At 38.8% G+C, this 144,179-nt stretch overlaps 1 protein-coding gene and 1 long non-coding RNA gene across 2 annotated transcripts; one reads left to right on the forward strand and one right to left on the reverse strand.

Moving 5' to 3' along the window:
* Positions 1-53,041: 53,041 nt before the first annotated feature.
* Positions 53,042-76,639, forward strand: LOC113190308 (uncharacterized). Its single transcript, XR_003301764.1, has 5 exons — positions 53,042-53,112; positions 59,008-59,036; positions 65,793-65,918; positions 66,554-66,647; positions 76,561-76,639. It is a non-coding gene; the product is annotated as an uncharacterized LOC113190308 (long non-coding RNA).
* A 9,130-nt stretch (positions 76,640-85,769) lies between these two features.
* On the reverse strand, positions 85,770-103,082 carry Znf239 (zinc finger protein 239). The gene is given in 4 exon segments (XM_026399525.2): positions 85,770-88,289; positions 88,292-88,561; positions 101,936-101,977; positions 102,781-103,082. Coding segments are annotated over 4 exon segments (1,566 nt in total). The 5' UTR covers positions 102,845-103,082; the 3' UTR covers positions 85,770-87,099.
* Between the last annotated feature and the right edge of the window lie 41,097 nt (positions 103,083-144,179).

Consider the following 144,179-nt stretch of genomic DNA (forward strand, 5'->3'; position numbering starts at 1 on the left):
TAATTTTGAGACAGGGTGTCACTAAGTTGATGAGGGTCTTGCTAAATTGCTGAGGCTGGCTTTGAACTTGTAATCTTCTTGCCTCAACCTCCAGAGTGGCTGGAATTTCAGGTATGCAATTACTGCACTCAGCCCACTTACATTCATTTTGAAATTTGTGTCCTGTGGTATCCCTTTTCTTTCTTTCCAGCAGTGTCATCTTTGTTGGCCAATATTTCCTTTTAATTATTTTATTTTATTTTTGTCTAATGCGTTCATGTACTAGAGTATGACTCTGTATTTGACATTTGACAGCTTTGAAGCCCCACCTCTTCCCCTCTCCTTTGCTCTCCACATTGACAGCCTATAGGAAAGCCCAGACACTCCCAGGTTTGGATTTGAAGGGAAGTTAGAGCCACACAAGCCAGCGTGTGCATTGGAGCCCTTATTTTTGCCATACCCATTAACCACAGTAACACCTTGAAGTGAGTCATTTTTCCTGTTATCACTTTATTCTGGAGCCTATTTGGGAGCCATCCTGTTCTCCCAAGAAAATCTCATCATGCAAGTAGTAAACCTTTGTTTACTACTTAAGAAATCCAAATTGCCAAGGCTAGCTTTGGCAGTTTAGGCATGTAAGGATACTGGAGATTGAACCCAGGGATCCTTTACTACTGAGCCACATCCCCAGCCCTACCCTTTTTATTTTTGAGATAGGTTTTTTTGAGATTTTTTGTTTTGAGATAGCCTAAATTACTGAGGTTGGTCTTTAACCTGTTATCCTCCTGACTTAGCCTCCCAGGTGGCTGGGATTACAGGTGAGCATCACCATGCCTGGCTGGGACTATCATCAGTTTTTAATTTTTTGGAGTGTGTGTGTGTGAAGATTCCAGGGATTGAACCCAGGGGCACTTAACCACTGAACTACATCTCCAACCCTTTCTAATTTTTATTTTTGAACAGGGACTTGCTAAATGCTGAGGCTGGCTTTGAACTTGGGATCTTTTTTTTTTTTTTTTTTTTAGCCCAGGTGTAGGGTTGACAGGCTGAGGAGTCCAGCCTAGTTAGCCCACATAGCATAGCTCCAGGCCAGGTCTTTATTGAGAGTGGCAGGGTCTTCAACACTCACCCTCACAACACTTAAGGGAACAAGAAATATGGTTTTCTCAAAAACAACACATTTGATGACACAAGAACTCATGAGTAGATAGTATCTGCCCAGTACCCCAGGCAAGTCTAGGGTCACCATGACCCCAAAGATGATGCCCCAGGCAGGGTACCCTGCTACCTCTTCCTATTGGTCGCTCTATTCCATGGTTTGGCTACCCAGGGTTGAGTATGGAGGGCTGCACCAGCACCAAGGGAAGCCTGAGATGACTGCTGGCTCTCCCATCTCCATAGGTTCTCTGCTGCTGGGTGTAGCTTCAGCCAGGCCAGGAGCAGACTGGCTCAGCATGGTTTATTCAATTCATTTGCAGCTCAGAACAGAAATGAAGCACCTGCTCTCCATGAAGAGCAGGACTGTGCTCAGCCAGTTGAAATTAGGTGGTTCCTGCTAAGGTTGGTTTTGAACTTGTTACCCTCCTGACTTAGCCTACGAGGAGGCTGGGATTACAGGTGAACCTCTGTACTCGCTCCACCACCAACTTGACCGGGACAAGGACTCCCCAACCAGCCTGAAAGCACTCTCCAGCATTTCCAGTGCGCCCACACTCTTTTTTTTTTTTTTTTTTTTTTTTTTTAAGAGAGAGAATTTTAATTATTTTTTAGTTTTTCGGCGGACACAGCATTTGTTTGTATGTGGTGCTGAGGATCGAACCTGGGCCACACGCATGACAGGTATTTTTTCATAGTATTGGAAAACTTACTAATACAAGATCTATTTTATATATTCAGTGTAGTGTCAGAGATTAACAGCCACACATCAATTCAAGTGGTGAAAACATTTCATTTGGTAAGTACTGACAGCAGGGGAAAGAGCTGAGCTCCATTTTGATTTGTGCAGAGTGATTGGGCATTTTAAAGAAAGAATGAGAAAAACATTGTGGGAAATCAGAATTTCAAAACTTATTTTTTTGGGGGGTGTACTAGAGATTGAACCTAGGGACACTTTTGCCACTGAGTTAGATCCCCAGCTCTTTTTATTTTTTATTTTGAGACAAGGGTTCACTAAGTTGCTTAGGGCCTCATTAAATTCCTGAGACTGGCCTGGAATTTGGGATTCTTCTGCCTCAGGCTCCCAAGTGGCTGGGATTACAGACCACCATGCCAGACCAAAACTGTTGAATAGGAAATTATTACTACACATTGTCTACTTTCACTAGTAAACAAAAATTAACTCCATATCCTATAAATGATGTGTGTGCTTTGAAACTTTTGTGAGAAATCTACTGACCTGTGCTATTTTAGTATTCGGTTATTTTGAGCTGAGCAGGGTGGCCAACACCTGTAATCCCAGCTACTCTTCAGGCTGAGGCAGGAGGATCTAAAATTCAAGGTCAGCCTGGGCAATTTAGGAAGACCTTGTTTTAAATTAAAAAGGGTTGGGGTTGTACTTCAGTGGTAGAGACCCCCTCCCCCCATTCAATCTGTTAAGTGCTGCAAAAAAAATTATTTAAAAAATAAACAATTTTTATTAATAAAAATCTTGTGTGTGGATTATGCTGGGGATCGAACAGAGGGCTTTTTGCATAGCTAGGCAAATGCTCTGACACGGAGCAGCCCTGGCTTTTAAAGACCAAGAAAATAAATTGTTTTTTGAAAACATGCCATAGTAATTATGTGGTCGGTCCCCCTTCCCCCCCCTCCTCTCCCCGGCCAGCCCGCACCTCCCCTTCACCCTCTGCCGCCCCCCTAGTACTGGAGATTGAACCCTGGAACTCACTACTACTAAGCTATATTCCCAGGCCTTTATTTATCTGTTTTTATTTATTTGAGACAAGATCTTCCTAAATTTCTCAATCTGGTCTTGAATTGCGATCCTCTTTATGCTCTAAATCGCATTTTTTGTAAAAGTTGTTAGGTGAGGTTGGGTGTCAGTCATTCTACTTATTTTGGTGGTGCTGAAGAGCTCACTAAGGGCCTCCTACTTTTTTTTTTTTTTTTTTAAGTGATGCTGGGGATTAGAACCCAAGCCTTGTGCATGCCAGGAAGGTACTCTACCAACCGTGCTATATCCCAAGCCCATAGGGGTCTCATGCTGGGCAAGTGCTCTATCACTAAGCTACAATCTCAGCCATTTTCTTTTTAGTTTGTGTGCATTTTTATTGATCTCCCAAGTTTTGTGAATTAAAAGTAATTTTGAGGCATTTTACTGTCTTCGTTACTACTAACTACAAAACCACCGGCACCTCGCTGCTCTGCTTTCCTGAAAGCAACATTGCTGTTAGGGACAGTTTTTCTCCGCGAAGTTTGCGCCGCAGGCGTCCTTTCTGGTGGAGCCGGGTAAGCACGGAACTAGCCGCAAACGCCAGGCGCAACGCCTCCGGGCCCGGCGGACACAGCCCCTCCCTCGGCAGGATTGAGGCGCGGCTACTGCCGCGGAGCCAGACGGGAAACAGCTCTTCCAGATCCCGGGCGCGTACTGCGCGGGAACCAGAGACAGGCACTCCTGCGCATGCGCGGCTCAGGCCCGGGACACGCACGAGGATCGTGGTCAGGGTGCAACCTGCATCAAAGGCCAGCCGAGCCCGTGCAAAGGCGGGACCCGACCTTAGATCCAAGCTCTTGGACGGGTGCGGCGGGTGGCTCCAACTTGGCCCTCTGTCGTGTAGGAGATGGCGGGCAGGCGGAAGGATGACTATCTGGTGAGCGGTAGTGGCCGCTTTTGCCTCCTGTGCGGAGGTTGTGCGCGCCCTAGTGGGCACTGCCGGGAACCCTCGCGCTCCAACGACCGGTTGGGTACAACCTGCTGGGTGCTGCACTTGTGGTTTGAACTGCCCAGTCAGCTCAAGACTCAGGTTCCCAAGGTGTAGGTTCCAACTAAAATTATTTTGTCCCCTAGCCCCAGATCCTGGTTCTTAGGAACCAAGCAGCTCTCGTTAAGTGAGGAGGAAGGCACCTGTGGAATGGACCATCCGAGTGGAGCAGAAAACCCTGCTGGGAAAGAGCAGATTCTAGGTTTGCATGTCTAGAAACAGGCCACCCAAACTGAGACAATGGGAGGTTTGTGCCAAGTTTCAGAAGAAAGAGGTGAGCTACGGCTCAGGCTGAAGGCAGGTCTGTCCAGGAATGTCACTTCAATTAAGGATGTGAGAGAACCTGGTGTGTGTGGGGGGGAAATACCACCTACCATTAAGAAAAACTTAATTCCCCGCTCCCACTTCCCACCCAACAACATTTGATTCCTTTCAAGTTTGTCTGCTTTTTACAGATCTTCAAGGGGCTCTCATACCATGACTCCTACCCCTGGTGGCCTTAAGAGATATGGGTGTTTCCTCCATTCTGTCATATAGACCTGGAAAGTAGTACAGGGAAGAGCTTCCTGGATTACTGCTTTCTGCCCAATATGAAAGATGAAAGCCACTGAGCTTCAGAGGGTGAAGATCCAGGTTATCACATTCATTAGTGCCTAAGCCATTAGTCAGAATTTCTGACATAGTTAAGTCAAAATCAGTTTCAAGCTGGATGTGGTGGTGCAAGCCTGTAATCCTAAGGCTGGAGGATTGCAATTTAGCAAGGGCCTAAGCAATTCAGTGAGACCCTGTCTCTAAATAAAAATACAAAAAAAAAAAAAAAAAAAGGCTGGGAAGGTGGCTCAGTGGATAATTACCCCTTGTACTTATCCACAGATTGTACAGCAGATAGGTGAAAGTTATATTTTCTGTCAAATGTCTCTTTATTTCTCTTTATGTTTTAAACTGTATAACTTTTGGATCTGCTTAAGGGGAAAAGCAGTGACCTTATCATGGAGAATATCATGAACCTAGTATTGAACCTGGTACCCCCCTCCTCCCAAAAAAATCAGTTTCAGTTTAAAGACAGCAAGTATTGTCAAGGTAATTAAGAGCCAAAGGACATTCTCCTACAGGGAGCCATTTTATTATCTTGAGCTTTTAGGCAAATCAAACCTTTTGTGATCCATTCTTTCTTCTCCAGCTCACCCTACCTGTTTCCTAGAGCAGCAGAAAATGAGCAGGTCTGAGGTAAATAGTTTATTTCTTATTTCCTACTTTGTTTATGAGGTCTTAGGTTAGAATGCAAATGTAGAAATAGATGAAAATCAGCTTCAGGGAAAGTAGACAAGATCAATAGCAAGCTGGGTGTGGTGGTGCATACCTGTAACACCAGCAGATCCAGAGTCTGAAACAGAAGGATTTTAAGTTCAAGGCCAGCCTCAGCACCGTAGGGAGGACCTGAACAACTTAGGGAGACCCTGTCCCAAAATAAAAAATAAAAAGGCCTAGGGATGTACCTTAGTGGTAAATTGCCCCTGAGTTAAATCCCCAGTATAAAAAAAAGGGGTGGTGGTGGCTGGGGTTGTGGCTCAGCGGTAAAGTGCTCACCTAGCACATGCAAGGCCCTGGGTTCAATCCTCAGCACCATATATAAATAAATAAAATAAAGGTGTTGTGTCCAACTACAATTAAAAATAAATATTAAAAAAAAGATCAACATCAATATCGGGACAAAATGTTGCATAGAAATAGGTTCCATGATCTTAAGGCAAATTGATCTGTCTTTCTGAAGTTCAAAGCAATAGTGCAGATATTCTCTGTTATGTGATTTGCATTGGCCATTAAAATAAATTATCAGGAATTTCTCATGGGACCTTAAGAGTTCTTGGGATTGAAGTACAATCAATGTTCTTTTCCGGGTCTTCCTCTAGGTCACTTACGTAATCATTCAGTGATGACTGGAAATGGAAATCAGTGCAGCATGCTGCCTATAATTGCTACTCAGGGGAAGCAGAGTACTTTGTGCCAAAGGAGAACTCTAAGGACTGAAACACCTTGATCCTGTAGACCTCTCTCTGATGGTCTGGTTCTATCCGGGCATAGAACCTGGGTTATTTGCAATAAAGAATGGATTATATCACCTTTAGGTAAAGTTCTTAAATACCATGTACAGATTGTATAGCAAATAGGTGAAAGTTATATTTTCTGTCAAATGTCTCTTTATTTCTCTTTATGTTTTAAACTATATAACTTTTGGATCTGTCTTCTACCACGCGGCCTGTGCAGTGGTTTCATTAATGAGGTTCTAGGCATAAAGTTAGTTAGACGAGATCGAAATAAAAACACAAGACTCAATTACCTTAATTCTATTGCTAGGTCCGAGACGGCTCCCCTCTCTGGTTCGCTCCTCTAGCCGCCCAGCAGGGCAGCAAGGAATACTCAGGGCTAGCAGGAGAGAGAGAGCGAGCACGCCGGGAGTAGCCTTTTATTAGGGAACCAGAGATTCAGGGGAGAATTCCATCCAATGAAGGTTGAGGGGGGGCTGCACTCCAAGGTCAGGGTCAGCGATTGGGTCCCCGGGGTCAGTGGTCAGGCACACCCCCACACGGATGGGCTCTCTCATCAGGAGAGGGACGGGAAAAACTTCGACATTTGCCAAAGTGCCTCAGACCCTCAACGGGAGGCACCCGATCACGTGTGAGAATGGCTCCCAACATATTCCCCCTTTTTTGTCTTAAAAATGAGGCGGCGGTTTATTCTCTGGAGTTCCTGGATTCTTGATTGGAAGACTCTCCATCCTATAGTTACAATACAAAAGAGAATTAACAGCAAAGAGAATAATCCAATAATGTACCAAGCGGAGTGTTTAAGAATATTTCCAGGATTGAATCCATTTAACTCCTTCAATATTTGGTTAGCCAAAGAAGAAGGATCTGAAAAATCAGCTTTATTATTTTGAATGTCTTGGATATGGTGATGAAGTTCCAGAATATCCAAGCTATTATTACTATCTTGCCAAATACCTAATAAATGGTTTTTAACTTTTTCCCAATCCCAGAGAGAAGCATTGTACTTGGCAGCTGTAACACACACATACTTATAATTAGCATGGCATTTAAGCCTCTCCTTAAATTTTAAGGCTGAAAGTTCATTACCTATGTCTATAACAGTCGCCTCTAAGGCATTTAATTTAGTTTCAATCCTTTCATCAATATTTACTTGATTACGCAGAGCCTTGGAAGTATTTTGAGCTAAATTATTAAGAAATTTTGCATGTTGAATATTTTGAGACAACGTCAGAGACGCAGAGACTGTTGAGGCAATAAATGAGACCAGTGCTAACACACCAACAATTATGACTCCAATAGCACGTTTAGGTCTTGTTAGCTGAGCATGAATTTGCTGCAAGACTTGTAAACCAGCATCAGCATACCATGGCTCTGAAATATTAGCAGGTAATAAAACAAAAGAGGGCTGATGAAGTATCAGCACTCCTTTTCCTCCATTATACCTAGTAATACAATTGGTTAGGTTGCACTTATTACAAGCAATAACATATCTGTTATCCATCCATTTAACTTTTACATTTCCAATAATTAAAACATAAGGAGATTGGACACAAGCTCTTAGGCCATAGCAAGATCCCTCTTTACAGTTCTTGCCGACAAATTTTGGTAAAGGCTTATCTGTAAAATGTAAATACTCTGAGGCAGCAATTAAGCGCCAAATATCTTTTTTAATATCTCCTTCACTATAAGTCAAAATATTACTGACAAATCCTGCAGGTGTCATAGCAGAATTTCTTCGTAATTGTCTTTTATCAATCTTTGGAGACCAGTCTAAAATATACCCACTATCTTTAGACACCTTATGTTGTACAGGAAAGGCATTTACACAATCCATCCATTTAGGAAAGGTGCCGATCTCAATTATAGAACTATTTGGACAGTGGGGTATCTGTGGAGGTTTTGCAGAAATGACTGGCTTGTTATGGGAAAGTCCCATTTTAATTACTGATCTAATATTAGGTTTTAAGTCCCCATAAATAGAATTATTTGTCAATCTAGGTTTACCAATCGCTGTCTTTTCTTCGAATGATACTTTCAGACAGCCAGCATGTTTATCATGTGACCAATACAAAGGTAATTGGGCACTGTAGCCAGAATAATTAAATCTAGTCACATGATTGGGAGTAATATGAGTATCTGTAAATCCTCCCATCATGAATGAGTCATTAGTAAATACTGGAATAGATTCTCCAGTCCACACAGCTGGGTGTACCAGGGGTGGATCTAGGAAATATGTCCAATAAGTGTCTACTTGATTCCCTTTTACCTGACAGCCCAGTAGGGCAATTACTGTCGCTACCATCAAGACTGGGGTCCTGTTCTTTCCTAGGCGTCGAAGTATTTGGGAAGCCTGGGTTGTTAGTTTCTTTACGTCTTTCCACGAAATCAGCTTTTCGACTGGTTCAATCTGGTCTTTCTTCATCCTTTTCCGAAATCTCCTCCTTCTGGGTAGTGGCTCCTCTGGGTCGATCCTCAGTCTCTTGAGTCTGGGTTCTATCTCCTCCATGTCTGATAGCACGTTTAGGCACCCAAATAGGACGGAAAGCAACTTCTGGGAAGATACAAGCATGGCCTTTTCCCCACATTATTACCGGATCTGGACCCTTCCACTGACCAGTCTGTAAGTCTTTCCACAGAACTCTGCCTAAAGGGCCTGTTACTGAAGGAGACATTTGTCTCTCAGCAGCAGTGTGACCTTCTGCATCACAGTTTAAAAAATTTAAAACAAACAAGGCATGATTAAGGCTATTTTGGGGAGTGACAATCCTATTACCCCCTTTTAATTTTTGTAATTGAAGCTTAATAGATAAATGAGCTCGTTCCACAATGGCTTGACTTTGGGGGTTATAAGGAATTCGTGTTTTATGATTGATTTTAAATTCTTGACAGAATTGTTGAAAAGAAGAGCTTACGTAAGCCGGAGCATTATCTGTTTTAATCTGCATAGGGCACCCTAAAACAGAAAAAGCTGCTAAGCAATGAGAAATTACATGTTGAGCATTTTCCTTAGTACGTGCTGTGGCAAAAATAAATCTAGAATAAGTGTCCACTATGACATGTACATAACATTGCTTACCAAATTGAGGAATATGAGTTACATTCATCTGCCATATCTGATTTGGTTTTAATCCACGGGGATTTACCCCTGATGGTAGAGATGGAGTGTGAATAACACACTTTGGGCATTGGCTTACAATCTGACGAGCTTGTTCTTTGGTAATACTAAATTTTTTACGTAAGCTAGAAACATTTTGATGATGCAAGGAATGGGAAGCTAGTGCACAGTCATATGAAGACATCTGTTGACAAAAAGCTACTAACTTATCAATTTTGTTATTACCTGAAACTAGAGGTCCAGGAAGATTAGTATGGGCTCGAATGTGTCCTATGAAACATGGGTACTTTCGCATTAGCACTGTCTTTTGTAAATTATGAAATAATTCAAATAACTCCTGTGATGAAGTAAACCCAATCATTGAAGTTTCAATATTTTTGGTAACTCCGACTGCATATAAGCTGTCAGAATAAATATTAATAGGCTCATTTGAAAAGTAATCTAAGGCATAGATCAGAGCTTGAAGCTCTGTTCTTTGGGCAGAAGTATAAGAAGTTTGTATCATTTCTGTGTGAACACGACTGAAAAAACCTGCCTTACCTGAGTTAGAACCATCTGTGAACACTGATAAAGCTCCCTCTATTGGATAAGCTCGTATAATTTTTGGAAAAATTAGTGATGTTAATGATGCAAATTGTACAATCTTATCATGAGGATAATGGCTATCTATCTGTCCAGGGAAATCAGCAAAAGCTATTTGCCAATAGTTAGAAGTTTGAAAAAGCCAGTTAGTTTGTTGAGCAGAAAATGGAATAATTATGATATCAGGCTCAGATCCAATTAATTGTAAAATCCTAGTTCTACCTTTAATTACTAATTGAGCTATAGAATCATGAAAAGGAATTAATGTTTTTTGAGGAGAGTGGGATAAATAAATCCACTCAATAACTCCTAATCTTTGCCATATGGCTCCTGTTGGGGTATGTTCAGTTGGAAATATTAATAAATACACTATTTCTTTAGGATCTATTCTAGTAAGCTGTGCATTTTTAATTGCAACTTCAACTTTCCTTAAGGCTGCCTTAGCTTCCAAAGTTAGCTGACGTGGAGAGGTTGGAGAAGGATTCCCTTGTAATATCTGAAATAAAGGACTTAACTCAGAAGTAGTTAGTTTTAAGGATGGCCTTAGCCAATTAATATCTCCCAATAATTTTTGAAAATCATTAAGGGTACGTAACTCCTTAACTCTTATCTGGAGATTTTGAGGACGGATTGTACGTCCTTGAATTATCTGGCCTAAATATTGAAAAGGAGACACCTTTTGAATTTTTTGAGGAGCTATACATAAACCCATTGCTGTAAGTGAAGCCTCTAACTGAGTAAAAATTTCTGAAAGTATCTCTGGATTAGCATGAGCCAATAATATATCATCCATAAAATGAATAATATATGCATCAGGAAAGCTATTTCTTATGGGATCTATTGCCTGATCAACGTACTTTTGACATAGTGTAGGACTATTACGCATTCCCTGAGGAAGAACCTTCCAGCAATATCTCTTAACAGGTTCCTTAAAATTAATTGCTGGGACAGTGAAAGCAAACCTTTCACAATCTTCAGGATGCAACCTTATAGAGAAAAAGCAGTCCTTTAAATCTATTATCATCAAGCTATAATCTAAGGGAATGGCTGTAGGGGAGGGAAGTCCTGGCTGTAATGATCCCATAGGCTGAATTGCATGATTTATTGCCCTTAAATCCTGTAGTAATCTCCAATTTCTTGACTTTTTCCTAATAACAAAAATAGGTGTGTTCCAAGGACTAAGCGTTGGTTCAATATGACCAGCCTGAAATTGTTCCTCAACTAATCTATGAATTATTTTAAGTTTTTCCCCTGAGATGGGCCACTGAGAAATCCATATAGGCTCCTCTGTGAGCCAGGTGATTTTTTCAGCTGTCTTAGGGATTGGGGAAGTGCTCAGGGCCCCTAGTAAAAATTTTGGTTTGGAGCATTTACTAATCTTTGTCGTGGAGACTGGCTTGTAAACAGATACTCTTCCTGAAAGGTCTCCCTATCATCTCTAGGAAAATACCTCTGATTAACTTCCTCAACTGACCTTATAGAATTTGGAGTAACTAATAATAATCCCATTTTGGTTAAAATATCTCTTCCCCATAGGTTAGCTGGTAAAGACTCTAACACATAAGGCTTAAATACTCCACTGTTCCCATCAGAATCTTCCCAATGGAGATAGTTGGCACTTTGAGCAGGCTGTGAAACCTGTCCTATTCCCTCTAGGTTAGCTGGTGCTACATGCAAAGGCCAGTTTCTAGGCCAAAACCGACTAGACAATACCGAAATATCGGCTCCTGTGTCGATTATTCCTAGAAAATTTTTATTATTAATTCTAAGTTTTAATAAAGGGCGTTCTTGTCTTACTAACTGTGACCAATATACTCTGTCCGGCTGCTTAGAAACTGAATCTGCCGGCAGGTGACTTTCAGAGACACAAGGCAATAATATTAATTGGGCAAAGGTATCCTTTGGGGTGAGTCTTAGGGGATAATTGGCTTTTACAGTAACATATAGCTGTTCTTTAAATCCTGAATTTATCACACCAGGTATTACCTCAATGGCTCCCTTCAAATTATTCCGTCCCAAAATTAAACCTACAGTATTATCAGGAAGCGGCCCGAAAATCCCAGTAGGAATTTGTTTCGGCCCCGTTTCAGGATTTAATTCAACTATCCTTGAAGGTCCTAAGAAAACTGTCTGTGATTTCTGTCCCTGTCCCGGTAAAAATCTCGGACTGTTCTGGTCGGCGCCAGTGACGTCACACTGTGCGACCTTCCCCGGAATTCCCCGTATTGTTGCTCGGCTCCCGCCAGGAGGGAATGATGGCGGCGAGAAGGCGGGCTCATCCGCGCCATCTGAATCCTCCACATGGGGCTGCAAGTTTAAGTTCACATTTTGAACCTTTGGCTTGGCCCTTAGTGCCTTTGTTTTTAAAGGGCTTAAGGGAAAGGGAATTAACTTAGCCTCAGGCTGATTCTCCATTTGAATAGACCTAACAGCTCCTTGAATGCCTTTTAAAAGGTCCTCAGGGGGCCACGAACTTTGGCCCATATATTCAAAAAGACAAACTTCTAGAGCTGTCCATGTTTTCTGTATATTTTTAATGCCTCCAGGTAATTCATTAGAAATACAAACTCTCTGTAACTTCCTTCCTAATTTCTCCCAAGTAAGTAAATTTGGAGATTCCTGTTCACAAAACCAAGGACAATATTCACCTACAATCTTTAAAAATTGTAATAACTGAGTTTTCTTAATCTGTTTCCCTTTTTGATTAATTATACTGTCTAAAATAGTCAGGTACATTTCCTTATCAGAAGAAGTTGAATTTCCCATTTTAATTAATTTAACGTCTCTTTCCTTCAATAACTCCAGGTACTTTTGTGACCCAATGTCACTTCTTCCTTTATCTTTATCTTTTTCCTTTATTTCTTTATTTCCTTTTTCCTTGTCCTTATATCTTTTTTCCTTATCTTTATAGCGCGCTCCCACTCAATCTAACTAATCTAGAATGCCCCCCTCGTGGGCGCCAAATCTACCACGCGGCCTGCGCAGTGGTTTCATTAATGAGGTTCTAGGCATAAAGTTAGTTAGACGAGATCGAAATAAAAACACAAGACTCAATTACCTTAATTCTATTGCTAGGTCCGAGACGGCTCCCCTCTCTGGTTCGCTCCTCTAGCCGCCCAGCAGGGCAGCAAGGAATACTCAGGGCTAGCAGGAGAGAGAGAGCGAGCACGCCGGGAGTAGCCTTTTATTAGGGAACCAGAGATTCAGGGGAGAATTCCATCCAATGAAGGTTGAGGGGGGGCTGCACTCCAAGGTCAGGGTCAGCGATTGGGTCCCCGGGGTCAGTGGTCAGGCACACCCCCACACGGATGGGCTCTCTCATCAGGAGAGGGACGGGAAAAACTTCGACATTTGCCAAAGTGCCTCAGACCCTCAACGGGAGGCACCCGATCACGTGTGAGAATGGCTCCCAACATGTCTTAAGGGGGACAGCAGTGACCTTATCATGGCAAATATCATGAATACTTTAGTCCTTACTTTAGTTGAGCATTCTGTCCAGTTGACACTCCTGTTTTATTTATTTACTGTGGTACTAAGGATTGGATCCAGGGGCACTCTACCACTCAGCCACTTCTCCAGCCCTTTTTTAGTTGCTTTTCTTATGTTTTAAATTTTGAGACAGGGTCTTATTAAATTGCCCTGGCTGGCCTCAAACTTGGGATTCTCCTCCCTCAGCTTCCTGAATTGCTGGAATTACAGATGTATGCCACCACACCTGGCTAATTGAATTCATGTGCAGTCTCCCCTGGAATGTCTTCTTGTTTGGTTTCTTTTTTCTGTGGTTTCTTTTTTGTGTGTCTTCTCCATGGAGTATTCATTCTCTTACTGCTGTCAAGGTGTCCATTTATTTGGAATTGGGGAGTGAACCCAGGAATGCTTAATCACTGAGCCACATCTCCAGCTCTTTATTATGAGACAGGATCTTGCTAAGTTGCTGAGGCTGGCCTTGAACTTGTGATCCTCCTGTCTCAGCCTCATGAACCATTGGGATTCCAGGCATGTGCCCAGTGAAAATGTCCATTCTTGTTATGTTTTTGTCTTCACTTCTTCTTGGTCTTGATAATTGATCTCTTCTATCTGGAGATGCTGGACAGTTTGACTCTGGCTCTGTAGTCTGACCTCTGCCCTACTTTAGATCTTAATGGCCAATTCTGTGCTTGGCATCTCTATATAATCCGGAGGCCTCTCAAACTCCACAGATCCAAAGAGAAGGTTATTATTTACAGATTCCAGACTTCTTCTTTGTTTCCAGTAGAATGTTATCTCCAGCCAGCCTGTCATCTAAACAACAAACCCAACATTAATCCTCACCTATGTCCTTTACCTGCCTATCCTTACCTGCTCATTCTTTACCACTCTTTTTTTGCCACCTATGCTTATAGTCAGTGATCAAGTTTTGTGGCTTTAAGTTGTTTTCCTGCCTGCATTTCTTCCTTGTTTTTAGAATTGAACCCAGGAGTGATCCACTCCTCTGCATCCTTAGTCCTTTCTATTTTTTATTTTGAAACGAGGTCTTACTAAGAGGGCCAGTCTTGCCTTGAACTTGCAATCCTCTGGACTTGGCCTCCTAAGTAGCCTGGATTCCAGGTGTGAGCTACCATGCCTTGTCCATATTTCTTTTCTTTTCAAGTAAAGATAAAAGTGCACAAGTCTGGGCTGGGATTGTGGCTCAGCGGTAGAGTGCTTGCCTAGCATGTGCGAGGCCCTGGGTTCGATCCTCAGCACCACATAAAAGTAAATAAATAAAATAAAGATATTGTGATAAACTACAATTAAAAAATAAATAAAAGTGCACAAGTCTTAACTGTAGCTTGATGAATTTTCAGATGCTATACACTTGGATAGTTATTACTCAGATGAAGATGGTGAAGGTTAGGAACATTTTTCATACCACCAAAGGTTTCCTTGTGTCCTCTTTTTAAATTTTTAAAAATTTTTTGTGATGTTGGGGATTGAACCCAGGGCCTTTTGCATGAGAGGCAATCACTCTACCAAGTGAGCTATATCCCCAGCCTTAAATTTTTTATTATTTTATATTTTGGTACTGGGAATTGAACCCAGGGATGCTTTACCAATGAGCTACATCCCCAGTCTTGTTTCTTTTTTTCTTTTGAGAAAGGGTCTCATGAAGTTGCTGAGCCTGGCCTCAAACTTGCAATCCTACCTCACCCTCCCAAGTCACTGAGATTACATGTATGTGTCACCACTCCTAGCCCTTGTGTTCCTTTTAAGAACATATTTGCCCACTCTTGTCCAAGGGTAACCAGTGTTTGGTATCTATTTAAACCTCAAATAAACAGAATCATGCAGTACATGTTCTTTCGTGTCTGACTGTTTTGAGGTGGAGGTTGCTGGAAATTGAAACCAGGGATGTTCTTCTACCACTGAGCTACATTCCCAGCCCTTTTAATTTTTTTTTTTTTTTTTTTTGGAAACAGGGTATCTAAGTTGCTGAGGCCTCCAATTTGCAATTCTCCTGCCTTAGCCTCCTGAGTTTCTGGGAATAAAGCATGCACCACTATGCCTACCTATGTCTGACTTATTTTTTTATTTTACTTTTCTTAAATTTTTAAGTTTTATTTTTATTGACAGAAAGTAATTATATGCATTTATGGGGTACAAAATAATATTTCAATACACATACACATTTTGGAATGAACAAATCAGAGCAAATCCATCACCTTACATACTTCTTTGTGGTAAGAACATTTAAAATTCACTCTTTCAGTAACTTTAAATATACATTATTTTAGCTGGGCGAGGTGGTGCACATGGTAATCCCATCAGGTCAAGAGGCTGAGTCAAGAGGATTGCAAGTTCAAAGCCAGCCTCAACAAAAGTGAGGTGCTAAGCAACTCAGTGAGACCCTGTCTCTGAATACAGAATAGGGCTGGGATGTGGCTCAATGGTCGAATGCCCCTGAGTTCAATCCTGCACCCCCACCCCCCAAAAAAAATATATGTACACACACACACATTAATTATAGACATCTTGCTATATACTTGCTATTTTTCTTTTTAAATGTAAATTTATGTAAAATTTTATGTAAATTTTTGTAAAAATATGATAGCAGGATGCATTACAATTCTTATATATGTAGAGCACAATTTTTCACATCTCTGGTTGTATACATAGTATATTCACACAAATTCATGTCTTCATACATGTACTTTGGTTAGTAATGATCATCACATTCCACCGTCATTAATTACCCCATGCCCCTTCCCTTTCCCTCCAACCCCTCTGCCCTATTTAGAGTTCGTCTGTTCCTTCTCATGCTCCCACTCCCTATCCCACTATGAATCTGCCTCCTTATATTAAAAAAAAAAAAATTCAGCATTTGTTTTTTTGGGGGCTATTTTTCATTAATGCATTTTAAAGTCATTATACAGCAATGAATATTATGATAGTTGATTATTTTATTTATTTATTTTTTGGTACCAGGGATTGAACCCAGAGGCACCTACCACTGAGTCACATCATAAGCCCTTTTTTATTTTTAATTTTGAGGCTGGGTCTCACTAAGTTGTCAAGGCTGGCTTTGAACTTGTGATCCTTCTGCCTTAGCCTCCCAATTTGTTGGAATTAAAGGTGTACACCACTGAAATGCATGAATTATTATTTATTTTTATTTTTAAAAATTTTGTTCTTTTTAGTTATACATGACAGTAGGATGCATTTTGACATCTCATACATACAGGAAGTATAACTTTCAATTTTTATGGTTGTATATAATGTGGAGTTACACTGGTTGTGTATTCATATACAAGCATAGGAAAGTTATATCCAATTTATTCTACTGTCTTTCCCATTCCCATCCCTCCTCGCTTCCCCCCACTCTGCCCTGTCCAATCTGGTAATTCCCCATTGTGAAGTCAGCATCTGCATATCAGAGAGAACATTTGGCCTTTGGTTTTTGGGGATTGGCTTATTTCACTTAGCATGATATGCTCTAGTTCCATCCATTTACTGGCAAATGCCATAATTTCATTCTTCCTTATAGCTGAGTAATATTCCATTGTGTATATATACCACATTTTCTTTATCCATTTATTTGTTGAAGGACACCTAGGTTAGTTCCATAGCTGAGCTATTGTGAATTGAGCTAAAAAGCATGAATTATAAAGCATGTTACCTACATTTAATGACTGAGAAAAAATTTAATTTCAATAATACAGGGAAGTTTCATTTTACAGAGATTTGAAGGTGTTGTACTACAAAACTAATAATTTGTTAGCACATACACACTCCATTAGAAATTCTGTAAGAAGAATTTTCTTCTGAAAGTTGTTCCATAATATGTAGAAGCTTTTCTCTTAAACTCAGCCTTCTTTTTCACAGCTGCTTCTAATTCTGCTTTCCTTTTAGAAGTATCTTTTTGTTTCAAGGCACTTGTCTCTTTCATACCTGCAGCATTTTGGGAGGCATGGGTAGCCCAGGTCTTCTGGCAAGCAGAGCGTATCTACCCTTTCAGCCTGGCCTGACTTCTTTATTTATTTATTTATTTTTTTAAAAGAGAGTGACAGAGGAGAGAGAGAGAGAGAGAATTTTTTAATATTTATTTTTTAGTTCTCGGCGGACACAACATCTTTGTTGGTATGTGGTGCTGAGGATCGAACCGGGGCCGCACACATGCCAGGCGAGCGCGCTACCGCTTGAGCCACATCCCCAGCCCCAAGCCTGACTTCTTTAAATCAACCGTTTTCTTTTAAATCAACCGTTGTATCTGTAAGATCACCCATTTTGTTGCATAGAGCAGTAATTTACTTTTTTCCACTATGTGAATATGCCACAGTTTATCCATTCTATTGTGCATATTAGGGTTGTTACTCATTATGGCTTTTGTGCATGTCTTTTGGTATGCATATGAATTTGATTCTGAGTGATACACATTCATTAGTGAAATTGATAGGTCAGTGCCTTTATAGATTTTTGCCAAGAGGTTTTACAGGATAGATGTACCACTTAACATTCCATCAGCTGGGCTGGGGTTTTAGCTCAGCGGTAGAGTGCTCACCTCGCAGCTGTGAGACCTTGGGTTTGGACCTCAGCACTACATAAATAAATAAATAAATAAATAAATAAATAAATAAGACCTCAGCACTAAATAAATAAATAAATAAATAAATAAATGAATAAATTAAAGGTATTATGTCCAACTACAACTAAAAAATAAATATGTTTTAAAAAATTTCATCAGCTGTGTCGCCCACCATAGCCTCATCAGCACCTTACATTATTAGCAATGTTTTATTTGGTTTTTCCTTCTTAGTATTAAGTGGGCAAGTGTAGTAGTATTTCATTGTTTTGATTTGTTTTTTTAAATGGGTGCTGGGAGTTGAACTCAAGGGCTCTCAACTACTGAGTCACATCCCCAGCCCTATTTTGTATTTTATTTAGAGACAGGGTCTCACTGAGTTGCTTAGTGCCTCACTTTTGCTGAGGCTAGCTTTGAACCCATAATCCTCCTGTCTCAGCCTCCCGAGCCACTGGGATTACAGGTGTGTACCACTGTGTCCGGCTCATTGTGGTTTTAATTTGTATTTTTCTACTAACTGATGATATTAAGCATCTTTTCATATTTTTTGATGACTTTTATATATATAATACACACACACATATATATGCATATACATATATTTAAGTGCATGTTTCTGTCTTGTCCATTAAAAAACAATAGACAGGGGCTGGGGCTATAGTTCAGTGGTAGACACTTGCCTCGCAGGTGTGAGGCCCTGAGTTCGATCCTCTGCACTGCATAAAAATAAATGAAAAAAAAAAAAAGATATTGAAAAAAAACAATAGGGGAAACTAGATGTGTAGTTTAGTGGTAGAGAAGGTGTTTAGCACATGTGAGGCTCTGAGTTCAATCCTCAGGAACAAAAAATAGTTTGTTTCTGCTGTATTAATTTGTAGAAATTATTTGTTCTTTTTTTTCTTTCCCCCATTTTTTTTTTTTTGGTACCAGAAATTAAAACTCAGGGGAACTTAACCACTGAGCCACATCCCCAGCCCCATTTTATATTTTATTTAGAGACAGGGTCTTACTGAGTTGCTTAGCGCCTTGCTTTTGCTGAGGCTGGCTTTGAACTCTCCATCCTCCTGCTTCAGGCTCCCCTGCTGCTGGGATTACAGGCATGTGCAACTGTGCCTGGCTCATGTTTTTTTTCAGGTTTTATATCAATTTTATGATGGCCTCCAAACACATATTAAGTATTTCCTCTTTGTTCTTTGGAAGTATTTATATAAGAAGGTGTTATTGCTTATAAAAGCTCTGATTTGTAGAAGTTAGTAATATTTTCTACAAGAGCAGAGCATAATATAATGATTACTAGTAGAAGTTTGTTGTCAGATTATTTGGTTCTAATTTATGCTGGCCTTGGGAAGTAAGATCATAAACTTTTTCTGTACAGTTTTCTTTTTCTTTCTTTCATTTTTTTTTTTTTTTTTTAGTTTTCGGCAGATACAACATCTTTGTTTGTATGTGGCGCTGAGGATTGAACCCGGGCTGCAGGCATGCCAGGCGAGCGCGCTACCGCTTGAGCCACATCCCCAGCCCATTCCTTTTTTTTTTTTTTTTTTTGCCTGTGCTGGACCTTGAACATGCTAGGCCAGCATTCTGCCAACTGAACTACACCCTTAGCCTTCTGCCTCAATTTCCTTAATTGTTAAATGAGGAAAATAATATCTGTGTTATAGGTTTGTTCTAATTATGAGATGATATTTAAAATTTACCTATGAAAAGTACTCTGCTAAATAGAAGGTGCCCATTGAATTGCAGATCTCATTATCATTTATTACCTGAATGTGAGAGTGACATGAACTCTCCACTTGATAGTTGTCCTTGAAAATATAGATATATTGTCACTTACCATAATTGTTTTTTGTTTTCTTTCCATTTTTTGGTTGTAGGGATTAAACCTAGGGTGCTCAACCACTGAGCCATATCCCCAGTCCTTTTTATTTTTATTATTATTATTTTTAAAATTTGAGACAAGATTTTGCTAAGTTACTTAGGGCCTCACTAACTTACTGAGGCTGGCCTTGAACATGCAATTCTCTTGCCTCAGCTTCTTGAGCAGCTGGAATTATAAGCATGCAAAAACACCCTTGGCTCTACAAATTTGACTTTTAAAACATGTATTTATTCATTTATTTTGGTGCTGGAGATTTAAAACCAGGGCGTTGTGAATGCTAAGCATACTCTCTACCCCTGAGTTCTACCCCTAGTTGACATTAGAAATTTTTAATCCATCCACTCCATTCCATCCTTCCCTACCCCAACCTCCTTTATTTTGTTAATTTATCAGGATAGTACTGGCTCTTTCCTTTCTGGTGAGTCTCTCTTATTTCAAGAGTTCTTGACATTGCATGGTGTATTGCAGATCATGTGAGCACTCTGCATTGTGTTGTAACTATACATCTATAGCAAGAACTTGTTTCCCACTATGGAGCATTTCCCTCTTCAGCATTTTCCCAGCAGAAATTTGTGGGTGCTTTATTCCTCAAGGCCTTGCCCATTTGATCACATTTGGTATTGGACCTCTCAAATGAAAGACAATTTTGTGTGTGTGTGTGTGTGTGTGTGTGTGTGTGTGTGTGTGTGTATGTATACAGGATTCCTGGATTAAAATTCTTTTCTCATAATTTCATTGTCTTTTTGCTCCTTCTATCGCAGAGGAGACATTGGAAGCAAGGATATCTCTTTTACCTGCAATACTCTACTATTATTTCATCCAGAAACTTATAAGATTTTTTTCCTTGTCAATCAGAATTATATGAACAATATGTTTTTTCATTAACTCTAGGTTGGTGTTTTTTTTCTTTCAACACTAGATGTTTTACCCTACTGTCTTGTTTATGTGGATTCTGAGAAGTTTGCTATAATTTTTATCCTTGTGTCTTTTTTTTTTTCTTCAGTAATGTAGATAGAACTCAGGGGCACTGTACAGCTGAGCTATACCATCAGCTCTTTTTATTTTTTGAGACAGGTTGTCATTAAGTTTCTCATAATTGTGATCCTCCTGCCTCAGCTGGGAATAGCTGAGATTACAGGTGTGTGCCACTAGGCCTGGCGCTGTTGATGTATTTTCAAATTCATTTTTTTTTTCCATCAGCTTTGGTGTGATATGCCCATCAAGGACATTCCTCATTTCTGTTACTGTGTATTTGACTTGTAGAATTTCTTTTAAGTTTTTTTCTTAGAATTTCTTCTCTGTTTATATTACTCATTTTTTTTTCTTACGTGCTGTCTGCTCTTTTTTTCATTCAGGTGCTTAATATATTCATCATAATTATTTCTTTTCTTTTTTGTACCAGGGATTGAATCCAGGGGCGCTTAACCACTGAGACACATCCCCAAGCCCTTTTCACATTTTATGCTGAGTTGCTGTTATTGGCTTTGAACTCTCCATCCTCCTGCCTCAGGCTCTTGAGCCTTTGAGATTAAAGGTGTGTGCCACCGTGCCCTGCTTATCATAGTTATTTTATGTTCCCTGGATAACTCTTAACATCTGTGTCATAGCTGAGTCTGGTCCTGATGATTGCTTTTTCTCTTCTGACTGTGCTTTTTTCATGGCATTTAGCATGTCTTACAGTATTTTGAAAGCTAGATGTATTGCATCTGCTAATATGAACTGATGTAAACAGGCCTTTGTGTGAGGATTTATGTTATCTGGCTAGGAGTTGGGTTTGTTGAATATTTGCAATAGTTCCAGTTTCCAGAGGTTTCAAATTCCATTAACATTTTCAGTTTTGTTTGTTCTCTACATTCTTTTTCCTGACTTATAGGTGACTGTCTTTCTGTCTTTTCTTTTCAGTCCTCACATGGTAGGGAAAGAGAGGGAGAGAATACTCCTTTTGTTGTTATTGTTTGTTTTTATTTTGTTTTGTTTTGTTTTGTTTTGGATTGATGGTCTCACTCTGTTGCTCATGCTGGTCTCACACTCTTAGGAATAAGCAATTCTCCTGCCTCAACCTCCCAAGTAGGTTGAACTATAGGCACCTGCTACCACACCCTACCTTTCTCTACCCTATTGACTTCAGGTTACTTGGGAGAGGGTCTGTCTTTCACCAGTTTTACTATGCTGGGGCTTGTAGGGATCAGTGGTAAATTGTAGAAAAGTGAGCATTCTTAACCATTAAATCTTTGTTTGTTTGTTTGTTTTGTCAATACTAGGGATTCAACCTAGAACTTAGCATATGCTAGGCAAGTGCTCTACCATTGAGTTACATCCTCAAATATTTTTAAATTTTATTTTGATACAAGGTCTTGCTAAGTTTTCCAGGCTGGCTTGAACTTACCATCCTCTTCTGAGTAGCCAGAATTACAAGTGTGTGCCACTGGTTCCAGCTCATACATGTAATTTTAAATTGTCTAATAGCCACATTAAAAAAATAGAAAGGAGTCAGGTACAGTGGTGCACACTTGTAATCTCAGCAATTTGGGAGGCCAGAGCAGGAGAATTGCAAAATTGCAAGTTGATGGTCAGCCTGGGCAACTTAGTGAGACCCCGTCTCAAAATAAAAAATAAAAAAAATTAAAGGGCTGGGGATGTAGCTCAGTGGTAGAGTACCCCTGAGTTTAATCCCCAGTATCTTTCTCTGTTCTCTCTCTCTCTCTCTCTCTCTCTCTCTCTCTCTCTCTCTCTCTCTCTCACACACACACACACACACACACAGGGAAAATTAATTTAATTTCGTTGTTGGTTTTTTTTTGAGATAGAGTGTCACTATGTTGCCCAGGCTGGTCTTAAACTCTTAGACTCAAGTGACAGTCCCACCTCAGCCTCTTTAGTAGCTGGGACTACAGGCCTGTGCCATCACACCTGGCATGAAAATTAATTTTAATATATTTAATTTAACTAGTATTATAATATATAATTAATATTTTTAAATGCTATGAATAATTAATACCTTAAAATACAATGAATAAAATATTTTACCTTTTTTCAGGGCTTCTGGTGATCAAACCCAGGCTCTCAAATAAGTGAAGCAAATATTCTACCACTGAATTATTCTCCCAGTCCCCTTTCATATTGTTTTGTTCTAAGTGTTTAAAATCTGGTGAGTATCTTATACTTAAAGCACTTCACAGTTTTTTTTAATATTTTTTAAAAATGTTTTTTAGTTGTAGTTGGACACAATATCTTTATTTTATTTATTTTTATGTGGCGCTGAGGGTCGAACCCAGAGCCTCGCACATGCTAGGCGAGTGCTCTACTGCTGAGCCACAACCCCAGCCCCTTAATATATTTTTTTTAGTTGTAGATGGACACAATATCTTTATTTATTTATTTTTATGTGGTGCTGAGGATCGAACCCAGTGCCTCAAGCATGCAAAGCACATACTCTACCATTAAGCTACAACCCTAGCCCACACCAAACAGTTTTGTCTGGCCACATTTCCAGTGCTCGTAATCCTTGTGGTTTATCAGAAATCTGCATCATTTCTTCTGAAGCAGACTTAGACTTGTAATTCTAGTGTTTATTTCATTTCTTTGTTGACTATTATTTGCAACTATGATTTCAACAGTGGGCTTTATGCCCTAAGGAGGTGATCTGAAAGCATGGATTCTAGACCTGTAGCATCTTGGACATCACCTGGGTGCTTATTAGAAATGCAGATTTAGGATGGGCATGGTGATGCACATCTGTAATCCTAGTGGCTTGGAAGGCTGAGGCAGGAAGATCACCAAGTTAAAAGTCAGCCTCAGCAACTTAACAAGGCTCTAAGGAATTTAATGAGACCATTTCTTCAAATAAAATCATAAAAAGGGCTAGGGATGTGGCTCAGTGGTAAAGTGCCCTGGTTCAATGCCTACTATCACACACACACACACACACACACACACACACACACCAAAAAAAAAGAAAGAAAGATAGAAAAGAAATACAAATTTAGTTATTCTGTAGGCATTCCTGCTTGTATTTAGGGTTTATTTTTTTGAGATTAATTTGATATTACTATATTTTTCTTCTGCATTGTCTGTTTTCTAGATTGAGGTTCAGGGAATTATGCCATATAAGTCAGCTCTGATCTGACTTATGTGGCATAATTACTGGAAAACAGATGAGTCTATGTATTTACATATTGTTTAAGACTGATGGCACATTATAATTGAGTACTTGTAGCAGGGACCCAATGGCTTTCAGCGTAAAATAATACCATCTAGCTTTTTTTTTTTGTAGTTGTAGTTGTAGATGGACATAATGCCTTTATTTACTTTTATATGGTACTAAGGATCAAACCCAGTGCTTCACACATGCTAGGCAAGTGCTCTGCCACTGAGCCATAGCCTTAGCCCAATACCATCTGGCTCTTTAATGAAAATTTTCCAAACCCTGATCTTAGATCATTGATTTTCCAACTTCATTGTTTATTACAGTCACTTGGAGGGCTTGTTAAAACAGCATTTGCTGGACCTTCCTCCAAAAGTGTCTGTTTTATATATACTAGTTAATTAATGCTATGTAAGAAGTTATCTAAAAACTTAGTAGCTTAAGACAACAACAAACATTTGTTATCTTGTGTAATTTTTTTTTTTTTGTGGCTCTGACTTGGGATGTCATGGGCTACAGTTACTTGTAGTCTTCATTGGGCTGGGGGAATAGCTTTTGTGATGGCTCACTTACAGGCTACCCATGTTAGTGCTAACATCTGGCAGGAGGCCTCATTTCTTGGCCATGTGGACCTTTCTATACTACTGCTTGAATAGCCTCATGACATGGCAGCTGGCTTTCTCCAGAGAAAGTGATCCAGAAAGGAGCAAGGTAGAAGCAGCAATCATCTTTTTTGAGTGGGCCTTAGAAGTCACACTGTTGATTTGGGAGACTGAGGTGGGAGAATTTAAGTTCAAGGCCAGCCTGAGCAACTTAGTGAGACTCTGTCTCAAAAAATATAAAAGGTGAGGGATAACTCAGCCACTGGGTTTAATACCTTGTACAGGAAAAGAAAAAAGTGTCACTATTATCATTTTCACATCTTTTTGGTTACTAAGGTTCAGCTTCATTTAATACAAAAGGAGATTGTGTGGGCTGGGGATGTGGCTCAAGTGGTATCGCACCCACCTGGCGTGTGTGCGTGCAGCCCGGTTCGATTCTCAGCACCACATACCAACAAAGATGTTGTGTCCGTGAAAAACTAAAAATAAATAAATAAATAAAATTCTCTCTCTATCTCTCTCTCCCCCCTCTCTTTAAAAACAACAACAACAACAACAACAAAACAAAAGGAGATTGTGAATTGTGCTGCTATAAACATTGATGTGGCTGTGTCCCTGTAGTATGCTCTTCTTAGGTCTTTTGGGTATAGTCCGAGAAGGGAAATAGATGGGTCAAATGGTGGTTCCATTCCCAGCTTTCCAGGGAATCTCCATACTGCTTTCCAAATTGGCTGCACCAATTTGCAGTCCCACCAGCAATGTATGAGTGTACCTCCCCCCCCCCGCCCCCATGGTGAGCATTTTTTCATGTATTTGTTGATTGATTGTATATCCTCTTCTGAGAAGTTTCTGTTCAAGTCCTTGGCCCATTTGTTGATTGGGTTATTTGCTTTTTTGTTTTAACTTTTTGAGTTCTTTGTATACTCTAGAGATTAGAGCTCTATATGATGTTTGAGGGGTAAAAATTTGTTCCCAGGATGTAGGCTCCCTAATCACCTCATATATTATTTCTCTTGCTGAGAAAAAACCTTTTAGTTTGAATTCGTCCCATTTGTTGATTCTTGGTTTTAACTCTTGTGCTATAGGTGTCTTATTAAGAAATTTGGGGCCTGCCCCCACGTGATGGGGGGCAGGCCCCAAATTTATCTTCTATTAGACACAGAGTCTCTGGTCTGATTCCTAGCTCCTTGATCCATTTTGAGTTGACTTTTGTGCATGGTGAGAGAAAGGGACTCAATTTCATTTTGTTGCATATGGATTTCCAGTTCTCCCAGCACCGTATGTTGAAGATGCTATCCTTTCTCCATTGCATGGTTTTAGCACCTTTGTGTAATATAAGGTAGTTGTAATTTTGTGGATTTGTCTCTGTGTCCTCTATTTTGTACCATTGGTCTACCAGCCTGTTTTGGTGCCAGTACCATGCTGTTTTTGTTACTATTGCTCTATAGTATAGTTTAAAATCTGGAATCGCGATACCACCAATTTCATTCTTCCTGCTTAGAATTACTTTAGCTATTCTGGGTCTCTTGTTTTTCCAGATGAATTTCATGATTGCTTTTTCTATTTCTGCAAGGAATGTCATTGGGATTTTGATGGGAATTGCATTGAATCTGTAAAGTGCTTTTGGTAGTATGGCCATCTTAATAATATTAATTCTACCAATCCTTGAGCAAGGTAAATCCTTCCATCTTCTAAGGTATTCTTCTATTTCTTTCCTCAGGGTTCTGTTGTTTTTATTGTATAGCTCTTTCACCTCTTTTGTTAAGTTGATTTCCAGATATTTTATTTTTTTTGAGGATATTGTGAATGGAGTAGTTGTCCTCATTTCCATTTCAGAGAATTTGTCACTGATATACAGGAATGCCTTTGATTTATTGGTATTGATTTTATATCCTGCCACTTTGCTGAATTCATTTACTAGTTCTAGAAGTTTCTTGGTTGAATTTTTTGGGTCTGCTAGGTATATGATCATGTCATCGGCAAATAGTGCTAATTTAAGTTCTTCTTTTCCTATATTTATGCCTTTAATTTCTTTCGTCTGTCTAATTGCTCTGGCTAGTGTTTCAAGAACTATGTTGAATAAAAGTAGTGAGAGAGGGCATCCCTGTCTTGTTCCAGATTTTAAAGGGAATGCCTTCAATTTTTCTCCATTTAGAATGATGCTGGCCTGAGGCTTAGCGTATATAGATAGCTTTTACCATTTTGAGGTAATTTCCTGTTATCCCTAATTTTTCTAGAGTTTTGAACATAAAGGGATGCTGTATTTTGTCAAATGCTTTTTCAGCATCTGTCGAGATGATTATATGGTTCTTTTCTTTAAGCTAATTGATATGGTGAATAACATTTATTGATTTCTGTATATTGAACCAACCTTGCATCCCAGGGATGAATCCTACTTGATCATGGTGCACGATCTTTTTGATATGTTTTTGTATCCAATGTGCCAGAATTTTATTGAGGATTTTTGCATCTAAATTCATTAGGGATATTGGTCTGTAGTTTTCTTTCTTTGAGGTGTCTTTATCTGGTTTGGGAATCAGGGTAATATTGGCCTCATAGAATGAATTTGGAAGTTCTCCCTCTTTTTCTATCTCCTGAAATAGATTGTAGAGTATTGGTATTAATTCTTCTTTAAAGTTCTTGTAAAACTCTGCTGTATATCCGTCTGGTCCTGGGCTTTTCTTGGTTGGTAGTCTTTTGATGACTTCTTCTATTTCCTCACATGATATTGGTCTGTTTAGGTTGTTTATATCCTCCTGACTCAATCTGGGTAGCTCATATGTCTTAAGGAATTTATCGATGCCTTCACTATCTTCTATTTTATTAGAGTATAGGGTTTCAAAATAATTTCTAATTATCTTCTGTATTTCTGAATTATCTGTTGTGATGTTGCCTTTTTCATCCCGTAAGCTAGTTATTTGGTTTCTCTCTCTTCTTCTCTTTGTTAACGTGGCTAGTGGTCTATCAATCTTATTTATTTTTTCAAAGAACCAACTTTTAGTTTTGTCATTTTTTTCGATTGTTTCTTTTTTTTCCGATTTCATTGATTTTAGCTCTGATTTTAATTATTTCTTGCCTTCTACTATATTTGCTGCTGATTTGTTCTTCTTTTTCTAAGGCTTCGAGGTGTAGTGTGAGGTCATTTATTTGTTGGCTTTTCCTTCTTTTAAGGAATGAACTCCAAGAAATGAATTTTCCTCTTAGTACTGCTTTCATAGTGTCCCAGAGATTTCGATATGTTGCCAATCACACGTTTTTTCTAAACAATAGGAAGGCATGGGATTTAGGTATCAAAGTTGACTGATCCCTTTGGGACACCATAAAGAATATCTGTGTTCTGTTCCCTCTTACATGTTTAAGAGGACCTATTTTTTTTTTGGCGGGGGGCAGTACTGCGGATTGAACTCAGGGACACTCAACCACTCACTGAGCCATATTCCCAGCCCTATTTTGTATTTTATTTAGAGACAGGGTCTTACTGAGTTGCTTAGCGCCTCACTTTTGTTGAGGCTGGCTTTGAACTCATGATCCTGAGCCACTGGAATTATAGGCGTGTACCACCGTGCCCAGCCCAGTGGACTTATTTTTGTGCAGGCACACTTTTTCTTTTAAGGTCCCAAACCTCACATTTTCTGGAGTACGACTTGTGTTACCAAACCAGAGGTTATTTCAAATTGGAGCAAGGAGAGGAGCCATGGATGTTAGAGAATGAATCCCCAAACCAGAGTCACCTGGGCGAGTTAGTGAATATATAGGAAACAATAAATATTGAGTAACTGGATCCAGGAATGCATTTACATTGCCTTGAACATTTCCAAGAATATTTTTTTAGAGTTACTAGAATTTTGGAAATGACAGGGTAATTTGCATGAATGCCTTAGATGTATATACATCACACTGGCAGATAACAACTAAATGGGCTTTGTTTTCTTCCAAAAATTCAGTCCTTACCTCACTTTAGATATCTGCCTACTCTTTCTGTGTCAATTTCTGCTCTTGTCTTTTCATCACATATTAGTTACTTATTCAGTAAATTGTATTTGTATGGGAGGTGACAGTATAATGACTCTAGTGGTTAAAAAGAATGAGATGTCGGGCTGGGGATGTGGCTAAGCGGTAGCGTGCTCGCCTGGTATGTGTGCGACTCAGGTTCGATCCTCAGCACCACATACCAACAAGGATGTTGTGTCCACCGAGAACTGAAAAATAAATATTAAAAATTCTCTCTCTCTCTCTCTCTTTCTCTCTCTCCCCCCTCTCTCACTCTCTCTTAAAAAAAAAAAGAATGAGATATGGCACACTGTTTAAGAAAGTGTGATCAGGCAATGGCCTCTTTGAAGTCAGTATAATAGTGAACACAAATCTGAATGAAGTAAGGCAGTGGATTCTGAACATTCTGGCTAGATGGTATGCTTTGTGCTATGAACCTTGAGGCCAGAGTGGTGACTATATAGGACAGCAGAGAGACACTCTATATAGGAATCTGAGGGTAACAGGGATCACATCAGAGATGTTGTCAGAGAGAGATATAGGACCAGACTGTGTTGGGCTTCATTGGTCATTGTAAGCTCATTTTATTCTAGTTCAGATAGAGCCATTGGTAGGTGCGTTCAGAACTTTTCTTGGCTGCGACCAATGCCTGATGTTCTTAGAGAAGTAAAAGTTTATTTTGGCTTACATTTTCAGAGGGCTTAATTTATGCTTAGCCAACTCCATTTTTCTGGGCTTTAGGTGAGACAGAACATCATGGTGCAAGTGTGTGGCAGAGGAAAGTGCTAAACTTATGGCAGCCAGAAAGCAGAGAGACAGAGACAGGAAGGGGCCAGGGACTGATATAGTCCCTAGGGGCACATCCCCATGACCTAATTCCTCCAGCAATGCCTTACCTGCCTACACTTGCGACCCAGTAGTCCATTCAAATGATCATCAGAGTGAATCTACTGATGAGGTGAATCCACAGCCCTTATGATCCACTCATTTCACTTCCGGACATTGTTTCATTTTCTAACAAATGAATTTATTTTGGGGAGCATCCCAGATCCAAACCATAACCACAAATTTTGAGCAAAGGAGCACATACTCTCCATGTATATGTATCTCTGGCAGCTATGGTGGAATGCTGACTGAGGGGTGGGGAAGAGGCTTGGTAAAATCAGGGAGGGCAGGCATTTGGCAATAGTCAGTGAAAAGGATAGCAATAATTTATACTACTTTAGAAATCCTGAAAGTCAAGTGACATGGTTGGACTGGGAATATATTTGGAAGTCAGAGCCAAAACAGGATTTTCTGTTAGACTGGATTGAGTACAAGGAAAGAATAATAAGCATAATCTCAAAGATTTTTATATTGGGTTGAGGTTTATCAAAGGTTTTTATCTTGTAGTTTAGTAGAGAGCACTTGCCTAGAATGTACAGGGACCTTGGGTCCATCCCCAGCAACACACACACATACACCCACATCCACACCCACACCCACATACACATACACAGGTTTTAAGAAAAAGGAAACCAATTGACATGTTTTATTGTTTACTGTATATTCAAAGGGACTTAAACCCTCTTGTTAAAATACAGATGTTATCAATTTGGATTTTTAAAAATCTACTTCTGTGGTGTTTGAGAATCACATGAAATATGGATAGGAAATTTAGGAATATGAAAGAATATGAATATGAAATATGAATATGAAATGATACTAATAAAATACTAAACAAAACAGGGGATTAACTCTTGATATAGTATATTATAAGGGTTCCATTGACCCAACTTTAGGTGTTTTTTAAATATTTTTTTTAGTTGTCAATGGACCTTTACTTACTTAATTCATTTGTATGCAGTGCTGAGAACTGAACTTGGTGCTTCATACATGCTAGGCAAGAACTTTACCACTGAACTACAACCCCAGTCCCAAGATGTTTTCTTTTTCTTTTAGTACTAGGGATTGAATCCAGGGCATATGCATGAAAACATTCTATCAGTGAGTTACATCCCCAGCACTTTTTTCAGATTTTATTTTGAGACAGGATCTCACTAAATTGCCCAGGCTGGCCTTGAATTTGTAATCCTCCTGCCTAAACTCCCAAAAAGCTGGGATTACAGGCATGTTCTCCCATGCCCAGCCCAGTTTTACCTCTTGAATTTGTGTTCAGTGCATTTCTCACTATCTGTAAGCATTGATATTTCATGCCTTTTGTAATTTTTCTTAATTTTTTTGGTGGTACTAGGGAAATGAACCCAGGACCTTATACATGCTAGGCAAACTCTCTACCACTGAGCTACATCCACAGTCCTCATCATTTTTTGTAATTATAAATTATCAAAAATTTAATTTGAATGACCAGAGAATATTTACTTACATTTATTAATTGAATAAAAGTCTGTTTATAATTAACCATATGGGTGAATTGGTTCCATTTATAAATCTAAGAAACATTATAGAGGCTATAGTGATCTGTTTTTTCCTACGTTTGAAAGGTTTTGCTGTTTTATCATTGTAGAGTTATTTTAACATTATTCATCAGTTATGCCCCACTATGGTAAAATGAAATGGACCAAAACAGTATGAACATGAAAGATTAATGAAATTGCTTAGAATGATAATGAAATAGAGAAATAAATTACTGCTATTATATCATCCTTCAGCTTTCTTATTGGATTACCTGAAATATTGCTTTTTTTTTTTTTTTTTTTTTTTTTTTTTAGTACAAGGGATTGAACCCAGGGGTGCTTAACTACTGAGCCACATCCCCAGCCCTTTTGTATTTTATTTAGAGACAGAGTCTCACTAAGTTGCTTAGGACCTTGCTAAGTTGCTGAGGTTGGCTTTGAACTTGCAATTCTCCTACCTCAGCCTCCCTAGCTGCTGGTATTATAGGTGCACGCCACTGCTCCTGGTTTATTGCATCCATTTTGATGAAGATATGAAAGAAACATGGAGATACGTAATTTGTAGTTTCTTTGTGTTTTTTTTTTTAATTTTTTTTTGTACTAGGTATTTAACCTGGGTCCTCTGCATATTAAGCAGTGCTGTACTGTACCAGTGAGCTACATCCCTAGCTGTTTTTTTTTAGATTTCATTTGGCATAGGTGAGAATTGAGAATTTGAATTTTCTTTTTTACTTTAGTTACGCAGGGTAGAAAATAGACAGGAGGAATACTTTTTTCACAATTATTAGACAAATTGGAAGAGGCATGTAAAGAGACAGGTAGGAATAATGTTGTAATCTATGATTATGGTGGAATTAATTATGTAGGTGAAACTCAGACTGTTGAATTTTGGATAATAATATCCTGGATGAATAAATATGTGCATTTATCCTGTTTTAAGAACAACCTGAGTGTGTAGTTACTTTGGACATTAGTACTCCTTATGAATTCCAGCCAGAATATAATTATAGTGCAGGAAATAGTATTTTCCTTAGAACATGTGGAAACTGGTAATTTCTGAAATTTATTTGCTAGTGGTGTGTAGAATAGAAAAGAGAAGGATGAGATTGGACATATGCACATATGTAAAGTCTTGGCTTCAGATGAAGACTATCCTTATCTTATTGTTCTATATTATTAGCAATACTTTACAATATTTGATTGTATTGAATGTAGGAAACCTTTCCATATGGAGGAGGCCTTCATTATTTATAATAGAGTGTGCTTATGGGAGAAGCCCTGTGGATATAATGGACATGTAAAAGCCTTGATAGACAAACATACATTGCCCACTGAAGAACTCAAACAAGGGAGAGTCTCTGTGAATTTGATTGTGGGAGGAGGTGTGTTGGGACGAATTTAACCCCAAATAAACACTGTAGAGTTACCATAGGAAAGAAATACTATGAATTTAATAATGGTGAATAGTGGGCTGGGAATGTGGCTCAGGCGGTAGCGCGCTCGCCTGGCATGCGTGCGGCCCGGGTTCGATCCTCAGCACCACATACCAACAAAGATGTTGTGTCCGCCGAGAACTAAAAAATAAATATTAAAAATTCTCTCTCTCTCTCTCTCTCTCTCTCTCTCTCTCTCTCTCCTCTCTCACTCTCTCTTTAAAAAAAAAAGAAAAAAAAAAGAAAAAAAAAGAAAAAAAATAATGGTGAATAGTATCAGGAAGAAGAATAGTATCAGGAAGAAGACACTGCTCATTCATACTCAGCAAATTTATAAGGGAGAGAAAGCTTTGACTATAATGGAGACGGGGATGCAAGAAGCTAAATTACACTTGGCATCAAGAAACACATATAGAAAAAAGGCCTGTAGAATCAATCAGCATTCTAGTGAATTTTGCAATAATCCAAAACTTACTATATATATCAGAAAACAGATACTGGGAGTAAACTCATTTATGAATGTAGCGAATGCAGAAAAATCTTCATCCATAAATCCTCTTTCATCCTACATCAGATGGTACATAGAGGGGAGAAACCCTATGAATGCAGTGAATGGGGGAAAACTTGGATATAGGTCAGGACTTGCAGTATATCAGAGAACACACACAGGAGAGAAGCCCTATGAGTGTAAATAATGTCAGAAGCTGGGTGCAGTGGTGCATGCCTGTAATCCTAGTGGCTTGGGAGGCTGAGGCAGGAGGATCACAAGTTCAAAGCCAGCTTCAGCAACGAATGATGAGGCGCTAAGCAACTCAGTGAGACTCTGTCTCTAAATAAAATACAAAAGGGCTGGGGACATGGCTCAGTTATTGAGTGCCCCTGAGTTCAATCCCTGGTACCACCTCCCAAAAAAAACAAAAACAAAAACAGAATGTCAGAAAGCCTTCAGCGACAGGGCAACTCTCCCAGTGCATCAGAGAATGCACACTGGGGAGAAACCCTATGAGCATAAGGAATGTGGAAAAACCTTCTCCCAGAAGCCAAACTTCCTCAGTCAACAGAGAACTTACATAGGAGAGAAACCCTATGAAAGTAATGAATGTGGAAAATCCTTCTCTGTGAAGTCAAAACTCAGACAACATCATTGAACTCACCCAGGGGAGAAACACTGCATGTAGTGAATGTGAGAAAACATTCTACTACAAGTCATCCCTTAGAGTACATCAGAGAATTCATACAGGGGAGAAACCCTATGAATGCAGTGAAAGTGAAAAAACTTTCTTCTATAAGTATCCCTCATGGTATGTCAGAGAATCCATACTGGAGGAAAACCCTATGAATGTAATGAATGTGGGAAAACCTACTAGAAGTCAACTCTCACAACACAACTGAGAACACAGACTTGCAAGCAACCTTCTGACTTTTTTTACCAGTATCCTAACTTCATTAAACAAAGAAACAAGGAGCCCTTGAACATCCTGAAGGCTCAGAAGTCTTTCTCTTCTTCTTGGACTCATTGCATAGCAGAAAAATTCAGAGGGGGAGTCCAGCAATCAATAAATATGAGAAATCTTTTGCCTAAAAGTGACATTTCATTGAAGAACAAATAATATTTGCAAACTTTATTAATGTTGTGAAGATGTAGGGCAGCAACTAAAGTTTATATATAAGTGAGTTTATACTGAATGGAACTGTATCTGTTTGAGATTTGTGGATTTAAAATTTTATTATTAAATATAGATGTACTGTGGAATAGATTTTTTTTTTGGTGGTGGTCCTGGGGATTGAATACAGGGCCTCAAATATGCTTGGCAAGTGCTTTACCACTGAGCTACATCCTCAGCCCTGAAATAGAAATTTTTAAAAAGGCATCAGTGAGTTTAATAATCTCTAATATTGAAAAGTATGAAGAAGCCTTTTCTTTTGCAAGTATGCTGTGAAAGATTTATACTTCTAAAATCATCCTTAAAAATTTGTGTTAGGTTTACCAAGTAGAACCCAACCTTATAATAGGAAATAACATGTTTGTTTAATAATTTTGATATATTTCATAATCTTTAATATGAATATGAAATGTATAAGTTGTCCCATATTTATTATCTGTGTAATGTTTTATATTAGTCAGAATTTTTATTGGGATAATTGTAGATTATGAGATACAGTTGTAAGAAATAATACACAGAGATTCTTTGTACTCTTTAGTCAGTTTTCCCCAGTGGCAAAATCTTGCAAAACTGTAGTACCTATTAGTCAGGATTGATGATACAATTCACTAATAATATTCATATTTTCCCATTTTTTTATGCATTTATGTAGCAGATGAGCATTAAGTCCTACATAATTTTATCATGATTGAAGGTTAATATATCTCCCACCACAGTCAAGAATGAGAACAGTTCCATCACCACAATGATTCTCCCTTTTTCATCCTCCTCAATCCTTTCTAATGTCTGGCAACTAGCAATGTATTCTCCATTTTTCAAATTTTATCACTTAAAAATGTTATAATAATGAAATCATAAACTTTTCAAACTCTTTTCTCCCCACTCAGCATAATTATTTGGAGTTTTATTCATTCACGTTTTTTATTTATCAATAATTTATTTTTATTATTGCTGAATATTATTTCATGATATAGATGTACCACAGTTTTGTTTTACCTGTTGAAGTGATCTGGGCTGATTCTGGTTTATGAATACAACTGTTTATGAATAAAACTGTTGGGAACATTTGTGTATAGATACTTGGGAGAAAACAAGTTTTCATTTCTCTTGAGAGAAATATCTAAGAGGGCAACTGACATGGTGGTGTGGTATTTGCATGTTAAAGAAACTGCCAGACTTGCTGAGCATGGTGGCATATACCTGTAATCCCAGCAACTCAGGAGACTGAGGCAGGAGTATTGCAAGTTCAACGCCAGTCTTAGCAACTAAGTGCAGTCCAAAGCAACTTAGTGAGACCCTGTCTCAAAATAATTGGTTCAATTTCCAGTACCAATCTCCCCTACAAAAAAAAAAAAAAAAAAACCTGCCAGGCTTTTCCAGAATGGCCACACCATTTTACTTTCCCTACCAATAATGTATGAATGACCAAGTTCTCAACATTCTCAGCATTTGGTTTGCCATTTAATTTTTTTCCATTTTGATAGGTGAATAGTGACATATCATTGTCATTTTAATTTGAACTTCTTTCCTGATGATTGATGTTAATGTCTTAACATGTTATCTGCCATCTCTATTTTCTTTTACTCTCTGGTACCAGAGGAACTCAGGGGCACTGAACCACATCCCCAGCCCTATTTTGTAATTTATTTAGAGACGGTCTCACTGAGTTGCTTAGCACTTCGCTGTTGCTGAGGCTGGCTTTAAACTCACAATCCTCCTGCCTCGGCCTCCTTGAGCCACTGGGATAACAAGCATGTGCCATCGCACCTGGCAGCCATCTCTGTTTTCATAGGTGAAATGTCCTTTTCTTCCTTTTGCCCATTTTAAAAATAGGTTGTTTTTCACTGTTGAGTTTTTTTTGGTGGTGCTGGGGATTGAACTGAGGGCCTTGTGCATGTGAGGCAAGCACTTTACCAACTGGGCTATATCCCCAACCCCAATTCTTTTTATACATATGGATACTAGTCCTTTGTCAGATGTGTGGTTTACAAATACAGTTTTCCAGCTTTTCTTTTCATTCTCTGAATTGTCTTTTGTGGAGTGAAAGTTTTTCTTTCATTTTTACAAAATCCACTTTGTTAATTTTCTTTTTCTTTTATATATTGTGCTTTTGGTGTTTCTAAGGTTTTTTTTGTTTTGTTTTGTTTTTTTGCCTAAACTTTGATTGTGGGGCTTTTCTACTATTTTTTGTAAACATTTTATGTTTTTTGTTTTGTGGTACTGGGGATAGAATCCAGGTCCTCACACCTGCTAGGCAAGTGTTCCTCCATTGAGCCCAGTTTTTACATTTAAGTCCACAATACACTGTTTAATTGTGTGTGTATGTGTGTGTGTGTGTGTGTGTGTGTGTGTGTGTGTGAGAGAGAGAGAGAGATGGTACGGAGATTGAATCCATGGGTGCTATACCAGTGAGCTATATCCCTTAATTCTGTCACCATCAAATTGTGACAATACATGTTTGTTTTTTAATTTTGAGACAGGGTTTTACTTAATTGCAGAAGCTGACCTTGAATTTGCAGTCCTCCTGCTTCAGCCTCCAGAGTAGCTGAGATTACAGTATATACTCTACTTTTCCTGGATGTTTTGTTTTGTTTTTTTTTTTTTTTTTTTTTAAAGAGAGAGTGAGAGGAGAGAGATAATTTTTAATATTTATTTTTTAGTTCTCGGCGGACACAACATCTTTGTTGGTATGTGGTGCTGAGGATCGAACTCGGGCCGCATGCATGCCAGGCGAGCGCGTTACCGCTTGAGCCACATCCCCAGCCCTTCCTGGATGTTTTAAGTTAATTTTTATATAAAGCATGGGATTTAGGGCAAAGTCCAATTTTTGGCCTATGGATAGTCTCCCACTATCCTGTACTATTTGTTAAAAATGCTGTCCTCTATTAAATTTTGTACTTTTATTTAAAAAAATCAAATTTATATGTGACTTTCTTTATTCTCTGTTCAACTCATCTTTTTCTTATTTTTCTAATACTACAATGTCCCAAGCTGTGTGTGTGTGTGTGTGTGTGTGTGTGTGTATGCATGTGTATGTATGTGTGTGTATATATATATATGTGTGTGTGTGTGTGTTTTTTAAAGAGAGAATTTTTTAATATTTATTTTTTCGATGGACATAAAATCTTTATTTTATTTGTATGTGGTGCTGAGGATCGAACACAGCGCCCCGCGCATGCCAGGTGAGCACATTACTGCTTGAGCTACATCCCTAGCCCCTATGTATATATATCTTTAATATCAGGTAGAATGATTTTTCTCACTTTATTCTTTGCCAGGGTTATTTTAGGTACTCTAGTTAGGGTGTTTGCTTTTTCCCTGTAATTTATAGAATATGTTTGCCTCACTGGATTTTGATAGGAATTATATAAAGCCTATAGATCAGGGGAGAGTTGATATATTGACTATGTTGAGTCTTCCAAACAATGAACATGATGCATTGTTCCATTTATTAAATCTTTGATGTCTTCAGCATTTGCCCTTTTGAGCATATATATCCTGTACATATTTCATTAAGTATGTACCTAAGAATCTGATTTTCTTTGGAGTGATTATAAATTGTATGTGTTTTTAAAGTTTTGTCTCTCCATGTTTATTGTTAGTTTATAGAAATTTGATTTCTCGTACCTATGAGTTTTCTGAACTCACCAGTGGTGGGAATAATGTTGTGGTAGATTCTTGGGAATTTTGTAGGTAGCCTTATGGTCATCTGCAAATAGGGATAATTTTCTTCCTTTCTTTATGCTTTACACCTTTTTTCTTCCTCACTGAGCTGACTAGAACTGAGACCTTGCTGAATGAATGATGAGAATTCAGTTCAACACTGTATAAATGAGTTATATATCATGACCAAAGGAGACTTAACTCCTCTTTGTAAAGATGGTTAAACATTTGAAAAGCAATAATTTTAATGTACAACATAAACAGGAAAGTAGAGAAAAATCGTGATCATATCAAATGCAGAAAAAACATTTGATAAAAAGTCAACTTCTGGAAAACTTTGTTTCTAATCTTAGGGGAAAAACACTTAGTCTTTAATCATTTAAGTGTGATGATTATATTTATATGTTGTCTTTATCAGACTGAGGTAATTTTCTTCTGTGTCAGGCAACTCCATGACCACCCCCAAGTTTGGAGACTTGTTTAATAGACTTAGACCACTCACCATAGTCATACTCATGTCTAAGGTCTATTACAGTGCAATGACACAAAGCAAAATCAGAAAAAGACAATAAGCCCATGGGGCAAAGATTAGAGGAAAACGGACAAGAGTTCATGAATACTCACCGTGTGACATAGCACAGAATACTCTTAATTCTGTCACCATCACATTGTGACAATACATGTAAAGTATTGTCTATCAGGAAAACTTGTTAGATTCTGGGTTTAAGATGTTCTGACAAGCATGTACGGAAATTCCAGATTCCCTGTAGGAAGTGGGTCACCAGCCTACATCATTATTTACAAAACAGTTCAGGCACATCGAACTATTCTTAGTGAATTGTGGGACCTCATCCCAAATCCAAGTTCCTAGGTACCAGCCAGAGGCCAGCCACACAAACAGGCTTTCCTAAGGATGTCAGTCTCAGGCTTGGTACATAAACTCTTTTGTATATTGTTTCTAACTAGATGAGTGTTTGGGTGTTGAATTTTTGTCACATGCTTTTTCTGCATCTGATATGATCCTATGATTTTTCTCCATCTTCCTGTTTACATGATAGATTACATTTTTGGTTTTTCAAATGTAAAACCCTTCTTACCAATAGGAATAAATCCCTCTTGGTCATGATGTATAACTCTTATATTGTTGAATTTAATCAGTGAATATTTGTTACAGCCTTTTCTGTATAAATTCTTTTTTTTGGGGGGGCGGGGGGAGGGTACCAAAAATACTGAACTCAGGGGGCACTCAGCCACTGAACCACTTTCCCAGTCCTGTTTTGTATTTTATTTAGAGACAGGGTCTCACCGAGTTGCTTAGCGCCTCACCATAGCTAAGGCTGGCTTTGAACTTGTGATCCTCCTGTCTCAGCCTCCCAAGCCTCTAGGATTACAGGCTTGACCAATGCACCTGGTCTGTATAAATTCTATTTTTTTTTTTTGGCAGTGCTGGAAGTTGAACCAAGGGTTTCATGCATCCTAGACAAGTGTTCTGCCACTTAGTTATGTTCCAAAACTCTTTCTAGATTTTAAGATAGGGTCTCACTAAGTAGCCCAGACTTTAGTCCAAGGCTAAGTAGATGAGATTCTTTGCCTCAACCTTGTAAGTAACCAGGATTATACTCATGTGCTACTATGCCTGGCTTAGATTTTTCTCCAAAGTTTTTGAGAATTATTGATCTGTAGCTTTCTTCTTTGGTGCACTTTGATTTGGTATTAGGTTATAACTAGTGTCATAAAATGAGATGTAAAATGTCCTTCCTCTTCTGTTTCCTGGAAAAGAATGTCTAATTGGTGTTAATTCTTTTTTAAATATTTGGTAGATTCCTCAGTGAATCTAGGTCTGGAGATTTTTTGGAACCTTTTTTATTGTTCTACATCTTGCTTTTAAAAAATTACTTTTTAAATGGTGCACTATAATTTTACATCTATTAGGATTCATTGTGATAGATTCATACATATACATACCATAACTTTGTCTGTTTCACTTCCCGTACCTCCCTTCTCCCTTCCTTCCTCCTTTCCCTGATCTTTTATTACTCTCCTGAGTCTCTTCTATTTCCATGAAGCCCTTTTATTTTTTTTCAACTTTTACATATGTGAGAAAATATACAACCTTTGACTTTCTGAATTTGGCTTATTGTACTTAGCATGATGTTCTCTAGTTCCATCCTTTTCCTGAAAATGACATAATTTTGTTCTTTATGGATGAATAGAACTCCATTCTGTATACTTGCCACATTTTCTTTATCCATTTATCTGTCAGCAGGTTCTATAACTTGGCTATTGTATATCATAAATTCAGGGCCATGTGTGTCCTAGGTAAGCTATATATCCCCAAATCTTGGAATCTTTTAAATTATGAATTCAGCTTCTTTAATGGTTACAGAACTAATGCTGCATTCTTTTTCTTTCTTTCTTTCTTTTTTTTTTTTTTAAGAGATTGAACCCAGGGTGCTTCACCACTAAACTACATCCCTAGCCCTTTTTCATTTAATTGTTTGTTTGAGATAGGGTTTTATTCAGTCACATAGGGCTTTGCTAAATTTCTGAGGCTGGCCTTAAACTTGTGATCCTCCTGCCCCAGCCTCCTGAGTTGCTGGGATTATAGGCAGGTGCCTTCATGCCTGGCTCCTACAATAATTTTTTTTTTTTTTTTTGGTACTAGGGACTGAACCCAGGGGCACTTAACTACTGAGCCACATCCCCAGCCCTTTTTGTTTTTTATTTAGAGATAGGATTTCACTAATTTGTTTAGGGCCTTGCTAAGTTGCTGAGACTAGCTTTGAATTTGTGATCCCGTGATCCTTCTGCTTTAGCCTCCCAAGCCACCAAGATTACAGGCTTGTGCCACCATGCCTAGCCCTACAATTAATTTTTAAAGCATTTTTATTCTAGATGCCTTAAAACTTCAACAACTGATTTGCTTCTATTAATTTCAGTGAATTGTCTTTTCTCATTTCTGTTTTTCCTAATTCTTAGTATGATATATGATTTTCACTTATATTTTTTGCTATCTACTTAAGTCAGCTTTTTCAGCATTGTGACCAAAAAACCTGATGAGAACAATTAGGAAAGTTTACTTAGGGCTCATGATTTCAGAGGTTTTAGTCCATAGACGGAACTCCATTGCTCTGGGTCTGAGGTGAAGCAGAATATCATGGTGGAAGAGTGTGGTGGAGGAAAGCAGCTCAGGTGCCAGGAAGCCAAGAGCTGTGCTCATCAAGAACAGTACACCCCAAGACACGCCCGCAGTGACCCACATCCTCTAGCCACACCCTATATACCTACAGACACTACTCAGTTAATCCCTGTTGGGGGATCAATGTACTGACTAGGTTAAAGATCTCATAATCCCGTCGTTTCAAAACAACTAAACTTTATGGCATTGTCCTCAGATGTCTCATGCTGGTCCTGGTCTACTTAGTGTCTATGTGCAAGACCCTTGGTCTGTTTGGTTTCACTGGAGCTCCCACTGGTCCCTGTGGGCCCTGTTTGAGGAGGCAGAAAGCTTTCTGCAGGCTGTAATGCCAGGTATCTCTCAGCAAGGGGTCGGGGAGTCTCAGCCCATGGGGATGAAGAGGTTTCTCAGACTAGATCTCTTGCTATGGAAGAGTTCCTTTTGCTGCTGCTATCCAACTTTCCTAGTATTTTTCAGTAGGATAGGAGAGTCTCTGGTGTACTAGGAAAAGGAAGCTTCTCACACTGGTGCTTGTGGTGGTGGTGGTGTCTTTGTTGTTGCTGACCATCTGCCCTGCTGTCTCTGGGTGGAGATCTCAGGCCATGGAGGAAAAAATAGTCTTCCAAGGTTGGGCTGATTATGATGGCAGAGTCCCTCTTTCTAGTGCAACCCAGCTGTCCTTGTAATTTTGGCTTTATTATTAGCAGAGAATCAATATTTGCTAGTGGTGTTGGCTCATCTGGTGTTAGTCATTCTATTCAGTCTGCGACAGGAATAAGCCCAGCTGTGCTGCCTTTTCTTACCAAGTTGGGAATGGGAAGTGCCGGAACTGTGTTACCTTCTTCTGTGTGGGGGGGATCTAGGACTCCCTGCCCTTGTACTGTTCCTGTAGTCCTGGGTTCCCAAACCAGTTTGCCCTCTTACTACCGGTCAGAATTGTTCTTTCATTACTGTCCCAGGTTTTATAGCCCTACAGTTAATCTCTGTGCCATCTTGTCTGCATTACAGATAGCTGTGTATTTTGGTACAATGAAAACAAAATATACCTTAAGTAAAATACTTCTTAGGGTTGAATTATTATATAATTCTATTATGTGATTATTAAGTTTAAAACAACTCCTATGGTCTTGCACTTCTGCCACAAACAATAAGAAATCTATTATATGGAACAATTATAGAACTAGTTGGCTTTGTGTGTGAAGGTAAAGATCCGTTCAATAAGGAAAGGAACACATTGGCAGGGAGAACCAATTACTGGGAAGCTCTAAGATGAATATTCCTGTGATTCGTGAAAATTCAGCCAGAGTGGAAAGAACGCTGAATAAAAACAAGCTTGTGGATTTTTCTATTTATAGAAGAAAAACTCCTATAGACCAACTCTACAGAAGCTTAATAATAAGCTCTGAAGAAAGTAAACTGATCTACAAATAATTTTAGTAAAATCCAGCATTCAATAATAAAGTCAGTGGCTGGCATGCCACTTACTAGTTTCAAATCTTACTGGATTCAAAGAGAAACGGTAAAATGTAACCAAAACCACATGACTAATCAGACAGTAGAAACTCATAACAGATAGAAAGAGACCTTAAGAAAGGTATTAAATATCTTATTTTTTCATTTTTTATTCTGATTTGTTATATATGGCAGTAGAATCCATTACAGTTCATATTATACATATAGAGCACAATTTTTCATATCTCTGTTTGTACACAAAGTAGAGTCACACCATTCATGTCTTCATACATGTATTTAAGGTAATGATATCCATCTCATTCTGCTGTCTTTCCTATCCCTACACCCCCTCCCTTCCCCTCCCTCCCCTTTGCTCTATCTAGAGTTCATCTAATTCACCCATGCTCCACACCCCAACCCCATTATGAATCAGTATCCTTATATCAGAGAAAGCATTTGGGGTTTGGGGATTGGCCAACTTCACTTAGCATTATATTCTCCAACTCCATCCATTTATTTACCTGCAAATGCCATGATTTTATTCTCTTTTAATGCTGAATAGTATTCTAGGTATTAATTGTAGATTAAAATTTATAAGGGAAATGACCATAATGAGAAACTAAGATGCTAGAAAAAAACCCAGTGGAATTTTAGAGAAGAATACATTGAATGGAACTTAAAGTAGACAAGACACTGCAGAAAAAAAGGATTGGTGAATAGCAATAGAAACTTCCCAAAGTAATGCACCAAAATGACAGGCTCTAAGAAAGAAAAACAGTCTAGTTAACTGTGTTACAGTATAAGCTCTGAAGTGGTTTGCAAAATGGAGTGTCAGAACAAAAGTAGAGAAAAGGAAAGAAAATGTCTTTTTTCTTTTTCTTTTTTTGGTGCCAGGGATTGAACCCAGCCAGGAGTGCTTAACCACTAAGCCACATTCCCAAACCTTTTTATTTTTTATTTGAAACAGGATCTTTCTAAGTTGCTTAGGGATTTGCTAAACTGCTGATACTGGCTTTGAACTGTCAATCCTCCTCCCTCAGCCTCCCAAGTTGCTGGGATTACAAGTGTGTGCCACCACATCCGTTGAGAGAAAATATCTTAAGAACTGATGACTAAAATTTTTCTAAATTTTATTTAAACTATTCATGAATGGTCTGAGCTTGGTAGTGTGCTCCTGTAGTTCCAGCTACATGGGGAGTGAGGCAGGAAGATCACTTCAGGCCAGGAGTTCAAGACTAGTCTGGGCAAAATGGTGAGACCCTCTCTCTAGAACAATGTAAAAAACAAAAATGTTTTTTTTCCCACACAGAATAAAGCAGAAAAAAAAATCTTACCAAGATATATTGTATTAGTCCATTTGTGCTATCACAAAATACCTGAGACTTGGTAATTACAAGTAGAAATTTATTTCTCACAGTCCAAGATCAAGGTGCACGCATACTCAATGTCTGGTGAGGGAGGGTCTGTTTACTTCTTCCAAAATGGAGCTGGGTATGGTGGCTTACACCTGTAATCCCAGTGGCTTTCGAGGCTGAGGCAGGAGGATCGCAAGTTCAAAGCTAGCCTCAGCAACTTAGCAAGATCCTGTCTCAAAATAAAATATAAAAAGGGCTAGGGATGTGGCTCAATGGTTAAGCGCCCCTGCATTCAATCTCTAGTCCCCCCCCCCCAAAAAAAAGAACCAAAATGGGACCTTGTAACATTGACATAATGCAGGGCAGAAGGGCAAGAGACAAACCCTGTGTCTTTACATTGGTAGAAGAGATAGAAGCCACAAAATCACTACCTCAGGCTTTACCTCATGATTTAATCTTCATATAGGTCCCACCTATTAATATTATCACACTGGCAATTAAGTGTTCACATGAGGGGGGCTGGGGATATAGCTCAGTTGGTAGACTGCTTGCCATGCATGCACAAGGCCCTGGGTTCAATCCCCAGGAACACACACACACACACACACACACACACACACAGTTTTGGAAGACACACTCAAATCATGGCATACATCATGATCATATTGTTGAATACCAGTTGAAAGGAAAAATATTTAAATTTTAAATTAAAACTTTTTTTTTTTTCACTGTACTGGGGATTGAACCCAGGGCACTGTAGCACAGAGCTACATGCCCAGCCATTTTTATTTTTTACTTTGAGAGATCATCTCCCTAAGTTGCTGAAGCTGGCCTTGAAGGTGCAGTCCTTCTATCTCATCCTCTGTAGTAGCTGAAACTAGGTGTGTGTCACCATGACCTGTAAGACAAAACATTTTAAAAGCAGTTTGAGAAAATAGATACATCATAGAGCAACAGAGTACCACCCCAGCAATTAGATTATGATAGAAAATCATATTTAAAATGCTGAAAGAAAAAATGGTCAATCTAGAATTCTCCATGCAGCAAAAATATCTTCCAAAAATGAAAGCAAAATACTAATCAGATGAGCAACTTTGGGAGACTTAATTGACAACAGACATGCACTGTATGATATGTGACAGGAAGTTTTTTAGAAATGAAAAATTATATGAGATGGAAACTTGGATCTTCACAAATAGTTGTTCTATACTGGAAGTGTAAATATATAGGTAATCACAATTTTTTTTTTTTTGTCAGTACTAGGGATTGAATCCAGGGCCTTACTCATGCTAGACAATACTCTACTACTGAACTACATCCCCAGCCTGGTTAAAAATATGAACAACAACAAACACTTTTTTTCTTTAAAAGGTAATTGACTAAAGTTGAGAATGTTTCAGTGGTAAAGTGCTTGTCTCATATGTACGAAGCCCTGGGTTCAATTACCCAGTACTGTAAAGAAAGGGAAAAAAAGTTGACTAAAGCAAATCTGGCCTGTGACTTATTTTGACTCATGAGCTAAGAATACTTTTAAGTTTTAAAAGTTTGGTTTGTTTAAAAAAATGTAATAGAAACCACCAAATGGTGCACCAATTATGTAATGAATTCTGTACTGAATGTATTTTCTAGTTTGCTATTAAACATTTTTTACTTGAAAGTGTTTTATTTTTTTGTACTAAAATTTATCAGTCTATAACTTTAGGATTCCTGATTTCAGTGTTATTCACCCAAAGTACTTGGTTTGATTTTAAATATTTATTTTTTAGTTGTAGTTTGACAAAATACCTTTATTTTATTTTATTTTATTTTATTTTATTTTATTTTATTTTTTTTTAAATATTTATTTATTTTTAGTTCTCGGCGGACACAACATCTTTGTTTGTTTGTGGTGCTGAGGACCGAACCCGGGCCGCACGCATGCCAGGCGAGCGCGCTACCGCTTGAGCCACATCCCCAGCCACTTATTTATTTATTTTTATGTGGTGTTGAGGATCAAACCCAGGTCCTTGCACATGCTAGATGAGTGCTCTACTGCTGAGCCACAACCCCAGCCCAGTACTCAGTTTTATTTATTTATTTATAAATAAATAAAAGTACTTGGTTTTATTTAAATAAATAATAAATAAATAAAATATTACTTATTTATAAGTAAATAAATAAAAGTGCTTGGTTTTAATTATTTATTTATTTGGTTCTGAGATTGAACTCAGGGGCACTCAACCACTGAGCCACATCCCCAGCCTTATTTTTGTGTTTTATTTAGAGACAAGGCTCACTGAGCTGCTTAGTGCCTTGCTTTTGCTGAGGCTGGCTTTGAGCTAGTGATCCTCCTGCCTCAGCCTGCTGAGCTGCTACGCCCAGCACTTAGTTTATTTTTAATTTTAATTTTTTACTGCTGGGGATGAACCCGGGCCCTCATATGTGTTCTGTCACTGAGTTGCAACCCCAGCCCAAAGTACTTGTTTGTTTGTTTGTTTTTTTCCTTCAGTACCAAGGACTGAACCCAGTGGTACTTAACCACTGAGCCACATTCCAGTCTCTTTTATTTTTTATTTTGAGACAGGGTCTTGCTAAATTGCTTAGGCCCTCACTAAGTTTCTGAGACTGACCTTGACCTTGTGATCCTCCTACCTCAGTCTCCAGGGATTCTGGGATTACAGGTGTGCACACCAACTTGCTTTAAGAATATTATTTAATTTGTAGTTTGTTTTTTCTCAACTTTTCTTTAGATGAGCATTTCAAACATAGGAGAAAACAGAATAACCCAATGAACACCCAGATATTCTCTACTTAGATCCAGCAGCTATTAAAATTTTGCTGTATTTGATTTATTGATTTTTCCATGTGCAGTTTATTATTATATTTGCTAAAACATTTCAGAATAACATGATGTCTGACATTTCATACGTAAAAATTTCAGTCTTCCTCTGCTAAGAATAAGAACATTTCTTGCACTGGGGTTGTGGCTTAGCAGTAGAGCACTCTCCTAGCATGTGCAAGACCCTGGGTTCAATCCTCAGCACCACATAAAAGCGCATAAAATAAATATATTGTGTCCAAATACAATTAAAAAATAAATATTAAAAAAGAATAAGAACATTTCTTGATATAACCAGAATTCCATTTTCATATGTAAAAAAATAAATAATTCCATGTTACATAATATCCAGTTCAAATTCTAATTTTCCCAATTATCCAATGAATATCTAGTATCCAATATTTCATAAAACAGTGTTCTATCAAGCTTAGGTCATTGCTTTTGATTTTTATGTCTATTTTAGTTTGGTTGAGTACTCTTCCATTCACCATTTTCCCCCCTTCACCTTGACTTTTTAAGGAGTCCAAGCTACTTGATTATCCCATAGTACAGAATAGATTGATTAATTCCTCATTGAATCATTTAACTTCATATTGTTCAGATATTTCCTGCATTCCGTATAAATGGTTACATTATGTGTAAAATGAAGTTACAAGAAGAGTTGATTAAGTTCAGGTTGAGAAGATTGGCACCATGTTCTTGATGTTGCATCCTATTAGGGATTCATCATGCCTCCTTGTCTCCCTCTTTGTGATGATGAGTTTACCACACCCACCTGTGGTAAAATAGTTAATGACTGAAAATTTTTCTGTCTTCCTAGTCTAAACCTTTTCTAGTTCTTGGGTTGAAAGAGAACGCTTGTGTTGGGACATTTGTCTTCTGTTCCTGTTGATATTTCCAGGTTGTCACTTCCTTTTGTTCCAAAAATGCAATATTTGAGGCAAAATCAGGGGCCATGGTGGCTCATGCTTGTGATCCCAGCAACTCAGGAGGCTGAGGCAGGAGGATTGCAAGTTCAAAGCCTTTTCAGCAATATAGTGAGGGCTTAAGAAACTTAGTGAGACCCTGTCTCAAAACAAAACAAAATAAAATTAATTAATTAAAAGGTCTGGGTTTGTAGATCAGTGGGAAAGCACCCCTGGGTTCAATCTTTAGTACAAAAAGAAAGAAAGAGAAAAAGGGGAACCCAACCAACTGGTGCTGTTTTATTCCTTGGGTCCTGAGGTCCATTGCTGTTTTCTATTTCTTTTCTCAGTCTTCATATGTTTATTTTATATATAGTTTTCAGGGGTTTTAGCTGTACTTAGCAAATGAAATAGGCAAAGTACATCTACTTTATCTTCCTGGAAATGGAAGTGTTCCCTCTGTTTTAAATATTATTCTTTATGGCTGGGGAGGGAGCTCAGTAGAACAGTACTTGCCTAACATGCATGAAGACCTGGGATCAATTCCCAGCAATGAAAAGGAAAAAAAAAAAAGAAAGAAAAAAAAAAGAAAAGAAAAAAAATAAAAAGAAAAAACCTAAAAAAAAAATGATAATAATAACCAAAAACCTTTTAGATGCTTTAATTGACTCCCAAATTTTGCTAACAGTAACATCCTTGATCTGGCTCCTATATTATTATTAGTTTTTTTGGGGGGTGAACTATAGTAACATTTTATTTTTATTTTTAAAATATTTTATTAGTACTTAAAATTCTTTCCACAAGAAAGCATTTTATTTTTTAATTTTAAAGAATTTTTATTTATTTTTTTCATGAGCTCTCTTATTATTATTTGCATTACAATTCTTAATACACCTTTATACCACAATTTATCATATTTCTGTACACAGATATGTTGACACCAAATTCACATCTTTATACATGTATTTTGTATAACAATAAGGGTCTTCTATATTATTATTATCTTTTTACCTCATTGTTTCTCTAGTACAGTGAGATTTCCCAGTTTCATCTTATTCTTTTCCTGGAAAAGTACATTCAACCACTTTTTCCAAAATTGCTATCTAGTTTATTTTGGCACTTGGATTGAATCCAGAAGTGATCTACCACTGAGCCATACGCCGGGTCCTTTTTTATTTTTTATTTTAAGGCAGAGTCTTGCTAAATTGTTTAGGCCCTTACTAAATTGTTGAGTCTGACTTTGAACTTGTGAGCCTCCTGCCTCAGCCTCCCAGGTCCCTGGGATTATAGGTGTGGGCCACTAAAACCAGCTAGTTTTAGTAATTTCTGAGTAAAGGACTGGTTAGCACCTCAGGTTCAATCCCTGGTACCGAAAAAAAAAAAAAAAAAGAAAGAAAGAAGGAAGGAAGGAAGGAAGAAGAAAGAAAGAAAGAAAGAAAGAAAGAAAGAAAGAAAGAAAGAAAGAAAGAAGAAAAATCTTTTTGCTATATGGTAGGTATTACTTTTTTTAAAAAAATAATATTTTTCTTGGAGTAAGAATACAAAATAGATAAAAGTGGTTCAGAAACTTGTTGCAATTCGGTTCAGAATATTGTGAAAAATGGAGCTTGCTTTCCGCTGCCTCCTCTTTCTTGGGCTGCTCCTGGAGCTGCTTGTGCGCTCCTTCTCTGCGGACCTGGTACCTCTTGTGAAGCGGCAGCTGAGGAGGCTCCAGCGCGCTGGACTGGACCGACGAAAAGCCCAGGGAAGGAGTCGAGGCTGAGAACGACGATGGCATTAACTTGAAGGTGGAGGTGGTGCCTTTAAGAAAAGCTGATGAGAGCATCTGTGAAGGACAGGGTTTGTCGGTGAGGCAGATCAGATTCCCAAGTGAAGCGAGGCCAATGAATGAAACAGACACAGCTGCCCAGTTGGAAATGGAGGATGAACAGATTCTTGTGTTCCAGCAGCAGACAGGAGGTGCTACTAAAAAGGGAACCCGCTACTTCAGAACTCTGTTCTTACCGACCAAGAATACATTCTCAATTAGAAAACTGCGATTTGGTTCCACCACTTCCTGACTATTACAGTATGGGTTTTCTCTCTTCTTTCATTTCCCCCTTCCCACTCCTTCATTGTACATAAAGTAACTGGTGTATATGCACAAGAATATCACATTTTTAAATAATGGCCAATGATATGTTTTGATTGACATCAAATGGAGATGGGGTGGGGAAAATACTGGTTCTGTGAAAATATCCCCTTTCTCCATTAGTGGCAGGCTCATTCAGTTCTTATTTTTATATTCCAGTAAGTTATTTTGCTCTTACTGTTTTCACACACAAACAAACAAAAAAAAATCAACAGCAAAACAAAATAAAACAAAAAACCAAAAAACAAAACTTGAACAACATAACAATCCTTGCATACCTTGTTCAATTGGAGAATTTTAAAGTTTTTCATTTATCATTGTAAGACAAAGGACAGTTTTATAACTTTTTTTGTACGTAGCTGTTACATGTAGGGCAATATCTCTTAAATTACTTAAGAAAAAAAGAAAAAAAAAAAAAGATTCCGGGCTGGGATTGTGGCTCAGAGGTAGAGCGCTTGCCTAGCATGCATGAGGCACTGGGAGCTTGATCCTCATAAAAAAATAAAATAAAGATCTTGTGTCCACCTATAACTAAAAAACAAACAATAAAGACTCCCAGATTGTTTTCCCTTCAAGTCAAGCATCTTGTGTTTAAATAAACTTCTTGTTTAAAATGATTAACAAAAATTGAGCTTTCTTTTTTGAGAAATTTCTAGAAATCACTTCCCATTTAATTCTCAATATATTTTTTTTATACTGGGGATTGAATCCAGGGTGCTTAATCACTGAGTCACCATTCCTAGCCTTTTTAAAAATATATTTTATTTTGAGTCAGGGTCTTGCTACATTGCTTAGGCCTCACTAAGTTGCTGAGGCTGGCTTCGAACTCATGATCCTTCTGCTTCACCCTCATGAGCTGCTGGGATTACAGGCATGTGCTACCATATCTGAACTGAGGCCCTGTTTAATTCTTTTAAGTGCTATGCTACAAAATGTCATTTTCTTTAGTTTTTCCTCTTTAACTTGAATAAGTATTTTGTACAATTTTTTATGCTATTTTTACTCAAAGCTCGGTCCTTGTCCCTAAAGCCAATCCAGTAACTCGGACACAGTTTTGAGAAACCAGGTTTATTGCTTTGTAGCAAAAGAGAAACACAGGGGACTTCTGTCCCAGCTACTGTGGTTTTGCCCATCAGCAGGAACAGAGGGCTTTCAAAGAAGAGATTCAAAGGCTATATTCCATGTCTTCTCTGTTGGAGTTGTAAGTCACTTATTACTCTGGGAGATTATAATTTCTGAGGTCTTCTGGTGCCATTCCCAAAGTCTGGATTACTTTTTTCCTGTGGTAATTGTGTACTGAAGGACAGATAAATCTGCCTAGGATGGGGAAGAAAGGTGATTCTGTTTCCCCTGAGATTAGGGAGAGGGAGAGATTAGGGAGAAACAGAGAGGAAGAGGAAGAAACATGTCCATTTTAAAAATAGGTTGCAGTGGCAGAGCAGCAAGGGCTATATATATCCAAAGTGGAAAGTAGACCACTGTCACATTTCCCACTGTCAATTTCTACATTCCAGTTGTATGGAAAAATGGGTGAGCCCAGGTTCTCCTTGCTGGTTTTTCTACAGTCCAGACAGCTTTCCTGCAATTTTTTTTTCCCAGCCCTGGCTGGTCCTCAGCCCTCAAGGAGATGATCCACGTCTGCCGGGGCAGGGCTGAGAAACAGAGCTGGGAGTGCCAGCACTGGGCTTAAAGGATTTAAAACTTTATTTTTTAAAACCCTTTCTTTCTAGTTTCTTACTATCCTTGCACACCTGAGGCAGTGACTTTTTGGCCCCTTCAACTTAGTTTCTGGCTGTTTGGACTAATCATGCAACTGCATAAATGCCTGTATAGACAGAATCTCTTTCATATTCTTTACTTCTGAACAGACCAACTTCAACTGCACGATTGTATAATAATCCAGAAAACCATTCAAAGACAGATCGTGTTACAGTAAAACAACCTTTTCTTAGAGAGGTTTATACCTATAGGTGGCCCATTCAGCCAAGATATTTCTGAGAGACTACTGGTAAAATCAATGTGTGGATTAGTGAGGGGGAGAGATTAGGGAGGAACAGAGAGAGGAAGAGAACGAAACATGTCCAAAAATAAGTTGAAAAATAATAACAATAAGTTGCAGGCTGGGGATGTAGTTTAGTGGTAGAGTGCTTGCCTAGCACATTTGAGGCACTGGGTTTGATCCTCAGCACCACATAAAAATAAACACATAGACCAGGCGAGATGGTGCATGCCTATAATCCCAGTGGCTCAGGAGACTGAGGCAGGAGGCTTACAAGTTCAAACCCAGCCTCAGTAAAAGTGAAGTGCTAAGCAACTCAGTGAGACCCTAAATAAAATACAAAATGGGGCTGGAGATGTGGCTCAGTGGTTGAGTGCCCCTGAGTTCAATACCTGGTGTCAAAATAAATAAATAAATAAAATGAAGGTATTGTGTCCATCTACAACTAAAAAAAAAAAATCTTAAAAAAAGTAAGTTGCAGTGGCAGAGCAGCAAGGACTATATTCAAAGTATAAAGTGGACCACTGTTAAACAATTGTGAACAGAACTTACCTCTTATTTTTGTATTAAAAACTGGTGTTATAGTTTCCAAGAAAATGTTTTATTAAAAAATGGTAATAAGTATTATATATTTATGTTCACAGTTCTGCAGGGTGTCAGAGGTGGTGAGGCTGGACTGGAAAATTGTGATAATGAAATATTCAGTATTTTGCTGTGCTGGGGGAGCCGGACAGCTTGGGTGTCTTGCCCTGGCTGCCACCAGGTCCCCAAAGGTGCCTAGTCTCTCAGAGGGGCTGGCCTCTGTGCACTTGTGCGCTGTGCTGCACGGTTGCCTCTCCAGGATAAGCCAGCTGGGCATCTGGTACCCCTGTGGAGCCACACGTTGGAACTGCAAGGGTTTGTGGAGAGGGGTTTGGTCCGGTCCGGTCTGGGGGACGGCTTCTAGCCCCCATCAGGAGAGCTCAGAAGGTGCCCCTGACCCCATGGACCACCCCTCCTCCTCCTGCTACGGCTCTGACTGCCCCAGCCCCAGCTCCAGGCTCTTGGCCTGTGTCTCTGTGCTCTGAAGGGGCGTTGATATGAAGTATTTGGTCTTGTGTCTGGTAGCTAATGATGAAGCAGCAACTGTTTTCATTTGGCATCTCGGTGGCTTTTCACAGCAATCTGTTTTAGCAAATAAGAACAGATTGGGAAAAGGTGAATGAGTTACCAATTTTGCATGGCAAGTGATGGAGGAGTTGGACTGGAAGATGGATCTATTGTAGTCCAAATCTCACGTTGCTGCTGCTAGGGTAGATAGCATACCCAAAGTCGGTCAATTCCCTGGCATAGATATTCTCCTGACTACCCTTAGGAGTTCCCCACAGAAGAGCTAACAGTATTCTAGAGGACAGCGACCTTACAGAGAGTCAGATTGGGGGTCCTTTATGAAATTTCAATGAAATTATTTAGTCACTGGGCCTGGATCCCATCACCCTTGAAACAAAGCAATTCTAGACAGACGAGAGGGAAAGACCTACATGTACTAGAACCCCAGCTATAAGAAAACATGAGACCTCAGGCCTCTCTCTACAAATTCAGAACAGAAGTGGAAGGAATCTCTCCCCTACCCCAATAGATTCTAGGTTTGCAAGGACAAAAGCAATGTTCAATCCCCCCTGTGCTAAATACTTAGCATGACTTGAGACACATCTGATGCCATATGGCTTTGTGACAGGTGGAATGACCAAGCTAGTTTCTGCAGAGAGGTGTGCTGTGCCAGAACTGTGAATGAGGGACAGATTGTGCAGGAAATGTCTCTTACCTGCGGTTGCTTGCTCAGAGGTAAGGGATCCTTCACTAGAACTGAGGAAGTTTAAACCTCTCCAGTCCACAATTTCCTTTGTCTTCTGCTCACAGATTTCAGATAACTGAGTGTACATGTATTTAGCATATGGATATTTTTATTCCCTTTTATTATGTTCTTAGAGTTACAAAATAATAATGCAGGTGGACTATACAAAGTTTATCTATTTTGCCTAACTTTAAAGATAAAACTTGGGCCAGTGCAGTGGGGCGCTCCTGTAATACCAGTGACTCAGGAAGCTAAGACAGGAGGATCATAAATATGAGGCCAGCCTCAATCAAACTGTCAGCCTGAGTAACTTGGTGAGACTCTGTCTCAAAACAAAAAATAAAAAAGGGGCAGGGGGGATGTAGCTCAGTGGTAAAGTGCCCCTTTGTTAAATCCCCAGTTTAAAAAAAGGAAAGAAAAGTTAAAACTTGGACTCTGAGAGGTGTAAATTAATTGTTTTAGGCCATTCCTTTGTAACTGATCAAGGCAAGAGATTTTTGGTTTCTGCATACTTTTGCAGAGTTAAAACAATTCTTTTTAAACCAAAAAATTTTGAAGTTGAAATCAAATTAGTATTACTGTTTTTTAAAAATTGAACACTAAAGATTCATTCTTTTTTTGTTAATTAAAATTACTTTATTGAGGTACAATTTCCATACCATAACATTCACCTATTTAACAACTTAAAATATAGATCTCAATGACTTTTTAATTGTAGTCCTGTTCTATAATATTTCCATCACTGTAAAGAGATCCTTCACATCCACTTGCAGTCAGTCCCCATCCCCACACCCATTCTCTACTGATGTCTTTGACACATTTTGGCTTAATTATTAGGTATGGTATAAGTGTCTAAATTCATTTTCTTATGTGAGGCTATTCAGTTGTTCTGGCACCATTTATTGAAAAGAGTATCTTTCCCCATTGGTACCTTTATTGAAAATCACTTGACCATAAAAATAAAGCTTTATCTCTGGACTTGAATGATCTATATGTATGTTCATATGGCAGTACCACACCACCTTGAGTTTTGTTATTTTTAAAATGATAATGTGAAATTTAATCTGTCAGACATACAAGTTGAATCTTTCTCCTGGGTGCTGCAGAGTAAATGGAAGTTTCTTGAAATGATTGACGAGTAGGGTTAAAAACGGGCACTTGGGCTCATTGGTAGAGGGCTTCATGCCTAGCGTGCATAAAGCCCTGGGTTTGATCCCCAGCAACACAACAACACACATACACCCCCCACACACACACACATACATACACACACAAACACACACACACGATGCTGGCCCTAGCAAGGAAATGAGACAGGAAAGGGTAGAGAGATGGGGGCACTCAGTCAGAGTGCCCCCAGAGTGTCTGGGAACGAGCCATGACCAGCAGGGACAGAGGTATAGGTTCCTAAAGTACATCCCCTCTCTAAAGATTCATTCTTATTGGGTGTGGTGGTGCCTTCTTGTAATCCCAGCAACTCAGGAAGCTGAGGCAGGAGGATGGAAAGTTCAAAGCCAGCCTCAGCAACTTAGTGAAGGCCTAAGCAATTTAGAGAGACTCCCTTCTGCCATCCCCGCCCCCCAGCAAAAGGGCTGGGATGTAGTTCAGTGATTAAGCGCCCCTATATTCAATCTCAGATAAAAAAAAAAAATTGGATGTCTAAATTCAACACTGATCATACATGATCATACATGTGTCTTCACATTGTTTGTACTGTCTCTTCTGTGGACATTTTAGGAAGTTGAATTTAGGAGCTGCAAGACAGGCCAGATTTTTCCTGACTTCATTCTTCCTTCTTTTTCCCCACCTTCACACTCTCCATGCTTCCCCAAGACCAATCGAAAATGAAGAGATCCCAGTTGAGTTATTCCTCACAGCTTTATTTATAATGTCTTGTATGAAATTTTCAAGGGTCACTGGATTAGAATGGAAATACAGAAATATATGCAAAACAATGGAGAAATATCTAGTAGCAGATCAATAACAGGATGATTTATTGTGTAGGTGTGCATAGGCTTTCTGATCTTATAGTGTTATCCAAATTTAACTGCAAATTTTCCTCTGATCTTTCTGGTAGTCATGGCAAAATGCAGATCTCTGTTATGGGATTTACATTTTCCATGATGAAAAATCATATTGTTAATGGGACATGAAGACTCTGGCATTCCTTTTATGCACTTTGTGTGAGTGATGAAATATATAACCTTCCAATAACTTCAATAAAACAAATGCAGCTTCTTTCATTCAGTAGTTCTTCCATGGGAACAGAGAATTATAAAACTAAGGAAAACCTCAGTGAATATAAGTTTTCAGAGAATCAAAATATAAGTCTGATACTAACCATATGTGGATATTGCAGTTTAATTAGATAAAATCAAAATGTATTTTCTAAGTCAGATATTTTAAACAACATTTTAAAGGCATAGTTGTCATGTGTGTAACTAGAAGTTACCAAATTGGGCAGTGCTACTCTAGAGCATTTTCTGATGTTGCCATTTCATCTAGGGATAGAGCATAGAACATTTGGAAGAAGATATTGAGTGTATTTTCAGGTTATTTCAGTAAATTTTTTCTCACCTTTAGGCTGTATTTATGGGGAGGCCCAGATCAGAGTTATGCTGTCTACAATCCTAATTCACATTTTAGACCTCTCTTCCTTCTGCCTTTGTATTTGCATTTGGTAAAGGTCACAGGGACCTAATTATAATCAAATGGTGGCTGTTCTCTAGTGCCTGCTGTCTCATCAACACTGCCCACTGGTCTCTTTTGAGGTTTTCTATGACACCACGCCAACATCTCAGTGCCTTTGCTAGATTTTCTTTTTCAGGATGCTTTCTTCAGCCTCCTTCTCTTGAACATTATGTTTTCCTAAAAGGCTTTCCTGGCCTCCATAGAATGGGTTCCATCCTTTCTGTGGTTATAGCTGGGAAGCACCTGCTGGGAGCATTTTAGAATTTGTCTTTTTATTCTGGCTCTCAGCTCTACCTATGGACCCTGATGTGCACCTTAGAGCTTGCCGTTTGTGTATAATTTGTCCTAAGGCATCTCAACGTAGCAGATCTAAGATGAAAGTAGTCATATTCCTTTATTCCCTGTAAGATGTTAACACTGCTTAGCAGTCATCCAAATGACTAAAAGCAGAATTCATTCTAGGCAAGTGCTATACCACTGAGCTGCACCCCTAGCCCTAGGATTCACTGTAAACCATTGCACGTCTCAGTTTTCCTGTTCATCTGGTCAGTTGTCCGTTCTTTCTTTTTTGTGGTAGCTTCTACTGAGCTACATGCCCAGCCTTTTCTATTTTTAATTTTGAGTCAGGGTCTTGCTAAGTTTCCCATGCTGGACTGGAACTTCCCAAGAAGCTGGGATTAGAGGTGTACACTACTTATTTGGTATATTTTTAAAAATTTCATAAATTTAAATAATAATAATAATTTTATGGTTTTAAATAATTTGTTCACATTGTATAAGTTAAAAGCACCGTAAATACATATATATAGGAAGTCTCATTGTTTTTCTCCACTTTTCCCCATAGTCGCCTTATTAGCTTTTTGTATATCCTCCTTTTATGTCTTTGTGTAGAAGAGCAAATTGGAATATTCTTATTTATCTTTTTATTATACTCAAAGTAGCTGCCTGTTTACACCATTGTGCTGTATTTTTCTTCTTTAAATTGACATGGAGTTGTTGTTTTTTCTTTTTTTTTTTAATTTAGTAAACGGGTTTTCTCACTTTCTGTCTCTCCATTTTTTTTTTTTTTTTGAGATAGTGGTCTTGCTGTGTTGTCCAGGCTGGTTTGGTTTCAATCTTGTGAGCTTAAGTGATCTTCCTATGTCAGGCTCTCAAGTATCTGGGACAAGTGCATTTCTCATTCTTTTATATATTGTTAGATTTGTATTTACTAAGATTAAGATTTGTTTTAACTTACGAATATTTACATCTGTGTTTATTAGGCTTAGTTCATAGTTTTCTTGTGATATGTTTTGCTATAAAAATAATGCTGGCTTCATAGAATGTGTTGGGAAGTATCCCCTCCACTGAAGTGTTCTGAAAAAAATTGTGTTGAATTGCTGTTACATTTTAAATTAATTAATTGGTATCGGGAATTGAACTTAACCTCCAAGCTATCTATATCCCCAGCCCTTTTTTATTTTTTATTTTGAGACAGCGTCTCACCAAGTTGCTGAGGCTAGTCTCCAAGTTATGATCCACCTCACAAGTTGCTGGGATTATACGCATGTACCACCACACTTGTCTGTTGTTGCATATTAAATGTTTGATAGATTTCACCAGTGAATTCATTTAGTTCAGGAATTCTCTTTGTGGGAAGATTTTTTGGCTTTCTAATATTGATTTCTTTTATTGTGTTCTGTCTGTATGTAGTACTTGAATCTTTTTATACTGATTGAGACTTGTTTTTTTAATTTTTGTTTTTTAGTTGTAGTTGGACACAATACCTTTATTTTATTTATTTTATGTTATGTGGTGCTGAGGCTCGAACCCAGCGCTTCGGGCATGCTAGGCAAGCACTCTACTGCTGAGCCACAACCTCAACCCCTGAAACTTTTTTTATGAGCCAGAAATATGGAAAGAATGTGTATTCTGTTGTAGGGTCTCAGGTAAAGTTAGTTGAGTTTATAGTTTTGGTTAGATTTTTAAGATATACATATAGTGGGTTTTTTTGTCTACTTGTTATATCAGTTATTACAAAAAAAGAGCTTGAAATTTGACTATAAATATTCAATTATCTATTTCTTCTTGTAATTCTGTAAGTTTTTGTTTCATGTATTTTTGAAGCTTTTTGAGGTATATAAATATTTAGGATTTTTATGTCTAGATGAATTAACTCCTTTATCATCATAAAACTTTTTTTTTTAATCCTTAGTAATATTCTGCTTGGAAAGCTGCCTCATCTAATTGTTAGTAACTGTTAGACTGTATCTTTTTCATTTGATTAGTGTTAGCATGATATATTGCTATGGTTTGAAGGACCTTTAAGAGGTGATTGATTCATTAGGACTGTGAGTTCATGAATGGATTAATGTTATTATCATGGGGGAGTAAATTCTGGATAAAAGGACGAGTTCCAACATCTTCCTTCTCTCAACTGCACACCTTTTCTTGTTCTTCTGCCTTCCACCATGGCATTATGCAGCACAAAGTCAGATAAGGGCTCCTTGAACTTGGACTTTCCAGCTTCTTTCTTGTAAGAAAGAATCTCTGTTCTTTATAAATTAGCCAGCCTCAAGTATTCTGTTAGAGCAGCATAAAATGGATGATGATGCATCTTTTTTCAATCCTTTTAACTTGTTTCTATTTTTATATTAATGTGAGTTTGTTGTAGGTAATATATAAAAAGGCCTTGCTTTTTTTTTTTTTTAACCCACTGTGACAATCCCTGCCTTTGGATGTTTGGACCAAAAATTCTGTTTTTTCTTTTTTTTAAAGTTGTAAATGGACACAATACTTTTATTTTGTTTATTTAGTTTTATATGGCCCTAGGGATCAAACCTAGGGCCTCATATATGCTAGGCAAGTGCTCTACCACTGAGCTACAATCATAGCCCCAAAACATTCTCTTTTTTTAAATTTATTTTTTTAGTTGATGATGGATCTTTATTTTTTATTTATTTATATGTGGTGCTAAGAATCAAACCCAGTACATCACACATGATAGGCAGGTGCTCTACTACTGAGCTACAACCCCAGTCCCCAAAACATTCTTATATATAATATGAATATTGATAGGATCTTCTTTAGGTCTGTCATCTAATTGTCTTAAACTGTTCTTTTTCTGTTTTCTATTGAATTAATTCAGTTATGTTTTATGATTCTCCAGGACTTTGCTCAAATGTCATTTTCTTTTTTTTTCCGGTGGTGCTGAGAATTGAACTCAAGGCCTTGTGCATGCAAGGTAAGCACTCTACCAACTTAGCTATCCCCAGCCCTAATGTCATTTTCTCAATGAAGCTAATTTTATTCCTAACTAATTTGTTGATTTTGATATTACTCCCTTTTTTCTTTCATTACCATTTCTAACCTGTTGGTTAACATGCTTAAAAATTTGTGTCTATTCATTTAGCTTGTGACTTCCATAATTTATCTTGAACCCAAGATTAATATATTGGCACAGTATTTCTGAATTTCTTATTGTTGAAGAAGCTGTACACTCTTGATAAACACTACTTGGTCATTTATTCAGTGAACATATATTGAACCCTTATTCTTATTGTGTGGGAAAGATTACTATGAACCATAAAGTTATCACTTTCTTTCATAAGTAGTATATTTTAATGGAACATGCTGTATTATTCTTTAAGTATACATCTAGATATATGTTTTAGTCAGCTTTTTCACTGCTGCAACAACAACAACAACATCAAAAACTGGTAAGAACAATTACAGAAGGAAAAGTTTACTTTGGGGCTTATGGTTTTAGAGCTCTCAGTCCACAGACTGCTGGCTCCATCCCTCAGTGACTGAGGTAAGGCAGAACATCATGGCAGAAGAGTGTGGCGGATGAAAGAGGCTCAGGACATGGAACCAGGAAGCAGAGAGAGAGAGAGAATGAATCTCCCCTTACCACAGACAAAATATAAACTCCAAAGGCACATCTTCAATGACCTACCTCCTCCCACCTGCCTAAAGTTACAAACCAGTTAACCTCAATCAGAGGATTAATGCACTGATTATGTTAATATTCTCATAACCCAATCATTTATTTCTAAGCTTTCTTGCATTGTCTCACACATGAGCAAAACCATAACAATATAGTCCAGCTGTTATTTTATTTGTAACATTTAAATAAAAATTCAAAATGTTTTTTATTAAAAATATTATAATTATAGAGAATAGTGGAATTCATTGTTACCTATTCATATATGCACATGATACAACAATATAATTTGGTCAGAATCATTCCCTAGTTAAATAAAATATTTAAGTGATTATTTTTCCCTGCGATTTCCTTTTTCCTGTGGTTTCTTTTTGTGTAAATACTTATTTCATAGGATATGTTAAGTGTACTTTCTCAAAGCTATATTTATATTTTTGCCTTATTACCCTGTTTTAAAGTTTCTAACATCAACTTCAGTTTTTTTTTTTTCAGTTCTAGTTCTAGAGATTGAACTCAGGCGTGCTCTACCACTGAGCCACATCCCTACCCCTTTTTATTTTGAGACTGGGTCATGCTAAATTGTTGAGGCCTACAACTTGTGATTGACCTGCATCAGCCTTCTGAGTAGCTGGAAGTACAGGCTTGGGCCACTGCTCTGGCTTTCAGTTTTAGATTTAATCTCTTTCTTAGGCTAGTTCTGACAAACCGCTTTTAGTTTTAAATTTAAGCTCACTCCTTATTTCCTTTTGTTTATTTTAATTATAATCATTTATGATTTTATCCTTAACTTATCCTGTTTTTTCCTAATTTCTCTTATAGAAATATATAATTCATAATCTATTTTTAGTCTTTTAGTTTTAAAAATAAGTTAAAGGCAAGTATTTTGTAATACCTTTGGTTGTGGCCCTAAAATTGTCATGTAAAGTATCTTCATTACATTTAATGCCAGATAATTAGTAATTTAGATTTTGGTATTTATCTTTGGTCCAAAGTTTTTCTTATAGAACTGTTTCTCTTTTTTTTAATGAGTTCATATCCTAGGTAAAATAATCTATTTTTTTTCAATTTTAAAGCTCAAAATTGAGAATGTAATATCTCAAAATGCTACTTTTAATACATTTCTGCTTTCTAAAATTCTTTTTTTTTTTAAAAGATGTCAGGCCCAGCAGCACTGGGATTACATCCCAGTGACTTGGGAGGCCAAGGCATGAGGATTGCAAGTTTTCATTTTTTAATATTTATTTATTTTTTTGGTTGTAGTTGTACACGATACCTCTATTTTCGTTATTTATTTTTACGTGGTGCTGAGGATCGAACCCAGGGCCCTGCACATGCAAGGCAAGCGCTCTACTGCTGAGCCACATCCCCAGCCCCATGCTTTCTAGAATTTATTAAAAATTTTCTTAATGGCCAGATGTGATGGTGCATGCCCATGATCCCAGCTACTTGAGAAGCTGAAATAGGAGGCTGGCAAGTTTGAGACTAGCCTCAGCAAATTAGTGAGGCCCTTAGCAACTTAGTGAGACCCTGTCTTAAATAAAAAACTACTGAGGATGTAGTTCAGTGGTAAAATTTTTTTTCTTTCTTAGTGACCAACACATGATCTAATGATTATAAATGAATGCTTTTGTTGTCATATGACTTCCTTCCCATCCTGGACCTGTTAATTATCCTTCTTTTACTCTAGTTTTCTTATATTTTATGTTGCAGGTAATAATACCTATATTACATGTTTGTTGAGAATTATTAGATTATACAAATTTACAGTATTAAATTTTATATTTGAATTTTAAGTGTCATTATCTCATCAAGTTTTGTTAATTTTCCTAGAATAAAAGGGTGAAATATTCTGTTTATAATACCATGTGATGGCTATATTTGCTAATTTTTATCTCCTTGTAAGTTGAAAGAAGTATCTTGCCTCAAGAGTTTGTTTTCTATAACCAAGGTTGCAATTGACTTTGTCTTTGGATATACAAAAACTTGACTTTTATCCTTGACTACTTTTTCTATTTATCACGGGTGATAATTGTTTTCATACCATTAAGTTAAAGGCAAGACTAAGACTGCAGTTTTCACTTTAATATAAGTAAGGCCACTATTGCTTTCCTTTTAATTGCTTTTACCTGAAGTATTTTGCCCATTTCTTTGCTTTCTTTCATCTCTTTGTTTTGAATTTATTTCTTAAACATTATATAACTGGATTTAAAAAAAATTATTATGATAATATATCTCAGAGAAGAAATTTAGCCATTCATATTTTCTGCTTCTATTTTGGTTTTGCTCTGCAACTTGGTTTTTCAATCCTTATATCTGAGTATAATTATAACATGCATTGTAATGTATACAATTAACATACTTAGTTTCTTTTTTCTGTTTTGTTCAGATTTCTTGCTCATTATTCTTTCTGCTAGTTTGGTAGTTTTCTGGTATTCAGTTCTCTTTGTTACTAACCCATAACCTCTTATTATAACCCAGCTTATATTAGGATAAATTAATTGCTCTTCTCCTGATCCGTGGTGTACTGATTGCCATTTCTCTAGCCTGTCCTAGATGACTTTAGAAACCTTTAATTTACCCACCCTATCCCAGACTCCAGCCCAACCCATATCCAACCTCCTTTATTTTGCTAATTTATCAAGATATTACTGGCTCTTTCCTTTCTGGTGGTCTCTTTTATTTCAAAAGTTGTTGACATTTCATGTTACATTGTGGATCATGTGGGCACTCTGCATGTTGTTGTAACTATATTATTATAGCAAGACCTTGTTTCCCATTTCTCCCCTCTTCACTTTGCCCCCGCTGGAGACTTGTTAGGCAGTTTGTTAACCCCGCCTCAGCATTTTCCTTGCAGAGATTTATGGGTATTTTATTCCCCGAGGCCCTGCCCATTTGAACACGTCTGGTTTTGGACCTATCAAATGAAAGATAGTGTGTGTGTGTGTGTGTGTGTGTGTGTAGGAAGGATTCCTGAAATTCTTCTCTCATAATCTCATTGTATTTTTGCTTCCTCCACAATAGAGGAGAAATCTGAAGCAAGAATCTTTCTTTCCTTTGTATATCAGCTGTTCTTTCATTTGGAAGCTCCTAAGATTTTATCCTTGTCATTCACAATTATATTAATGTAGGCCATTTTTTTTGGAACATGTCTTTGGGTTTATATTTTGTCTCTGGTGGGCAGACCTCTGTCTCTGCTTCCGGGATGTCATGAACTCATCAGCTCTCCACCAACACACTTTCTCCATGATGTTTTTCCTCACCTCAGGCTTAGATCTGTGAAGTTGGCTGACCATGGCCTGAAACCTCTGAAACCATGAGCCAAAATAAACTTTTCCTCCTCTAAGTTTTGTCATGTCTTTTGGTCACAGTGATGAAAAGCTGACTAAAATACCATACCAAATTAATCATAGTTATTTTAAATTGTCTATATATAATTCCAACATCTGGGTCCTATCTGAGTCTGGTTCTGATTGCTTGTTCTTCGGAGTTTGTTTTATTTTTTAGCCTGTTGGCATGCTTTGTAGGTTTTTGTTCAAAGTGTGACCTTAAACTTGTTAAAGAATCTCTTGAGCTGGTGTGACTTTTGCTAATTTATTTTTCTAGCTTATTAGAAGAAAAAAAAACTTATTTGCAAATAAGGTAGAGGGCAAATAAGTTTTTTTTCTTCTAATAAGCTAGAAAATGTTGTTATTTTAGATACTCAGGAAAGAAGGTTTGAATCTCTTATTTATCCATTCTCTTTCCCTCCTTCAGTTGGGTATTTTGATTTTGGTTTTCAAATTCAGTAGTCAAGGATTTTTTTTTTTTTTTTTTTTTGTACTGGGGATTGAACTCCGGAGGACTTGACCACTGAGCCATATCCCCCAGCCCTATTTTGTATTTTATTTAGAGACAGGGTCTCCCTGAGTAGTATAGTGTCTAGCCATTGTTGAGGCTGGCTTTGAATTTGCCGTCCTCCTGCCTCAGCCTCCTGAGCTGCTGGGATTACAGGCATGTGCCACTGCCCCGGCAAGGTTTTTAATATTTGAGAATTCTTTCCTATTTTTGCAGGCTCCTTATAGTTGAAGTCCATTCTCATTTTAAGCAATTTTCCACTCAAATATGTAAGTACAATTTTGAATTAAAAGCAAAAAAAAAGGAAAGAGGATGTGGCTCAGGAGAGGGAGAGAAATTAGCCAAACATTAAACCTTTTCCAAGAACAATGGGCCCTGAAGGAAAGAGGTGATATTGAAGCCTGAAGCCTGGACCCTAAACTTTGAACTTCCGCAATTACCAATTAGTCCTGAACAGAGCACAGTAGATAGTGAGAAACTCTGGGAAACAATGAATCCCACGGGAAGAAGAAATGCAACGAGTAGGATTTGAGTTTTCATCTCTCAGGATCTGAGTTCCTATCTCCTCATTGTTAGAGTTTCAAACATTTTACAACTGCCTTCCTGAGTTAAAATTTCAACCTGGACCTCTGTTGTAGGGACAGACTAGGTAAGGCACGGAAGATAGCAGGAAACAGTTTTATTTGGCTGCAGCCAGGTTCAGAGAGCACAGCTTCTGCTGTAATCAATCAATCTCCTGAACCCCGAGTTCAGGGAGTTTCAGAGTTTTATATCCAGCATGTAAGGTGAGGGGATCAGAAGTTCACAGCCTGCAGAAGCTTACATAAAAGCAGCTTTTTCCTCTTATTGTTTTGGGCAAGTTAACACTTCAAGGACAACATCTGAGAAGGGGAGAGCTTCTTCTCTCCTCCCCTCTCTTTTCTCCCCCTGCCAGCTCTTACCATGGAGCCCAATTGGTATCTTCTCTTATCTTAAAAATGTAGACATCTCTGTGAAGCCCAGCTCAAGGCCAGAGCCCTTGTTTGCACATTTCTACAAACTACTATACTGGATACTTTTGTGAAAAACTAGTGAGTGGGTGTCCAGCACCTGGAGTGCTGGTATCTTCCTGGCCAGTGGCCAAGTAAAACAGGGCAACAGGAAAATAGGAAGTTTATCTACATTGAACTCTTTTGCAGAGACGTTTTTGCTGACAGTCCCCAAATCAGCCATGGTGAGGATTTCTGAAGAAGCCCAGTTCAGACTTTTCTGTGGAGAAAGGGGATTCTACTACACTACTAGTTCCTTCACTGTTCTATCAGCATGTCTGCAGTTTCCAATGATTAAACCCGCCCTCATTGTAAACTTTAAAACTCATACCCCTTTTGTAACTGAAGGCCATTTTTCTACCCAGAAAAGGAGCCCTTACAATGCCTGATTGATTGACTCCACTGTGGAATAAAGGAAAGCTTACTGTTCCATTTGAGGTCTGCTTCCATCCCAGTTATTTGTTTTCATAATGGTGTCGAAACCATGTTGGTTATTTTTGCTTACAGTCCCTCCTGATGAATAATACACTGAATAGCCAAAAATTCATTTTTTACATTCCCAGAAAGTGAGACAATTGAGGAGCCTCAGATTTTTTTTTTTTTTCATGAATCAAAGATTAGTATATGGATAGGGTACTTTTTTTTTTTTTTTTTTTTTTTGGTACTGGTGATTGAACCCAGGGGCACTTAACTATTGGTCACATCTCTAGTCCTTTTTTTTTTTAATATATTTTATTTGGAGACAAGGTCTTGCTGCATTGTTTTGGACCTTGCTAAATAGCTGAGGCTGGCTTTGATTCTGCAATCCTCCTACCTGAGCCTCCCAAACAGCTGGGATTAAAGTATCCATTAGTATATGGATAGGTACTTCTGAGGGTACTTCTATTATTTGTTCTCCCACAACATTAAAATGCCAAAATATTTCTAGATTAGGTGTGTTATGTGTGACATTTTCTCTTCAGGTGTCAATAGTGAACACAACAAGGTTTTGTGCTTCAAACATTGCATGTTGTCCATTTCAGCTCATAGTAGAAATTAAAAATAATTTTTTTTGTAGTTGTAGATGAACAGAAAGCCTTTATTTTATTTGTTTATTTTTGTGTGGTGCTAAGGATCAAACCCAGTGCTTCACACATGCTAGGCAAGCGCTCTGTCATTGAGCTACCCCAGCCCCACAAATAATCTTTTAAAGGGACCAGGGTCATTCCGGTTGTAGCTGTAGGCTTCTTCCAAGAGGAGTAGCAGCACCTGGACCCTGCTCAAAGGACCTTTTTTAGGGCCGTGATTCTGGAGAACTACAACCACTTCATCTCAGAGGGTAAGGATTGTGTTTTATGTAATTCCAAATAAAATTTCTTTTTAAAGTTGCTGGTACACATCATCCTTTATAGAGATTATAGATTTTGGGGAGTGGGTTACCAGGGATTAAACCCAAGGGGTGTTTTACCACTGAGTTACATCCAAAGTCTTTTTTTTTTTTTTTAAGAGAGAGAGTATTTTTTAGTTTTCGGCGGACACAACATCTTTGTTTGTATGTGGTGCTGAGGGTTGAACCCGGGCCACACGCATGCCAGGCGAGCGTACTACCGCTTGAGCCACATCCCCAGCCCTCCAAAGTCTTTTTTATTTTTGAGTCAGGGTCTTGCTTAGTTGCTGAGGGTGGATTTGAACTTGGAATCCTCCTGCCTCAGCCTGCTGAGCCACTGGGATTACAGGCATGTGCCACTATGCCTAGCTAGATTAATGATTTTTAGATTGAAGCATAGGATCCAAAGCTAAACAGTGGGCCGAAGGTCTTTTCCCTTTTGATCTAGAAATAACATTTCCCCCCACTTCCAGTGAAAAGTTTAAATGGCCCTATTGTTATATAGATCCTGGAGCTGTACTTTTCTCCTTCAAGAACCTGGAAATCCACAAACCTGGCCCAAGTCTTGTGTTTTTTCTTATTTGTAGGGTATTGTGTCACCAAGACAGAGGCAATCTGCATGTTGGAGCAAGGAAAGGAGCCGAGGACATTGGAAGAATTTCTCAAGCCAGAGCCATCCAGGTATTCTGATCCCTTCAGGTGTTGACTCTTGAGTTTTTAGAAATTTGGAGATCTTTCTTCCTTCCTTCTTTCCTTTCTTCTTTTGTGGTACTGGGACTTGAACCCTCAGCATAGAACATGTTAGGCAAACACTACATATTTCCAACCCTTTATTTATTTATTCATTTATTTTTATTATTTTGAGATAGGATCTTCCTAAATTGCTTGGGCTGGCCTGCAACGTGCAATCCTGCTGTTTATCCTAAGCAGTAAGGATTACAGGTGTTTGCCACCATACCTGGCAGGATTTTGGTTTTTAAAGCACCACTTTCAAAGTGGCTGAGAATAACTGGCCTGTTTTCTTTAGATACACATTGCATACAGATAATGTTCTCAGACTTTGGGTTTTCCTTTACAAATACCAGTTCTTTTCTTTCTTTCTTTTTTTTTTTTTTGTACTGGGGGTTGAACTCAAGGGCACTTGGCCACTGTCACATCACCCACCCTATTTTGTATTTTATTTAGAAACAGGGTTTCACTGAGTTGCTTAGTGCCTAGCTTTTGCTGAGGCTGGCTTTGAACTCAACTCCTGCCTCACCTCCCAAGCCGCTGGGATTACAGGCATGTTCCACTGCACCCTGCTCCAATTATTTTTATATATATATATTTTAGTTGAAGATGGACACAATACCTTTATTAATATTTGTTTATTTTTGGTGCGTGGTGAGAATCAAACCCAGTGTCTCACACATATCACTGTGCCACAACCCCAGCCCCCAAATCCAATTCTTATCTGTCTCATTTTAGATCATTTTCTTATTCATTTCCTCCCTATTAGTCATCTTTTAATTATATATTATTTTAGTTGTGTATCATTTATTCATTCAACAAGTTTTAAAATTATTAATTTATGTGCCAGTTATGTCTGTGAACTGAGGCTAGACATGACAGTATAAAAAGCTGTTGTGGAATATATATTTTTGTTTTGGAGAAGAGTGATACTTTATTTGTTTATTTAGTTTTTTAAACATTTATTTTCTAGTTAAAGGTAGACACAATATCTTTATTATATTTTATGTGGTGCTGAGGATCGAACCCAGTGCCTCATGCATGCTAGGCAAGCTCTCTACCTCTGAGCCACAACCCCAGCTATTTGGTTTTTTTTTTTTATGTAGTGTTGGGGATCGAACCCAGTGTCTCATGCATGCTAGGCAAGTGCTCTACCACTGAACCACAACCCCAGCCTTGAGGGTAATATTTTAGCAATTTTTTTTAGAAAAACCCTTTGAGGTGAAAATCAAAGCACATGTTTTTTTGGTTTTTTTTCCCCCCCTGTGCTGGGGCTTTGACTGCTGAGCTACATCTGCAGCCCCGAGAATACATTTTTTTAAAAAAAATATTTTTTAGTTGTTGATAGATCTTTCTTTTTTATTTATTTATACATGGTGCTGAGAATCAAACCCAGTGCCTCACACATGCCAGGCAAGTGCACTACTGCTGAGCCGCAGCCCCATCCCCCAGAGAATTCATTTCTTTTTTAATGATGTGAAGACATATTTATTACTACAGTTCATTACATACTATGTGACAACAGGTATGGTCCTGGTGGTCTTTGTTAAGAGGACACTCACACCTGCATGATGTACATTTTGGTACCAGTGAAGGACAAATGATGATCAAATAATAGCTATAACAATAGAAGCATGTAAAGTAAAATCTATGTAATGAAAAAATACCTTACATTGAAAGCATATGATAATAATTATTTTTGAGATGAAATAACTTGGCAAACTTGTAAACCTGGTTACTTGTGAAAACAATGGGATATTTGCACGTGTCTTCTGAGTAAATGAAAAAAGTGAACATTTGTTAGTCTACAAGTTGTTTGAAAAGATCATGGACAAAAATCTCGTTTGAAGAAAATAAACATTGAAGAGTAAAAACTTTAAAATCCATATTTAAAAATGATATTTGTTCCATTAAAAAAAAGAAAACCAGGTTAAATGTAAATGTTAAGTGCCGAGAGGCGGCTGCAGCAGAAATAACCAGGGAGGTGACGAATAACTTCTGTAGATTGATGCAGCAGGAATAGGAGCCATTTATTGTAGGGCAACAGAGCTATTTATACATTTTGCACAGCTTATCTTAATTAGCATAAACTAGATACTTCAGTCAACCAATAAGGAATCTCCACACTTAATGGCTCACTTTTGTTACTTCTCAAACCACTCCCTCTGACATTTTGCCAGGCACCATCCAGACTTGTTTAGGAACTCTAACATTTCTCTGGCAAAATACCAGGTGTTATTTTTGACTTATTTACAGACCTTAACAGTTAAGAATCTGCCACATGCCCCAATAGGAAAATAACACTTAATAAAAATTAATTTTCAATGGCACAGTGACCATAATTATTTAAAAATTACAGTAAAAATTAAGTCTACTGCAGGCTGGGGATATGGCTTAGTGGGTTATTTGCCTAGCATATGTGAGGCCCTGGGTTCAATACCTAGCACTGCCCACCACCCTCCTCCCCCCCCCAAAAAAAGCCTACTGGGATACTGGAAAGGCATTCAGTTCACCTTTGAAACCAACACAGTTCACAATGGAAGGAGAAAAAACATTAACTGATTTTATTTCAAATTATAGCAACCACTAAACTCAAATGCTTTTACATTAACAAGTTATAAAATTATATAATTTTAATACATTTCTTGTTTTTTTTTTGTTATTTATTTATTGGTACTGAGAATTGAACCCAGAGGGGTTTAATCACTGAACCACATCCCCAACTCCCTCTTTTTTCTTTTTTGGTACTGAGGGATTGAACCCATGGGTTTTTACTACTGAGCCACAGTCCCAGCCATTTTTTATTTATTTTTTTATTTTGAGGCAGGCACCACACTAAGTTGCTGAGGCAAGCTTTGAACTTGCAATCCTAACTGCCTCAGCCTTCCCAGACGCTGAGATTGCAGGCATGTGCCACTGTGCCCAACTCATATTCTGAAAGTTTTGCAGAAATACCTACTGAATACCATACTTGACCTCATTTGTTATGAAAATAATTATTTTAAAATATTGTGTAAAATTACAATTAAGAGCTGGGCACAGTGGTGCATGCCTATAATCCCAGCTATTCAGGAGGCTAAGGTTAGGTACGAGGTTTGCAAGTTCAAGGCCAACCTGGGCAACTTTAGAAAGACTGTCTCAGGGGCTGGGGATGTGGCTCAAGCGGTAGCGCGCTCGCCTGGCATGCGTGCGGCCCGGGTTCGATCCTCAGCACCACATACAGACAAGGATGTTGTGTCCACTGAAAGCTAAAAAATAAATATTAAAAAAAAATTCTCTCTCTCTCTCTCTCTCTCTCTCTCTCTCTCTCTCTCTCTCTAAAAAAAAAAAAAGAAAGAAAAAAAGACTGTCTCAGAATAAAATTTCAAAAAAAGGCTGGAGATGTAACTGACTGATAGAGTGCTTTCTTAGAATGCAAAAGACCCAGGGTTCAATCCTCAATACTGAAAAAAAAAATTAAGGCTATGTATAAGGTATATATGAAGAATAAATTAATTTTGTGTTTAGATTTAGATCCTAACCCCAAGATATCTAAATATGTATATATAAATATTCCCAAATCAGAAACACTTTTGGTCCCATTCTTTGGATAAGAGATACTCATATACAATTCAGCGGTTTCTGATTCACAGTGTTCTTCCAACCACTATCTAACTGCAGAATATTTTTACCATCCCCAAAAGAAGACCTGTACCCATTAAGCAGACTCCTTATTTTCCTCTCTTCCAGGCTCCTTTCCACCCCTGATATACTTTCTTTTCCTATGAACTTACCTATTTTGAACATTTCATATAAATGGATCATATAATATGTGGCTTTGTATCTGCCTTTTTTTTCACATAGCATAATCTTTACAAGGTTTGCCTGTGCTATAACATATATTAGTACTTTATTCCTTTTTATGACTGAATAACATTTCATCATGTGAGTATGTCACATTTCATGCATCCATTGATGGATATTTGGGTTGTTTCATTTTATTTATTTATTGTTTGTTTGTATTTCTTCTGTCAATCTAAGAATCTGTTACAAATCCAAGGACTTGAAGATTTACACATATATTTTCTTTTAAAAGTTTTTTTAATTTTATCTTTTTACTTGGGTCTTTGATAGAAAGGAAAATTTTATGGTTTGAGACTATTATAGGTTCTTTAGAGAACAACTCTGGTAGAAGAAAATGAAGATACAGAGCAGAATAAACTGTGCACCTGATCTTGTTTCCACAGTCTAAGTATATGCTTTCTTTGGATACTAGATTTCTATCCATAAGAACAAATATATATTTTAACTGAATTTTTTATGAAATATAAGTTGACATATCTTTCTTTCTACTCTTGCTGTATATGAATAGGTATGGCCATTATTCCTAAATTAACTCCCCAATAAAGAACTCAAACAATGTATTTGGGAGTGGATCCTGGAGATTGAACTCAAGGGCACTTATGCACTGAACCACATCCCCAGCCCTTTAAAATTTTTTTTGAGACAGGGTCTCACTAAATTGCTGAGGCTAGCCTTGAACTTGTAATTCTCATGCCTCAGCCAGGAAAGTCACTAATATTACAGGCACGTATCACCACATAACAGTTCAAACGATATATTTTAAAATTCAGTCAGTTAAATGGAATAATAATCAGTACAATAGTTAAATACAAAATTATTTAAAGAATGTTTGCTTTCTCCTATAAACTTGAACTTGCTTCAACTTCCGGTCAGGAGGAGATTCTGAAACTATGGCAAAAGTAGAGGTAATTGAAAACATACCCTTGCTCATAAAAAATAGATAATTCAGAGTTCAGGAAGCTCAAAGCAGCTGAATGTGTGGGGAAGCATTCTGAAAAGGGAGCTAGCAGAGAAAGAGCTTGAGAAATCTGAGTGCTACTCTGCACAAAGATGAGCTTCTTTAAGGCTTTGCAAAAAAGAGCAGGCTGCTGAAGGTACTATTACTGGGGAACTCTAAGACAAACACTTCCCCGGGCTCATACAGAGTTGAGAATCATCCATGTTTCTACCAACAAGATCTCTCCTCCTTCAGATCCTAAGATCACAGTCTTTTCCCCGTTAGCATTTTTTTACATCCCCCCATGAATATATTGGGAGTGGACAAGTTTTAGGGATGTTTTTAATGTTGTGTGAATCTGCTTGGGCTGCCATAAAAAAACCACAAACTTTGTGGCTTAAACAATAAACATTTTCTCCCGGTTCTGAGAATAGAAGTTCATGACCAAGGAGCTGGCAAATTCTACTTCTGGTGAGGTATTCTTGACTTGCAAACAGCTATCTTTCCTAGTATGTCATTGCATGGCCTTTCCTCAGTACATGCATTCAGATAGGGAGCTGGCTGGTGTCTCTTCTTTTAAAGATATGAATCCCATCAGATCAGGGCCCCATCCTTATGGCCCAATTTTACCTTAATTCTTTCAGGGTTGCATCTCCAAATAAGTTTCAAAATAAGTATTTTGATGGTGATCAAGGGATATGAACATTCTGTCCTTATCAGATATTTGAAATAAAGCTTCTAGGTTCTGTATTACTTATCGTTTTCCCCTCCCATGAAGCTTCTATTTCTCCATCTCTATGTGGGAGAATTATCCCATTAAGCAAGAAGAGAAATGTCCCTTGAACAATACTCCATTAATCCATTGTCTAAAAAGGTATTCTGTCTGCTACTCAGGGATTCTAGGAGAATGGGCTTGAATGTGATGGCTGCACAATTCCAACTCAGTGAATGAATGCAGTCATGTTCTATAGTTTCAGAGTAACATTCTATTGAAGAGAAAGAAAACTTGGAAGAGTGTAGGAACCATGCTCCATCTTCATAGGGTATTAGGACTCTCCCTCAGCATTGGTAGTTCCTAAGTTTATGGCTCAGAGCTCAGGATTACTAGCTCTGCTAGCACCATCTGATCATACTGGAAAGGAGAGATCAGGTTCCCCTGGAGTCACTGCTGGGGGGAATCTAGGCAACTCATTTCCCATCTCAATGGTTCAAACTCTGTATGGTGGTAGGTGCTTAAGAGCACCTTCTTCAGTACCTACTGTGGAATTGTGTTAGAAATGCTCAAATTCATATTTTTCTAAACTGGACATAGTAGATAGTGGGTTCTCTGTGATAATGATGAAACAAATGAGGATTAGAGATTGGGCCTCACTGATATAGACAAGGAGAAATACTGATTTTGCCTATCTATTTAAAATGGAAATATAAAAATGCATACCTATACCTGAATATGATTATTTTGTTTTTCTAAAGTTAACTTTATTTCACAAGTACTATATAACATATATTCCTAAATTAATTGATTAGTAAAGTCTCCTTTAATACACTGATTCCAATATTAGGACTTGTTACCCAATAAACCAATATTATTAGATTAGTGCTCACTCTTCCTGATCATTTCCTATGTAAGTACAAATATCCCAGTATTGACAGTTCATTCGAATTTGAGTCATGAAAATTTCAAATCTACCTTAAAAATGAATACTTTCACATTGTATGTAAATTTTAAGGCAATTTCAAAATATTTTATAAATATCCGATATCACAAAGGTTAAAATTCACATGCTTGGTGAATTATAAATTGAGTTTATTTCTGCTTGGTGTGGTACTAAGGAGAAAAATTATCATGGCAGTATCCTAAAAATAAATTGTCCTGTTATTTACCTGCTTTTTAGATTTCTAAGATGATTTATTGACTTTGGTTTTTATTTAATATCCAGTGTTGTAATTTAAAATTACATAAGAATGTCACCCAGGTGTTCATAAGGTTAGATAGGATACCCAGGGACTGAGAAGAAATGTACTCTGATCCACTGTTTCATTATTTTATTGAAATTAAATGCTTATAAAAATATAAAGCCACAATAAAAATATGTGGGAGTTGTCTGAATTTATGTTGTATAAGAATACATCCTCTGGGGACTGGGATTGTGGATCAGTGGTAGAATGCTTCACTGGGTTTGATTTTCAGCACTGCTTATAAATAAATAAAAAAATAAAGGTATTTTTTAAAAAAGAATGCATCCTTTTTCATTCAGTTTCTAAAGAAAATTGTTATGGAATTATTTCATTAAAATTTTTAGATAAAGACGCTGGACAGATACTTCTCAGAAGAAGATATACAATCGATCCAAAAATATATGAAAAAATGTTCAACATCTCTAGCAATTAGAGAAATGCAAATAGAAACTACTCTAAGATTTTATTTCATTCCAGCCAGAATTGAAGTTATTAAGAATACAAGTAATAATAAGTGTTGGCGAGGATGTGGTTTTCCCCACTCTTACATTGCTGGTGGGACTGCAAATTGGTGCAACCAATCTGGAAAGCAGTATGGAGATTCCTTGGAAAACTTGGAATGGAACCACCATTTGACCTAGCTATCCCACTCCCCAGTTTATACCCAAAGGACTTAAAAACAGCATACTACAGTGACACAGACACATCAATGTTTACAGCAGCACAATTCACAATAGCTAAATTGTGGAAATCAACCTAGATGGCCTTCAGTAGATGAATGGATAAAGAAACTGTGGTGTATATATACACAATAGAATATTACTAAGCATTAGGGCTGGGGATGTGGCTCAAGCGATAGCGCGCTCACCTGGCATGCGTGCAGCCCGGGTTCGATTCTCAGCACCACATACAAAGATGTTGTGTCCGCTGAAAACTAAGAATATTACTAAGCATTAAAGGAGAATAAAATCATGGAATTTACAGGTAAATAGATGGAGTTAGACTATCATGCTAAGTGAAGTAAGCCAATCCCCAAAACCAAAGGCTGAATGTTTTTTCTGATAAGTGGATGCTGATCTATAATGGGGGTTGTGGGGAGCATGGGAGGAATGGAGAAATTTTGGTTAGGGCAAAGGGGAGGGAGGGGACATGGGGGTAGGAAAGATGGTGGAATGAGATGGAAATCATTACCCTAAGTACATGTATGAAGACACCAATGATGTGACTCTACTTTGTATACAACCAGAAAAATGAAAAATTGTGCTCCATTTATGTACTATGGACTGAAATGCATTCTGCTGTCATGTGTAACAGATTAGAACAAGTAAATAAATACATAATTTTAGCCAGGCATGGTTTTGCACATCTGTAATCCCAGCTACTTAGGGAGCTGAGGCAGGAAGATCATAAGTTAGAGGCCATCCTTGGCAATTTAGTAAGTTCCTGTCTCAAAATAAAAATAATTGAAAGGGCTGGGAATGTATGAATATGTGTATAGTATTTAAAAAGAGATCATATCTTACATGTTCTTATGTAATTACATTTTAAATATTATGATAGCAATGAAATCTTATTCCATGTCCCTATTTTATCTTAATGGTGTCCTTAATGGCCAAATAATTTTCCACTTTTCAAAATTGCTTTTCAGTTTACCCATGTCCTAGCTTTGAATATTTAGATAGCCTCTATTTTTTCTCGGTAAGTAGACTTATTCCATTGAGTAAACAAGATAATTTTTTTTTTTTAAAGAGAGAGTGAGAGAGGAGAGAGAGAGAGAGAGAGAATTTTTAATATTTATTTATTTTTTTAGTTCTCGGCGGACACAACATCTTTGTTGGTATGTGGTGCTGAGGATCGAACCCGGGCCGCACGCATGCCAGGCGAGCGCGCTACCGCTTGAGCCACATCCCCAGCCCAAACAAGATAATTTTGACCAATTTATGCATTGAAGGAAATTGCCAGATTTGAACAAATATTTCCAAAAATCTTCCTAACTGCATCAAATAACTAATAAGTCAGTGGTTGTTGGGATGTGATACAGAAAGAGCAGAAATTCCAGTATGTCAACACATGTGAGGTTGCTTTTACCGTGATGGCAGAGACACTCAGTAGAGATCCTCTTCAGAGAAGCAATAGGTTGTGGTTTGCTTCTAAGAGTGTGTAGGGATGATGGGACAAAAAAGATGCATTTGTGGCCCATGGGTTAAATCGGCCACGATAAAACATCACTGTCTTGACTGGGCCTGAAGAGGACTTTCACACACGTAGGATGAACCTGAAGCAAATGGTTATTTTTATCTTAAGCAGTTGATATTAGTTATCACAAGTTCTTTCTCTCTATCTGCTCTGTCCACAATACTGGCTAGGTTCAAAGTTACCAAAAGAGTGAAAGTAAAAGTATGGAAAAGATATGCATATAGCCACCACATATGCCTGTAATCCCACTAGTAGGGAGGCTGAGTCAGGAGGATTACAAGTTCAAGGCATACTATGCAGCAATTTAGAGAGCCTCTATTTTGAGACCCTGTCTCAAAATTAAAAATAAAAAGGGCTAGGAATGTATCTCAGTGGTAAATTTCCCCTGGGTATCAAAAAAATAAAATTAAAAAGTCCTGGGGATGGAATCTTAGTGGTAAAGCACAATCCCTAGTATTAAAAAAAAAAAGATATTCATACAGTAACCATAGAAAGCTGAATTAGCTATGTATTATTTGACAAAGTAGACTTTAAAACACACAAAAATGTTTCTAGAAATAGAGAGGTAAACAGCGATGTTTTACAGTGATAAAAGGGGTACTTTCATCAGGATATAACAAGTGTGTATACTGTGTGTGTATATTCCTAAAAATACATGAAGTGAAAACTGACAGAAATTGAAGGGAGAAAAAGAAAATTAATTATACTTGAAAATTTCAGTACTCCACTTTCAGTAGTGTATTGTTATGGATTGCATGAATGGGCTCACCTAAAATTCATATGTTGAAACTCTAATCCCCAGAGGGACGTTTTCATTAGGAAATGAGGCCTTTGGAGGTAATGATTGTGAAACCATTTTGAGGTGATTAGTGTCTTTATTAGGAGAGACAAAAGAATTAATTTTTGTCTGCTTTCTGCCTTGTGAGGAAGACAGAGCAAGACGATTATCTGCAAACCAAGAAGAATGTCCTCACCATAATCTGACCATGCAGGCCTCCTCATCTCAAACTGTCTACAAATGTGAGAAATAAATTTCTGTTGTGTATACCATCCAGTCTATGGTAATCTGTTTTATTTACCCAAACTGACTAAGATATGTATAGAATAATTATGCAGAAGATTAATAAGGAAAGAGAAAAACCATGAACAATAATGTAACCCACTAGACCTAACAGAGTCATTTATAAAGAACACTCCACCTAATAAGGGCAGAATATCATTTTTTACAAATATAAATGAAACATTTTCCAGGGCAGACCATATACTAAACATAAAACAAACTTTGATTAACATAAAATAATTGAAATATAAAGTTTCTTCTCCACCAGAGAAATAATTTAAAATCAGTACCAAATTTGAGGAACTCACAAAAATATAGAGATTAAATAACACTCTTTAATAACCAGTAAGTGACAGAAGAAATAAAAAATAAATCTAGAACATAATTTGAGATGAATGAAATCATATATTAAAATTTATGTGGTAAAGCTAAGGCAGTTCTTAAAGGGAATTTATAGGTATAATGTTTATATTTTAAAAATTCTCAAATTAGTCATCTAACATTCCACCTTAAGAAACCATGAAAAGACAGGGGTTGGAGGAAGATGGAAAGGTTGAGGAGGTTGTTTTCCAAGCTGCTCCATGGCATGAGACCAGGAAAGTAGATAAACAGCTTCTCAGTGAGGTGGTTCGTGAAAAGAGAGATTTAACTGGGACTTAATACTAGACTCTCAGAACAGTTTAAGGAATCAGAAAGTTGGATATGGTAAAATAAAAGAAGAAAACCCATTACTGGTGGGGAGCTGATCCACTGCAGGTAAATCAGGAAGGGGGACTAAAAGAACCTGCATTTCAGGTGGCACCACGGCATGTCTTGGTACAGAGAAATTAGAGATCAAGAACATTGCCAGACTGATCTAGAGGGTAAGCTACACTATATCCCCCTGTGGGAAAGATCCACACACCCCCTGGTTGTCTGTGGAGAGCTGTTCCTGACAGTGACTATGCAACAGTCAGGGAGCTGCTGGAAATCAGTGACAGACTAGGATGTGTTCCTGAAGTGTCTTACACCTCACAGTGTAGGATCTTGGGCATTACAAAGTTGTTTTTTCATGTTTATTATTTTAGTTAGTTCTCATGAATTTTTGACATAGATAAGGAAAATGAACTTTAGAAAAAAATGAGTGATAAGTTCAGCTAAACAACACTAGTAATGTACTAATATGAGATTAGAAAATAAAGTTTTTCTCCTTCTACTGAAGTACCACATTTTCCCCAGGGTTGAGCACATGCTAAAATTGCTTATTGAATGGAAGGACAGCAGAATAAAAATAGACATTATTATTGCTGTGAGTATATAAGTGACTGCATGACCAATGTAATTCTGCAACCTGTACACTCAGAAAAATGAGAAATTATATCCCATCTGATTCAAATGTATGATATGTCAAGATCATTGTATTGTCATGTATAACTAATTAAAACAAATAATAAAAATTGCTTATTGGGAGGGTTTTTTTTTTTTTTTTGGTCTTAGAGGATTGTCTCCTTCACCTTTACCTTCCTCCAAGATAGGCTCACCATTAAGACAAAGCAGATCTCAGGGTTGATAGGTGAATTCACTACTCCCCCATCTCAACCCATGTGCTTTACACACTCTCCTTCTCTTACCAAGATCCTGGAAAGGACAATTTCCCTAAAAAGTCAGAAGAAAAGCATTGGACCAAAGTTACTATATCTTGTTATATCTTCCCTGTAAGTAATCCCTTTATCACATTAATCCACCCTTATGGGTGGCTTTCTATACTTTCAGTTACCTGTGGTCTGCTGTGGTCTGAAATTTTTTAATGAAAAATTCCAGGAATAAACAATTCAGAACTTTTAAGTTGCATCCCATTCTGAGGAGGGTGATGAAATTCCATGCTGTCCTGTTCCATCTAGCCCAGAACATGATTCATCCCTTTGTTCAGTGTAGCTTGTTGTTAGTCACTTGGTAGCCATCTTGGCTATCAGATTGTGGTATTGCAGTGCTTCTGTTCTGGTAAGAAGGCCAGTGGTAGCCTTATTTCTTCATAATGCCTATGTCAGTCACCTCACTTCATCTCATCACATAGGCATTGTGTCTCATGTCCTCATCACAAGAAGTTTGAACACAGTATAAGAAAATATTTTGAAACCACATTTAAATAAATTTTGTTATAGAATAGTGTTATACTTGTTGTTATATTGTTGTTGTTATCCTCTTTCTGTGCCTAATTTATAAATTAATCTTTATCATAGTATGTATAGGAAAGAACAGTATATATAGGGTTTGGTCCTATCTGTTCTTTCAGGCATCCACTGGAGTCTGTGGATAAGGGTATTTGAGTGTCAGGGGTGACTACAATATCTTATTCATGTAGATAGTGACTGCATTTTAGCCTTATGTTTAATTACAAAGGCAAAACTGGGCCTCCTTTTTAGCTACAATGTTCTTGTTATGCTCTATACATGCTGTGTACCTAGTAGATGGTCAGTGGAGGTGGGGAATGCACACAGAGGGGACTGAGGGCATAATAATAACAACTGTCATCTCCAAATTTGAGAGAGAGGAAAGATATATGAAATATGGAGGAAGTATCTTATACTCCTCAAATGGGACCCTAGCTGAACATAACTGCTGATTGCTCAGTCCCACTAAAACTGGAGTTTCTCTGCTTCTGCTGGTGGGTAGGGTCTGCATAAGTTGCAGGATTCTGCAGCTAAGAAAGCTCATTTTAGTGTTATCAGATCATCAAGGCAGGGGATGCCTGCCAGCAATAGCTGCAGGGGTCACAACTGGCAAACCTGGATTCTTCTTCACTACTATTAAGTGACATGTAGCAGCTCTTAATGGCAGGCTATGCTATTCAGTGTCACAGCAGATTCAACAGTTAACTGCCAATTTCTTTCTGGGTTCTTGTCTCTCAAATCCAAAGAATGAAATTTACAAACAATGGAATGCAAAAGTGAAAAGTGTAGGGTGTATTTAAATATGAGAATAGAAATACAACTGTTACAAGGCGAGGAGGACCTGGTAGCAGGTTGCTGCTTGAGTGTGCTGATCTAGGGATTTACATAGCTCTTGGGTCAATGCTGTTGATTCAAATTTATGTTAATCAGGTTTCAGAAAAGTATCAACACTATTAGATAGCTCTTGAGTCTGAACTTTCTTCCATTTGGGTCTGCTCCCGCTTCCATTTTCACACTGTTTATCGGATCCAGACTGCCAAGGGGCGACAGCTTGGTGCACCCTGGCTTACCTCAGCCTGCACTCCAGCTGGTGGGAGCCTACACTCCACTGAAGCTTCTCTGTGGGGATTGGCTATGCAGCTTGGTTGCCAGAGAGCCATATTGACTGGGACAAGGGCTTGGATTCTCCATAATTACCAGAAAAAGGGAAACATATTTAGGCAAGAGACATGTAGAGAATAAGAAGTGGTAGTAAGCAGTGAGAGAAACCCATTGTCAGGGTTTCTGACAATTATTATTATTTCATTATTAAAACAGTTATCTGCTATTGTATAGCTTCCAATGCTTTCTTTCTCCAATTTCCCAATGTTACCTCACCATCAAGTATTAGAAAATAATTGTGATTAATTTTGATTTGTTTTATAACACGGTCTTTCATTTTCTCCTGAGTCTTCTGAGCAGCTAGTAGTTTTGAGAACTGAAATGAAGTAAAACCTGAAAGGAGGAGAGGTGTACTTATTTTTCCAATATGAGGTGAAGTAATCCTGAATGTTAAAGTAAATGTACACATTTTTGATTGTGGGTGGTTATCAATAGCTATGATTATAATGAAAACTCTATTATGTCTTTTATATCCTGCTCTCTATTTTATTAAACTTTTTCACCTGTAATATTTGATCTTTAGAGAGATACTTAGAGACAGATAGGGTTCTTTTATTTTTATTTTTTAGTTGTAGATGGACACAATACCTTTATTTATTTTTTTATTTTTTTTTATTTTTATGCTTTATGTGGTGCTGAGGATTGAACCAGTGCCTCACACGTTAGGCGAGCGCTCTACCACTGAGCCACAACCCTAGTCCCCAGATAGGGATTTTATGATTCCAATCTTATTGATGAAGACCCTTGGTCTGTTTCTCAGGTGTTCACCCCAGTTAGGGTTCATGCTCAGCCTTTTTCTGAACCAGTCTTCATAGTATCATACATAGTATCATACAGTTTTCATTTATTCACAAATACTTATTGATTTTTCTACTGTGGCAGTGAGTTGGTATGAGAGATTCCGTGGACAAGAGGTATTGTGAGTAGTATTCATTCTCACTCCTGTTTGTTCAGGATCTTGGCTTCAATGAAAAATGTTATTTGTCAATGGTGGTAGAAATTCTTCATCCTTCTGGGATCCACCAAATACCATATATTCTTTCTCTGCCATATGTACTCCACATCTATAAGCTCCACATCCACGGATTTAACCAACTATGGATCAAAACTATTTGAAAAAAATTGCATCTGTATTGAATATATACAGACTTTTTATTCTTGTCATGTCCTCCTAAATACACAATGGTACCTATACTGCATTATGTATTATAAATTATTTAGATTCAAAGGATACAGAGAACATACATAGGTTACATTCAAATACTGTATACCTTATAAAGGGACTTGACATCTGTGGACTTGGTTATCTTTAGGGGATGGGGAAATCCTGAAACCAATACTCCATGGGTACAGAGGGAAAACAATATACATAAACTCATACACATACACGTACATATACTTACATATAGACACACACAGGGCTTGGCACAAAGCATGTGTCCAATAAATCATTAACATTAAGGTGATAGTGCAATAAATAAAAACTAATTCATCCCTGTATTCCTAGATAGGATTCAAATGTAGACATTGTTTGGTTAGGGCTATGTAGGGCTTCTCATGAGGGACAATCTTCACCCAACCCATACATTTCTGGAGATATTTTTGGTTTTTACACTAATGTAGGGGGTTTTCTACTGGCAAGTAGAGGCCAGGAATGCTGCTTAACAGCCTACTATGCACAGGACATATTTTCTCCCAAACAAAGAATTATCTGATTTTGCCTCCCAACAGTTAAACATTCTCAGACCCTGACCTGCAGGGTGACATCACATTTCTTCTAATAGTGCAGACCTGATGCTCTCTCAGATCATTCCTTACAGGTTGTCTATATATATATATATATATATATATATATATATATATATATATATAAACATTTGCCAATGTTCCATCATCCTTGGGACCTTCTTACTCAGCACACCAAGCATCTTGCATTTGGTTCAGTTGGAAATAACAATAATATTTATATCTCATCTACTATGGAACATGCCTGTTTTAAATCCTTTCTGTTGGCTCAATCCTCACAACACTATGAGGAGAGGAACTACCTATCACAACCTCGGATTACAGATGAAACTAAGCAACCAAAGGTTCAAGCAACTTGTTCAAGGTGACACACAGGGCCAGGGCTCGCTAGTGGTAGTTGGGATCAACCTCCAGCATTCTTGTTCTTAAAATTCCACATTGTATACCTCTCAGTCCACAAATGAAGTTGGGTACCAACAGTCATAAGCTAACAAAGAGTGTTTACATTAAGGAGGAAGCACACACATGCTTACCAAGGTGAAGAAAGTTCTGCCTTTAGATTGGTTATCACCTTATGTATCAAGAGATTATAAAATGTCAGTCCAAAAATCCAGTCACACAAAATGGTGGACATGTTACTGAGATACAGCAACAGAAAAGAATGGCCCAGATGGTGGAATGAGACAGACATCATTACTCTAGGTACATGTATGATTGCACAGATGGTGTGACTCTACTTTGTGTACAACCAGAGAAGTGAAAAATTGTGCTCCATTTGTGTACAATGAATCAAAGAGTATTCTGCTGTCATGTATAACAAATAAAAATTAAAAAATGAGAAACAAAAAAAAAATAGTGATCCACTGAAAACTCCCCTGGTGCTAATGAGAATGGGCCACTTGCTAGTGGGAATGGTAGGCAAAAAACAAAAAATAAAATCCTATAAGCTTGAAAGAAGGAAGAGAGGAACATACCAGTTACTTGTATTTCATTTAAAGCATACCCAATGTATGAAAATTCATGTTTACAGACAAGATGAACTAAAATGACCTTATTCCTATTACTAAAGGAATCCATTTTAAAAAGGAGGAAGACATATCGAGGAGCAGAAAGGTGGGGGAGCTAGAGGAGGAGGAGCTCCAAGAGTTGGAGCTCTGGCCTGGATGTCAATGGTGTTTGGTGGGTTAGAATTATAACTAGGATCTGTTACTGTTCTTTTCCAATTATTCTAACTTAAAGGTATCTTTAACAACAAAGGAATATGATTCAGTTCGAATGCAAGTGGAGGCCTTAGAAGCCCATCACATACAGACTAGAGGTTCAGTGTAGGTTCTAGAGACAGCCGATTGGAGTAGAATGCCAGGCCTTCCTCTTACCTGTTGTGTGAACTCAAGCAACTTGCTCGCTGTGTTTTGGATTCTTCAACTGTTAAACAGAGGATAATCATGGTCCTTCCCTCAGAGGTCATGTCAATAGTATGATGGCCATCAGTACCTAATTTTCATGAGCACTACATGTGTTAGCTACTCTTTTTACCAGCCATCAACTTTCTCAGGTCACTGATTTGTGGCCATCTCAGTATTTTTAATTCATAAATCTGTATAATGAGAATTTCTATTTCACAGGGTAGTTGGTGAGGATTAAATAACACAGAATAACAATGGAAAATTAGAAAACATCATACAAATATAAGTGGGTATAATTTTAGGGAGCCCTGAAGCCACTTATTGTACCACATACATAAAAATTATGCTCCTGAACTGGGTGGAAGCATTTTCTAGTATATGGAGCCAAAATCAAGTTACAATTTGCTTAAGTGAACTTAAAAAAAAATTGGGGGGTACAGGGTATTGAACCCCAACTCCTCTCACATGCTAAACAAGCATCCTACTACTATCAAGCTATCCCCCTCAGCCCACTAGTAAACTTTAAAAAAAACCCAAACTTTTTTGGGTGGTTGACAGGTCAGCAGACTCCCAGATATGGAGAAAATGATTAAAGCTAAGTCTGCAATGTCTTTTCTGTGTCTCTGTTTCTACTGCCGGCAGCTCAATTTAAACACCTAGAGCCAGCTAAAAGATGGTCAAAAAAGATAAGGAATGCCAGGTGTGGTGGCCCACTCTAAATCCCAGAGACTCAGGAAGCCAAGACAGGCGTTCTAGGCCATCCTCAGTAATTTAGCAAGGCCCTAAGCAACTAAGTGACACCTTGTCTCAAAAAAAAAAAAAAAAAAAAGGTTGGGGATGTGCCTCTGTGGCTAAGTATGCCTGTGTTCAACCCCTGGTACCAAAACCAAAAACAAACCAAAAGGGTGTGGAGGGTGGGGCGACAAGAGTCCAGGCACAGTAACACTAAAGTCTTCATAATCTGAATCTAGGATGAGACCACTTTTCTTTTTATCTCAGTTCTACTTTCTAACAGTTCTGCTATCTCTGTAACCTGAAGGGAATAGAAGGGAGGAATAGTGACATTTCTGCTTAAAGAATGTTTAGATAAATGCTGGGAGGAAGAGATGGGACTTACAAGCACCAGTGAGGTTTTTCACCTCACGTGAGCATGCATGTCTCTTCCTCCTCCCCATCTGAACCCCTACTCCACAGTCTAACATGCTCACCCTTCTGCTGTCTACAGAATTAATATGGTTGATCCCTCTCCTGTAGATGCTCTCAATCTCCTTGCTTCCTTGAAACCTTCTCTTATTTTCCTCCTTCCCTTTATCATAGAGGCTTGCCACTGTGTAGGATTTTTGTTCTCCTCACACATTTTGAACAAGGCTAGTATGGTTGAAGTGAAAAGAATGATAGTGTGCCTGAAAATGAGATTAGGGAGAAGGACCCAGAACAAAGACTGCAGAAGTTGGATTCTACTTTGTCATGAAAAGCCATTAAAGGAGTTTTGAACAAGTTTTGTACATATCTGGTTTTTAAAAGATAACTCCAGTTTCTTTGTGTTTAGTCTAAAGGGGACAAAAGTGGAATCGACAGATGACTGTAGCAAAGGCAGTAACCACAGTGGTGCTGGTAAAGGTGGTGAGAAGGGGTCAGATGTGGAATATTAAAATGGTAGGAACTGGAGCAACATTTTATTGTTTTTTCTTGCTGCTACTGTTTGAAATCTTCTATAGTACAAAGATAAAACAATAATGAAGACACACAAATTGGACCTTTCTCTGGCTAGAGTGTCTAGGAAAGATGGGTGCTTAATTTTATTTGTGCAGCATGGTTTGAAATGGCTTATCCCCTTCAAAAACTCTATTGTGAGGTATTAAGAGGGTGGAAACAATCCAACTATGGTGATTAGTAGTTGGGCCTTTGAGAACTGATTAGGACTTAGGTAAGGTCTTTAGGGTGGAACCCCATCATTGAAGACTGGTGGGTTTATAAGAGGGAGGATATAATGACACGTGCACACTTCCCATGTGATGCCCTCTGCTGCCATCAAGAAAACCTCTCCAGATATAATCCCTAGACCTTGGATCAGAACCATGAGCCAAAGTAAACCTTTTTTCTTTATAACCCAATTAGTAGTATGATTATTAGCAACATAAAACAGACTATGACACTGTGAATTAGAGCTTCCAGAAAAAAGCTTAAGAATCCTGTGAGGGCTGGGGTTGTGGCTCAGTGGTAGAGCGCTTGCCTAGCATGTATGAGTCCCTGGGTTTGATCCTTAGCATCACATGAAAATAAATAAATAAAAGTACTCTGTCCAACTACAACTAAAAAATAAATATTAAAAAAAAAAAAGAATCCTGTGAGAATCTCAGCCTTTGGGATAGGAGTTCCCTGTGTTTCTCCTTTGCTAGCAAAGCAATAAAACTTCTTTTTCCTTTTTCTTAAAAAAAAAAAAAAAATAGGATCCTGCCACAAAATCTTTTCTCTCTGGAGAAAAGAGAGGATCATCTGTTCAGATTGCCCCAAATGAGGAGCAAGTGGTAAATTTTCAAGATGAAAAGGACCAAAGGACTCTTACAAATAAAGATTCTGAGTCTTTTGAAATCCTGACAATCATGCTGCCTCAGATCTGTGGGAGGAAAATTCATATAAATGAGCCAGTGTTCTCAGGAAATTAGAGATCAGTTGGTGACCCAAGAAAACCTGACCAAAAATTATGTGGGGAGAATTTTTCCCTGAGTTCAAAGAAACCCATGGTTAGTATCTATCTAACAGCAGAGTTTAAAACTCCAGTTTTCAATAGTAGAACAAACTGCCAACGCTGCCTAAGGAGAGATTGTGAAACCAGTGTTTTGATGTCAAGGTGATGTGCACTGGTGTGTTTATGTCAATTAGTTTTATCGAGGTACAATTTATAAACAATAAAATCCACCCATTTATGTGAGCAATTCAGTGAATGCAGTCATGTAGTCAAACCTGATATAGAAAATTTCCATCCCTCAGGCTGGTCTGAAGGTAGTGAGTTATCTCAATTGAATGATCAGACAGTTACAGAAAATTTCCATCCCTTATGCCACTTCAGTCACCTCTTACCCCACTAACAACCACTAAACTGCTTTATCTCGTTACAGATTTGCCTTTTCTAGAATTTCCTATACATTATGCAGTAATTTGAGCCTGAATTCTTTCCCTTGGCATAATGCTTTTGCAATTCATCCCTGTTGTTTTCTCAGCAGTTTCTTTTTACTATGAAAAAAGTATTCATTATATGGATCTCTGGTTTGTTTTGCTTTTTCATCTTCTGATGGATACTTAGGTTGTTTTCACTCTATTACACCTGTTATAAACTTGCAAAGAACTTTCATGTAAAGGCTATGGGTGAACATTAATTTTCACTATTCTTAAAGTAAACTCCTAGAAGTGGAATTACCATGCCAGGTGATAAGTTTGTCTCACTTTATAGGAACAGCCAATTGTTTTCCAAAGGCTTATACCATTTTCCATTTCCATTAGTAACTTGATCCCTGCTCTTGAATTTTAGAGGGCTACGTAGAACCTAAAGGAAATATGAAAAACATAAGGCACATAATTTGAAGAGAAACAATAAGTCTAATTTCTCAAGAGAATGTGAACAAAGAAAAACATGCCCTGCTTGGATAAACATAAAGTTCTTGCAGTTAAAAATTCTGGATAGGATACATAATTCTAATAACACTGCTAAATTGCACAGCACAGATGTTTTCACTGTCATCAACCAGAATAATAGTCCACTCATTGTATAGCATAACACAGTGCATGATACTTAAATACTTTAAATGGATGAATGATTTTTCAGTGAGGGAACATATATGAATAACCTTACTATCTATCTCCTTCATGAGATACAGTAAGAGTTATACTAAAAATATTTGAGTCTTTATAGTACAAGTACTCAAAAGCTTGAACAGGTTCATGTCACTTAGTGGGGATCTTTCCTGTGAACTCGCTGGTGGATGTGAAGGTTGGAGCTCTGGCTGAAGCCCTTTCCACATTTGCTGCACTCATAGGGCTTCTCTCCAGTATGCACTCTCTGGTGGATAAGGAGTTTGGAACTCTGGCTGAACCCTTTCCCACACTTGCCGCAGTGATAGGGCTTCTCCCCAGTGTGGACCCTGAGATGGATGCGAAGGTCTGAGCTCTGGCTAAAACCCTTCCCACACTCATAGCACTGGTAAGGCTTCTCTCCTGTGTGGATGCACCGGTGAATGTGAAGGTTTGAGCTCTGGCTAAAGCCCTTCCCACACTCTCCACACTTGTAGGGCCTCTCTCCTGTGTGGACTCGCTGGTGGATGTGCAGGTTTGAGCGCTGACTGAAGCTCATCCCACACTCCCCACACTCATAGGGTTTCTCCCCAGTATGGACTCGCTGGTGGATGTGCAGTTTGGAGCTCTGACTGAAGCCCTTCCCACACTTGTCACATTTATAAGGTTTCTCGCCCGTATGGACTGCGTGATGGATAAGCAGACTAGAGCTCCTGGTGAAGCCCTTCCCACACTTGTCACACTTATAAGGTTTCTCATCCGTGTGGACTGCTTGATGGATCAGCAGACTTGAACTCCTGGTGAAGCCCTTCCCACACTGCTCACATTTGTAGGGTTTTCCTTCTGTGTGGTCTCTCTGATGAAGTGGTATTTCTGAGTTCTGACTGAAGTCCTTGCCACACCCACCACATTTGCACTGTTTGTCTGCAGTATGGATTTTTTCAGAGGGGTGAACATCTGGGCTGGTAATTGGTATTTTCTCACAGTCATTATGGTTACAGGGTTGTTCCTCTGTGTGAGCTCTCTGATGACTACAGCTAACCAACTGTGATCTCCATCTATAAATATCTTTACAGTTACAGTCAAAGGGACCCAAAGAACCCTCCAACTGTCTACTCTGGCAATTTGCCTCATGACCAAACAATGGTGACTCCAGTTCTGTTACATCAGACACAAGTTTAACTTGAAGGTTTTCTGAACAATGGTTTATCGAAAGATTTTCCCCTCTTATTACTTTTCTCTCAGTGCTTTCTTCAGTTACAAAAAGATCTCTGCTCTCCTGAGGATCCTGAAGTTCTTTCTTACAGAATTTCACAGGGGAGTCTTGTGTGGCCATTTGGCTTGGAATTTCAAAGACAAATATATTTCATTTGCAATGTTTCTGAAATCATCACTTTGAAGAGTAACTACACTATTCCTGTTTCTGGAACTATGACAAGATGCTTCTCTCCACTTTTGACACAGGGAAATATCTCAGGATCCCCATGTACTTCTTTAAGGGTTTATAATCCAGATTCCAGGTATTATATTGTCATCTCTTTCAAAATTAGCCAGTAGATGCCATAACAGATCCTGAAGTTCTTTCTCTTGGTTTTCCACAGAACTTTCATTCATGTCTCCTAGGGAACAAGAAGAATTTAGTGATAAGAACCAAGGGTAAATTTCAAGATAGCAGAACAGGAGTAGCTAAGGCCTGAAGACTTTGTAACCAGGAGAAAGTTCAGCTTGTCTTTCTAGTCATGTCCTTGGATTAATGTCAGGAGAAAAAAGCCTTGAGTTCAGAAGTCAGACATTCCCTTTCTGATCTAAAACAAGGCCAATAATCGTGAAGAGGTTACTGAATCCTATACCCTTCTTTCCCACAAATAACATTTCATTTTACTGTATTTTATTTTTAACAAATTCTTATTTTATTGATACTCTACTTTCAGAGGTGTTGGGGATACAAGAAAATAGAAATCCTTCTGCTTAGCAAGCTAGAGCTTCCTGGGATGAAAGACAAATATATCAACAACAATAATACCATGGTAAGTGGTACAGATGTATATACAACATAATACATGCACAACTAGCAATGGGAGCATAAAATAGGGGAAATCAACCCAAATCTTGGGGCCTTGGAAAGATTTCTCAGAGAATATGATGACCAAAGCGGGGGAAAAAGTGAAATGTCCCTAGGGCTTGGGAGGGTGAGGCTCTAAAAAAATTAGCAAGACTCTGTCTCAACACATTTTATAGAAGAAGAAAAATGATCGGTCAACAAATACATGAAATAATGTTCAACATGTCTAGTAATTACAGAAATGCAAAATAAAACTGAACTGAGATTTCATCTCACTCCAGTCGGAATGGCAATTATCAAAAATACAAGTAACAATAAACATTGGTGAGGATGTGGGAGAAAAGGTACACTCATACATTGCTGGTGGGACTGTAAATTGGTGCAATCACTCTGGAAAGCAGTTTAGAGATTCCTCAGAAAACCTGGAATGAAACCACCATCTGACCCAGTTATCCCACTCCTCAGTTTATACCCAAAGGACTTAAAAAATAGCATACTACAGCGATACAGCTATACCAATGTTTACAGCAACTCAATTCACAATAGCTAAGCTATGAAACCAACCTAGGTCCCCTTCAACAGATGAATGGATAAAGAAAATGTGATACATATACACAATGGAATATTACTCAGCCTTAAAGAATGAAATTATGGCATTTGCCAGTAAATGGATGGAACTGGAAACTATCATGCTAAGTGAAATAAACCAATCCCCCAAAATCAAAGGTTGAATGTTCTCTCTTATATGTGGATGCTGACTCACAATAGGCTGGGGGAGGGGAGGGAGGTTCACTAGATTGGAGGGGGAGGCAGGGGGTGGGGTGGGACAGAGGCAAGGGAGAGGGGAATGGGAAAGTCAGTAGAATGAATTGTACGTATACATGAACATTCGAAATGTTCATGTATGAATACATAACCAGTAACTCCACATCATGCACAACCACAAAAACGGGAAGTTACACTCCATGTATGTATGATAAGTCAAAATACATTCTATTGTGATATATAACTAAAAAGAATAATAAAAAAAAAAGACCCTGTCTTTAAAAAAAAAAAAAAAGCTGGGGATGTTGCTCAGTGGTTAAGCACCCCTGGCTTCAATCCTTGGTACCAAAAAAAAAAAAAAAAAAAAGTGAAATATGGAGAGAAAATATGTGTTTGGAAAAACTAAAAGCAGCTTATTGTAAAGCAGATAAAAACAAAGGAAACAGTGGGACTGGAGGGTGTAGCTCAGTGGAAGAGACATGCCTAGCACATACAAGGTCCCAGAGCTTCATACCCAATTCATTTTTTCTTTCTTCTCTCTCTCTCTTACACATACACACACAAAGCAGGAGGCAGAGCAAAGGGCTTGCTGTCTGACACTGAGTTCTTCCAGCCAAACTTAGCATTAACTGAAACCTATTAAGGATTTACATTTAGGGTGAAATAACTGTGATTATAAACACCACTGGAAAGCAAGACTTTAGATAGACAGTTGCTATAGCAATTCATAAAAAAAATGGTAAGGGTGACTGTTGTGGAGAGACAGAGAGAAATTCATTCTAAATCATGTGATAAAAAAACAAAACCTAGAAGCCTAGGGGAAAGAAACACTAAGCATGCTCTCCAGGTTCCCTGTCTGAGTGACTGGTGTGTTGGTGCTGTAATGGATAGGAAGTGAAAGGGGAAAAGGTTGAAGTGGGGAAGGAGACAGATAACAAACTTAAAATTTGACTTGTTTAATTTGTGGTGCTGGTGGGGTGTTGTTATAGCTGTCCAGGACCAGAGAGCTACATGGGTCTAGAATCCTAAGAGAATTGAGCTCAGAATACAGAGTTTACTTACTGGTATGTATGCTAGTTAAAACACAGTGTCGGACTGAGGCTGTAGCTCAGTGGCAGAGCACTTGCCTAGCATGTGGTTCAATCCTTAGCACCACATAAAAGTGAAACAAAATAAAGGGACGTTGTCCATCTATAACTACAAAAAAACATTAAAACACAGTGTAAATGTATTAGATTGCTATTAGAATAGAAATGTTGAGGAACTTCTAGATGATGGAAAACAGATAGATTAGGAATGATGGGAAAATTAAAGAAAAAAGTACACAGCTCAAATCATGTATAGAAGATTTTGGAGGTAAGGGATTCTCAAAAAGTCCTAGAAATTTAAAACCAGACTCAGAATCAACAATATAAAGCAAGACAGGCTTATTAATTCAAGTTAAGCATTCCAAATGTACTTGTTGTCATTAGTAGCACCACTCTCCCAACTCTCCTCTTGCCCACAAAACCTGAAATTTTGGTGACTAACAGCAGGGACCCCATATAAAGTCTCAAGAAACACGATCAGCCAGCCAGAAGGCTCCTAATAGTATTACTTGGGCTGAAGAGAGAAGCAGAGGTTGGGTTATTGTTGAATCTACACAATGACAAGACCAATTAAGGTACAAAAAGAAGCAACTGACTCCATATGTGCCCAGGATAGCCTTATGGTAACCTCTGAAGCAGACTTCTGGAGAAAGCAAGATAGCCCAGAGCTTGAGCTGGAGAAGCAGGACTTGCCCAAGTAACTACTGGAACAAAGGGGTGGCCTTTAAAAGTGGCTTCTACCATCCACCATCTAAATTTTCATTAGATTCTCCCAAGCCCAACCAGCAGAGGAATCCCTAAAGTAGAACACACATGTGCCACAGTGGTAGAGCATTGGCTGAGGATGCACAGTATACCATCATACTGGGAATACAAGACTTTTGAAAAAATATATAAGGAGTCAATTAAAAAATATACATAATCGGACTAAAAAAAAACTACTAAGAGGCACAAACTCAAGAAACAGTGAACAGAGGAAATAGGATTTTAAAGGTACATAATTAAAATACCAGAGAAATCAGAAGATATCATATTTAAACACAACTGAATAATATAAACATACTGCTATGAAAATAAATCATGATTCTTCTAAAAAATGATTAATCATAAGTAATACCTGCTGTACCCAACTAAAGCATTCAAGTATTGGCTGCACAATTTTATGTTACAAGAGCTAGTAGGATACTCATTCTGCACATGAGGAAACTCAGGCTGAAAAAGCTTAAGTGACCTGTATCACAGATAAGTGTCAGGCTATCTTATTTTAAGGCCTACAATCTACATGGGGGGAATGGCGAAAAAGAAAATATGGCTAAGCTGGAAGATTGAGGGATTCTCCTAGAAGAAAGATAAAAGTAAAGGCCCATTTCCTACTAGTATTATGAGGGTAGTATTGGCATAATAAAGTCAGAGAAAATTATCAAAGAGATAACAAAAAATTTCTCCCCTCAGAAATCAAGATTCAGAGCCGATGCTAAAATGGTATGTGAAAAGACCCATAATTTTTAGGCACAGACTTATAAAACCTCAGGAATTCAAGAAAAACAAATAATAACAAGGCCAATCAAAACAACAAAACAACAACAAACCCAAAACAAAACAAAAAGCTGGGCATGGTGGCACACGCTTGCAATCCCAGCAACTCAGGAAGCTGAAGCAGGAAGATCACAGGCTTGAGAGCAGCCTAAGCAACTTTAGGGAGACCCTGTCTCAAAATTTAAAAAAATTAAAAGGTCTGGGGATATAGTTCAGTCATAGAGCACACCTGGGTTCAATCCAAGGATGAGAAACAAAATAATAAAAACCCCATAAAACCCCCCAAATGCTAAAAGCAACCAGATAGGAAAGCCAGACTATGTGCAAAAAATATGAATTATATGGACATTAAACAAAATCTGGAGAAAAAGTGATTGTGCAATAAAAATTCTATGGGCTGGGGTCTTAGCTCAGTGACAGAGCACTTGCCTACATGTGTGAGGCACTGGATTCAATTCTCAGCACCATAAATAAATAAATAAATTAATTAATTAATTAAAGGTCCATTGACAACTAAAAAAAAAAACATTTAAAAACAATTCTATACACAGTCAATCCAATAGAAGGAAAAGAGATATTTTTAAAAAATATTTATTTATTAAGTTAGTTAGTTATAGTTGGACACAATACCTTTATTTAATTAATTTATTTTTATGTGGTGCTGAGGTTACCTAGGGCCTTGCACATACTAGGCAAGCTCTCTGCTGCTGAGCCACAACCAGAGCCCAAGAGATAATTTTTCAGATAAAAAATAATTCAATTACTGAAACATTCAGAGATGGACTGCAGGTTTTTTTTTTTTTTAATTAAGGAAAAGAACAAAATAGAGGACACAGAGACAAATCCACAAAATTACAACTACCTTATATTAGACCAAGGTGCTAAAACCATGCAATGGAGAAAGGATAGGATCTTCAACAAATGGTGCTGGGAGAACTGGAAATCCTTATGCAACAAAATGAAATTGAATCCCTTTCTCTCACCATGCACAAAAGTCAACTCAAAATGGATCAAGGAGCTAGGAATCAGACCAGAGACTCTGTGTCTAATAGAAGATAAAGTTGGCCCTAATCTTCACCACGGGGAGGCAGGCCCCAAATTTCTTAATAAGACACCTATAGCACAAGAGTTAAAACCAAGAATCAACAAATGGGACGAATTCAAACTAAAAAGTTTTTTTCTCAGCAAGAGAAATAATATGTGAGGTGAATAGGGAGCCCACATCCTGGGACCAAATTTTTACCCTTCAAACATCAGATAAAGCTCTAATCTCTAGAATATACAAAGAACTCAAAAAGTTAAAAAACAAAAAAGCAAATAACCCAATCAACAAATGGGCCAAGGACTTGAACAGAAACTTCTCAGAAGAGGATATACAATCAATCAACAAATACATGAAAAAATGCTCACCATCTCTAACAATCAGAGAAATACCATCTCACTCCAATAAGAATGGCAGCCATTATGAAGTCAAACAATAAGTGCTGGTGAGGATGGGGCGGGGGAAGGTACACTCATACATTGCTGGTGGGACTGCAAATTGGTGCAGCCAATTTGGAAAGCAGTATGGAGATTCCTTAGAAAGCTGGGAATGGAACCACCATTTGACTCAGCTATTCCCCTTCTCGGACTATACCCAAAAGATCTAAAAAGAGGATACTACAGGGACACAGCCACATCAATGTTTATAGCAGCACAATTCACAATAGTTAGAATGTGGAACCAACCTAGATGCCCTTCAATAGATGAATGGATTAAAAATGTGGCATTTATACACAATGGAATATTACTCAGTACTCAAAAATAACAAGATCATGGCATCAGCAGGCAAATGGATGGCATTAGAGCAGATTATGCTAAGTGAAGTTAGCCAATCCCTAAAAAACAAATGACGAATGTCTTCTCTGAAGCAGGGGGGGACTCAAAATGGAATAGGGAGGAAGAGCATGAGAAGAAGACTACCACTAAATAGGGAAGAGAGGTGGGAGGGAAAAAGAGGGAGAAGGAGAGTTGCACGGAAGATGGAAGGAGAACCTCATTGTTATACAGAATACATATATGATGTTGTGATGAGAAAAAAAAGTGTGTTACATTAGATTGGATAGAGAGAAAGGATGGGAGAGGAGGGGAGGAGTAGGGAGGATAGGAAGGGCAGCAGAATAGAATAGACAATATGATTGATGTATGTACATTCCATGTATGTATTATATGTCAAAATACATTCTGCTGTCATATATGACTAAAAAAAATAAAAATAAATCATATGGTAAAAAAGAAAAAGGAAAAGAAGATGCATGATAGAATTGCAGCAAGCAAATAAGTCAATAAAATACGTAATTAGGTTGCATCTACAGTTAACATATAAAAAAAACCCCAGACTCTACAATAGCAATATGGAATCAAAATCCCCTGAAATAAGATATATATATTTTTTTAATTCAAGTATTATCCACACATGATGGTGCACACCCATAATTCCAGCAGTTTGGGAGGCTAAGGCATTACAATTGCAAGTTTGAGGCCAGCTGGGGCAATTTAATGAGAGCCTGTCTCAAAAATTTTTACAAGGGCTAGGAGTATAGATAGTTCAGTGGCACACTGCTTGCCTGCCTAGCACAAGCAAGGTCCTGAGTTCAAGTCCTAGCACTGGTGGAGGTAGGGGGGGAAGAGAAGCAAGTATTAGCTAGAGTTGTGAAAAAAAAAAAAAAGGAATCATAATCATAATACATACTACTTAACTCTAAAATGACCCATAAGTCCAATGTAAAAAGCAATGTAAGCATTAGTTACTGAAAGACTAACGTACAGGAGAATAAGAATGCTAAGGGAGGCAAGATCAAAAAGCTGTATCCTTGGGCTGGGGATGTGGCTCAAGTGGTAGCGCACTCGCCTGGCATGCCTGAGGCCCGGGTTTGATCCTCATCACCACATTCCAACAAAGAAGTTGTGTCCGCCGAAAACTAAAAAATAAATATTAAAAAAATTCTCTCTCTCTTTAAAAAAAAAAAAAAAAGGCTGTATCCTTTAGTAGAACAAAACAGACATTACTTTATGTATATACGTGACTGCATGCCCAGTGTGATTCTACAACATGTACACTCAGAAAAATGAGAAATTACATCTCATCTATGTATACCAAAGTGCACAAATGCATTCTACTGTCATGTATAACTAATTAAAACAAATAAAAATGTTAAATTAAAAAAAGCTATATCCTCATCTCTGATATGAAGAAGTCAATAGAAAACATCAAATATTGATAAACTGGGAAATAGCAGTATATCACAATATTACAAATTAAAAATAAAATGATACAGAGGTATTATTTCCCATTTTTTTATACCAGCACAAACTCAAAGTCTAAAGGCATACTTTACATTGTATTAGAAATCATGTAAGGTTTGCAAGAGGATGTGCATAGCTTACATGTAGATACTAAGTCATTTCATATTAGTTTTGAGCATCCTCACATCTTGGTATCTACAGGGACCCTGGAACAAATCTATGGATACTGATGGATGTCTGTGTTAGATGGCTGGCTCTCTCCAGGAACCTAGCTGGAAACAAGGAAAAAAATCAGACTTGAACATCCAATGGTTAAAAGAAGAACATATAAAAGAATATGCCACTGGGTCTGAGACTGTGAGACTGTGAGATATAAATAGAAAGCTTTGAAAGGGGGGGTCAAGTGGAAGGCTTAGTAAAAGGTTTCATATAGGTTTGAACTTCAAAAAAAAAAAAAAATCTTAAAGGGCAAAACCAATCAGGAGCCAGAGCATGGGATAATCAAAGGATTGAACCCAGGACCTTATGGATGAACTCCACCACAGAGCCACACCCTAGCCACTGATTTTTTTGTTTACTTTAAGCTATTTTAATTTATTAACACTTAATTATTTTTACCTTGCTTGCACATGCTATGTAAATGCCCTACCACTGAGCTACCTCCTTAGCATTTAAAATTATTTAAATTGTACAAATTTATAGGGTACAGTATGATATTTCAACACACACACACACACACACATACACACAGTATGTACTAAGAAAATGAGGGTAATTTATGTTTCCATCTCTTTATCATTGCGTTGTGTTTGAAGACTTCAAGCTCTTCTCTTCCAGGTATCATAAAGTATATAATTGACTATTGTGAAGTGTAGTCACCTCACTGTTCTGTAGAACTTAGAAGTTATTATTTTTATCTAACTGTGTCTGGGTACTTATTCTCCAACTTCCCACTGTCCTCCTCTACCTCCTACTTGCACACTTAAGCCCCACAGAGTTCAGCTGCACTTAAGGTTTGAATTATGGTAAAAATTAGACAGATTGTTAACTTAAGTTTTCAAGCTCAAATTAGATATTATACATAGACTTGTCTCCCTTATTTATTTATGTATTTATTTATTTTTGGTACCAAGGATTGAATGCAGGGGTGCTCAACCACTGAACCACATCCCTAGCCCTTTTAATTTTAATTTTTTATTTTAAGACAGGGTCTTGCTAAATTGCTTAGGGCCTCACTAAATTGCTGAGGCTGGCCTTAAACTTGTGATCCTTCTGCCTCAGCCTCCTGGGTTACAGGGATTACAGGCCAGTGTGGCCATGCCCAGTGACTTTTCTCCCTTGAATGTCACTTATCTGTCATTTTTGGATAAAAAGCCAGAATTACCCTAGTTGCTGGTGTGGAGGCTAAGCTCCCTGTCTGACTTTTGAGGTCTTTTGTGTCCTGTGGTCTATGGAGCATTATTCTCTGCTGCCAAGTTCACCCTTCTTTTCAGCTAAGTCTGTTTTCCTGTGGTCCTTCAAGTGCAAGCACAAGTGCATGTACACACAGTGAAATTTGCAGATACTGAGGATGGGGAGAAAGAACTTAATAAAGGCCTATTTCTAAACTAGGGGACTGGAAAAACGAAAGTAAGAATATGAGAAGTTAAAAAGGAAAAGTCTTAAAATTTTCAACACTCTGAATTTGAAGTAGCCCTGGATATTCAAGGGCTATCTATCCATGGCCAAGATATCTATCCATGGATATCTATCCATGGCCAAGAAAACACATGGGAGTAGAGTTTAATATGAGGATAGAAAAATAAAGACATTAGGGCTATCAAAATAGAAAGGTAGTTGAAGCCTTTTAAATATATATTATCTCTTTATTCAAATATCTACACACAGTATGCATTCTCAAGAGGGGCAATATCACCCCCAAAGGAATGAGAATTAACACATTACACTTGGCTTTTAGTCCTCTAAAGCAATTCTACTTGGCAAAACCTTATTCCTTAGTACTTAATTTCTGTTGGAGAGAAATTTAATTCAATTTGTCTCCTTAGGAAGAAATGGTTGTGAATCATTGCCTGGGCAAAGGCGGGACAAAGAAGAAGTGGAGAATGATGCCTTAGTGCTCCATCACCATAGCCTCTAGTGAAGCAGGGCCCAGTGAATATCAAGCAAGTGGATTCTTTGGGGTAGAGCTCGGGGGATGGGGGAGAGCACTTAACCTGGCTTTGCATGAGCCTCTGAATTCAATCCCCTGCACTGGGCTGGGGGCAGTGAGGAGGAGAGGAATCAGTCACTCCTCTCAACCAGACATTTTCTTTCCCACTTTAGAAAGGTTTCTTTCTGCTCAAGCTAATCTCTCTTTGGGTACTCTAGATTGAATCCCTTCCTCTTTCCTCAGATTCAGATCCATCAATTATCTTTTCTTTCAATTTTTATCCCTTTCCACTAGTCACCTGGATTGTTTAAGCGTCCTTCTCTACCTCAACAATATTCAAACCATTTCAGATCTTGTCAGTTCTATCCTTTGAATTTCCTTCCAATGTGTTCTCTCTCCTCCATTACCAATGTCTTAGTAAGGTCATCGTTTTTAAATAAACCTTAGACCACAATAACTTCTTACCAAATTTTCACAGAACAAGTTTTATTGTCTTTCAGTCCATAGTCAGACTTAGTAGTTTTTAAGATCCTGTAAACAAAGTGGCAGGGGGAAATCCATGCCAAGAATGAAAAGGATATGTGGGTGGATTATTAACTGTAGAAGACTGAAAATTCCAGGGTGAGAAATATTACAAGACAGGACCAAGTGAGAGGAAGGGGAGGATGGAAGGGGAAAAAAATAATGCTCCTTTTACAGCAAGAGAGAGCTGAGACTAAAAGAATCTAAATAATAAACAGTCTTCCTTGGTATCAGTGGAGCTAATGAGTCGCCCCCAAGACTGAACTTCTGCATACAGTGGGAAAGTGTTCTCAATATCCTGCAGGCTGGTCAAAGAGGAAGGACCAGTAGTTTCCTATTTTCACCTGACAAATGTTAAAGTTCTCATTACTCCAGACAGGTTATCCCATGGCTCTCAACTTCCATTCCAGATGCCTCCCAGCTTGATATAACAATTTACTGAGAGGCAGGACACAGTAATGCAGAAGCTGGTAAGTGGCGTAGTCACAGTGGATTACTTGGAACCATCTAAACCCAGCATGTTCTAGTCTAGCATAGTTCTTTTCACATTGCTTCTACCCTGACTTGGATTTCTCACATCCATTTTGGAATTCCTTTATCTCAGGATAATCAGCAAGCCCCTTCTGAAGCAGGCGGATAAGCCAGGTGCTTCTTTCTTTAAGACCTCAGAGCATCTTTTTCATATCTCTGATATAGCTATTAAATCTGTCTCACAAATTGGCTGTAAGATTGTGAAGGACAGAGGTCACACTCAACTAAAATTTAAATCCCCAGCAATTAACACAACCAACTTGGAATCTAAAAGATAGAAGTTTATAAATTCACATTCAATTCTTTTGTTTTTTGGAACCGAGGAATGAACCCAGGATTGCTTTACCTCTGAGTTACATCCACAGGGTTTCACTAAGTTGCTTAGGGCCTTGCTTATTGGGAGCCAGCGACCGCACCCTGAATATGGCGCTGGTCTCTGCTTCCGCTTCGTTAGCGGTTAGAGCTGTTAGAAGTAAACAACTCCTTGTAAGGCTGTGGGGCTGGGCTCTGGCCTGCTTCCGCTGCGCTGTACCTATTAGACTTTTCCACGTGGTGCTAGTTCATTGGCGGGGCTGGGTACTTAAGCTAGGGCAGACCGACCGCTTGCTCTCTTGTTCCTGTTTTCTCATCATGCTTCAAGAGTCCTGAATAAACTGCTGAAAGAAGAATCCTGTGTCCTGTTTCCCTTGCTGGCGAGGGGTCGCTACACTTGCTAAGTTGCTAAAGCTGGCTTCAAATTTGCAATCCTCCTGCCTTGGCTTCCAAGTTGCTGGGATTACAGTTACAGGTGTACCCCACCATGCCTGGCCACCTTCAATTTAAATGACTAATGAAATGCAACAAATAAAGAGACCCTAGAGATCATCAAGCCAGACACCCCAATTTTATAGATGAGAAACCAAGGTTCATAATGAAGTGACTTATCCAAGGTTGCAGAGGGAGAAAAGGTTTAAACTGGGACTCCTGCCTTTTGGCACACACAAAGATGATGTCTGGAATACAGAAAACAATAAGTATATGTGGTAGAACAAAGTGCTTTCTTTAAATTAAAAAAATTATTATTTAAAGTAAGTTAACATACTTAACATATTACTTAACATACCAGAATCTCAAAATTTACTATGCCTGCAGTCCCTAACTACATCAACATTGAATAATTATAGGGGAATAGGTAGAAGGGAGAAAAATATACTGAACACAGGGTCTTGTGCATGTTAATCTCTCTTGAAGTTCTTAAACATTTTCAATGCTCTCTGTACCTCCAGGAAGATTACTATCCTCCATATACACAGATTTTTATAAGGCTAATGGTCTCTTCCTGTAAACCAGGACACAAAAAGAAGCTTCTACTGCTGGTGGTGTTAAGAATCAATTCTTAAATTAAAAGAGAGAGAGAGAGAGAGAACCAATTCTCTTTTTTTCCTTAAAATGCAATCTGAGCCCAACATAGAGGCATAGGCCTGTGGTATCAGGCAACATGATCATTTGAACCCAGGAGTTTGAGGCCAACCCGGGCAACACAGAGGACCCCATCTCATTGGAAAAAAATAAATGTAGCCTGATATTTTATTCAAATAACCTCAGGTGTGATGACCTATTTAGTTATGGAGAAAGAGCAGCTTGGATCTGAAAAACATGGAGTTTATTTCTGGCTCTGCTGTTTTTTGCAACAAAAAACAAGGCTTTCTCTTCAACTTCCTCTGAGTCACAGCTCTCTGCAGCCATAAAACACTAGCACCCTGACAGAGAGTGAGCTGACCATTTCCATCTCAAACACTCATGATTCTGTCAATCTTTAGGTAACTATCTACACATGGTTTTACAGAGACAATTTTTTTTTAAAAGTGCTATTTGGTAAATCTACATTCACTGTATCAATTTAGTAGACATGTTGGTGGAAGGGAACATAGCAACCAGAGCGTAAATTATCTGGTTAGGTAGTCATCTTACCTACCATACTTACTAACATCAAGTATGTGGAGTATTATTATTTCACAATAAATCTTCAGATAACAAAGAGGAATGAGAGTCTCCTTTCAGTAGATCTGCAGGGGAGGGCTAAGAACCTTAATTCTTGGAAACCTAGATGATTCTGATGCAGCGCCTAGGTGAGGAGCATTTGTAGCAGTGATTTTGTTATCACTGTGCTGACATTTAACTAATGTTCTAATATTTTTCATTCTTTCACAATTATACATGGTCATGATTAATATGCATATGTTTTGAGTACACATAATATGCTCATCAAGAAATGCGCTCCTTGAAGAAAAGCACCATAGTTTATCATTCTATTTGTTTTCCTGAGACCATTTAGCACTGGACTGGACATACAGTAGCTCTGAACGACTTTCAACATGCTATAGTTTATAGTTTGGATCTTTTGAGTCTCCCAAAGGTTCATATGCTAAAAGAACAGCCTGTGAGGTAGTGGAACTTTAAGAAGGTGGGGCCTAGTGGAAGCAAAACTATGTTACTGGGGGCATGCCCTTGAAGGTAGTATTGGAATCTCAGCCCCTTCACCTCTTTGTGACCTGCCTGCCATGAGATGAAGAGAATTCCTCTACCTTGCTCTCCCACCATGATGCACTGTGCTGTCACAGGCCCACAGGCAACTGTGGGATTGAAACCTCTGAAACTGTAAGCCAAAATAAATATTATAAATTGATTACATCAGGCATTTTCTCACAGCAACAGAAAGTTAACTAACAGGATGTGAGTGAAATGTCTGGCAGGAAAAGTTTAGCTTTGAAAGGACCAGGCAAAGATGCTCTGTGGTCTTTCTTTAGAAGTGCACATGCAGATACTCTGAAGAGCAGACCAAATGTAAAGAAGTAGGGCAGTATAAAATATAATCAGAAATATATGTTTCTCATACTGAACTTTTTGACAAAGGAAAAAAAAAAAAGGATGAGGGAGAGGAAAATAAATACAGTACAGTACAGACACAGGATCTAACACTAGCCAAGCTCTCATGCACATGTTCTCTTTGTCCCAAGGAAAAAAAAAAGGTTATGTTTAATTTCAGAAAGGAATTTTAGGAAAAACTCCAACTCACCTGGAACTTTGTCATATCTTCCTCTCAGGGAAATGCAGATTCCTGGAAAGGCAGAGAAAAATCCATAAAAACCAAGCCCACCTTGTAGGACACAGACTAGCTGGTCCAACACTGGAAAAAGTTACTCAGCTCTTGCTATCAGTCAATCCTTCCTCTCGCACTCCCTGCAGTTCTCTTACCCCTCTCCTCAGGGCTTTGGAACAAATAGGCCAAGTTTCCCATCAAAGCACGTGAGAGTAAGCAAATTCGGTAGCTGTCTGCATCTGAAAGCCTTTTCCCTCAGACTTCCCAATTTCTGCCCTAAAGTTCTGGTTAGAGTAGGAGCTCTCAGGTTATATAGATAGCCTCTGAGATGGGATTTTGGATACACAAGACGCCATCCTTTTTCTCTGCAACCTGATTCATTTCTGGGGTACAGGGGTTCTGATGTAACATTTTTTTCAGCGAGGACGGTGCTGTGGAGCAGAAACCTGGGTCCCCTAGGGAGCCCTTCTCGACTGCCTAATGTCCACAGAACAACTCCTTGGAAAAGGCCGATGTAGCCAACCACAAAGCTCCCAGGCAGGCCCAGGCCAGGGCTCAGCCACACGAGAGGAGGGGCCCTCAGGGGCCAGGCCTCCTTTGCGGTAGAGGCCTGGCCTCCGTGTGGCCCAGCCCAGGGGGCGCCACTGCTCGGAATGCGGCGCCCAGACACACGTGCGGCCCTGAGTTGCCCTCCGCGGGTTGCACTCTCCTTCGGCTTCTCGCCCGGCTTCCGATCTCGGCGGCCCAGCACCTCACCAGAGGCCCACGACCCTGATCCGTGACACCTCTGCCAGCCGCGAAGGCCGCCGGCCCCGTCTCACCTCCCACGTGAGATCCCACACCTGGCAACGCAGTGATCCGCAAACTGACCCGTGCCCTCGCCATGGGCCCCCAACTACAAGTCCCAGCGAACCGCGCGCGGGACAGCCCACTTCCGGCACCTACTTCCGGCGGCGCCCGGGATGAGTGTGTTTTTCGAAGAGCTGAGCAGTGGCGTAGGCATTTGTCCACGCTGCTGTTCGCCTCTCCTGGCAAAGTGGTAAAGTTATCCTTCAGCCTTTTTCTTACCAACGCCTAAGAATTATTTTAGGAATACCTGTTATGATGTTTTTTTATGTTAAAATTCCGCTGGGGGAGAAGGACGTAAATACCACCATTAAAAAAAAATTCTGAAATTAATACTTACCACTCGATATCTTCTGTCTCAGTTCCGAAGTTCATTCATGGCAGGAGCTCTTCAAGATGTTACTCCCAAATCATTGCCCTTTCAGTGATTCTTGTTAAATTCTAGTGGGGGGAAACAAGCCATCTAAATAGAAATAAATGACATAGTATGGTATAAGGTGATACGGAAAGATGTTATGGAAAAAATAGATTGATGAGGGGTGCTTGTGTGGTTATGTGTGGTTGATTTTATGTAGGGTACAATTGAAGGACTGAGAAGGTGAGAGGATTGGTCATGTGGCATTCAGCAGTCAGAACTCTTCCTTCAGCGACACAGATATGACTGTTTGTACGTATTTTTAAAAACATGCCATGTATGTGGGCCTGCAATTTGCTTTTTACAATTGAATAGTATCAAATATTTACTAGGGGAAGCAGAAATCTTGCCTCAGAGACCCTTTTATTCGATATCTTCATAGGGTGGCACCATAATTCTACCAGGCTACACCTCTCCTTCACCTCTCACTGAGTTGACACAGAGCTGCCCGTTTGGCCTCTTTCAAATCTTTTTCAAATTTATTTGAGAGATCAGAAAGCTGCTTCCTGGGCGTCTCTTCTATACCCTTCTTCTTCAATCTATCAGTTTCCATTTGTTCCTGTAACAAATTATCACAAATTGGTGTACACCACAACAAATTTATTATTTTTCAGTTTTGGAGGTCAGTAGTCTGATATAATTTTCACTGGGCTAATAGTGTCTATAGGGCTGGTTCCTTCTGGAAGCTTTAGAGGAAGAATTTTTGCCAATTTCCAGTGACTCAATGTATTCTTTGGCCTGTGGCCTCTTCCTGTCTTCCAAGTACTGTAATCCAATTTGTTCTTCGTTCATGATATCACTTTCTCAGACACTGGTGACTCCTACATTTTTCTTACAATAAGTTGCAATTATATTGGACCCAATTGGATAATGCAGGAAAATCATTCTACATCAAGATGCTTAATTTTGGGGCTGGGGATGTGGCTCAAGCGATAACGTGCTCGCCTGGCATGAGCGGGGCGCTGGGTTCGATCCTCAGTACCACATAAAATAAAATAAAGATGTTGTGTCCACCGAAAACTGAAAAATAAATATTGAGAAACTCTCTTTAAAAAAAAAAAGATGCTTAATTTAATCACATTTTGAAAATCCCTTTTGTCATATAAATTAACATTCACAATTTCTAGGGATTAGGGCTTGGACACATTTGGGGAACCATTATATTCAGCCTATTGTAGGAGCATGGACCCATTTCCTGTCTGGGCTCCTCTTCAGAACTACTCTCCTACCTTTTGTCTGGGAACACAAAGTTATCTCTTTTTGACTCACCACTATTAATCTCTGATGGAAAATCATAGAGCTCTTCTCTAATCTTTTGATTCTATAACCCTTGCCTCACCCCTCACCTCTACCCCAATGTCCTCATATCCCTCTTTGCTGATATATTTTAGAGACCACTGACCATCATATGATCAGTCCTTTGTATATACCATTAACTGTCTTGCTCCGTCTCATTTTATTTCATTCTGATAAAACATAAAACCTAGTTGATTCCAACTCCCTGTCTGCTCTCTGCCTGTACTTGCATGGCAGATGTGGCCTAAGAAAAACACACAGCCCCTGAAAGTTCTTGCTTTCAATTTGTGACCAATAAGTTCAAGTGGACCAATCATGCTGCCCAGCTATCCTACTTTTTCTTAGTCCATTTATTTTCCTAAATGACTAATTCACAACTTCTCCTCCTCCTCCAAGTCTCCAACAACTCCTTTCTCCCACCTCACTGATAACTGATGAATTTGATTTCTCTGTTACTGAGAAAAGAGAATTTCTGTACCCAAGCACAAGCACATCTGCAGACCTCTCTGCACGGAACCTGTGTGCTCCACTTTGCATTCTGAATGAACTCTCCTTCTGGGTCCTGGATCTTATTCCTTTTCTCATGCATGATGACATTCACCTTTTTCTTCTGTCACCAGTTTTTCATTCTGTACGGAATTACCAACATACTAATGAATATGCTGTGCTATCTGCTTTAAAATAAAATGTTTTCCTCCCACCCTATTTCTCTTCAGCTACCACCCAATTTTTGCTGCTTCCCCTTACAGCAGACCTCCTCAAAGAATTTTCTATAGATATTTCCAATTCCAATTCTCCTCTATTCCCTTAAACCTACTGCAGTTAGGTGTTTTTCCATTACCAGTCCAATGGAAAAGTCATCATTAACTTTCAACAGCATAGGTTCAAAATATATGAGTAAAATGTTTTAGCCTGGGGGTATAGATCAGTGGTAGAACACTTGCTTAGTAAGCATGAGGCTCTAGGTTCAATCCCTAGCTCCAAAACAAAACCCAAACTCAAATCAAAGAAACCACCACTTTCATTAACAGGAAAAATCTTTCCTAATACCTGAAAGTTGTGAATGTTAATTTATGTTAACTATCATAGTGGAGGATTTTTCTGGAACACACACTCTTACAGAAAAAAAAAAAAAAAGTATCCAGCTGGGTGTGGTGGTGCATGCCTGTAATCCCAGCAGTTTGGAAGGCTGAGACAGGAGGATTGTGAGTTCAAGACCAGCCTCAGCAAAAGTGAGGCACTAAGCAATTCAGTGAGACCCTGTCGCTAAATAAAATACAAAATAGGACTGAGGTATGACTCAGTGGTTGAGTGCCCCAGTGTTCAATCCCCAGTACAAAAAAAAAAAAAAAAAAAGTATCAACAATTGCCGATGTCTGGGCTTGGCACTGAATCATGAGCCACCACACACTTGTAGATTCAAACAGCAATTCTTTATTCCCGAACTCACACCAGCCTCCACACATGCTCAGGGGAAATCTAAATCTGCCCGCACAATTCACCTACTCCACGAGGCTATTTCCAAATCCCATTTGAATCTCACGAGAACTCAACGGGAACAAGCAGCAAGAACACCCTAATCCCAGCAGCAATAATCTTCAACCTCCAACTTCCCTAAAACCCCTATTGTCTTAAACCGGGAACGCCTTAAACCGGGAACGCTAAACCCAAGGACTGGGATACTTCCTCAAACCTGCAGGATACTTCCTCAAACCTGGATCCACCCTCGATCACCTTGAGCAGGGTCATCTTTCTCTAACACACATGCAAGGTCACAGCAAATTTCCAAGGCAAGTCCATTTAACATGGGGTACGCTGGCAAGGAAATATCGATGCGTCATTCCTACTTGGCAATGGCCCTCAGCAAACAATAATATGCTTGGAATACAGAAAACCAGAAAAACAGTTAATATACTTGATTTAGAAGATATAGAATAGTGAAGTCCAAAATTAAAAAAAAATTGAACATTTTGAATATAAAACAGTCACAAAGATTATTTCCATTAAATCTGGAACAAAATTTCAACAAGTTTTTGGTTGATATTATACAGTAAAATTTCACTTACCAAAAGAAACTTCAGGCTGGATGTGAGGGTGCACACTTGTAATTCTAGCTACTTAGCAGCCTTGGGGACTCTTAGTGAGTCCCATCATGTCCCAGAATATCTATGGCAGCTGCTTAGTTTGAGGACAGTCTTGAAAAGTTAGTGAGACCCCTATCTCAAAATTAAACAAACATGCAGGCAGATGAGTTGGGGATGAAGCTCAGAATCCTGGATTCAGGATTCAATCCCCAGTACAGTGGGAGGGGAGAAACTTCAGGAGGTTGTGGTAGCTCAGTGGTAAAGCACTTTTCTACCATTTGCAAGCCTACCCCACAAAGGTGCCCTCTAGATGCTATCCCATGAATTGCTGCCCACATGGTTTCTGACACCATTCACCAAAGTACTGAACTTTGTTCTGTTGAGCCCAGAGAATCAAATACTACTTACACAGCCCAAACTAGTCTCAGATCCTGGGAAGGACATGGTGGTTTTCTAGGAAAGAACTACAGTTGGAGCAGAATCTATTTGTAATATTTAAACTATATATTGTATTTTTATACCAAAACAAATTAGAGCCTGTAAATTCTTTATATGTGGCTCTAATTCCCATTTTCCAGGAACCCAAGATCTTATGTCATCTGTATTATTTTGCTGTCTGTAATGTACAAATCCACCTAAGGATCTTGTCTTTCCAACTTTGGCTTGGTTTTATAGATGTGGGAAATTAAGGGAAAAATGCAATTCTCTTGAAGTTACTCAACGTATAAGGCCAAAACATTCCCTCTTTTGGGGACAGTCCTTTTTCTTCAAAATCTCTTCACCTAGAATAGAGATGGGGTAGATGGGACAGAGGTCCATCCTAAAGGGAGGGAGATAAGGTCAGATGGTAAACAAAAGGATAGAAAGAGAAACTGGTATTCACACCCTGATTAACAGGGTAATGGCATTTTTTGATTCTGCTGCCTGCTATGAAACAGCTGATTATTTGCAACAGGAAAAGGCCCATATATTCTTCCCATATTATAAGTGGAAAAACCAAGTCTTATGAGGAATAACCAGATAAAGCAAGAAAGTAGTAGAATCAATTATGAAGAACATGTGCTTTGGGATTTAACACACACACACACACACACACACACACACACACACACAGCCTTGAGAAGCATAGCCAGGCAGGTACAGTGGCGCAGGCCTGTCATTCCAGCGACATGGGAGGCTGAGGCAGAAGGATTGCAAACTTCAGACCAGCCGAAGTGTAATAAGCAGCTGCCATAGATATTCTGGGACATGATGGGACCCACTAAGTTGCTGGCCATAAGGAACAGCAGCTGTTGAAGTGCTTAGTCATGTCTGCTTGCAACTGATAAGGTCTGGAAGGGGCATTAGCCATAGACATGCTTAGCAATGACCAATTACAATAGATAGGGGGCACAGCTCCATGGACATGAGCAAAGAACATGCCCAAAGAACATGCCCAATCGCAATTACATCACTTCACTGGACAGAAACAATAGACATTGGGTGTAACCAATCACCAACATACACCACCAACTTGGAACTGTATTTTTAAATTGCTTGTCTTGTCCTGCCACATTGAAGAGTTTTTCTCCAAGGACATTGGTGAGACTGGCTGTCTTACTGTCCATCCTTGAACCACCTTCACCATTCCCTGGCATCCAGCCATTGTCTGGAGAGAACCACTAGACAACGACAATGTCTGCTCTTTGGCTTAGAGAAGTCACATGGCATTGGAGGTATTTTGGGGCTTGACGTTACCCCAGCATTGTATGATTAGTTTATAGTATTGAATTAGTGTGCATTAATGATAGTTTGGTGCTCTGGCACACCCAACACTTTTTGCATTAATTGTTTATATTTGATGATTGGAATGATTGAATATATGCTTCCATTTAAAGACAATATGCCTCCGAGTAATTATTAATAGCACCGTTCATGACACTAAGAAATTTAGCAAGGGGCTGGGGGTGTGGCTCAAGTAGTAGCGTGCTGGCCTGGCATGCGCAGGGCGCTGGGTTAGATCCTCAGCACCACATAAAAAATAAAATTAAATTAAAAAAAAAAAGATGTTATGTCCACCAAAAACTAAAAAATAAATATTAAAAAAAAAAATAAAAGTAATTTAGCAAGGCCCTAAGCTACTTAGTAAAGACCCTGTCTCAAAATAAAAAACTAAAAAGTGCTGGGGTAGCTCAGTGGTAAAGTGCCCTTTGTTTCAATCCACAGTACCAAAAACAAAAACAAAAAACAACAACAAAAGCAAACAAGCAAGAAAGAAAATAGTTTATACAGTGTCTCATAATTAATAAAGGCCAGAGTATAGATGCAAACCCAGTTTATATTATTTTTTGTGTGTTTGTGTGTTGTTATATGTTTATATACATTTTTTTTTTATTTAGTACTGGGGATTGAACACAGGGATGCCCTACCACTGAGCTACACTCCCAGTTTTTTTAATTTTTTATTTTGAGACAAAGTCTTCCTAAATCGATGAAGCTGGCCTTAAACTTGCAATCCTCCTGATTCAATACCTGGAATAACCAGGATTATAGGTAGGTACCACCATGCCTGGCATGTGTGCATGTATTAAATCCAAAAGCACATGTTCTTCATAATTGGTTCTATTACTTTCTTGCTTTATCTGGTTATTCCTCGTAAGACTTTTTTTTTTTTCCCATTTATAATCAGACCTGTCAAGAAGTGGGAGAACTCAAACTTTATTTTTCCACCAGCAGGCCCAGAGGTGATCAAACTCCGGATTCTGAGCCCCTATCCATTTGACACATCTTTTATAAGCTATATAGTGCCCTAAAATTTCTAATTTACAAGATAGTAGGAGTTTCCAGCTCCAGTGGGAAGTGTGTTTACAGAAGCAGAGTGTGATAAGGGGGAAAACTGACTTTTCTCACAGGCCTCTGATAAATCTTTAGCCTTGAGCCCAAGCCTCAACAAGGGCTTCATTTACACTTCAAATGGGAGTAGTTAAATTACAACCCAAAAGGCTGGGGCCTAGGATTGATTAGGTTTTCCTGAAGAAGGGCTGATAGAAAGAGGAGGGGAACTCACTCTTTCCCCAGGCACTGGTTTTTCACAATATTGTTCATATAATTTCATTTTACAACCAGGCCTGTTTTTGACATCCATCACAGCAAAAGGGAACTGATAATCATAGACCCTTTCTTTGAAGCTTCCAGGAAGGCAAAGGATGTTAAATTGTCAGGAACTTTCTAGAGATCTATAGAGTTGGAGATTATTCTCATTCCTTCAAATGTGGGATGATAGTTCCAGGTATTTGTGAGGAAGTTGAGGGGTCTCAGCAGGGGACATAATAGAGACAAGATATTCACATTGTGTTATGTGCAATTTGGTGTCCATGGAGAAGAATAACATTTCTTTGTTTATGTTGATTGATAATGGGACACAGGATGCATGCTGAATGTCATTGTGCCGATAGTGACCAAGCTGCCACAAACATATATCTCATATTCATCACACAAACTATATTCTTAAATACAATTTGTATCTTCTCACAGCATATTTGTTCACAGCATATATTCACATTTCACCCATTATTATGTGTGGTAGATTGCATTATTATTCCTTAGTTTTCTAGTCTAGGTTTTTGTAAAACTTTTTATTTTATCCCCAGCACTTCCCCCAAGACTTTTTATTTTAAAGTAATTGTAGATTTACAAGAAATCAGAAAAATGCACAAAGGAATCCCTGTACTTTCAGTTTCTACTAATAGTACATCTTGCATAACTAAATTTTTTTTTTTTAAGATATGGATCCTATACATGTTTCATTAAACTTCCTAAGTACTTTTAATTTTCTTTGGAAAGGTTGCAAATCATATTGTTTTGTTTTGTTTTTGGCACTGGGGATTGAACTCAAGCCCTTATACATGATAAGCATGTGCTCTTCAACTGAGCTATACCTTCAGTCCTGGTACTGTGATATATATATATAAAATAAATCCCTATTTTATTTATTTATTTGTATGCGGTGCTGAGAATCAAACCCAGTGCCTCACACATGCCAGGCAAGTGCGTTACTGCTGAGCCCCAGCCCCAAACCCTGGTACTGTGTTTTTAATCATAATTTCCACATTTATTTTTTACTGTGTAGAAAAGCTGTTGATTTTGAGTGTTGATCTTGGATCCTGTGATCTCTCTAATATTATTCCAGTGGGGAAATTGGAATCAATTATCTGCTTCTGTTTAGCAGGGGATGCAAGCCTGCTCCTGGATCAGCATTGTCTACATCTCCTGGTGAGAGATCAGTGCCCTGTTAGCTGGAAGAAGAGCTCCCCACTCAGCTCTGCTACCATTGTGTAGTGGGATGGGATAAGCTGGAACATTGCTGACTACTTTTCCAGGGCGTGTGTGTGTGTGTGTGTGTGTGTGTGTGTGTATGTGTAGTTCAGAATGGCATGTGGAAAATCAGCCATTCACTTTTCTTGGCTAAAACTGGTGGGGGTGGGGAGGGATGGAGCAGAGAAATTTCCTATTGGAGCCTACTAGCCTACACTAGCCTGAGCATTGTCAAAAAATACTGTCAAGCTTCTTTTCCCAGGCTTTTGTCCTAAGGGACTAGGTTTTTCTTGAAGCTTTTTGTTTTTCAGTCTGTGTTATTGGTGGTCCTGGGCTATGGTTTTCCCCAGGGCACAGTCAGGGGTATTTGGAAAGCACAAAAGAAAACCTGACAATTAGGCCAGGGGTGTAGCTCAGTGCTGGTACTCTTGCCTAGCATTCATGAGGCCCTGGGTTTTATCCTCAGCACTGAAAAAAAGAAAGTAAAACAATTTTTAGGGCTACAGGTGTAGCTTTGTTGTAGATCACTTGCCTAGCATTGTGTGAGACCCTGGGTTTGATCCAGGGTGGTGAAGTTGGACGGTAAGAAAACCTGGAAACTCACTGTTGTTCTTCCAGTGCCAAGGCACCTAGGCATCCTTCTTTTTCTATTTTTAAGTGATCTCTTGGGCCTGTGTTATGTTCATGATGTTTTAGTTATAGGAGAGAATATTGGAGAAATGGAACAATTTCTTCTTGGCTGAAATGAGAAACTCCTATTTTAAATTGTTTTTAACCTATTCACATTCTTTTCTATATGAATTTGCATGCCTTTTACTAGAGAGAGAAAATAATGACAGGCCCATTGGTGTTTGGCTCTGTAGTGTCACTTGCTCTGGCTAGTAGCATGTTGGTGAATGGGATTTGAATACATGCATTAAGAATAATTGTAAATCATGCATGGTGACACTTACCTGTAATTCCATGGACTTTGATGTCCGATATAGGAGGATCACAAGTTCAAAGTCAGCCTCACAATTTAACAAGGTCCTAAGCAACTTAGTGAGGCCCTGTCTCAAAATAAAAAATTAAAAAGGGCTGGGGATGTGCTCTGTGGTTAAACACCTGTGGGTTTGACCCCAGTGGCCCTCCCCCCCCCAAAAAAAAAAGGAGTGGTGATATAGCTTGCCTGCACTTGCATAACATGTGAAAGGCCCTGGGTTTGATCCCCAGCACTAAAAAAAAAAAAAAAAAAACAGGCATAAGAAAGGTCAAGTTGCTAGATTTAGCAAGTAAATATACATTATTCCCGTATTAATTTTGTTTTTCAAAGGAATATTACAGGCAATGTTTGCTTATCTGAAATTCAAAGTAACTTTATCTGAAATTCAAAGTAACTGAGCATCGTGTATTTTATTGGCAACCCATGGAAGGTTTATACTTCCAAGAACTCCTGAAAAGACTTACCTGTAAGTTTACCTAAAAGATTCTACCTTCAACTCAAGTCATCTACCACAGAGAAGGAGGACACTGAGAATAGCACTTGTGTCATACTAGATAGTGGCCAAAGCTTCTCAAAAGAAAAGTCCCAACCAGGCCCTCCTTCTACTCTCTGTTTTTCCTGAATCTTTGGTGAAAACTTCCTCAGCTCCAGGAGGCACAACATAGCAGCTAAAGGCAGGGTTTGTGGAGTCAGATGGATCATTTGGGGTTAAAAACAGGCTCTGCCACCAGGAAACTGTGAGTCTGAGTAGGTTTATCAATTGTGTCTAAACCCCCTGTCAAATAAGGCTCATAGTCTCTATTCCTTCATTTTGTATACTCCCTACCTTCCCACAGAAGAGTACATGAAATAATGGGAGGTGCTTATCACAGGAATTGGCAGAAGTTGGCTGCTATCTGACCTTCAGATGACTCTCTTGGAGGTATAACCTTGGAGACAAGAAGGCATGATGGAAGGAATGTTTTACTCCTGCTCCTGATGTGTCTGTTCCCTGTAGTAACCCTCTTCTTTGAGGCTCTTGAGTTTTTCCATTTCTTTTATCTCAAGTAGTTATCACAATGGTCCTAGGAAATAGATGAGCAGAAGGTACTAACTGTTTTGAAGATGAGCAAATTGATACCATGTTATTTAGTCTCTATCTTCCTTATGTGTTTAAAAAAAAATAAAATTCAGGGTGAGATCCTGATGGCAGTAGCATTTTAGGATCACCTAAAATAACTCGTAAGAATTGACAGAGTAACTTGGATAACAGAAGAAACATCCCTCTGCATAACATTTTGTTGCCAACAAATAGAGGTTACCAACAAGTAGCACAGTCCCAAAGAAGAAAGCCCCATTGTGAGTGGAATTATCAGCACACAGTTCTGTGAATACCATTGAAGTCAGGCTAAGGTTCCACAGATTCCTCCATAAACTGTTGTTACAAGCCCCAGGTTGCAGGCAAGTCCAAGCAAGACTACAGAGAACTGAAGTATCAAGGGCTCTTTAGAGAAATAGTTGGTTCATGGCAGAGCACAGTGTGAAGCTGGGATGTCTTGTCCTGCCAGAGAGAAAGAAAACACCAGTCATGAATAACATCAGATAGATTGTGGTCAATATTTGGTACCACTGAGAGCTGTCAGGTCAGATTTGGGACCTGAGACCATCATGCAGCACCAGGGAGTTTCTGTGGTCTTCCGCCTTCAGTTGTCTCAAGCCTTTGTCCCACACACCAATTCTCTCCCAAGGAAAGGGAACTGAAATAAGTCAGGACCAACATTCCTAATATCTAGGCAAAGGGAGATCAGCCCTGCCTACCTAGCAAGCCTGTCACCTGAGTCTTAAGACTGGCAACCATTCTAGTCACTTTTAACTGTCTGACAGCTGTCTGAAGTTTAAGAAAGAGCACAGAATCCCTGATGAACATAGATGCAAAAATTCTCAATAAAATTCTGACATATTGCATACAAAAACATATTTAAAAGATAGTGCGGGACTGGGGTTGTGGCTCAGTGGTAGAGTGCTCACCTAGCACTTGTGACAAAAGTGGGTTTGATCCTCTGCATCACATAAAAATAAAACAAAGGTTATTGTGTCTACCTACAACTAAAACAAACATTAAAAAAAAAAGATAGTGCATCATTATCAAGTGGGATTCATCCCATGGACTCAGGGTTGGTTCAACATATAGAAATTAATAAATGTAGTTCATCATATTAATACACTTAAAAACAAGAATCATATGATCATCTCAATAGATGCAGAAAAAGCATTTGACAAAATACAGCATACTTTCATGTAGTCAAAACACTAGAAAAAATAAGGAAAGTAGGAATATATCTCAACATCGTAAAAGCTATATATGATAAACCCAAGGCCAGCATCATTCCAAATGGAGAAAACTTGAAAGCGTTTCTTCTAAAAACTGGAACAAGACAAAGATGTCCTCTTTCACCACTCTTATTCAACATCATTCTTGAAATTCTAGCCAGAGCATTAGAAGAAAGAAATTAAAGTGATACAAATAAGTAAAGAACTAAAATTATCACTATTTACCAATGACATAATCCTATATCTAAAATATCCAAAAAATTCCACCAGAAAACTTCTAGAACTAATAAATAAATTCAGCAAAGTAGCAGGATATAAAATCAACACCCATAAATCAAATGCATTCCTATACATCAGCAATGAATCCACTGAAAGAGAAATTAGGAAAACTAACTCATTTACAATAGCTTCAAAACAAACAAACGAACAACAACAACAACAAAAACCCCTGGGAATCAATCTAACAAAAAGAGATGAAAGAGCTCTACAATGAAAACTACAGAACACTAAAGAAATAAATTGAAGAAGACTTTAGAAGATGTGAGCATGCTCCTGGGTAGGCAGAATTAATATTGTCAAAATGATCATACTACCAAAAGCATTATACAGATTTAATGCAATTCCTATTAAAATCCCAATGACATTCTTCATAGAAATAGAAAAATAAAAAAAAAGAAATAGAAAAAGCAATCATGAAATTTATTTGGGAAAATATGAGACCCAGAATAGACACAGCAATTCTTAGCAAGAAAAGTGAAGCAGGAGGCATCATAATAACACACCTATACTACAAAGCTACATTAATAAAAACAGCATGGTACTGGCACCAAAACAGACACATAGACCAATGGTACAGAATAGAAGACACAGAGACAAACCCACATAAATACAATTGTCTCATACTAGACAAGGTGCCAAAAACATTCACTGGAGAAAAGATAGCCTATTCAACAAATGGTGCTGGCAAAACTCGAAATTCATATGTAACAAAATGTAATTAAATATCTTTCACCCTGCACAAAAATCAACTCAAAGTGGATCAAAGACTTAGGCACTGGAACACAGTCTCTACACCTAATAGAAGAAAAAGTAGGCCCAAATCTTCATGTTGGCCTAGGATCTGACTTCCTTAACAAAAGCCCTAAAGCACAAGAAGCAAAGTAAAAAGTCAATAAATGGGATGGATTCAAACTAAAAAGCTTCTTCTAGGCAAAGGAAACAATCGATAATGTGAGGAGAGAGCCTATAGATCTGGAGAAAATCTTTACAACATGCACCTCTAGGATATATGAAGAGCTCAAAAAAGTTAACACCAAAACAACAACAACAACAAAAATAAACAAATAACCCAATCAATAAATGGGCTAAGGAACTGAATAGACACTTCACAGAAGAAGAAATACAATCAACTAACAAATATATGAAAAAATGTTCAACATCTCTTGCAATTAAAGAAATGCAAATCAAAACTTCAATAAGATTTTATCTCAATCCAGTCATTCTAGAGTGAGTGGCAATCATCAAGAATACAGGCAAATGTAGCTGGGTGTGATGGCACAAAGTAGTAATCCCAGAGGCAGGGGAGGCTGAGGCAGGAGGATCGCAGGTTCAAAGCCGGCCTCAACAAAAGTGATGCGCTAAGCAACTAAGTGAAACCCTGTTTCTAAATAAAATACAAAATAGGGCTGGGATGTGGATCATTTGTTGAGTACCCCTGAGTTCAATCCCTGGTACAGAAAAAGAATACAAGCAACGACAAATGTTGGTGAGGATGTGGGGGAAAAGGTACGCTCATACATTGCTGGTAGCACCGCAAATTGGTGCAACCTCTCTAGAAAGCTGTATGGAGATCCCCCCAGAAAACTTGTAATGGAACCACCATTTGACCTGGCTATTCCACTCCCCAGTTTATACTCAAAGTACTTAAAATCAACATACTACAGGACTGGGGTTATAGCTTAGTTGGTAGAGTGCTTGCCTCACACACACAATGTCCTGGGCTCAATCCCCACACCAAAACAACAACAACAACAACAACAACAACAAAAGCAACAAACCAATCATTGTGCTATAGTGATGCAGGCATGTCAATGTTTATAGCAGCTTAAGTCACAATAGCTAAACTATGGAATCAACCTAGGTGTCCTTCAGTAGATGAATGGATAAAGAAAATATGGTATATATATTTAATGGAATATTACTCAGCTTTAAGGAAGAATGAAATTATAGAATTTGCCAGTAAATGAATGGAGTTGGAGACTATCATGCTAAGTGAAATAAACCAATCCCAAAAAACCAAAGGCAGAATGTTTTCTCTAATATGTGGATTTTAATTCACAATGTGGGGGCACTAAGGAATAAAAGAGTTACTTTAGATAAAGGGGAGTGAAGAGAGGGGAGGGGAGGGGAAGGGAGGAGATATGAGGATAGAAAGGATAGTAGAATGAAACAGATTATATATAAAATCTGCATGACTAATGTGATTCTACAACATGTAAAATCAGAAAAATAAGAAATTATATCCCATCTATGTATAATATATCAAAGTACATAAATGCATTCAAATTAAAGAAAAACACAGAGAAATGAGAGTTCCATTGTTCATATTACTCACCCTCTGGTAGGTTCTGGGCAAGCCCTTATAAATGTAACACAGAGGGTGGGTGAGTGGGATCTTTGTTTCTTGATTTCAAAGGAATATAATCCACAGACACAGGAGTGAAAGAGGGCAAAGTAACAGGATTTATTAGTGTAACACAAAGCAGAGTTCCCAAGAGGGAAAGATTGAGGGGTTGAAAATGTGAAAAGTTGAGTCGTTTTGGCAGAGAGAAGGTCTGGAGTGAAGGCACAAAGCCTGGACATAGAGGACATTTGCCATTGCTTTGGAGAAGGTTTCAAGATCTTGGAGAATTTGGAGTTTGAAGGTGCCATTTTCAGGCAAACCTATATGGGGGTCAGGCAGGACTGCAGAACATCAGTCTTTTAGATTTGAGTGTCATGAGAACTCAGGGTCTTAATGTGTTTGAGGAAACACCCTAAGGAGTGTCTGTGAGAGTTTTTAGGGGGCCTGGCCCATGCTGGACAAAAGAATTAAGGAGGGTCCCCAAGGATTCCAACAGAGAGAAAAGGCAAAATCAAGGGTCATTCCCACAAGAATCTTGATTTCTCTAAGGATGTTCCAGGAATGATGGATGGAAGGAAGAATGATCAATGGGCATCTTTAAATAAAGTACCATGGGGGGGTGTTTCTCTTTCCCAGTCCTGGGATTTGTCAGAGGAATGGTATCCATGGAGACAGAAACCAAGGCAGGGATTCCAGGAATCCAAGGGAGTTGAAGTGGGTCACTTACCCAGTAGGTAATGGCTGTTGGTGGATGAAAAGCCCAGCAATGTGAATGGTTCTCAACTGGAGCCCCAGGAAGGAGAGGAGAGACAATGAGACAGGAAAAGAAAGAGACTGGATGGAGGCTAGGGAAGGCCTGGAAGGGCCGCCCATAGTGGAAACCTCAAACACCTGACTTGGGTTTCAGCACCAACATGTAAGGAAAGAACCGAATGAAGGAAATAAAGAGAGAAATAGGAAAGGTAACTCAACAGTAACACAATTTTGGGGGGGGAAAACCTGAGATGGGCTCAGTGGAGACTGAAACCCCTTCCCTGCTGAGTGCCTAGGAAGTTATAGGAAAGTGAGGAAGTGTGGGGGGGTGTCAGGGAGGGGTTCTTGTGGTCATCACCTTCATTTTTTGCAGTGGTTACCTTTCCATTGTTACCAAAAGCTTGGTCCTTGTCCACCACCCCCATGCCAATCCAATATGGTTTTGAGAAAAAGGGAAAAAATTTTTACTGCTTTGATAGCAAAAGAGAAACACAGGGACAGGTGCCCCAGAGACACCTCTTCTGCCCATCAGGGGGAACAGAGTTTTTTTTTTTTTTTTTTTTTTTTTTTTTTTTTTTTTTTTTTTTTTAAGAGGTGATTCAGAGACTAAATTCCAGGTATTCCCTGTCCTGGGTTGTAATTCGCTTTCTAATTTGGAAGATAGTAATTCCTTAGATCTGGCCATCCTGCTGTCTCTAAAGTCTGAGTTACTTTTTCCTGTGGCAGGTGTGTGCTCAAGGACAGAAATCTGCCTAGGAAGAGGAGGAAAGATAATTCTGTTCCCCCAACCCTGAGATTAGAGAGAAGAGATTAGGGAGAGGATAGAGAGAGGAAGAGATGTCCATTTAAAAGGTAAGTGGCAGTGGCAGAGCTGTAAGGGCTATATTCAAAGTATGATCCCAGATAAAAATTCCCTTTCTTTGTGTAATGATGAGTACTGTTTGAGGTTCAGATTAGATTTATTCAGAGAAACCATGGGATGACTTGTTCAAAGAAGAAGGATGTGTTTCAAAATGGTGTTGTCTAGGTCAAGTTCTCCCCAGCAATAAGGCTCCAGGACAAACAGTGAAAGATATGAAAATAAATCCAAGGACATTTTCCCTAAGCTTTTGTCCTCTAAAATCCCAGGTCTTAGCCAGAGCAAAGGAATTCAAAAGGAACTTGCACCTGACCCCCTCACTCTAATGGGTCAGTGGACCCCAAATACAATGAAGCCCTGGAATTGTCCTCCTGTTCCACTCTAAGCGAAGTCTATATAAACCAGACCCTTGCTTCAGCCCACCACCATTTTCTGCCCCTAAAATGAGCCATGCCAGTGTTCTACCAGTTGACTCTGCCATTGAATCCTGAATAAAGAAAAGTTTGCTAGCTGAGGTTTGCTTCCTGTCTCCCACCTTCATCATGTGCGTCATTTGTGCCAACAGGAACAAGAGTAAGCTAAAATTAACCCGTACCCTACCCCCAACAGTTCTCCTTCCCCTGCAGTTAAATTAAATGGATAATAGGAACTGGGAAGTGACCGTTGAGTGTCCAGCACCCCTAAGGATCTCTGAGCTTGGGGAACTCCCAGCCACTGCTCATGAAACTATGGCTGAATCCCTAAACTGCATTTCCCTCTCCATAGATCATAGACCCTCCACACCCTCTGTGGTTCACTAAATGTGGAAAAAAATTAATGCGTGAAACAAGAGAGAACTCAAAGCAACTGAAGCCATCTGGCTGGAGCAACTCCCTAATGTTGCATGAAAGCTTTGAATCTAAAAATCTGACCCCAGCAACAGATATCAACAACTTGCTAAAATTTTGCAGTTTAATGCTACATGAATTTGTACAAATCCTTTTGTTAACATTAAAGGAGGGCTACTTCTACTCCCCTGCCCCTCCAGCCTTCCCTTCCCTTTCACACTTAGCAACCTCATGGATCAGAGACCTCCTTGCCATTTTGTTTCCACATCCACCACCAGTCTTCTCATCTCTATGAAGAGGTAAGTCCCCATTCATTAATCGGGACCCTATCTCTCATTTGTTTCATCTCTACCACGTAGAGACTTTGGCCAGGCTAATAGAGATCCTGTCCCTCACCTCTGGGACTGAGGAAAAGACATTTTCCCAATCTCTAATGGGAAAAGTCCAGGCTGGAACTGACACATCGTGGCATAAAGAGTGCAGAGGATGCTTTGACCTCCACTGTCACCTTTATTGAGCCTCTCCAAATATGGGAACTACCCAGTCAGTCCCCAGAGACACCTCCTTGGGCTGTCTCTCTACCAATTTTCAGACCCTCTACTCCCAAACTGATCTTGAAATTGAATGCCTCAAATCAAATTTGGTCACAATACAAATTCTCCAAAATTTAAAAATTACCTATTACAGATTGGCAAAATTGTCTAAAAATTTACAGAATAGAAAGGTGGTCTGAGGTTTTCTACCTCCAAGATTTCTTTTTCTTTCACTCAATTACCAAATATACCACCCGAGACCCTCATACTCCTGTGGGTACTTTTTTTCTCCTTATCCAATTTATCAGCAGGTCTGCACCTGATGCCCATAAAGACTTAAACAGGGAAGGGCACCAAGGCTTCCCAGAAGCAATTTCTCTATACTACTTTCGAGAACTTTAACAATAAGAAAGATGAAACCATTGGGCTGGGGATGTGGCTCAAGCGGTAGTGCGCTTGCCTCGCATGCCTGCGGCCCGGGTTCGATCCTCAGCACCACATACAAACCAAGATGTTGTGTCCGCTGAAAACTAAAAAATAAATATTAAAAATTCTCTCTCTTTCTCTCTCTCTCTCTTTAAAAAAAAAAGATGAAACCAAACAGGAGAAGGAAAAGCATTTTAAAATTAAACATTAAAACCTAGCCTCAGCCATCCTTAGACCTAAAAAACCCACTGCTGCTGATGGCCCCAACAGATAATACATCTCCTAGACCCTGTTTATGAGGTGGACAAGCTGGACAAGGGGCAAGAGCTTGTCAGAATCCAAGACCCCCTACCAAACCATATCCCAAATGTGGGCAGTGGGGACACTGGAAGGTGGGGGACTGTGCCCAGGGAAAATCACCCCTCCCTTGGTGCAGTCGGTTTCCTAAGTCTCCTAATACATCCAAGGAACCCCAGGTTTCAGCGATGATGAACAGCTGAGGAACAGGCAGATATTCCCCTTCTGAAGAGATTCCAAAGGTACAGCTATTTGGTAAATGTTCCATCTTAAAATAATTTAAAAAGGTTAATTAGTGTCCTCCATTCTGAGTGAGGTCTCAGCCCAAAAACCATGTAAAAAGGAGTATTATTTCAATTTCCTACCCTCAACTTACCTATAGAGCAAAAATCTAACCAATTTATTACTGAGAGAAAAAATAACCGTAACCAGCCCAAAGCCAATGGCGTGTCTCAGTTTTCATTCTGAAAAGTAATGTGAGAAAATGTTTCATGATTTTCTGCATCCACATCTGGCCTAATCAACTACTGTGGGGGAAAGTCCTAGGTAGCATCTCTCCAGCCAGGTTGAAGCCTGCATAGGAATATAAGCTGCAAAAGCCAGCTGGCCCCATCAGCGGACCATTCTGAAACTAAAGGGGAAAAAAAAAAAAAGAGGAAAAATATCTATTTAATTTTTTCTCTGGATGCAATGCAGAAAAATGACTTCAGGTCTCTCTCTCTCTCTCTCTCTTTCCCTCCCTCCCTCCCTCTCCCTCTCCCCCTCCACCCCCTACTCCTCCTCTCATTCTATTTCTCTCATGCTTCTTTATTGTAATCATTAATGGCCATATCATTTTTCCTAGGACTCTTCACTTTTTAAATTCTATATTTTTTGAGCTCATGATTTTGATTATGTGTGCCTAAGTTAAAATTTCTGATCAGACCTATTTTATTCAACTATAAGGTTTTTATACTTGGCTTTCTTCAGAGGCCAATTTATGAGGGTTAACTCTTATTCTAATAGTTTTTTTTAAAGCTATAAGAACTTTGCTTGTTTGTTCTCTATATTGTCTTGTCTACATATGTTTGTGTATCAAAACCAACATATAGAGTGCTCATAAGTTAAAATTCAAAAAACTGGATCCATGTACCTTTAATTCATGTGATTTAAAACATTCAATTTGAACTGGATAAACAAATGAGAATGAAGGATGTCTTTAAATTAACTAAAGAGGTAAATGCTGTTCAATATACTTGTCTAATACCTAGATTCTATAGTTAATAAGTTAATTATATTTGACATATATGGCATTAATCTTCATAAATGTGTTCGTTAGACACATCTGATTAAATTGCAAAAATGCTAGGTGCTGGGGTTGTGGCTCATCGGTAGATGCTCACCTAGCATGTGCAAGGCCCTGGGTTCAATCCTTAGCACCACATAAAAATAAGTAGATAAAATAAAGGTATTGATAGCAACACAATTCACAATAGCTAAACTGTGGAGCCAACCTAGATGTCCTTCAGTGGATGAATGGATAAAAAAAATGTGGCATATATACACAATGGAATTTTACTCAGCAATAAAAGAGAATAAAATCATGGCATTTGCAGGTAAATGGATGGCGTTGGAGAAGAAAATGCTAAGTGAAGTTAGCCGATCCCCCCCCCCAAAAAAAACAAATGCTGAATGTTTTCTCTGATATAATGAGTCTGACTCATAGTGGGGTAGGGAGTGGGAGCATGGGAGGAATAGATGAATTCTAGATAGGGTGGAGGGGTGGGAGGAACATGGAGGGGGCAGGGAATTAACAAGGATGGTGGAATGTGATAGACATCATTAACCAAAGTACATGTATGAAGACATGAATTGGTGTGAACATACTTTATATACAAACAGAGGTATGAAAAATTGTTCTATATGTGTAATAAAAAATGTGATACATTCCTCTGTCATGTATTTAAAAAGTAAAATCAATTTAAAAAAGAAAGTCTCATAAAGATAAAAAAGTGAAAAAGACAAAAAGGTATTGTGCTCAACTTCAACTAAAAAATAAATATTAAAAAAAGTTAAAATGGGCTGGAGATGTGGCTCAGCGGTAGCGCGCTCGCCTGGCATTCGTGCGGCCCGGGTTCGATCCTCAGCACCACATACCAACAAAGATGTTGTGTCCGCCGAGAACTAAAAAATAAATATTAAAATTTTTCTCTCTCTGTCTCTCCTCTCTCACTCTCTCTTTAAAAAATAAAAAATAAAAAAAATTAAAAAAAAAAGTTAAAATGCTGTTAAATATAACATCAAGTACTCTTAACTTCTTGAATTCAATGGGATGGTATACTTGAACATTGTTTGTGTTTTCATGATTCTATGTACAAAGTGTCCAAAAGTTGAAGCTGTGTTCTTGTGAAAATGAAGTAATTTGGGGGCTGGGGTTGTGGCTGAGTGCTTGCCTCACATGTGTGAGGCCCTGGGTTTGATTCTCAGCATCGCATAAAAATGAATAAATAAAATAAAGGCATTGTGTCCAACTAAAACTAAAAAATAATTATTAAAAGTAAAAGGAAATGGAGTAATTTATCTAAATTCAGAAATTTCATAAGGGTTATTTTTTAATGTGAACAAAAATAAGGATCAACAGATAGGAAAGAGAAATCAGAAGGTATGGAAATATATTTAGTAGAAGGAAATATGTTTCTGGGTAAAAGTCTTTGTGTGATGAAATAAACAGCATGAAGATCTATGCAAGTAAAGGGCAAATTTGAACAAGTTTTTGTATAGCTAAGTTGAATATATGTATGTGGAACCATCAGTTAAATCTATTTAGGAAAAAAAAATCTATTTAAGGATTTTTCCCTGAGGTCAGATACTAATGTATTGATATAAAACCAAGTTTTAATATGCATGTTAACTTGACAAGGATTTCTTAAAATATTAACTTACTCTTAACATTGTGTCTATTAAATTTTATTCTTTTTTATACTTGTTCATTTTATTTCTTTGGACATTTGAGTTGTTTATAGTTTGGGATGACTATAAATATAGTTAATATGAAGACTTTTGTAAATGTTCTTTTTTATATTTACATAAGCATATATAGGAGCAGAATTGCTGAGGCATAGAATATACCTATATTTATCTTTTATAGGTACTACTAAAAACCACTATATTAATTTATACTCCCATGGCAGTGTACAAGAATTACTATTGTTCCACATTCTTATTAAAACTTGGCAAGGTCAGGCAAGTTATTCAACTGTAGTGCTGCTAGGTGTATAGTGGAATCTTATTTTCCTTTTTTTTGGGGGGGGGGTGCGGATTGAACCCAGGGGCACTTAACCACTGAGTCACAAGCTAAGTTACTGAGCTGGCTCTGAACTCCTGATCCTCCTGCCTAGCTTCCAGAGCCATAAATTTTATTCTTTAAAGCAACCAATCTTAAAGGAATTAAGGGCTATATAACACGTATTACATAGCATCAATCATTATATTTGAGTATTACACTACAATACAGATTCTAAATTTTATGTTAAAAGCTAAACTTGCTTAATATAAAAACATCAGTATAGCATATTAATGTGTTCATATCTTCCAGGTATACAAATTTTTAAAGCAGGAGGATTAAAAAAACATTTTTACCAAGCTGATGTTTTCCAAATTAAAGTTGCCTATAATGGTAACTTAAAGCTTATAAGAATAGCAAATTTTATTGGGGACTAATTTATATCATTTAATGTTCTATAACCAAACCTAAGTCTTAAGTTACCTTTTACCTTGGGGTAAAAATGTGGAGGTATTTCTAAAAGATAACAATCTTCTTAATCTGTTTAAAAGTTAATATTGTGAGACATGAAAGTATTTTGCCACTTTTTCAAACAGAAGGAAAGTTAAAGGCTCTCTGAGCTTTTCTTTGATTCATGTCTTACATGTAATGTTATATTGTGTTAGTTATCCATATAGACTCAGGAAACAATATATGTAAACTTTATTAAAGAAAGTGGCAAAAATTAGCTTCAGTACTAGAACGCTTTACCTAAGATTTGTGAAGAACCCCACCCTACCTGAGATAAGGCTCTGTCTCCCACCTTATTGCATATTAGAATAGTTCCAAAAGAAGCCAGACTTGAGCTCATTTAAAATTGTGTTCAAAAGATTGATTTTTGTTGTAAAGATCACTGTGATCTCAAACAGGGTACATAATGTATAACTTAGCTAAAATTCAAGATAGATATCACACAAACTAAATATGCTTTTTACTCTTGTTAATTTCATTTTGTATTTTCCTTGTAAAACTATACGTGTTGCCTATTAATGTTTTGAAGTACTGCTTCCAGAAGAAACAACCTGGATTAATTTGAGATAATAAGCCATTACCTACAGGACAAATAGGATAATTTCCAATATTAATATAGACCCCGATTAAATAAGGCTAATTTCCAATATTAATATAGACCCCGATTAAATAAAAAGGGTGAATCACTGTAAGATTATAGACATTAAAGTCATAGCCCAATTTTCTTACTTTAGGATTGGTGAGGCCGGCTTGCGGGATATTTAAGGCCAAGGCTTAAAAATTCAGGCTAAAAAATGGTACTAGAAAACCAATATTTGGCTTCTGCCCTCTGAATCAGCATAAACCTAGGGAATGAAAGAACTTCTTTAAGGTGCTTTACAGCTCTGGGCCACATGACCTCCTGATCAGAGCGATTCATGAGAACACTGGAGAACTAGAAGGCAATCAATGCACCTGCTGCAAAGAGGTGGGTCACTGGAGAATGGAGACATCCCTCATCTTCCCAAGGGAAGCCACCTTATTAAGGAGATCCTACCTAGCAGATGGCACTAAAAGAGCTAAGAATATGCTCTCAAGTTGCCCAAGAGTGACCCCTGAGGGAACTCAGCTGACTCAATAGCAGATAGGAACAAGGTCAGTTTGACCAGCTTGGTCTTGAACACCCAGCAAAAACAGTTATAATCAAGATACAGCTGCACCTAGGCATTTTAGAAGAAAAAATAATCATTCTTTAAAATAATAAAACGTAAGATATACACCGTGTCAGTCCCACAGCCCTGATGCATCCCAAATCTGAGGCTTTTTCCTTTGCAAGGCTCATAATTATCCCCACCTACCAAAATTAGATTGACCTCTGTACCTTAATCTTCCTTACTCCTCAAACTGACAATTCACCTCACAATCAAAGCCTTCCCATTCCAATAACAGCACACATCAAATGTAGGAAAGCCCCCAAATTATAACCTTACCCATATGCTAGGAGCCACTGCAAAAGTAATACATTCATATGGTAAATGGACTCCTGCTGCTCACCTCGGCCTCTTACGGAACTCAGGTTACTCATGTCACTCATGTAATGGGAGAGTTCCCATTGGTTGAGGAAGGATAGTAGGAGGGAACTTCCGGGGGAGGTCCAAGCCCCCCAGCGCCGGTAGAGACACACGAGTGTGGACCGGCTTGTTAGGGGACGCACACGGCCTCTCACAAAATAAAACTTTGTTTCAGTTTGACTGGCTTGTGTTTTTGTGCCCAACTGGTTTGCAAGATTGCAAGCCGGCATGCACTGACAGCCCAGCAGGAAGGCGCCCAGCAGGAAGGCAGCAGGCGGTGCTCGGGCGAGAGCAGCGGCAGGAGCGGAGCTCGGGAGAGCCCACGCTGCCGGGCCAAGCAGCCTGCAGCACCCATATGGCTAAAATTATCCACTGGGATTGGCACAGGAACAGCAGGATTGGGAACCTCTACTCACTATACAAATTATCAGTACAGATTATTGCAGATATCCCAAAAGATCACTGATTTGGTACTGACTTTACAACATCAGTTGGACTCCCTGGCATCTGTTGTCCTGCAAAATCAGTCAGGGAAGAGAACTGTTTCTATGTAAACCAACTGGAAGTAGTAAGAGACAAGCTTAAAAGGCTCCAGGACTACCTAGAATATGGAAAATAGATCTGACTCAGGAGCATTTTGGGATCTGAAATGGTAATTTTTCAATACAATGTTTTAAAATATTACCCATCTTAATATTTCCTTTCATAAGGAATTCTATCTCACAGCATATGTATTAAATCCCTATGTTTTATCATCTGAACTTATTCAAGTACAATATAATGCCTCACAAAAATATGTATTTATGCTAAAACAATGTGTCAATCAAACTATATGGGGAAGTTCAGAACAAACTGTTATAGTTCTTAAAAGGCCAGTAGCCACCTGGCTCCTTGTAAAAGTGCTGAATATTTTACTGATGACTAAAGGCTGGCATTGTTATCTTGGCTAGAATAATTGTTTCTGCATCAACATTTGCAATTTCAAAAGAATTTTACTGAGACCTGGCAAACTCAAGTACATTTTCGTCAGGAAATTTTAAGTAAAATTGAACAACTAAAATATTCTATTATATGGCTAGGAGAACAAATATAAGCTTTTTGATGGATTCATAGATTCAATGTCGTTAATATTACCCAATTTTATGTTACTGCAGTTCCATACAATAATACTGAGATTCAATGGCAAAATGTATACAATCACCTAGTGGGACTTGATGCTTTTCATAAAAATGTTTCTTTGGATGTGTTGAAATTACAATCTCAGATTCTGGCCATGGTTGATGCACCTGCTTTTAACGATGAAGAAGTTTGGGGGCAATTTGACTAAATAATCTCCTCCCTTAAACCTTTTAATTACTTTCCTTTACATGGAGCTGGGTTACTAGCTATAACTATACTGTTAAACTTATCTCTATTCTTGTTTTTCATAGTGTGTCAAGAAGGATGGAAATGATTAAATCATCAGGAAAATATAATTCCAAGAAATGGTTTCTTAGCACCAGTAACCTGCCCATCCCAAGCTGCCTCCCAGGACACATTCTCTCCTGCACCCATTGCCTGACTTTTTGAAAAGGAGGACTTCATTCATGACAATCTTGAGGCTCCTCCCACATATACCCCTCTTCAGCCTCAACCACTAGGGTCTTCATATTCTTTTCCAAAACTCTGAAAGGTGGAGGTCTGCCCACTTTGCTCTTCTCAGCAGGAAGCAGCCAGATTTTATATTGATGATCCAATTCACCCTAATTTATTATTACCTTTCAAAGTCTGGAATGAAGAATATGGAAAATAAATCCAAGGACATTTTCCCTAAGCTTCTGTCATTTAAAATCCCAGACCTTAGCCAGAGTGAAGGAACACAAAAAGAACTCTCCCCTGACCCTCCAATCCTAATGGATCAATGGACCCCAACACTGCGAACTCCAGGAATTGCCCTCCTGTCTCACCCTGAATGAAGTGTATGTAACCCAGATTTTGTGTTTCAGCCCACTGCCATTTTCTGTACCAAAAATGACTCATGTGGGCTGGGGATGTGGCTCAAGCAGTAGTGCGCTCGCCTGGCATGCGTGCGGCCCGGGTTTGATTCTCAGCACCACATACAAACAAAGATGTTGTGTCTGCCGATAAATAATAAATATTAAAATTCTCTCACTCTCTCTTAAAAAAAAAAATGACTCATGCCAGGGTTCTACCAATTGACTCTGCTATTAAATCCTGAATGAAGAAAAGCTTGCAGATCTAAGGTTTTCTTTCTGTCTCCTGTCTTCATCGTGTGTGCATCATTTGTGCTAACAAACAGGAAGATCTCCCCTATTTGATTAAAACAAATACCTATAAAAGAAATATATGAGGCACTTCAGGAGGTTTGAATATGGACTGGATGTTATATACTATAGAATTTGTGGAAATACAGGAAACCAATCAAATGAGAACAAAACCTATTTATTCACAAGGAAAAAAATCAAAGTTGGGTCAATTTTCTTATCTGGGAAAGATTATTTAGGAGTTAACATTCTCACCATTTAGGTGGGGCTTCCTTTATTTTTTCTCATTTTTTAAGTTGGTTTATTATAGTTGTATTGCCAAATGCTTGTCTTTGTCCCCAATGCCAATCCTATAATGAGGACACAATTTTGAGAAAAAGGAAAAAGAAGGTTTATTGCTTTGTTAGCAAAGGAGGAACACAGGGGACTCCTGTCCCAAAGGCTGTGATTCTCCCATAAGCTTTTAAAGAGATGATTCAAAAACTACATTCCAGGGGCTGGGATTGTGGCTCAGGGATAGAGTACTCCCCTATCATGGGTTCGATTCTCAGCACCACATAAAAAAAATAAAGGCGGGCTGGGGATGTGGCTCAAGCGGTAGCGCGCTCGCCTGGCATGCGTGCGGCCTGGGTTCGATCCTCAGCACCACATACCAACAAAGATGTTGTGTCCGCCGAGAACTAAAAAATAAATATTAAAAATTCTAAAAAAAAAAAAAAAAAAAGGCATTGTGTTGTGTCCATCTACAAAAAAGATTCTCTCTCTCTCTCTCTCTCTCTCTCTCTCTCTCTCTCTCTTACTCTCTCTCTTAAAAAAAAAACTACATTCCATGTGTTTTCTATCTGGAGTTATAATTTACTTGTAATTTGGGAGACAGTCATTTCTGAGACCTTCTGGTACCATCCCCAAAGTCTGGATTACTTTGTTTCTATGGTAGGCATATACTCAGGGACAGATAACTCTGTCTAGGATGAGAAAGAAAGATAATCCTGTTCCCTCTGAAATTAGGGGGAGAGATTGGGAGGATCAGGGAGAGAGAGGAAGAGAAAGGAGCATATCCATTTTAAAAATAAATTGCTGTGACATAGCAGCAAATGTTATATTCAAAGCATAAAGTGGACCATTGTTATAATTGTGAGACATCTGTTGCCTGGTGCCCAGATCCCCCTGCAGGGTAAAGAAATATTGGAGAAGATGTAGAGAAAAAGGAATACTTTTACACTGTTAGTGGGATTATAAATTAATACAATCACTCTCCAGGGTAATCTGATTGGACCAAAGACCACATGAAGACTTTGTGGACACTGAGTGTCTTACCCAAGATTGGGTAAGGGGCTACCTCCCTTAACACTGGAGATCTATATAAATCTCTAGACAATAGCCACTCTCAGTATTCCTCTCTTGGGGTCCTTCCCCATTGGGAGCCCTATTTTCTTACTTTCTTTTACTTTTAATCATTGTTACTTTGCTCTCTTCCTTATGTCTGTGGATTTCAGTCTCGGAATTCACAAGACAACCCAACTCCACACTCTGTTCTACATTAAACCACATTTTCTTTATGTATCCATCCATTGATGGACACATAGGCTGGTTCCATTATTTGGCTATTGTAAATTATGCTACTATAAACATGAGTATGCATGTATTACTGTAGCAAGATGACTTTAATTCTTCAGCATAAATATCAATGAGTGGTATAGATGGTTGATATGGTGGTTCCATGCCTAGTCTTGAGGAACTTCCATACTGATTTCCAGAGTGGTTGTATTAATTTAAATCCCACCAACAGTGAAAAAGTATTCCTTTTTCTCTACATCCTCTCCAATATTTCTTTTTTTTTTTTTTTTTTTTAGAGAGAGAGAGAGTTTTTTAATATTTATTTTTTAGTTCTCGGCGGACACAACATCTTTGTATGTGGTGCTGAGGATCGAACCCGGGCCACACGCATGCCAGGTGAGCGCGCTACTGCTTGAGCCACATCCCCAGCCCCTCCAATATTTCTTATTGTTTGTATGCTTGTTGCTCTCCAATATTTCTTATTGTTTGTATGCTTGATGTTTCTTGTTTGCTAGCAAAGCAATAAACTTTCTTTTTCCTTTTTCTCTTTCTTTTCCCTTTTTCTCAAGACGTTGTCTTCTTTATTGGATTGGCATCAAAGACAAGGACCTAGGTTTTGGTTACACCACCAGCAATGTATGAGTGTAACTTTGCCCACACATTCTCGTCAACATTTATTGTTACTTGTATTCTTGATAATTTCCATTCTTTTTTGTTTTTAGGAGAGTGAGAGAGAATTATTTATTTTTCAGTTTTCGGTGGACACAACATCTTTATTTTATTTTATGTGGTGCTGAGGATCGAACCCAGCACCCTGCACATGCCAGGCGGGCGCGTTACTGCTCGAGCCACACTCCCAGCCCTTGATAATTGCCATTCTGACTGGAGCGAGATAAAATCTCAGTAGTTTTGTTTTGCATTTCCCTAATTGCTAATGATATTGAACTTTTAAAAATGTATTTTTGTCATTTATATTTCTTCTCTTGAGAAGGGTCTGATTAATTCATTTGCCCAATTATTAATTGGGTTATATGATTTTTTTGGTGTAATTTTTTGAGTTCTTTATATATTCTAGATATTAATTCTGTCAGAAGAGTAGCTAGCAAATATTTCTCCCATTTTGTAGGTTCTCTATTCACATTCCTTAATTGTTTTCTTTGCTTTTCAGAAGAATTTGATGCTGTAGGTGGCTTCCTTGAGAATTTAGAATGTTGGGCAAAAGCAGGGTACTGGGCTGGAAATATAACTCAGTGGTGGAGCACTTGCCTAGCATGCATGAGCCCCTGGGTTTGATCCCCAGCACCCAGGTATGGGTGGAGGTAGAGGACATAAATCTTGCAAAAGAATTAAAGAGGGGTAGGAGGCAAAAGTAACTGCCAAGGACAACTTCCCAAGGGAGTGGTCCTGTTGCAAAACAAACAAAACAAACAAACAAACAAACAAAAACAAACCTGGATTCAGAGAGCTCATAGTTAGCCAAACATGTGAAGGCTGGCATATATGCCAGGAGGATGGTATACCCCAACTACTTGGGAACAGAAGCTCCTGCATTTGAGACCCTTCCAGATCTTGACCTGTGAATATGTTCACCTGGATTTTTTTTTTGCAACCTTTGAAATATCCTTTATAATAAATTGGTAAACATAAATGTTTCCCTTTGTCTTGTGAGTCACTCTCAAAAATTAATTTAAAGAGAAGATGGTAGCAATTATTAATAGCTGGTTGGTCAGAGCACAGATTTAAAAAAAATGGGGCTTAAGATTGACATCTGAGATAGGGCGTGTGGGCAGTACTGTGGACTAACACCTCAACCTGTGGGATCTGATGCTGTATCAAGAGCTTAGATTATTCACTTTTGCCTATAGATGTCTGAAGTGTGGCTAAAAGGAGAATTAAAAACTTGTCATCTCTACTTCCATTTTGTACCTGTCTCCTTTGTGCCAAGTCACCTTGGATTCTAGGAACATAGTCAGATCTGATAAACATTTTGTGATTAGTGGAAGCTACCCCAGAGGCAACAAGCGGCTTTCTTATCTGGGACAAGGCTCCACTTAATCAATCCTGAAATCATGGACAGACCATGCCTGATCAAGTTCACCTGCTTTGGCAGCTATAAAAAGCTTACAGCTGTTCAACACCCACCTGCAGTCTTTGCCCTCATTTCCCTTTCTATAAAACCTCAGGGTCATTTTTCAGCTCCTCCAAGAAAGGATTAAAGACATGGGTCACCTTGTCCTGCCAGTGTAGCTACCCTAATTAAAGCTCCTCTCTTGCTTTTTATTATTTTCTTTTCTGTTTGTTTTGTGGAAAGTGTCCAGACCTGGTTTATTAGGTCCCTGGTCAGTCTCTGATCTATGACTTCAGTAACAATGCTGTAATTGGATTACAGGACACACAGAAAGACATACAGTAACAGTGGTCCACTTTTTGCTTTGAATATAGCCCTTGTTGCTCTGCTGCTGCAACTATTTTTAAAAAATATTTTTATTTGTTATTGATGGACTTTTATTTATTTATTTTTTTTATATGTGGTGCTGAGAATTGAACTCAGTGCCTCACACATGCTAGGCAAGCCCTCTACCACTGAGCCACAATCCCAGCCCTGCAACTTATTTTTTTAAATGGACATGTTTCTTTCTCTTCTCCTCTCCCTGCTCCTCCCTAATCTCTCCTCATCCCTAATCTCAGGGAAAACCATTTTTTCTCATCCTGGGCAAAGTTACGTCCTTAAGCACACACTGACCACAGGAACATCTATTTTCCATTTTTCTATGGAAAAATGGGTGCCAACATTTGTGGAGTTTGGGGATGGCACCAGAAGATCTCAGAAATGACAATCTCCTTAATTAAGAAGTTACAACTCCAGACAGAGAAGTGTAGAATGTAGCCTCTAAATCACCTTTTAAAAATGACCTGCATTTTCCCAGTTCCCTCTGATGGGAAGAATTACAGCCTCTGGGCAGGAGTACCCTGTGTTTCTCCTTTGCTAGCAAAGCAATAAACCTTCTTTTTCCTTTTTCTCAAAACCATGTCTTCTTATTGGATTGGCATCCAGGACAAAAACTGAACTTTCAGTAACCATACTACATATGCTTTTCACCAGAGGAAATTTGAGATATTCCTGGAGAGGAGGACCTCAAATCAGGGTGAGTAGGGTTCTTGACAAATGTTTAATATAAGAATTAGCCAATTAGAGACACAGAGATTTAGAAAATAGGAAAGCCATGTATGTATATTCAAGGGAGAATGTGGGTCATCTTGAGAGTGAGAGATGTATACATTGAGAGCTTGGGGTTCACAAGCTCTTTTAAAGAAAACTTTATTAGGGGTAGACATGGGAAGGTATGTGTGAAATGCATAAGTCTCGTCTGATCACAAGATGGTTTATGTTTGCCTGCTCAAGATTCTTAGGCTGATGTCTCCATTATGTGTCCTGTAGATAACACTGAAAATGCCCTAAAATATAGTTTTCTTACAATATCAGATCTTTCTTTGCTTAACCTATTTATTATGTGTGCTAATTAATAGTGCACAGGGTAATTTTCACAAGTGGGTGAATTTTCAATAACTCTAAGATTTAAGGGTTTCCAAGAAAATTGAAAATGATATGCCTGGGAAAAAACTAATTTTTGGGGTGATAGACATGGAAAAGTATGCAGAATTTTAAGATTAAAAATATATTCTCTTGCTGCAGATAGAACTCATTGGTAGAGTGCTTGCTGTTGGTAAAGATGGTGCCTGGAGTGCTTGTCTTCCAGGAGCTCAGTTCCATGACCCACTGAATGGTGCGCAAACCATCACCTCCAATCCTTGAAGTGGCGCAAGCTCCCGGCCAATGAAGAAGTAACAACCCACTCACCCTGCTCCTCCTCATCCTGATAAATATCAACACCCTGTTCGTGTGTTCCCTGTCCCTCTCTTCCCTTCTCCTTTTTTCTCTCTCTCTTCCCCCCTCTCCTCTCTCTCTTCCCCTCTCTCCTCTCTTCCCCTCTCTCCTCTCTCTCTCTCCCCCCCTCTTCTCTCTCTTCCCTCTCTCACTCTCCCCCTCCCTGTGTGCTCTCTCTCTCTACCCACTTCTTTTTTTGCAACTGGCCGCTATGGTCCTGCTAATAAAATCTCATCAGGTAAACAGTTGTTTTGGCTTGTTGAGTTTACGGAGCTTTTTTCTGCTGTTCCTACACTTGCCTTGGATGCACAAGGCCCTGGGTTTTAACTTCCGGCATATATATATATATATATATATATATATATATATATATATATTTCCATGGTTATCTTTCCTTGTCTTTTTTAACCTATCCTTTTACTTTTAAATCCTATCCTACCTTGTAACCAAAATCTTGGTCCTTGTCCTTGACACCCATCTAATAACAAAGACAAATTCTTGAGAAAAAGGAAAAAGAAGGCTTATTGCTTTGCTAGCAAAGGAGAAACACAGGGAACTCCTGTCCCCAAGGCTGTGATTCTTCTGCCCATCTGCAGGAATGGGGTGGAGGACTTTTATAGAGGTGATTCAGAGAAAATAAGATTAGGGAGAGATCAGGAAGGAGAAGCTCAGGGAGAAGTTTAGGGAAAAGAATATCAGAAGATCAGAAGGGAGATCAGGAAGGAGAAGGTTGGGAAAAGAAAAAAAAAAGGTAAGTTTCCAAGCTACGAGGGATATAATCAAAGCATCAAGTGAACCCCTGTTACAACCTCATTCTCACTTATTTATGGAATCCAATAAGTCAACCTTGTAGTGAAAGGGTAAAGTTTCTAAGCTGGAAAGCTTGAATGTAAAAGATTAGGTATTATTAAGTTCCTCTGTTACACCCAGATTCCTGAGATAGTTAAGACAACACCCTACTGGCCATTTAGCCTAGGGCCCTGTGCAGTTCGTCACAGGGCCTGGACCAATCAGTTTGAATGTGTAACCCGCCCAATCAACCATGACCAATCAACCCCCGCCCAATCTGTTCCCACCAATGAATGTGCCAATCACGTTTCAGAGTTGTTGTTCAATTTCCCCGCGCCTCATGATGATTTGTTCTGATGTATGCAAAGCCTCCCGCCCTCCCCAAAAAGTGTACTTAAGCTCTGTTTGAACCTCTGCTCGGGGCTCTGAGCTGCGCTCCCTTCTTGAGTGGGCACAGAGTCCCAGCGCGCTGGAATGGATCCCCAATAAATCCCCTTTTGCCAATTGCATGGAGTAAGTCTCTTGTGTGGTCTCTCCCTCCGACGTTCCGCCAGACCCCCCCTTTACAGTAGAACTACAGAGTGGAATAGTGGTCACTATGTTACCAAGACCTTGGTCCTTGTCCCAGATGCCCATCCAATATTGAGGAGACAGTTTTGAGAATAAGGAAAGAGGGCTGGGGATGTGGCTCAAGTGGTAGCGCACTCGCCTGGCATGCGTGCGGCCCGGGTTTGATCCTCAGCACCACATACCAACAAAGATGTTGTGTCCGCCGAGAACTAGAAAATAAATGTTGGAAAATTCTCTCTCTCTCTCTCCTCTCTCACTCTCTCTTAAAAAAAAAAAAAAAAAAAAAAGAGAATAAGGAAAGAGAAAGTTAGTTGCTTTTCTAGCAAAGAAGAAACACAGGGGACTCCAGTACCAGAGGCTGTTATTCAGCTCATCGAGGAAAACAGAGGGGCGGGCGCTTAAAGTAACTCTTCAAATGCTGCATTCTAGGTGTAACTGGAAGGGGTTCCCAGGTGAGATAGTCACTTCCTAGATCTTCTGGTGACATCTTCTTTTGTAATGCCAGTTTCATGGGACCCCAATAGATCTCCAGGAGCTGAATCCGATGCAATCACACATTGCAAGCTCCAGCCTGGACTCACAACCATTTCTGATGCAGTGGTCCCAGGAGTGAGTCCTGACCCTTAGTTCAGTGGAGATTTATAGGTTTTTTGGGGATACTCTATGCATCACAACATCACACAGCAAATCATTTCTCACTGCTGGAAAGTCAAACAACAGCTCTTAACACTGATGAGCACATTCATTGGCCATTGGCGGGAACAAGTCGGGTAAGGATGATTGGTTAGTTCAAGTGGTGGATACGTTTGAACTGATGGGTTTAGGCTGCAGGGGGTTGCAAGAGTGTATATTGTAAACTTGCAAGGTTGCCTAACCATGTTATCAATCACCAAAACTATTGGGAGGGCCCTTGGTATTTCAGGTATCTTCCCTGTCTCACTCTGATTGGTGGTTGCTAGGGCCGAAATTAGGCCTCAGTCATTCTTTTGGTCTTTTCAGGAACTTGCATTTGCTGATTCAAGGACATCTAGTACAGACAAATGACTCAGCAGGGTAGCTTATGTGCCTAGGAATGGGTTCTCCAAGGACAAAAGTCACCCCCTTTGGACAGGCCCTGCTCTGAGGTACAGGCTGGTTTTTCAAAAATGGAGTCACATCAGTTTCTCACTTTCTGTGGAGAACAAATAACTCCTGGTAATCTTGTTCACTGCTCCCCAGGTTAGGGAGTGGGAAAGGGGAGAAGAGGAAAAGAAAAACATCTCTTTAAAATAAGCAGCAAGGGATATATTCAAATGGTAAAGTGGACCACTGTTACATTTTCCAACTCTCAATTTCTACATTACTTTTTTGTAAATAATTAATACAAAAGCAATTAGTATTTCAGCCAGTCTCTAAAAACCATGAAGACAGTAACTCATAATTATATCAGTGAAAAACATATCAAGTTTATCTATGTATGAGATGAGGAAGATTCATAGGTCTGAGAGATGAGGCTCAAATGGATTCAGGACAAACCTGTTACTGTAGAGTCCTTTGTGATATTTGTTAGGCATTCTCACGTAATAACCCTTTCTTTACAGTTTCTAGTTTTACTTACTCTTGGTTGGACTAACACAAATGTACATCTTACTGTACATTAAAAAAAAATTCCTTTTAAATGTCCATGTATGGCTATGGTTTTTTGACCAAGTTGGTCAAAACTGACCTTGTTCCTATCTACTGTTAGAATCAGCTGAGATTCCTTAGGGGTCACTCTTGGGAACATATGAGAAGTCTCATAGCTTCTCTAGCTTCCTCTACCAGTAGTGTCATCTGCTAGGATGGGTCTGCAACTGTGGTGCATTTTATGCTTTGAATATAGCCATTGCTGCTCTGCCACTACCACTGATTTTTTAAAATGGACATTTTTTTTCCCTCTTCCTCTCTTCTTGCTCCTCCCTAATCTCTCCCCCTCCCTAATCTCAGAGGAAACAGGATTACCTTTCTTCCTCATTTTAGGCAGATTTATCTGTCCTTGATCACACACCCATCATAAGAATCAAGCAATACAGACCCTGGGTATGGCACCAGAAAAATTTCAGAAATGACTGTCTCCCAAATTACGAAGTGAATTACAACTTCAACAGAGAATCATGGAATGTAGCCTTTGAATCACCTCTTTAAAAGCCCCCTGTTCCTGCTGATGGGCAGAAACACAGCCTCTGGGACAGCAGTCTCCTGTGTTTCTCCTTTGCTAGCAAAGCAATAATCCTTCTTTTTCCTTTTTCTTAAAACCATGTGCCCAGTCTGGCACAGTTGCACATGCCTGTAATTCCAGCAGCTTAGGAGGCTGAGGCAGAAGTATCATTAGTTCAAAGCCAGCCTCAGCAAAAGTGAGGCACTAAGAAACTTAGTGAGACACTCTCTCTAAATAAAATACAAACTAGGGCTGGGGATGTGGCTCAGTGGTTGAGTGCCCCTAAATTTAATTCCTGGTACCCCACAAAACAAAGCAAAACCATGTTCTGCTTCTTGGATTGGCATCATGGACAAGGGCCAAGCTTTCAGTAACAGACCCAGGGTCTTGCAGATCACATGTGGCTTCTTTGGGAAGCGTTAGGAACATTTCCCTTTTCAACAAGCCTCCTCTGTAGAATGTGCACTGGTTGGCTTTCCAGTTCTCCAGGGTCCTCACGATCCCACTAATTGGCAAATCAGGTGACTCACCAGAGTTGCAGGACCAAGAAGGTTTCTGTCATTCCATGGATCCTGACCCTACGGGGCAAGGGCCATGTTTTTTGGTTTTAAACATCCAGCAGACCAGTTTCACCAGTATTTAAGTGGGAGTGTTAGGTTTTATTTTTACAGTTACCCCTTCCACTTAATTGGGGTCAGTATTAGCACTGGAAGTTAGCCTTCTATCTTGTCTGTCCTGTAGATGATGGCTTATTATCACAAATTAAATCAGATTGTTCTATTAGAAAGAGTACCACTGTAAAACACTAACAGGCAACAGCTATAAAGTTTATGAGGAAAATATAGAATGAAAATTACAATAGCAAAAATATTAATTATATATAATAGGTATAATAAAAAAATCATGATTTTCATAATCCCAAACCTCACTTAGTTGTATATTGTGTCTCCTGTTTGAGATCACAGTAATATTTACAATAAAAATTTACCCTTCAACATAATTTTAAATGAGCTTAAGTCTAGCCTACATTGAAATCATCCTAAAATGGAGTAAGTTGAGAGGCAATGTCTTAACTTAGGTGAGGTAGGGCTCTTAATCAATCTTAGGTAATGTGTTTCACTTCTGAAGCTGATCTTTTTCCATTCTTAAGTATCATTTTACAATGTTCTCAAATACTGTTTCCTTAGTCTATATGAATTTTAGTTAACACAATACAAAATTATATCTGAAACATGGATCAAACAATGCTTAACCTTTTAATCCCTTTTTGTGCAAAAGTGACAAAATGTTTTCATGTTTCACAATGTTAATCTTTAAACAGATCAGGCTTCATTATCATCCAAAAATACATTTAAATTTCCAGGCCAGTGTAAAAAGTAACATAAAATTTTATATTCATCTTATTGATAACAGGTTATCTTTATCCAGTTACAGAACATTAAATGACATAAATAAACCCCCAATTAAATATGCTATTTCTATAAGTCTAAAATTACCCATTACAGACAACTTTTAGTTTGGAGAACAGCAGCTTGGTAAAGTGCTTTCCTAAGCTTTATATATTAAAACTTGTATACTAGAAGAATCACAGTTTTAGGGACAGGAGTCTCGTGTGTTTCTCCTTTGCTAGCAAAGCAATAAAACTTCTTTTCCTTTTTCTTAAAACTGTGTTCTCATTATTGGATTGGCATCAGAAACAGGACTGAGTTTCAGAAACAAATTTGGTACCCCAGTTGGGATCCAAGATCAGCCTATACTCCAGCTTTTTTGGGGCTGGTTCTGCTCTTCAAGGAACCCCACTTCCATGTTGAAGATATAAGGTGCTGTCAAATTTGTTGAGAGCCAACTGCAGGAGAGTTAGAAGGCACATAAGTTTGTCATGAGTCAAACAAGAGGAGTTATTTTTATGAGTAAAGGGAGGGATTTAGGGACAATCTCAGCAACTGTGGAAGCTCTTTTTGCTTCATGGAACCTAAATGGTACAGGTTGCTCCATCATGGTCTGTAAGGGTCCAGCGAAACATCGGAGGAAGAGACCACCAAGAGACTGACTCATGCAATTGCAGAAGGGGATTTATTGAGGATCCAATTCAGCGCGCTGAGGCTCCAGGCTCACTCAAGAAGGGAGAGCAACCCAGAGCCCAGAGCAGAGGTTAAGCAGTGCTTAAGTACACTTTTTGGGGAGGGCGGGGGCTTTGTATACATTGGAACAAATCAGCATGAGGCGCGGGAAAATTGAACAACAACTCTCATACGTGATTAGCACATTCATTGGCGGGAACAGGTCGGGCGGGGGTGATTGGTCACTCCTAAGCGGGTTACACATTCAAACTGATTGGTTGGGGCCCTGTATGCCTACCTGACAAGCTGCACGGGGCCCTAGGCTAAATGGCCAGTAGGGCGTTGTCTTAACTGCCTCAGGAATTTCAGGTTCTGGGTGTAGCAGAGGAACTTAACAATACCTGGTCCTTTACTTTTTAACTCAGGCCTTGCAGCTTAGAAACTTTACCCTTTCAGGTCCACTGTGAGAAAAAGAAAATTGTAAAGCTGTGACATCCTTGGTCATCTGGTAAGTCCCCCCAGTGTGTACACTGAAAGCCTTGATTCCACACATCTGGTTCTTCTTCATGGAAATACTAGTTTCTCTTTCTGCAGACAACTATGGTGATACTGGTGTAGGAGTAATGGTTAAGAGGGGCTCGAGAACCTAGGGACATTTACTCCTTTGTTGTCTGTTCTAGGTTCTCATCTGTTTGTTGGCATTGTTTTTGGGAATTCCCTCTGGTTGTCTATTTTGTTTATGTCTGTTACTGCCCCCTTTTAAGACATGGCCAGTACTGCATTGATTCTATAGATAGTCTCTTGGGAAAAAAATCTTTTTTTTTTATTATTTAATTTTTTAGTAGATGGACACAATGCCTTTATTTTATTTTTATGTGTTGCTGAAGATCAAACCCAGTGCCTCACATGTGCCAGGCAAGTGCTCTGCCAATTGAGTCACAACCCCAGCCCCTCTCTGTTTCTTTTTCATACAATCTTGCAATTGGAATTGGTCTGTCAGAGATAAAGTAAGCCGAAGAAAGGGCAACCTATAGGTATAAGCCTTTCTAAGAGAAAGCAGGTTATGGTAACACAATCTGGCCTTCGAATGGTTTTTCAAGATTATTTACAATCTTGAAGTTGAAGCTGGTCTGTCACAGGTAATGTATGACAGTGATTCTGTATGTATAGTTATTTATGCAGTTGCATGATAAGGGGTCTGAACGAATTTGAAGGTGACAAAAAGGCACTGCTTCTGGTGTACGGGATAGCACCAGAGGAAAGGGTTAAAACAAATTTAAATATTTTAAACCCTGTGCTGGCACTTGGCTCCAGGCATCAATAGATCCTCTCACTGTGGGTCAAGAACACTAGCCCTAAGCTAGAAAAAAATATTCCAGAAAACCTCCCTGAGCTGTAGAAAAGTGGCCAAGGAGAACCTGGTATCTGCCCTGCCTTCCAGCCCCTTTTGCCCATGGTGGGTGAAGGGTGGTGAAGACTGTTGGCAACAAAAGATGTGGCAGTAGGTTCCAGCACTGTTAGTTTATGACTTGTGGATAAGAATAGTTTCCCCTTTTAAGATCTCACAGGACACCCTATTTGGCCAGGGGATATTTATCACTCGGGCAAAGCAATCGTTGCTATGACAATATCCCATCAAACTGAATGCTTGTGGATACTGGCAGGATAAACAACTGCACCCAGGAAAGGAAAAGAAACTAAGGCCAGCCTGTGTTGGTAGGCAGCCTCTGTAAAGGCTCTTCTAAAGAAAAGGATGAAAAGGGCCTCTTCCATTGCATATCAATCTGCCTAGTATAAGAAAAAGGCCCCAGAGGATCCAACATGGCGGCCGGCGAGGAAGCAGCAATTCCAACGTCTCCACTTTAACGGGATAAGAAAGACCCATCGGAACAGCTGCAGCCTACCTACGGAGGAACTTCTAGCATAATTCCCTTAAGAGGAGAGCTGGTAGTGAACTGGTATGTTTATTGGAAGTGACAGTTTGTCCCAGAGAAGTGGATCTTGGACGGCCACGCGGGCACAGAGGTCTAATCCCGCAGCCATCAGCCGCTCCGGCAAGCGGCTCCCCTGGGAGGCCTAGCTCTCGCTCTGGGAGCAGCCGCCTCACCTGCCCGGTTCATAACCACGCGGCCACAGCTACCCGGCTCTACAGGTGCCCCCGCGGCGGGTGCAGAAGTTAAATCGTGCAGCCAGCAGCCGCCTTTGCAAGTGGGCCGGCACCCGGAGCGGCTTGGCCCGCCCCGCCCAAACCGGCAGTCGGCCTCCGCCATCCGGGCTCCCCTGGGAGGCCTAGCGCTTGCTCTGGGAGCAGCCGCCTCACCTGCCCGGTTCCTAACCACGCGGCTGCAGTTACCCGGCTCTACAGGTGGCCCCCCCGGCGGGCGCAGAGGTCCAATCTCGCAGCCACCAGCAGCTTCTGAAAGCGGCGGCGGCCTGGAGTGGAGTGGCAGCCCAAACCGGCAGACGACCCCACCATCCCGGCTCTCCCGGGAGGCCTGCTCTCGCTCTGCGAACAGCCAAACCACCCGCCCGGATCTTAGCCACGCAGACACAGCTGCCCTGCTCTTCAGGTGGCTCCTGGTGGCCCGACTCAGCTAGAAGGGTCCCCGCATGGCCCAGCACATGGCCTCCGGGCTCTGCTAACAGCCCCGTCCACCTGGCGAACAACCGGGAAACTTCAAAATCTCTTCGTGGACGTGACCGCAAGGACCAAAGGACTCTCGACCCCCAACTCCCCCTACTGCCAGAATCAGGCAGACCTGAGACCCACCAGCGGAACAGGCCTAGAGGCCTGCCAGCATGGTAGACACGTCACTCCAATTGGAGTAGGGGCAGAGCAGAGCAGCCACCCGCATCCGGATCAGGCCCAACGATCCGAGGGGGTGGTAGTCACATCGCCACAATTGGAGTGGGGGCAGAGCAGAGCCACCACCCACACCCGCAGGGTGGGCAGACCTGCGAACAACTGGCAGAGCAGGCCTAGCGGCCCACCAGCGTGATAGACAGATCACCCCAATTAGAGGAGGAACACAGCCACTGCCCGCCCTCCAAGGGAGATTTTTCAACTATACAAGAGCAATATAAATAATTAGGGGGAAAACCTCATAAACACAACAGTTTCACCAAGCAGAAAGAAACGTGAGCAGCATGAAAAGACAAGGAAAGAAAGGACCACAAGCAATGCAGGTCAACTCAACTTTAGAAGAGGTAATAGCTGCAACAGAGGGAATGTCAGAGAGAGAGTTCAGGTTATACATGCTACAGATGATCTGGAGTCTCAAGGAAGACATGAGACAGCAAAATCAGACAATGAAAGATCACATTGACAAACAAATCCAGGAAGTAAGAGATCAATTTCACAGGGAGATAGAGGTAATAAAAAACAAACAAATAGAAATCCTAGAAATGCAGGAAGCAATAAATCAACTTAAAAACTCAATTGAGAATACTACCAGCAGAGTAGATCACTTAGAAGATAGAACATCAGACAATGAAGACAAAGTATTTCAACTTGAAAAGAACATAGACAGCTCAGCAAGACTGCTAAGAAACCATGAGCAGAACATCCAGGAATTATGGGATAATATCAAAAGACCAAACTTAAGAGTCATTGGGATACAGGAAGGCACAGAGCTCCAAACCAAAGGAATAAACAATGTATTCAGTGAAATAATATGAGAAAACTTCCCAGACTTGAAGAATGAGACAGAATCCCAAATCCTAGAAGCCTACAGGATGCCGAATGTGCAAAATCATAAGAGATCCACACCTAGACACATTATAATGAAGATGTCCAACATACATTATAAGGAGAGAATTTTAAAAGCTACAAGAGAAAGGAAGCAGATTACATTTAGGGGTAAACCAATCAGGGTAACAGCTGATCTCGCAACACAGACTCTGAAAGCTAGAAGATCCTGGAATAACATATTTCAAACACTGAAAGAAAATGGGTTCCAACCAAGAATCGTGTATCCGGCGAAATTAAGCTTCAGGATGGAAGATGAAATTAAAACCTTCCACGATAAACAAAAGTTAAAAGAATTCGCAGCTAGAAAACCATCTCTTCAAAAAATCCTTGGCAAAACATTACAGGAAGAGGAAATGGAAAATAACATTGAAAACCAACAGCGGGAGGTAGGACAGTAAAAGGGGGAAAGTAATCAAAGAGGAAAACAAAACAGGTTTAGTAACATTAATAAACAAATATGGCTGGAAGATGAAACCATATCTCAATAATAACTCTAAATGTTAATGGCTTAAACTCACCAATTAAGAGACACAGGCTAGTAGAATGGATCACAAAACAAGACCCAACAATATGCTGCCTACAGGAGACACACATGATAGAAAAAGATATACATAGACTGAAAGTGAAAGGTTGGGAAAAATCATACCATTCATATGGACTGCAGAAACAAGCAGGAGTATCCATACTCATATCTAATAAAATAGATTTCAAGCCAAAGTTAATCAAAAGGGATAAAGAGGGACACTACATACTGCTCAAGGGAACCATACACCAACAAGACATAACAATCATAAATATATATGCTCCAAATAATGGTGCAGCTATGTTCATCAAGCAAACTCTTCTCAAGTTCAAGAGTCTCATAGACCACCATACAATAATCATGGGAGACTTCAACACACCTCTCTCACCACTGGACAAATCTTCCAAACAAAAGTTAAATAAGGAAACTATAGAACTCAATAACACAATTAATAACCTAGACTTAATTGACATATATAGAGTATACCACCCAACATCAAGTAGCTACACTTTTTTCTCAGCAGCACATGGAACCTTCTCAAAAATAGACCATATACTATGTCACAGGGCAACTCTTAGACAATATAAAGGAGTAGAGATAATACCATGCATCTTATCTGATCATAATGGAATGAAACTGAATATCAATGATAAAAGAAGGAAGGAAAAATCAAGTATCACTTGGAGAATGAACAATAGGTTACTAAATGATCAATGGGTTTTAGAAGACATCAAGGAGGAAATTAAAAACTTCTTAGAGTTAAATGAAAACACAGACAC

The sequence above is a fragment of the Urocitellus parryii genome, chromosome 5 (assembly GCF_045843805.1).
Source record: "Urocitellus parryii isolate mUroPar1 chromosome 5, mUroPar1.hap1, whole genome shotgun sequence".
NCBI classification, from domain to species: domain Eukaryota; kingdom Metazoa; phylum Chordata; class Mammalia; order Rodentia; family Sciuridae; genus Urocitellus; species Urocitellus parryii.